At 42.9% G+C, this 144,179-nt stretch overlaps 1 long non-coding RNA gene across 1 annotated transcript; it reads right to left on the bottom strand.

Moving 5' to 3' along the window:
- Positions 1–69,048: 69,048 nt before the first annotated feature.
- On the bottom strand, positions 69,049–116,844 carry LOC135056028 (uncharacterized). Its single transcript, XR_010243873.1, has 4 exons — positions 116,657–116,844; positions 91,136–91,291; positions 86,613–86,763; positions 69,049–70,142 (listed from the first exon to the last, which is right to left on the bottom strand). It is a non-coding gene; the product is annotated as an uncharacterized LOC135056028 (long non-coding RNA).
- Positions 116,845–144,179: the final 27,335 nt, after the last annotated feature.

Raw genomic sequence — 144,179 nt, 5'->3', positions numbered from 1 at the left:
ATCTTACTACAGGTGGCTGGAATTGTAATGCCCCATGTAAGATGAATTTTCAAAAATGGATGGCCCTCTTGACTATCATCAATATTGCAACTTTTGAGCTTTCCATGTGCTTTTTTATACGGCTAAGTATGTTTTTAGAAACAATCCAATTTCATTAAAAAACACAATCGTGAAACACACAAAAAATACTCAATGTCCCATCACTTTTTAGGATTTATGATAAATTGAAGATATACATAAGATAGACAGAGCATGCATCCACAATGTGCATTACATGTTCAACGCACAATCACTGATAAGATAGCCATCACTTTCGTAAATTCAAAATTTGAGTGTGCACTTATATATGCCCTGGTAGACAAACAGGCACACTGGTCAAAAGAAAAGTTCTTGCATGTTTTGCACTTTCACAAATTACCTTTAATGAGTGCACAACATACCAAACAATGAAAAGACAAGCATATATGCACTGCAGGTAGCAATAAAATAAATACATTAATAACTTCTGCTACTAATAGTAATAATAATAGTTAAGAAAATAATGTTTCCTAGGCTATAAAATAATTATATTACTTTAATGAAGCAATGCAAAAATTTGGATGTGCGGTTTGATTCTTCAGAAATTCGAATCCTCTAGAATTTCGTAGATACAAACCAAACCAAAACCCTGTCCAAATCCTCCAAGGAGATCTGCTCTGAACCCTGGTTCCAAGTGGTTTTGACTGCAAAAATTACATGACTTATTGTAAACTGTTTTTATTGATTTTTATCAATGGTTTTCGATTTTCTTTTATTGATTTTAAACCAAACCCTCCAAATCCAAACCAAAATACTTGAGGGTGTTTTTGCCAAAATGAAAACCCAAATATGAATTAGAACCAAAACCAAAACCAAAACATGTGGGTACATGCATGACTCTCTCTCTGTGTCTCTCTCTCTCTCTCTCTCTCTCTATATATATATATATATGTGTGTGTTACAGGACCATTTTTATAGTTTATTAAATTCTACACACTGGAGTGTAATCCAAATTTTGATCTGATTGTCCATTTGGGCGTTATTGTTCACTCCCTTTTCATCTCCTTGGGGGAGGTTTATTAAAATTCTAATTACATAGTTTTCCTATTTCCCATCTGAAGAATACCTATGTTAAATTTCAGCTTCCTAACATATTGGGAAGTAATAGGATTAGTGATGAGTGAGTGAGGGCTATATATATATATATATATATATATATACATACACACACACACACACACACACGCGCACACACACACACACACACACACACACACACACACACACACTGTCCAATAAGATGGAGGTGCACTCTCCAATAAGAATTTCTTCAACAAGATTCACAGTAGTAAAAGTTTATTCCAGTTGAAATCAGGCTTTTAATGGTCCATGTTTCAATCCAGTTCTCTGAATCTTTATCAAGACAAGCTTCTGCAGCAAAACAACTGTCTGCAACTGGCTCACAGGTTGCTAGGGAAGGTTACAAAGTAGCCCTTAGGCACACAGTAAGTATATCTCACTCATGTAGGGCAGTAACAGTCAATTCATCCATGTAGGTCAATTGTTAGTGCAAAATGTCATCACAAATAGAGGAGCAAATCTCCCACTAGACAATGTTAGATTGAAAGGTCGTCCATTAAAAGCCTGATTTTGACTGGAATAAACTTTTACCACTGTGAATCTTGTTGAAGAAATTCTTATTGGAAAGTGCACCTCCATCTTCTTAGCCACTGCGTGTATATTTGTAGCCCCACGCTCAACAGGTGTTTTACCACTAGGAGCACCCCACTGTTGTTATGTTTTTGCTGATGTGAGGGCAGGACTTTCGTTTGTATATATATATATATATATATATATATATATATATTACAATTTTTTTACTCCTATAATATACTTGTCCGACCGTTTGAAGATCTCAAATATTTCCAGGGGTGGGTAGAAGAACACAGAAGTATTCAAATAGACTGAAGACACAAGCCAGCATATTTGATGCAAGTGAAAGTAGCCAGGTCTATTTGAAGTGTTATAGAATCAAATCCCATAATGACAAAAACAAAGCAACACAACATGTACTTGTATTCAAATGTATAGTCAGCAATGCATGTTGTTTTCCAGAGCTGACAGCATCTCATTGGAAATGTATTAATTAAATGGAGAGGCCACACCTGTTGCGGTTATCCATTAAAACTCTGATTTTATAATATAAAGTGGGATACTGTCCATTGCTCACCACATCAGGAAACCAGCCATTTTGAAAGCTATTATGCACAGGAAGGGAATGAAAACAAAAGTTTGCAGGACTTGATAATGCAATTTGTGCTGTCAAGTGGACAGGGCAATATATGTTACCTTAATTCATTAACACATACCTGTCTGCTCAGTGTTAACTAAGATGAGAGAGGCCTTCTTATGCAATGTGCAATACATTAGCACATCTCCACCCATTTGCAGGAAAATCCTTCGACAGCATGTTCTTTTGGGGATTATTGGCAGTAATCCGAACTTTTCTCTCCAAGACATTGCATTCGCTCTCCAGGGTATTTCAAATATGCATTTAACTATGCAGTCAATATGCCATTCACCAACTGTCATACAGTCCTTTCACATTAATTTAAATTGAAATAAATCATATAAACTGTATGTGACTAAATAACCTTTACAAAATGCAAACCTCTAATTCCCATTACCATTGCATACCAACTGATGCCATGTTATCAGAATCAAAGTAATTAAGGGCCTTATTCAGGTTTGTTAGCAAACCAAAGAAGTTAGCAATTGGGCAAAACCATGTTTCACTACAGGTCGGGCAGATGTAAGATTTGCAGAGAGATTTAGAATAAATATATATATATAATATAAATATAAATATATAAATATATCCCAGCTCACAGACAACTATCAGCAACATGCATCACCATTCTTGACATGGGATCCTAGTAAATGGGTTCCTCAAGTAATCACAATTTCACACACCAATAGCCTACAGTTTACAAAACTTACTCCCTCTCTGACATCACCACATCAATTTTGGCTACGAAAACAGTACATCCTACTTTCCAGGTCTTTGGGAAATTAAATTTACTCACAAATGCACAGAATCATATCTGGTAATCAAGAAGTTAATTATTCTCTTATTAGCATTCAAAGAATAAAATACTTTGAAGTCTAGCATTTAAGTTAAACATTTTTCTGAAGGACAATTAATTTAAGTGAGAATACACACTGAAACCTATTAATTTTAAGCTTTAATATATGAAAAAAATAATACAGTGCTTGATTAAAAAAAAGATGTCACAATATGACATACACTATTCTGCAAATATACAGTTTCAAATAAAAATGAGAAATGTACATCTGAGATAGCACAAACTGGTGCTGGAACTGGAAACATTATATGTCCAGTGCACCAATCATAATCGGGTTCCTTAATGTCTGACCCTGAATCAAAGTTCAAAAGACCTTTAAAAAATGTTGTCACTCTCCTAATGAAGTCATTAAAGTGTCCCTGTGACAAGGTATAATGATTTTTACTACTATTCTGAATATGTAAACTTTATTATATATAGTTTATACTGTAAAGGCAATAATGTTGCTGGTTAATCCACCAACCCACCTTTCCATACATATAACATACTCCCATGACATGGACCAAATTGGCTGATAAGTCCTTTCATGTTTTTCTCATGTGATTACTAAGTTTTTATACATATACTGTATGACCTTTATTTTTCGGAATACAAATCATGCATGCAGTTTATATCATAACTGTGCTTTATACAGTATATATAGTTTTCTGTATACTTTCAGTGTTATGATGTTTGGGTGTACTGCAAAGATTTTATTTTCTGGTTGGCTGGCATACCTGCTGAGAGAGGTCTAGAAATGTGTTATAATAATCTGTTAATGACAGTTCACAGCCAAATCACATCTCCTTGTCAAGTGTCAAAAGTTATGTCTGGTAGAGGATGTCTATTACCTCAATGCCTTTCAAAGTGACACCCTCATCTACATTGCAGGAAAACCATACTATGAAGTCAGTGTAATACAGGATCCCCTGTGGTGACTCTAAGAAATCAAAGGATAGCACAAGTACTGTATTTCAGAATAAATATCCTTTTCTTGTTTTACAACTTAAAACACATTATCTAACCAAAAGGAATATACTATAAAATAACTCAAATTACATGCCCTCAGTAAACTTAAAATCATTTTTTTTATATACATTTCTCAATTGCAGACTAGTAAAAATATTATTATTGGAGAATTTACAGTATTTCATGATTTACCCTTCTGGCTATGCCATGATCTTCACAACATATGTAACATTGTGTCTTTATTTTTCAGCACTAGGAATTATTTCTGTTTAACAAAAGAGTTAGGGAGTAAGTGCACATTTACATTCATTAGTTCACCTGTCATAAAGACAAAGTAATGTTTGTAGTTGTTACCTATAATCCTGAAGCTAAGAGTTTGGCAGAAAGTCTTTGCTCAGGGCTTAAGTTGCCTCTAGCATGTTTCTGCATGCAAACACCAGTCAGCATTCTTTTTTAATGCTTACAGCTCTTTGATATGAGTGCAAAAGAATTGCCTGAGAAGCTGCAGAAAGCTGTCAGATCCCCAGAGCGATTAAATGAACACACTTACCAGAGCAGAAAGCAAAGATATTTTAACTTGAACAGGAGTACACATTCATGAAGAATTCAGATTCTGAAAAATATACAAGAATAAAGCTAACATCATGAAATGAAAAGTGATGCCTTAACCTGACATTAAAAGTGAAAAAAATAATTGTTCATCAGATTAGCAAAATAATATTGTCCATGTGAATGAAAAGTAACCCTCCCGTGAAATGTGTATGTTTGATACAATTAACAAATCAGAAATCTGGGGATAATTATGATTTTTTTTATGACCATCTGTTCTTACAGTATAACAATTGACAGTTTCCAAAAATCATATTGTATACAGGTTAGCCCGTAGAAAATATAATATAAAAGTGTATATATTTAAAACATAAAAAAGTATTTGAATCTAGACTGATTACTTCAAAAGGACAACTCTAAAGAACTGTGAATTGGGTATGCTAGTTTTATAATGTACACTTTTAAAGTGCAAGTAACTATTGGTGTCCACAGATTTAATTAAATTCCTTGTTTCCACATAATTACTGTTCCCAACTAATACTGTATGAGATCCAAATACTTTATCTTTCATTTATATTGAATGTGGATGACAGGTTATAGTCATTCCTTTTCTATATACTTTATGAACTGTAATAAACTCTTATTATCCCCTTTCCATATCATAAAAATATTGTTTACTGTATGTATCTCTGACATTTTACAGAATTATATTAAAGAGGTTATTATTGTAAATGCATTTCTCTTCCCAGTTCCCCATGTGCAAGTTTGCAAAGCTGGGTGCAAAAACTGTTACCATTAATAGATTTGTAAAAAAAAAAATTAAGTATGAGGGTGAATTGAATTAGCAAACAAATAAATTATATATATATAGAAATTAAACAAGAGAAAGATATAGAATCTTGTAAAGAATTTAGGATTAAAGACATATAATTAAGTTGTAAACATAGAGATTTCATCTATTTAGTTGTAATCAGTCTCAAATTTAGGGTTTCACTGATAGACCTAATCATGTAAAATACAGTATACAGTGTATACTGAAACAAATTGTGCCAGGAGACAGAGAGAGGGGATGCCAGCAGGGGACCTGGAGCTGCAGTTGTCACAGCTGCAATCCCAGAGATCATGGAGAGCAGCAAAGGTTTGGTCAGCATACAGTTATCCCTTCCCTTCCATGGGCTATGCTCTACACAATGGATGTTATGACCCCTGTCTGTGATTTTCCTATCCTTCTGCTCACTGACAGCAGCAGCCATGTTGGGACCTGCCTGACAGACACCTGACTTATACTTCCTGAACACAGTGGCCGCAACAGGGTATGAATGGTCATCAGAAGAGATTTCCAACAGGTCATTTAGGGTATAGATGGGGTAATGTTTATGGTAAATAATAATAATAAAAAGGGGGTAAAATGTTAATGATTTAATGTGGTGAAATAGGATTAATTGTATTTTATGAGCCTAAGGAATGCAATAGTTTAATGTAACTTATTCTGATACAGGTTGTGGACATAGTGATTTTAAAGACTATTGTTTCCTCTGGACATCCGAGCTTCTATAGGGACAATTGTTTTGCATTTAATATTTTGTATTTTTTTTTAGATGATTTCACCTTCATAATGAAATATTGAACATTGTTGATTTTTGTTAAATTAAAATGTATGTTGTTACTTTGACAGATTGGCAACCAGTTGCCACCGCAATATTCTAATTAATACATTTTTAATATTATGAAATCTATGTATGGACATTTACCATACCAGACTCTTTGAAATATTAGTGCAGAATCGTTGGTCCTTTTTCATTTATAGGAAAGGTTATAAAAGTGTGCACCCACAAGCACATGGTGATTCTGCGGCTGTATAAAATACATCTATGAAACATTGCAGCATAGCAGTGGCAGACAGGATGGCAGTTTATTGAACCTTATCATCCCATAGAAAGAATGTTTATATTAATCAAGAAGAGGCCCCAGGGTAGTACAGGGAAATGGAGGTTGAGTATGTAGTGGCAGACAGGTAAAGCATTGATTGATTGAATATTTATTAATTGATTGAAATTGATTAATTAAGTAAGAAAATTAAATAAAAGAATACAGTGTTTATAGGAAAGGAGTCCTGACAACAACAATGGTTAAAACTTGAAAGAGAAGCCAAGAAAATTAATAGTTGCACTGCAGAGCTGCAAACTCCAAATTAGCCTATCCTACACTAACAAATATTTAGTGGGTGACCTGCTGGCTGCACTACTCCCCCCCCCCCCCCCCACCCAGTGCTTAAAGTATTCCTAGAGAGGTGGTGGAACTCACCCCCCCATGGGTGACACACCCCTAGCCACTTCCACATGGTAGATACCCATAACCCCTCCCACTTCGCAGATGACACACACCCTAGCCCTTCCCCAGTACTTTCAAGGGGTTGGTATCAGGATCTCGTTGCTTCAGATGCCAGCGGTCAGAATACTGACAGTGGCATCCTGACATGCAGGATCCTGACGCCTAGTAGGTAAGTATCCTAATCCTCCCCTTCTACCCCCTAACCCTACCTTCCCACAGTCTGACCCTAACTCTCCCCCCTGCAGCCTGACCCTAACCTCCATCCACCCACAGCCTAACCCTAACTCTCCCCAGTGGTGCCTAAACCTATCCCCCCTCCCGGCAGCCAAACCCTACTAGTATGTAAAACAAATTGTATGACAGAAAACTTCTAGGTCTGCCATTAAATGTAATTGGGTAATTGTGTTCTGCGCTCCCTAATAGAGGGAGTGATTCAGACCTGATCACTGGTGTGTGTTTTCGCTATCGATATAAATGCGAAGTAGTCTGTAAATTAGTCTGTGCACCCTCAAGTAGGAAACTTTTTATCATGTTTTCCAATAGCTAAATGGTCAAAAATAAATAAATAATGTAGGGTGCAACAAGATGCTCACAGTGTAAGATTATTTAGTATATGTCACGTGAAGGTAAAATTATATATATATATATATATATATATATATATATAGTACGTACAATATGGAACATACAGGTATGTGGTGATACAGGTTAAAGCACAGGACTGTTCTCTGCTTTAACCTGTATCACCACATACCTGTATGTTCCATACTGTATGTACTATGTAATTTTACTTTCACATGACATATATAATAAATATTCTTACACTGTGAGCATCTCTGCATCTCTGTCCATGTGGCTGGGTACTCACAGTCAGACCGGCTCCTATGCTCCCTGCTGTAGCTGCAGACATTCAATTACATCATTTTCCCTCCACTGGCAGAGGGTCTGGAGGAAGTAGGGTGGGTTGGGCTATCAATAATTCCCTCTATAGCGCCACTCACCCACCACCACATTGACCACAGTGGTAGTAGGCAGCGCATGGGAAGCCCCTAACTTGGAGCCAAGCCTCATTCCCTTATTGTCGGATTGTTTCCGGCAGCCCGAGCACTGCACTTGAAGCCTGTCGACTCAGACTGACAACCCCTGAGCCTTCGAAAGGACTGTTAAGCCCTCCTTTAGTTTAACGGTGCTGTGTGTGATTGTGTTTGAACTCATTCAATAAGGTGGGTGGGAGGAGGCGTAACTGGTTCTGCCTCCAATTTGAATTGTTAGAATGTAGTTCTGCTCTGTTTTGGCCAACTTTAACCCCTGCTACCCACCTTCATATTATTGGTGTAACACACCCATGAAGTATATTATGGTGGGGCATCAGAGAGTCTGAGTAGGAGGGATAAAACCATATTATTCTCCTAAATGTGATCCACAGACAGATAGATTTTTTTACTTACCATGATCTCCAAGCTGCAAACATTGCTGTTGACTGAATAATTTCTCTTGTGCATACTATTGAATAATACTAAATATGCACCATACTTCTGTTTTGTTGTGAGGCACCACATTATTTCTGGTTAAAAATGTGTTGCAAATTATTAACCAATAAGAATGTCTATGCAAATAAGATAATCAACAATGCCTCCCCCAACACAAAAAAAAACAGTATTATTCAATTATTATTCTTTATATTGTAATTACAGTAATTTGTCACATGCGGCAAGTTAAGCACAAACAAGACAGCATGATAAGTGTAAATCATGAACTGGTAAAGGATCGACTTGTGAGAGACAAAAGACCATTACCAATGCACCCAAAAAATACTGCAAATAATGAAAATAAAAGTGGCGCATGATGGAATTATCCTTGGGCCATTCCACCCAACCTTATGTTGTATATTAAGAAGTACATGTACAGTTTAACAAACCAAGGAGTTCAACGACAGGAACTGACACTTTTTTGGCAGAAGTGCTTGATTTGTTTCGGCCCCCTACAAACCTAGCAAGCAATGGACTTAAGGCAGCTATCAGTGTTCTTATACATCACAATTTGGAATATGTCAGACTCATCATCAGCCTCATTATCACCCTCCTCACTGTTGTTAATCTTATCATCATCATTATTATTATTATTATTATACAGTATTAGCTCATCCCCGCTGGATACCATTATTACAGAAGTTTCTGTTTGTTGTAATTGGCAGCACAGGTCCTCCTCATAGATCTTATAAATCATTTTAATGAACATCAGTTTTCCACATTTTTTGGAAGTAGCACAGTATCTATTCACTGCTGCCCTGCCAAGCAGAGCAGTGAGTGACAGGGAGCCTCCCAACCTGCCCCATGTGGAACAGAGGTACAGTGCCTAAAAAATGGGATGTCCTACAAAAATTGGGACAGTTGGGAGGTATGCATTCATCATTGAGAAAGGCTGCAATGGTAGTTGTAATTAACTGGATTCTCTCACCCAGTACCATGTGTGCAATAGGTAACATCAGACCAAAGAACAGTGCCCAAGATTGACATACACACAGAACAGGACGTGCAGCATAAGATAACAATTTAACATTCAGACTACTGTTATTATTATTGATACTTTCTGACAGTCACTGTAAGACTGTAAGTGACAGTGCACTCTTAAAGCTAACACCAGCAAAGACTGTTTCTGCATCATTGGCTGCTACTGCTCCACAGCTGTAACAGACCTCTACTTTTCGTATGAAACACACTGTAGTATATGGACAAATATATCTATTGATTTATTCTTTTTCCCCACCAACTTATTAATTAATTCTCTTTCCCATATTTTCATGCTAAATATGTGATGTCTATATTTGTTTGAACTTCTGTTTTAACTTTTAACTCATTATTTGTTTCTATTTTTCTGTGGCAAGATATGGCTTAGGGCCCCCCCTCCCTCAATTTTATGCAATTTCAATGTGCTTGTTTGTGTTGTTACATTTAGAGGCATTGGCGTTTCTACCATGGGTGCAATGTGTGTGGTGCACACGGGCCCCTGGGTCCAGGGGGGCCCACAACACACACATTGCACCCATGCTGTGTTAAAATGTACCTTTCAGAGTCCCACGATGGGCGCTGAAGCCACAGTAGTCGCAGCAAAAATCTATCCCAAAATGGCCACTGCGCATGCACAGTAGCAAATTAGTCTCCGGAACATGGTGGGCGCCATGTTTATTGAGACTTGCACATGCGTACTAGACTCCAGCACATTGCCAGAGCCTACGGCACCATGGAAAGGAGGGGGCCCACCGGGAGCCAGCACACGGCCCCCTCCTCTCATAAAACACCCCTGTTTAGAGGCATGCACAGTATGACTCAGATGCTTTCACAGACTGCTTCTATCCAATGCGACCACAGTTTACACCTCTGAATCAGGCCCTATATATATATATATATATATATATATATATCACTATGCTGCTCACCCACACTACATTCCTGCACTAGATCACTGAACTACCTCCCCACATATCATCACTACACTACACCTGCTCACTATATCAGTAGGCTACCTCCTCACACTACATCTCAGTACTATATCACTGCACAACCTTCCCACACTACATTCCAGCACTATAAGACTACACAACCTCCCTACACTACATCACTGTTCTACATACCAACACTACAACCCAGCACTATATCAGTGCACAACTTCCCCGCACTACATCCCAGCACTAGAAGACTACACAACCTCCCTACAATACATCACTGTTCTATATACCAACACTACAACCCAGAACTATATCACTGCACAACCTCCCCACACTACATCAGTACGCTACTTACACATCCTACATCTCCACATTATGGGCCTGATTCAGAGTTGTAGGCTAATGCAATTGCAATTTTGATTTTCTAGGCTATGGAATTGCTAATGTAATCAAGTAAAGCTGCCACCCAGAAATGAAAAGAGATACTTACTGGACTCATTGCAAGCTCAATCACAACTGCATACACATTCACAGCCTACATGCAAAACAAGGAACAAACTCTTTGAAATACATTTTAACTAAATGAACACTACACAAACCCCTGCATCATCAATTTACAGTATTAAAACTTTACTTTCTTTCAGATCTGTTACTCCGATAGCACCCAATCACTTTTCAATATTGGACTTTTAGCACCTGTGGGAGTTTGTAATGAATTACTGTTTGTTTGTTTTTTTTTTTTGCTACAATGCAATTGCTACATTTTCCTATTAACAATTCAAGTAGACACTATAAGAAGTTTTTTTCAAGGTACTGTATACTCAAGAATATAGTACTGTAGGTAAATTAAATACGCTAGGGACAATAATGTATAATCTTTGAGCTAGCTTCAATGAGGTGTTTTCATTAAGAAATGTGGCATACTGAATGCTCTCAGGCACCTGTTCTGAATCTTCACACAGAAAGCTATTACACTTGTATAAAGGTGAACGTACAGATGTGTCCTCATACATCTATCCTCAATACATCAAGCAGCCAGGCCCCGTGCAGCTCTTGTAACGTAAGGAATCTTTTTTTTTTTATGAAAATGCATCTTAATTGCAATACAATGTGACTAGAATGCACAAGTAGACTGTGCTGATTCATTATTTATTATTTATTTATTAACAGTTTCTTATATTGCACAGCAAATTCCATTGCGCTTTACAACTGAACATAATGATGAGACAAAACTTAGTAATAACAAACAGTCAGATGTAGGAAGGCCCTGCTCGCAAGCTTACAGTCTGATATAAGACAAACATATTGTGTGTAACTAAGGGGGTCAGTCAGACCTGATTGCTTGCTAGCATTTTTTGCAGTGCTGCAATCAGGTCAGAACTGCGCATGCGTATGCACCGCAATGTGCAGGCATGTCGCACGGGTACAATGCGGATCGTTGCTGTGCGATGGGTTTTATGAAGAATCCATTTGCAAAGTCAATCGCTAGGAGATTGACGGGAAGAAGGCGTTTGTGGGTGGCAACTGACCATTTTCAGGGAGTGGTTGGAAAAACGCAAGCGTGTCCAAGCGTTTGCAAGGTGGGTGTCTAACATCAATTCTGGCCCCGGACAGGCTGAAGAGATCGCAGCGGCTGAGTAAGTTTTGGGCAACTCAGAAACTGCACAAACTATTTTTTACCGCTCGGCTGCACATGCGATCGCACACTTTCACCGCTAAAATACACTCCCCGGTGGGTGGCGACTATGTGAACGCAAAAAACAGCTAGCAAGCTATTAAGTCAGAATGACCCCCTAAGTCTGTATATGGAGCAGAACAGAACTTGTATTGGAAAAATGCTGGAGCTGCTACATTGTAGCATTTTATACACACATTTAGAGACTCAGTCGCACACAAATACACAAGTGTAATTTTTCTAATTAATCAGTACAATCTCCGTGTGCGTCCTAGTGACTGCGTTGCGATTAACTTGCATTTTCTGTAAAAAAGGAAGCAAAATTAGACACCCAAAACTATAAGATTCCCAAGCGACCTGGGTGCCATGAGAGGCTGTTTGGTGTGACTGCAGCAAAGATATATGAGGACATATCTGTACCTCAAAATATTTCAATTTGGGAAATTGGACCAAACTTGCACCTATTGCAGTGAAGTCATGCCACGATTGAGATGATGAGTGGTCATGATTCACAGTGTGTGACCAGTGTTTCAGTCATTCTTGATCCCCCACCCCGTGCCTTTCTCCTCCTCTAAATCCACCCTTTGATTGCTGTGAGAACATTGGCAGGTGCTCCTGGGTCCCAACCACCTCCACTGCACTGCTGCAGAGAGCAATGGTAAGTGAGATATTCCTCACATCACTACAACCAAAATAGGACAAAGCATATCAAGCCCAAAATTGGAACTGGAAGATATGTGATTTCTCTGTGCAATTTATACCCTTTAGATGGATTTTAAGGAGGCCCAATAGTCTATACTGACATGCTAATGATAAATACATAGCTATAGCTAATGATTCTTGAATGGTGAATTGATGATAACAAAACACCATTAATAGACAGTAAAAACTACAATCATAATCTTTTGCATTTGAATAAATGAAAAGGATATGTGTTAATAAACCAAAAGGAAATGTTTTATTAAAATGTATTTTCTGTGTTTAAATATGCTCTAACATTGATGAGAAGATACATGTTGTTTTTTTACTGCAAATGAATATAAAAACTGTTTACCTAATGTCTAGAGACAGAGGGGAGGGGGAGTGAAGCAGAGGGATTACAGATAGTCCTAGCCAGCTTTGTAGAGTTAGGCTGAGCAAATCACAGCATAAGCAGGCAGGCAGTTAATTGCAGAACTTGATTACGATTGCTAATCACAAGCACTGTGAAGCAAAGTGCTAGGAATTAATTAGGCAAGGACCTTCAGAACAGCAGCGGGAAGCAACACAGTGACCTTTATTTATAGTCACTTAAACAGAAGTGTGACTAAAAATGGCACAGAGCAAATCTGATTATTAATATTGATTGCTTAAGGAAAATGAATAATTTAGAAGATTTGGAGCAAATATCATTTGACAGAATAGAAGAAGCAGCACTCTTAACATTCATCTATCACTGAATAATGCTCTGTAGACAGACATTCAGCAATTTAACTGCTCCATGTAACAATGTAAATTCCTCCTAAGTATGTTATTTATATGTTTGAAAGGAAATAATGCAATGTTTCATGTTAAGTAATATCAGAAAATAATCAGATTGTAACTTTATTTGGAAAAAAATATTGTATTTGGTTAATTAAAAGTACTATAATTACACCAACTTGTATTTAATATCAACCAAACACCATGCTATTTTCCCTGTGGTGCCCAGATTCTGCTGCAAGCTTTGTAAAGAGGAGGGCACATTTCTTAATACATGCTGGACATACCCCATTTTCCTAACTGCTACTTATTACCAAAACAAATTGATTCATCTCTCTACTGCCACTTGTCTAATTGTGGCCTCTTGGAAACAACCTCTTCCTCCTATTGTCCATGCTATAAAATCTAATTTATGACATACCTATGAAATGTAATTTAATGTAAATGTAAGAATAATGATACTGTCAATAAATACACTTTGATTTATAATTAGTTAATAGCCTTATCTTTACTGCATATAGAAATTAACTACAGTATAACAACTTTTGCAACACTGAAAACTAAATTCAAGTTCTATCAAAAATAATTTTTTTGAAAGTTTTAGCATTTTGCACAAGTGAAGGCAAAATTGTGTTTTCTTGACTATAGTAAGTATTGATTATTACATAGTTTTAAAATTAAGGCAATCTAAAAATTGGAAATGGTCTGGAGCTTTTTTGCCGTCCCTAGGTCAGCGATTTCCACAGAGTGACTGGCACCCTCAAGCAAGAGGGCTAACAGTGCATTTTACAGCAGCATGTGATATCATTTGGCCTATGCCTAGTTCATCAAGGATTTATTCTACAACAAAATAGTGATGAAAAACATACCTCCAGTCTATGTCAAAACTACCTTCAAGGAAAAGAACAAAACAATAGGCTTCAATTTATGGAATGGTCAACATAATCTCAAACTTTAAACCTCTTTGAGCTAATTTGGGGTTAACTGGATAGAAAGGTGAAATCACAGAAACCTGTAAGTTGAAAAGTTTATTGGGAATTTTTTTGGAAAGAACTTCCTTTAGAAAAATGAATTTTAGAAAGAATGTTACAAGTGTGTTCAATGGTTATATCTTCAAACGGTGGCTACTTTGATGAGTCACAAATGTAGATTAAATTTTGTTAAACAAAATGATTCTTTGGTTTATTTTTATATCTCCACTTGTTTATTTGTTCTATGCTTTAATTTACAGTACAATAAGAAATTGAACTATGCAAATTTCAATAAAAACTGGAAAAATTGTGGTGTTCATAAACATCTCACAGCACAGTGTAGCCACCTCTTTGATACCCCCTAAGCTAAGTGTTAGAGTAGTAACTTCCCTCTGCCTATACTGTGGCTCAGTTGGGACTGGAGTCCTAACCACCTTCAACATCATATGCCACCAACAAGACCCTAAGGGAAGACTGGCCCCAGGTACTTTCTGTCCATTCCACCTACCTCTGAGCACTTCTGCATATATTAAAGATAGTCCTGATGTCACTCTAATATAAAAATTAAGTCATAAACAATAGACAGGCACTGTACAAGAAGAAATAAACAAAAATAGAAAGATGAAAATGGTGGGCAGAGTTGCTTTTACATGACTAGTGGCTCACTTCTTTTAAATACTGAGGGTTCTAGATCCCTATGTTCGCATCTGCCACCTATGGCCCCCATCAACATGAAGCCCAATGTAGTATGCCCAGCTACCCTCTTTTAGAAAAACAGCTATTATTGAAAAAATGGAACTGCAGGAATCTGGAACTGTTGCTCCCCTGCAAGGATGCAGTTAGCATCGTGGCAGTCGCGATGCCGTCAGTCTCATCAGAATCCCGACACCATTCAGAATCCCGGTGCTGGAACACCGACTGCCAACATCCCAAAGGTAAGTATAGGGGAGAATGTTAGGGTTAGACACTAGAGGGGGGTGTTAACTGTAGCCACCACCCACGAGTCCTAGCCTTAGCAGCCACCCCAGTGTCTTAGCCTTAGCCACCCCCACCAAATCTTAGCCCTAGCCACCAGCCCAGGTTGGTTAAGGTTAGGGTAGGAGGCAGGGGAGGGGTAAAATAATGACCCCATTCCCTGTCAGCATTTTCATTATCAGGATGCCAGGGTCAGTCATGTGGTATGGAGTATCACACCCCCTCTGCAAATATGATAATTGTCCTTGGCTATAACTTTCCCATCAAATATACAGCTTAAAGAGAAACCTACAAATGTAACATATTTTTTAAACTAACAGGTATTAAATCTAGATAAAATATATTTATGACAATATGCTGCTGTTTATTTGATTTGTGTGAGTGTTATTAATGTTTGAAACTGCCTCACATGGTACAAAAGTTTAAATGTGCATAAGCTTATAATGTAGCACCCAATCAGCACATAGGATTATTCAGGAAAGTCTCACTAAGTCTCAATAATAAAATTGAATATCTCTCCTGAGAGGTACTTCTGTACCATGTCATGTAGTGACTCCACTGGGTCGTAGATCAAATAAAACTGAAGTATGCCCACACAACTGAAAATATTGCTATGTGTCATTCACCTGCATATGAATACTTTTTTATTTCTAGACAGCAAATAAAGGGGTTATTTGACATAGTATTATCATTTATTACAGTATATATTGTATTACTGAGCTGTACAATATATATTAAGTATAAGTTATACTATGCTGGTAGACATATCAGCTTTTCTACTGAGTCAGGTAATAAGGCAGAGAATGATGGACAGGCTTGAAAAACTAAATACACTGGTGGATTCAAAGAAAGGACATACTCAGCTTTTTCTCCTGCATTAGATCCCTTTAGAAAACTGTCCGAAGATGTGGATGGGACATAAGCATTTTGTAAGGCAGTATGGGGATAGCACTTAATTTAACAACATATTTTACCTACAGGGTTGAAATATGAACAGTTTATTTTTAGTATGTAATGATTCTCTAATATCTGAAAAAATATGGATAAGGAAAGATTTTTTTGTATAGGGTATATTATAAATGTCCAACTATAGTCTTACATATATATTATATATAAGTTCCTTGTAAAAAAAAAAGACCCTAAAGATAATTTGAGTCCATACATGCTGCAAAACAAATCCCTATGGAAACATATAGCAGCTTTCTATTCTAAAACAATCAACATTTGTTTAATTTCCAATTTTCCCATTATCTAAAATAAAAATAATTTTAAGCCATTTTTGTCCAACAAAATTCAACTGCATTTTTTGTGTTTCCCTGCCAGCATAAAGCTATCAGAAGTATTGAAACATTCCTCCCATCAGGTTTGTTAAAGAGACTGGAGAACAGCATCAATAAGAAATTCCAGTTTCCCAGGCTTCAATAAAATACTATTCTACCTGCTGCCATAATGTAATCATTGCCTAGAGTACAATAACTGAAATTTTCTCTTCCTGGACAGATACAGAAATTGACTGTGGATTTATGGTCCTTACTAACAAAAGATCTTGTTTCATACATAGGATAAAACTTTAAATTATTCAGTCTTTTTTTAAATATGTATCTTTCCCAATGGTTTACATTATAGTGTATGTATGTCTTACATTTAATTATTTTACCATTCAGTTTTGGAAACACTAAGAGAAGTTGGGTTAATTTATACATTAGCCTTTACCTTATATCTAAATATTAATATTCTGTGCTAGGATAGCTGAATATATCAAAGAATAATTATAATATTGATGCAGTGAAAATGTTTTAGTCCTTTCAACAATAATTTCTGTGAGTATTTGCATTTCAATAAGAAAGGGAAATGGAAAGTGGCATGTGCTGCCTGAAGATGGGCTAATAAAGCCCAAAAAGTTGCTAACACTTATGGTGAGATGAGCCATAATTCACATCTATATTACTGGTATTGGATCAGGCACTGCGGCATGAATCAAGGAGGAGAGTGCATGCGTCTTGTGTTTATATATATATATACATATATATATATATATATGGCAAATACCACTGACTCATCACAAAATCTCCTGAACCATAAGGACTAGGAACTTGAAATTTTCCAGTAGCTTGCTTTTGTGATGTAGGCACACACTAAGAAGGGATTTTTCCAAAATTCACCCACAAAGGGGTTTAAAGGGGTAAGATAATTCCCACCTCACAGAGGAGAGTTAAGACAGCCTACCTAGCCGGGGCTATAAAGAATGCATGGTGTCGGTGATACCAAGTCACAGAGGGGGGAAGACAAAATGCTTTGTTCCTGGACTTCCTTGCAGTGGCAGTTGCAGAGCACTCCATTATTCAAATACTGGAGCCACATCAATGGTCACCCCTATACACTGTCCAAGATCGCTGAGTGTGGCTCCCCTATTTGAATAATGGACTGCTCTAAAACTGCCACTGGCAAGGAAGTGCAGCCTTATGGTTCAGGAGATTTTGTGATGAGTCAGTGGTATTTACCTTTTATATATATAGATTTCAGATATAAGTACTTAACTAACCTATTTCCAGTCAGGAGAGGATAGTATCTCAATTATCAGAGGTTAACCTGTCACTTGAACTAAACATTGCTGATCCTCAGATACAGCAATAGGAGGAAAGAAGAGAGATATTTTGACTCTTAAATGCATTAAAATAAAGCATGATATTCAACAACTACTTATCTGCTGTGTAAAGGGTACCGACAGCTCTCCCAGTGACCTTAAGTGTTGTGCAAAAATCTTAACCTTTTTACCTCAAAGGAGGAGCCCTACGGAGAGTGAGAAACTAAGCAAGGAGACCTAGGGCCCTTTTGAATAGAGTCATCATATCGCTGCAAACCTTACATATTTAACATACAGCAGGCAAACTTTGGCCTGTCGTCCCAGCATTTACAGCACTGAGCAGGGCAGAATCAGAGGCGGGATGGGGCAGAGAAGGATGTAGATTATTCTCCTCAGCACTAGCCTCTTGACAGCATCAATCCGGGGAAGGCCTGCCCGAAGATGCGGCCTGACATAGATTGGCAGCAGCGGGCGGAGCATGTCGTGTTGTAAGTCTAATTTCTTATCTTCTGTGACAAGCTAACCAGTTAACTTTAGGTATATCCCATTGTTCAGAAAAAAACATAGACTACAGATTCTCATAGGTTTGTGTGTTTTATGTAAAAAAATGTAAAAGCAGTATTAAATTTGCTTAAATACCAGCGCTTTTCATCTCTTTGTGATTATACTTGAAATTCCGTAGTGTTGCATGAGTAGTCAGCTAAAATATATTATATTAAATATATATACACAGCATATATATGGATAGGCGGCACCAGAGGCGTCACCTTCTGACGCCACTGGGCGGCACTCACAGGAATTTGGGGATTTGTTAAAAGTAATAACAAACTGCAGCAACAGGTGTAGGTCACTAATGTTTTGGAATCTTTATTCCGTCTTCAGAGAACAACATGATACCTACAAAGACTTACCTAAATAGACTGCAGAGACCCCGACAAACACCCATGCTGCGGCAAGATCCGGTCCGGGGCGGCGCGCTGATGTCATCAGGATCTGACCTATTCAGTTCAGCTAGCCACCTCCCGCTTCAAGTAAAGGATGACTGTGCATCGTAGTGCGATCAGACAAGCTCTGCAGGGGAAAACCTGTGATCAGCCGGTGGCCAGGCATTTCAGGGACTTCAAACATTCTTTAGCCACACTACCATACAAAATGTTCGATCAGGTCCCTGACCTAATCCGTGGTGGTGATCAAAAAAAAAACCTGCTGCGCAGGGAGGCTAAATGGATCTTTGCCTTAACCACCATTTATCCTATGAGCCTTAATGAACATCTTTCCCTTCACTGCTTTCTTTGAAGATCTCTTTCTTTGAGGCATCTGATATATTTGCTTCTTTGATATTGTTATACTATACGATAGGCTGTTTGTTGTGGGCCTGATTTGGACTAATACTATGTTATTGTCTATCCTCATTATTTTTGTGTTGGCTTTAGTGGGTATTTTCACTTCTATGTGATCCTTTTGTTTCAGTATGTCCGGCCTGATTCTCTCTGCATGGTTTTGTTAGTTTCATTTCCATGGTAACCGGTTGGGAGGCGGCTAACTGAATTGAATAGGTCGGAACCTGATGACGTCAGCGCACCATCCTGGACCGGATCTTGCCACAGCACGGGTGTTTGTCGGGGTCTCTGGAGTCTATTTAGGTAAGTCTTTGTAGGTATCATGTTGTTCTCTGAAAACAGGCCTGTGACTATTCAACAGCTAGTCCCATATTTCGCAGAGCTACTAAAGCCCTTTGGCCTATTGTTGCATCTGACCCTGACTTACCAATGTTTTAGGAGACCAGGCCTATAGCAACTTTTAGGCGTGGCAGCAATTTGAGAGACCGCTTGGTGAAATCTGATATCACAGGAATGGGCTGTGCTGCTATCCCGAATGTGCACTATAAAGCACCGGGTTGTTATAGGTGTAGGTGCCCTAAATGTGTTACATGTAGATACATGGTGGTATGTAAAGATTTTAAACATCCACATACCGATAAAAGGTACACCATCAGACATGTCATTACATGTAGCACTTCGTTTGTTGTCTACATTGTGGTCTGCCCGTGCGGCTGTTATTACATCGGCCAGACCACGCGCAAATTGAGCGAGAGGATGGCAGCACATAGATTGGCTATTAAGTTGACTCTTGAAGGAAAAACCATTGATCAACCGGTAACACGCCACTTTAAGATGGCGAAACATACCCTTGACGATCTTAGGTATTTTGGCATAGATCATGTGCCCCTGACCCTCAGAGGAGGAGATAGGGCAAAGGCACTTTTGGAGAGAGAGTCTAGGTGGATTATGAGATTAAACACATTCGCTCCTTGTGGTCTTAATGAGAAGATCAATTGGAATGTGCTATAGCACAGGGTGTTACAACAATCCAATAATGTCTAATTAAATAAATTGATGTACATTAGAATAGATAAATCATGTTTGGGTGCTAATATGATCAGCTAGATCTTTCATTATGAGGCTATGGGTTAGCGTTATTATAAGTGGGTGCACTACATGGGATATGGCTATCCCACGTATAGACATCTTCCTTAAGCAAAAACCTCCTGATGCCATATATATATTTTCTTTATTAATTTTTTCATGTTATTATTGTGTCTGTGTATTGTTCAAATTATGTGTGTATTCTTTTGTGTTTTACAGGTCCAGCCCATCTCGATCTGCTGTCACAGAGGGTGTCCCTTCTGACAATAGCGCATCCAATCCCCTTTACTTCCAGGTGGTGGAGCCGGTGACACGCATGCAGTGTGTGACTATGGCAACAGTTAAGTCAGAGGAGAGGGGGAAGTGGGAGGTGATGGCCGGAAGTGAGAACCCGGTGTGCAGCGGCGAGGATGGCGCGGACATGTACAAGTATTTAAAAGTCTGTGCTTTGCATTTTGATTGTGTTTGGTACTGAGGACGAGGCGTGAGCTCCGAAACGTCTACCTTGAATACAAGTCTTTTTTCAGATGAAAGTCTCAAGTGCCATTTTCTATGGACTCTTATGTTTAATTTATCCAGGCACGGAGTGCCAGCTGTCATGGATATATATACTTACAATACCATCCCTTTAAACTGGGATTACACAGGTTCTGTGGCTGATTAAACCAAGTGCAATGCAGGCTTAAAGTCTGCCTGTGGATTTCATTAGGGTCCTGGGATGGTATGGTAAGCCTATATATGGTACAGATGGAGCCTTTGGATCTGGTCCTAATAATAAAATAGTTGCCCGTACAATATAAAGATAAAAAACAGCTTATCTGTCAATAGTCGTCCGTACGAGTAAACACTCAACGCGTTTCGTCCAATGCCCACGGCTTGGACTTCCTCAGGAGCGTGAAAGTGTAAGTTGCATGGACACATATTTATACCCATATCTATTATTCCATTAAACAGGAAATTGATAGCTTAGTCCAGTTTTCCGGAAGTGACGTAATTTCCGCCCGGAATCCACGAGTTTAAAACCCTTTATTAATCTAAAATATATGTTCATATATAATGTGGTAGTGTCCCAGTTATTGCGTCTACATGTAATTGTAGACATAGTGCAGGTTAAGGCAGCCGTTCTGCTCCTGTCCGCCGCGGCCGCCGGAAGTCACGACTGGACAGGGCATCACAGCTGCCCTTACTTCATCTGGCCTAATGGCGCTATTTTGCACATGCGCCGGCCGGGCCGGTCACAACGCCACCCACCACCGCCGTGCGTCATCGGCCCGTGAAGCAAGCCTGCCTACGTCCACATACAGTGGCGCCATCTTTATGGAGACCAAACAGCTCAAATTGTAGTGTACAAACTTAATAAAAACAATGGGGTCAATTCTATTCGGCAACTAAAGAATAGCGCCGGGAATTAGCTCCCGACGCTATTCAATTCAGCTAAAGTTTAGTCGGCGATGTCCCGTTCTCGCCGACTTAACAGGTAGTTTTGTCGGGAGAACGGGCATTCTCCGACTTAACTACCCGGCGCGAGGCTGATTCCCGACAGAATCAGCCTTGCGCCGGCCGCGAGGCAGCACTTTTGTCGGGTTTCTTCTCTCATCCCCCGGGGATGAGAGAAGAATTCCCGACAATTGCGGGCAACTAGTAGCAGAATTGAATAGCGTCGGGAGCTAATTCCCGGCGCTATTCTTTGGTTGCCGAATAGAATTGACCCCAATGGTAGAAAAGAGATGGGTATTTTTGTGTTTACCATGCATCAATGTATAACAAGAATGTGAGAGGATGAGATTTAAGAGTTATTTTGAAGAAGCTTATAAAGGAGTTTCCCTAAGAAAGTGAGTCAACTAGGATATTCAGATATTATACATTAAATAAAGTGCTAGTGTATTTTTATAAATATTGAGTGTTTATAACATTGAGTGATGTTATAAAGTGCTCGTGCATAGATATGCATAGGATTAATTAATTGGCCATTAATCACTGGATATAGAGACATATATCACATGTGTACAGACATATGTTTATATCAGCACTGTGACTACTGTAATTTAAAGTGACAGTGCTAATTATTAATAAAAGTTGCAGAATAATAAAGTGCAAGTGCTTAGTGAGATATCTCCCATTAGGTGCATTAACATATGCTTAAATGAACAGTGTAAATGCTGTAATTTTAAAGGGACAGTGCTAGTTGTTAATAAATATTACAGTGTATATATATATATATATATATATATATATATATTAGCATTTGACTGCGGTTTCGCTCTTGTGGATGTCTGTTATTACTTAGCAGAACTAATTTTACACAGACAGTAGTGCCATCTAATTTTGTGATGGATATTTTATATTGTACACATTGATCACAAAATGCCTTTGTAAACAATATTTGCAGTGTGGATATGGACATATACAGTATATACATGAATTAAATGTTTATTTGCTTTATGAATGTGTTTCTGATGTGTTATGATGCCCATGACCTATGTGTAGTGAGGGAATTTCTTTTAAAAAGAGACTATTCAAAGGCTTAGAAGCTCAGTGAACAGGAAAATGTGGCTGCTTTTAATGCCAGTGTGACAGGTTACTTTATTACTAGGCCTCTCACAGCAATTTAACAGTTACCTTGGTAACGGATTGAGTGAGGTAATGGGATCATAGGCATTAAGAGAGAGGAAAGGCTAGCTGGGAGAGGAGACCATCTGCTGACTTATCTTCACAGGACTGTTTGCTCACTAAAAGCTCTTGACAATCATTGTACTTGTATGTAAAATGAGATAGGTTAAACAACAGTCTTGTCCTATTTATTTGTATCCCAGTGATGATATGTTTTTTCAATAGAATTAAAAAGAAAAAACAGGATCCTTTCTAATTAATTAACAAGCCTTATGAGAAAAAAGAAATAAGGTAAGTAAATTAAAGCTTATTCAAAAATAGATGTCTCTTTTATAACTGTGTCAAAAAATAAAGGAAACTGTGCAAAACTAAAAATATTTAGATGTCTCTTGCAGCTTAATCTAACCTCTCCCAAAATAAAAAACTACTTTAATATCAATATTAAAACATCTGGCCTGTTTGTTTGTTTGTTTGTTTGTTTTTGTTTAATAACCTTTGAAAAAATAACTGTAAAGGGTGGTATACAGTATTCATAGCAATGACTATGTATTCTCTTATGCAGCAAATGACTGTCATTCTCTTATTCAGCAAATAGGTCATTAACTCACATATTCCACATTTATTAATGATTACAAGCCATATATTGCAGAGATGTTCCAAGAATTGCAAACCACATAGTGGGGCTGAGTCTGAGCCACATGCAAAGTGGCTGTATTTGCAGGCTAACGTGGAAAATTTGGGGGGTAATTCAGACTGCATAGCTGCAGCGGCAGCCATCGCAGTCTGCATCCCAATGTGGAGTGCGTGCGCACCTTGGGAGCCCAGTGAGATGCTAAGAGCGTCTCAGGGCTGCGATCACCTCTGCCTGATTGACAGGCAGAGGTGGTCACGGGGCGGGAGGGGGCATGTCAACAGCATTAGAATGCCATTGGTGTGGTGCGGTCCGGACAACGCAGGCATGTCCGGACCGTTGGGGGGGGGGGGGGGCAGGCCGCGGCGGCGCTGCGTAATGTCATACGCAGCTGCTGTGGCCCGGGATACGGTGGGTAGCTCCCTGCCAGAGCACAGGGAGCTACTTGCAAGGTGCAAAAGCATTGCCAGCGTGAAATGCTTTTGCACAAGTGTGGGGCGAGGGGGGGGGGCAGAGCCAGACATGCGGGGTGGCCTAGCCCTGTGCCGGGTGTCCCCCCTCATGTCTGAGAAAATGATAGCAGATGTTCTAAATTTAGTACATCTACGATCAGGTCTGAATTAGGCCCTTGGTCCCTTATACTGTACTATGAGATTCTGTTCAGCTTATGTAATAGTCTGTGCACCTGCAAACAAAAAACCGTGCCACACATTGATTTTACGCCTGATGCTGCAACTGTTCTCATTAGTATCTGGACTTGCACCAGCCTCATTCTAGATGCTACGGATCATTGCATCCATCCACCCTACATATAAACAGCCCCAGTGCACAAAAATACCCACAACTGCAAAACACATATCCAGATCACAAGAACATACCGTATCTTCCAGTGTTACTTCCAGAGATACTTACCATTGCAATATGTATGTTTGTTTATTGCACATATTGCAGAGAAATACCACTATTTGCAAAATACTTATTGCAGGCAAATACCCTCCATATCAAACCACATGAGGAGAAATACCTCCTATTGCAAAATCCATATAACTGGGAGATTTCCCCAGCTGCCAGCCACCGCATGTTCAAATGGTGTAGAGAAGGTACCATACTTGCTGCTGAACACAGACCTTATGGTGCCACTAAGAAGGGCTTAAAATTAGAGGAGGAACAGAGATGGCAACAACAACGACAGTGGAACCTACTGGGTTCAGCAGCCGAACTGGACTATTATAATCCTTAATGCAAATACATTAATAATACAACCACTAATATTAATTATACAACGCATAAAGTCATGTTGTCCTGTAAGTCTATTAATATTTACAGTGCACTTAAGAAATATAGAAAAAAATTTCAGAGCCTTTAAAATGGAATTACTACAATTGCAAGTCAAACATGAAGTACTGAACTATTATTTTGCTAGCTTCATCACGTCATCTTTCATCAGCAAATTGATCTCTAAAAGCACAGCTGGGCGCACCTGAACTCTGCCTTTTCCTGACTGTGACATCTGTAGAATTTTGCAAAGGGTGAAGTAATTCAATAGATGGGGCCACATGTTAGGAATATAAAATGTGCAGCTTCACCCTCAGCCACTGCCTGCGGTATTTGGAGGTGCTGTGATTGAGAAGGACAAAAAGTCTTCATTGTAATCCTTTGTCAACAATGTCATATATTCCCATTACAGAAATCCATAGCTAGAGAGTATTTCCTGACTGTTTTTAAAAGTGACCTAATTATAAGTAAGAGCTATTTATATATAAGATTTAACGTATAGTACTATTCTCATGTATTTATTTATTTATTTATTTATTTTGTTTAAGTATAATAGAATCAGAGATGCTTCAAATTAAGAGGCACAAACATGGAAATAGTAAATCTAAAATAAACACAGATTCAACTTTGCAATGTGAAATTTGCATTATTTTTTTATATTTTGAAATATTGTGTAGGTAGTAGTTTAAATACCATAATATTCAACATTTACTATTTCTGTTGTTTGTTATTTGCATTATAAAAAAAGTTAAACTGTGTCACTTTAATTAACCCTGTACAAATTGTTGTGTCCATGGTCTACCTGGCTAAAATGTGGCACTTTTTCAAATGAAGCTCAATATTTTTTTTAAACCAATTTTCCTTGACCAACCAAATCGAGAAACTGTTTTATAATATTTCTAGCATCTCTAGGTAAAACTAATACTTATTTATTTAGCTGCAAACCTTGTGATTTAGTGGAAGATGTACTAAGCAGTGAAAAGAGCGGAGAAATGAGCAAGTGGAGAAGTTGCCCATGGCAACCAATCAGCATTGAAGTAACATTTATAATTTAGATACTGTCAAATTATGCAGAGCAGCTGATTTACTTTGTTACACAGTCAAACAGAGCCATAAGTAGAGTTTTTGGTGCCCTTGGCCACAAAGAGCATTGTTGACCCTGGATTGGTATTGATATCCTAGTGCACAGGATTCTGATGGTCAGAATGCTGATCACAGCATCCCAACATTCAAAATCCTGACAGAATTTGGTATTTTAGTCCTAATCCTAACCCTAACCCACCCCTCCCGCAGCCTTATCCGAATCCCCCCCCCCCCCCAAGGACTAACTCTGACCCACCCCTAACCCTAACCCCAGTACTTACCATCAGGATCTGTCGAGATTCTGACCATTGGGATGCCGCTGTTAGCATTCTGTATGGATCCTGAGCGCCGGGATATTAACTGCATCCCTGTGCCCCCCCCCCCCCTTTTCTAATAGGGGCATAAGGCGCATGCCTAAAAAAGAGCCTTGGTCTTAGGGGTATGACAAATCTGATTTGTCTCATATGATGATGAAGGGGTACAGATCCCTTTGCACCACTGTTATCCATGTGTCACTGCCAAATACAGTGTGCATCCAATGGCTGCAGTAAGGATTATCACTATACAGTCTCAAATTTGGAGAGCTCTGGGGATTTGTCTATCAGAACAGCCACGTATAGGCGACAATGTAGATAACTAACTGAAGGTAGAGAAAGACAGCTTCATGTAGTGTATATGCAGCAAATATCAGCATAAGGGAGATTTGTGTATTACAGTTGACCTCACCAGCAAGGTTACTAAAGGTGTGCTGGTAACACCTTGGTCAGGAATTGGTGGCGGAGTTCAAGGCTGCCATCAGAAACTGTGGGCCCCAGTATACATGTAACACACAGAGAACCCCCTTATCTTCTCTGGCCTGTTTGCAGGGTTTCAATAAGTCCTGGTTCCCAGAGAAAGCACATACTATGATTGCCCTTCACCAAGGGCGTAGCAACCATAGATGCAGGCAGTGCAGCTGCTATGGGGCCCAGAGCTGAGATGGGCCCACCTTCCCTGTCCAAGTTATATGTGTTATATACATTTTTTGCCATTGGGTGGTACGTAGGAGTCCTTTCAATCTTTTTTCATTTGGGCCTGCAATATATCTAGGTATGCCCCTGGACTTGCTCATTGTAGTGTGGTATAAAATGAACTGCAGGACATTTTAATATTATATAATATTAACCGGGGCACTGTAATGAGGCACAATATGAATGGGGAGCACTATATATTTAGGACAGTATGGATAGTGTAATAGCATTACTGCCTCACAGCACTGAGGTCATGGGTTCAATTCCCACCATGGCCCTAACTGTGTGGAGTTAGTATATTCTCCCCATACTTGTGTGGGTTTCTTCCGGGTACTATGGTTCCCTCCCACAATCTAAAAATATACTGGTAGGTTAATTGGCTCCCAACAAAATTAACCCTAGCATGAATGTGTGTGTGTACATGTGATAGGGAATATAGATGGTAAGCTCCACTGGGGCAGGGACTGATGTGAATGGCCAAATATTCTCTGTAAAGCACTGCGGAATATGTGTGCGCTATATAAATAACTGGTAATAAATAAGAATTTACTTACCGATAATTCTATTTCTCGTAGTCCGTAGTGGATGCTGGGGACTCCGTCAGGACCATGGGGTTTAGCGGCTCCGCAGGAGACAGGGCACAATAATAAAAGCTTTAGGATCAGGTGGTGTGCACTGGCTCCTCCCCCTATGACCCTCCTCCAAGCCTCAGTTAGGATACTGTGCCCGGACGAGCGTGCATAATAAGGAAGGATATTGAATCCCGGGTAAGACTCATACCAGCCACACCAATCACACCGTACAACCTGTGATCTGAACCCAGTTAACAGTATGATAACAACGAAGGAGCCTCTGAAAAGATGGCTCACAACAAGAATAATTCGATTTTTGTAACAATAACTATGTACAAGTATTGCAGACAATCCGCACTTGGGATGGGCGCCCAGCATCCACTACGGACTACGAGAAATAGAATTATCGGTAAGTAAATTCTTATTTTCTCTAACGTCCTAAGTGGATGCTGGGGACTCCGTCAGGACCATGGGGATTATACCAAAGCTCCCAAACGGGCGGGAGAGTGCGGATGACTCTGCAGCACCGAATGAGAGAACTCCAGGTCCTCCTCAGTCAGGGTGTGCCCCTGACCAAGTAGCAGCTCGGCAAAGTTGTAAAGCCGAGACCCCTCGGGCAGCCGCCCAAGATGAGCCCACTTCCTTGTGGAATGGGCTTTTACTGATTTTGGCTGTGGCAAGCCTGCCACAGAATGTGCAAGCTGAATTGTACTACAAATCCAGCGAGCAATCGTCTGCTTAGAAGCAGGAACACCCATCTTGTTGGGTGCATACAGGCTAAACAGCGAGTCAGATTTTCTGACTCCAGTCGTCCTGGAAACATATATTTTCAGGGCCCTGACAACGTCAAGTAACTTGGAGTCCTCCAAGTCCCTAGTAGCCGCAGGTACCACAATAGGTTGGTTCATGTGAAAAACAGAAAACACCTTAAGGAGAAATTGAGGACGAGTCCTCAATTCTGCCCTGTCAGAATGAAAAATTAAGTAAGGGCTTTTATATGATAAAGCCGCCCATTCTGACACACGCCTGGCTGAAGCCAGGGCTAATAGAATCTTCACCTTCCATGTGAAATATTTTAATTCCACAGTGGTGAGTGGATCAAACCAATGTGACTTTAGGAAACTCAAAACAACATTGAGATCCCAAGGTGCCACTGGGGGCACAAAAGGAGGCTGTATATGCAGTACCCCTTTTACAAACGTCTGAACTTCAGGCACTGAAGCCAGTTCTTTCTGGAAGAAATTCGACAGGGTCGAAATTTGAACCTTAATGGACCCTAATTTTAGGCCCATAGACAGTCCTGTTTTCAGGAAATGTAGGAAACGACCCAGTTGGAATTCCTCTGTAGGGACCTTCTTGGCCTCACACCACGCAACATATTTTCGCCAAATGCGGTGAAAATGTTTTGCGGTTACATCCTTCCTGGCTTCGACCAGGGTAGGGATGACTTCATCTGGAATGCCCTTTCAGGATCCGGCGTTCAACTGTCATGCCGTCAAACGCAGCCGCGGTAAGTCTTGGAACAGACAAGGCCCCTGCTGGAGCAGGTCCTCTCTTAAAGGTAGAGGCCACGGTTCTTCCGTGAGCATCTCTTGAAGTTCCGGGTACCAAGTCCTTCTTGACCCATCCGGAACCACGAGTATCGTTCTTACTCATCTCCTTCTTATGATTCTCAGTACTTTTGGTATGAGATGCATAGGAGGGAACACATACCCTGACTGGTACACCCACAGTGTTACCAGAGCGTCCACCGCTATTGCCTGAGGGTCCCTTGACCTGGCGCAATATCTGTCTAGTTTTTTGTTCAGGCGGGACGCCATCATGTCCACCTTTGGTTTTTCCCAACGGTTTACAATCATGTGGAAGACTTCCCGCTGAAGTCCCCACTCTCCCGGGTGGAGGTTATGCCTGCTGAGGAAGTCTGCTTCCCAGTTTTCCACTCCCGGAATTAACACTGCTGAGAGTGTTATCACATGATTTTTCGCCCAGCGAAGAATCCTTGCAGTTTCTGCCATTTCCCTCCTGCTTCATGTGCCGCCCTGTCTGTTTACGTGGGCGACTGCCGTGATGTTGTCCCACTGGATCAATACCGGCTGACCTTGAAGCAGAGGTCTTGCTAAGCTTAGAGCCTTGTAAATTGCCCTTAGCTCCAGTATATTTATGTGGAGAGAAGTCTCCAGACTTGATCACACTCCCTGGAAATTTTTTCCTTGTGTGACTGCTCCCCAGCCACTCAGGCTGGCATCCGTGGTCACCAGGACCCAGTCCTGAATGTCGAATCTGCGGCCCTTTCATAGATGAGCACTCTGCAGCCACCGCAGAAGAAAACACCCTTGTCCTTGGAGACAGGGTTATCCGCTGATGCATCTGAAGATGCGATCCGGACCATTTTCCCAGCAGATTCCACTGAAAGGTTCTTGCGTGAAATCTACCGAATGGGATCGCTTTGTAAGAAACCACCATTTTTCACAGGACCCTTGTGCAATGATGCACTGATACTTTTCCTGGTTTTAGGAGGTTCCTGACTAGCTCGGATAACTCCCTGGCCTTCTTCTCCGGGAGAAAACATCCTTTTCTGGACTGTGTCCAGAATCATTCCTAGGAACATTAGACGTGTCGTCGGAAAAAGCTGCGATTTTGGAATATTTAGAATCCACTCGTGCTGTCGTAGAACTACTTGAGATAGTGCTACTCCGACCGCCAACTGTTCTCTGGACCTTGCCCTTATCAGGAAAGCGTCCATATTTCTTTTAGGAAGAATCATCATTTCGGCCATTACCATGGTAAAGACCCGGGGTGCCGTGGACAATCCAAACGGCAGCGTCTGAACTGATAGTGACAGTTCTGTACCACGAACCTGAGATACCCTTGGTGAAAAGGGCAAAATTTGGACATGTAGGTAAGCGTCCCTGATATCCAGTGACACCATATCGTCCTGGTTCGCTATCACTGCTCTGAGTGACTCCATCTTGATTTGAACCCTTGTATGTAATTGTTCAAATCTTTTAGATCTCACCGAGCCGTTTGGCTTCAGTACCACAATATAGTGTGGAATAATACCCCTTCCCTTGTTGTAGGAGGGGTACTTTGATTATCACCTGCTGGGAATACAGCCTGTGAATTTTTTCCCAATACTGCCTCCCTGTCGGAGGGAGACGTTGGTAAAGCAGACTTCAGGAACTTGTGAGGGGAAGACGTCTCGAATTTCCAATGTACACCTGGGATACTACGTGTAGGATCCAGGAGTCCACTTGCGATTGAGCCCACTGCGTGCTGAAACTCTTGAGATGACCCCCCACCGCACCTGAGTCCGCTTGTATGGCCCCAGCGTCATGCTGCGGACTTGGCAGAAGCTGTGGAGGACTTCTGTTCCTGGGAATGGGCTGCCTGCTGCAGTCTTCTTCCCTTTCCTCTAACCCTGGGCAGATATGACTGGCCTTTTGCCCGCCTGCCTTTATGGGTACGAAAGGACTGAGACTGAAAAGACTGTGTCCTTTTCTGCTGAGATGTGACTTGGGGTAACAAAAGTGGATTTTCCAGCTGTTGCCATGGCCACCAGGTCCGATGGACCGCCCCTTTATACGGCAATACTTCCATGTGCCGTCTGGAATCTGCATCACCTGACCAATGTCGTGTCTATAAACATCGTCTGGCAGATATGGACATCACATCTACTCTTGATGCCAGAATGCAAATATCCCTCTGCGCATCTCGCATATATAGAAATGCATCCTTAAAATGCTCTATAGTCAATAAAATATTGTTCCTGTCAAGGGTATCAATATTTTCAGTCAGGAAATCCGACCAAGCCCCCCCAGCGCTGCACATCCAGGCTGAGGCGATTGCTGGTCGTAGTATAACACCAGTATGTGTGTATATACTTTTTAGGATATTTTTCAGCTTCCTATCAGCTGGCTCCTTGAGGGCGGCCGTATCTGGAGACGGTAACGCCACTTGTTTTTATAAGCGTGTGAGCGCCTTATCCACCCTAAGGTGTGTTTCCCAACTCGCCCTCACTTCTGGCGGGAAAGGGTATACCTCCAATAATTTTCTATCGGAGGAAACCCACGTATCATCACACACTTTAATTTATCTGATTCAGGAAAAACTACAAGTAGATTATTCCCACCCTACATAATACCCTTATTTGTGGTACTTGTAGTATCAGAAATATGTAACACCTCCTTCATTGCCCTTAACATGTAACGTGTGGCCCTAAAGGAAAATACGTTTGTTTCTTCACCGTCGACACTGAAGTCAGTGTCCGTGTCTGTGTCTGTGTCGACCAACTGAGGTAAATGGGCGTTTTTACAAGCCCCTGACGGTGTCTGAGACGCCTGGACAGGTACTAATTTGTTTGCCGGCCGTCTCATGTCGTCAACCGACCTTGCATCGTGTTGACATTATCACGTAATTCCTAAATAAGCCATCCATTCCGGTGTCGACTCCCTAGAGAGTGACATCACCAATACAGGCAATTTGCTCCGCCTCCTCACCAACATCGTCCTCCTACATGTCGACACACACGTACCGACACACAGCACACACACAGGGAATGCTCTGATAGAGGACAGGACCCCACTAGCCCTTTGGGGAGACAGAGGGAGAGTTTGCCAGCACACACCAAAAACGCTATAATTATACAGGGACAACCCCTTATACAAGTGTTTTCCCTTATAGCATTTTCACATATGTAATCATATCGCCAAATAAGTGCCCCCCCTCTCTGTTTTAACCCTGTTTCTGTAGTGCAGTGCAGGGGAGAGCCTGGGAGCCATCCTCACAGCAGAGCTGAGCAGGAAAATGGCGCCGTGTGCTGAGGAGAATAGGCCCCACCCCCTAAAACGGCGGGCTCTTCTCCCGGAGTTTGTGAGATCTGGCAGGGGTTAAATACATCCATATAGCCTCAAGGGCTATATGTGATGTATTTTAGCCATAAAAAAGGTATAATACATTGCTGCCCAGGGCGCCCCCCCCCAGCGCCCTGCACCCTCAGTGACCGCTGGTATGAAGTGTGCTGACAACAATGGCGCACAGCTGCAGTGCTGTGCGCTACCTTATGAAGACTGAAAGTCTTCTGCCGCCTGTTTCTGGACCTCTGGACCTCTTCAACTTCGGCATCTGCAAGGGGGGTCGGCGGCACGGCTCCGGGACGAACCCCAGGGTGGGACCTGTGTTCCGACTCCCTCTGGAGCTAATGGTGTCCAGTAGCCTAAGAAGCAAATCCATCCTGCCCGCAGGTGAGTTTACTTCTCTCCCCTAAGTCCCTCGTAGCAGTGAGCCTGTTGCCAGCAGGACTCACTGAAAATAAAAAACCTAACTTAAACTTTTATTCTAAGCAGCTCAGGAGAGCCACCTAGATTGCACCCTTCTCGGCCGGGCACAAAAATCTAACTGAGGCTTGGAGGAGGGTCATAGGGGGAGGAGCCAGTGCACACCACCTGATCCTAAAGCTTTTATTATTGTGCCCTGTCTCCTGCGGAGCCGCTAAACCCCATGGTCCTGACGGAGTCCCCAGCATCCACTTAGGACGTTAGAGAAATAATAGTAATAATATATAATAATGTGAATTGGGGGTACTGTGCGGCATAATGTGTACTGGCAGCTCTGAAATGTGACATAGGGTGAACTTAAGCACTACTGTGATTCATAAAAGAAACTAGGATACTACTATGGGGCATAACATTAAATAAGGCTCTTCTATGGTTCAGAAAATTAACTAGGGCCCTATTATGGGGCATAAAAGTAACAACTGCTGCAGAGAAGTGTCTCTAGAAGCATTGGGATGGGGAACCCTTCAAAATTTTGCTATGGGGCCCACAAAGTTCTGGCTATGCCCCTGCCCTTCATGAATGACAAATATATAAAGCTAGGTTTGTGTGTGTTTCTCCAGTGTTGTATATGACATGCTGTATATTTTCTTCAAAAATATTTAGACCAAACAATGTGTGAGTCCTAATAAAATATGTTGTGCGGTCTAGTTGTGGTCAGAAATATTCCCATATAGTGGAAATATAATCTCTTACTCATATGATAAATGAGAAACTGAGAAACTGATAAGACAAAACTGGGTAATAACAGAAAGACATAGAGGTATGGATGTCAATGGGGAATGTACGGATGTCAATTAAATCAATGGGGAAATCAGGAAATCAGCAGTTACACAAGATATGTTCTGTCTATTGCATAATTGTCCATCCGTCAAGTGCCAGTGGTTTACCCTGGAATGTTCCTTGCAGGTCTGTGGCTAATTGATTCTGCCCCCCCCCCCTTCCCCCCAGTTTCCTTTCTTAAGTACACTTATTGGTAGAGCTATAGTAATAATGTGGGTATCTGGGTTGTTGTTTTTTTAACAAAAGCCTGTAGGGATTATCTTTATTGAAGTCTGTCCACTTAATATTCCTTGTAATATAACTGATTGGATGCACCGTTATACGGTGAGGTAATAGGATTATGCTTTCCTTCCTACAGTCTGAGTAAAAAGCCTTTCCCTCAGATTATATTACAGTGTGTAAGGATTTGAGATTAGATAAATTAAAATCCTTTTTATGATACAACTGTATGATGACTATATGATTACTGTGACGGAAAGTGGGCGGTGACCGTTTTACCTTACTCAGATGCTCTACCCAACCTTTTTGTCATTAGATGGAGCCAGGGCCGGCAACAGAAATCTTGGGGCCCGGTACAATTAAGCCTCTGGGGGCCCCTCCCGCCCAACCATTTTCTGTTGAAATTTAAGCTAAGAAAGATTTGGTAATATATATATGTAGCGATGAATCACCTAGTGTGTGTATATATATATATATATATATACATACACACGCACGCACGCACGCACACACACACACACGCACCTTTCTATCTATCTATCTATCTATCTATCTATCTACATACACACACATTAGAATAAAATTAAATATACACACTTAAATACCACACAAGTGTACCCCTCCCAGGGGTGAGAAATGCAGTGCTGCTGATACTGCAGCCAGATTCTTCTGCTTGCAGCCAGATTGCGCTGCAAGCACGGTCTCTCCTCCTGCTCTTTGCTAGCCGCTGGAGGCAGGGAGTAGGTCAGAAGAGTCGGAACGGGCACAGTCAGCTTCTCGTGTAATGATGCCAGGATAGCGCCATCATTCATTCCCATGGCGCATGCACCGCATGTATGTGTTAACTGGGGTTGCCGCGGGTTGATGGGGAGGAGGTCGCGGTGGCGGGTTGCCGTAGCGGGGGATTACTTTAGCCAATTGGCTTCATTGTTTGTGTAGCAGTGACCGGCCAGCATGCAAATCAAAGGTGCCGCTGCTCCGTTTTGTATGTCTCTGAGCCTCGGGGCCCCTCCGAACCTTGGGGCCCGGGATGGCTGTCCCCTTTGACCCCCCCCTGTCGCCGGGCCTGGATGGAGCTGTCCTTCAGGCTCTGCCCTGTCTGCAATACAGCCTCTGAGGTATAGTGGGTCTCCCAATTCAATCTATGGGAGGTCTCCGCAATTCTGGACTGAGAACTATCTCAGAGTCCATCTTTATCCCCTTTGGCAGCTGTGACTGCAAAGCTGCCCTTTAATGACAATCTATTCCCATGATCTGCCCAGAAGCAGATATATCTGCATGGTTACGCTCTGCAAAGTGCCTCTCGCAATTCACAGACTTCTCCAGTGGCACCTTACTCAGAGGAGACCACTGCCAAATGTCGGACATCAGGAATAATTTGATGCCAGTATACAGAGGGAGCCTCGCTCATGTAGCCTTCTCTGCTGCACCATGGTGCACCAAGGTTTATTAGCATAAGCCTTTCATATATTGTTCTCATCTGTAATACAATACAGAGAGAACAATGCAGCAGGGGATTAAGGCATTACAGCAGGGGGATTAAATTTGACAGCACTGGCTCAGTTAATCCTATTAAGGGGATAGATGAGCAGGGCACCATCTGTACCTCACTTTTCGCTGTTTCTGCTGCCTCCATTCAGGTACCAGAAACTCTGCAGTTCTCAAATTAACTTTTGGCTTCCCACCTCAGCTTTATAGTTTAACCTGTGTGCCACTACTGGTTCGCGCTTCCTTGGCTAGGTCTAGAACTAAAACTTTCTGGACCCTTCCTTAGTTCAAGATACTTTCAGCCTTGAGATCTGTATTAGGGCCATATCTACTATGCATCGAAAAAGTGAAAAGGTGGCGAGTGATAAACTACCAACCAACCAGCTCCTAACTGCCGTTTTTCAAACAGGGTCTGTGACATGGCAGGTAGGAGCTGCTTGGCTGGTACTTTATCACTCTCCACTATATTACTTTTAAGGATTAGTACATCTGGCCGCTAGTCTGTTAAATCAATTCTCCTTTAAGTCAGTTTGTGATAAAAGCAAATTATTGTAAAAAAAAATATTTTTAAAGGAACAACACTTTAATACTGTGCAACAAGACGTGATTTCATTACAGTCATTTCAAAATGATTTTATGTCTTTATGGCACAATGCAATACAATTTCTAAGCATTATTAACAGATCATTAACAGAAGGGTGTTTACAACAATAGCTGTATATGGAAACAGGTTAGCTAAGGGGTGGGTTGAAGTTGCTGTAAGAGGGGTTAACATGGTAGCACAAAAGATGTCAATTATATGTTATTTAGAGGAAGTTCATCCTGAAAGCATTTAGAGAGGACCAAGTTCTGATCAAAATTAACTAGAATATCATACAGAGTAGCTGTAATGTGCTCCATGCGCTAAACTGACCATACAGGATGTTATTGATAGTGGAGGTTAGGGAAGGTGGGGGATAATTTTCTCCAGTGAGTGCTATTTGACACTTGGCTGCATTTAAAATGTGTGTTACTTAATATGTTTATGAGTAGGACAGAAAGTGTGAGGAATGGGTCTATGGAGTCAGGTGTGCTGTGAGGAGTCAGGCATCTGGACATCAGTTACATACTAATGTAATCATTAAGTTTTCTCTTAAGTCCTAGAGGATGCTGGGGACTCCGTAAGGACCATGGGGTATAGACAGGCTCCGCAGGAGACATGGGCACCTAAAAATAAAATTTCCTATGGGTGTGCACTGGCTCCTCCCTCTATGCCCCTCCTCCAGACCTCAGTTAGATTCTGTGCCCAGAGGAGAAAGGGTACACTGCAGAGAGCTCTCCTGAGTTTTCTGTAGAAAAAGAATTTTGTTAGGTTTTTTATTTTCAGGGAGTCCTGTTGGCAACAGGCTCCCTGCATCGTGGGACTGAGGGGAGAGAAGCAGACCTACTTAACTGATAGGCTCTGCTTCTTTGGCTACTGGACACCATTAGCTCCAGAGGGAGTCGGAACACAGGTCTCACCCTGGGGTTCGTCCTGGAGCCGCGTCGCCGTCCTCCTCACAGATGGCGGAAGATAGAAGCCGGGTGAGTATGAGAAGATAGAAGACATCTCAGGCGGCAGAAGACTTCAGATCTTCGTGAGGTAAGGCGCTCAGCGGCACGCTGCGCGCCATTGCTCCCAGACACAACACACAGATGGGTGCAGGGCGCAGGGGGGGCGCCCTGGGCAGCAATAATCCTCAATTTTGGGCACAATAGAGTATGATCAGGCTGCGGAGGCAGTAAATCACAGATCCCCCGCCATTTTATTACAATTGCACTGGGACCGAAGCCCTCCGTTGGGGGGGCGGAGCTTGATCCTCAGCACTAACCAGCGCCATTTTCTCCACAGAAGCTGCATGAGAACGCTGGCTCCCCGGTCTCTCCCCTGCTGAACACTTCACAGGCTGGAAAAAGAAGGAGGGGGGCACATTAGTAACGCAGTGAGTGGGAATTTGGAAAGTATATATAAAAAAGCGCGATCTGGTCATTTTTTTCCAGTGTTATTTAGGCGCTGGGTGTGTGCTGGCATACTCTCTCTCTGTCTCTCCTAAGGGCCTGGTTGGGGTCTTGTCCCCTTATAGGTTTATCCCTGTGTGTGTGGGGTGTCGGTACGTGCGTGTCGACATGTCTGAGGCGGAAGGCTTCTCCAAGGACGAGGTGGAGCAAATGAGTGGTGTGTCCCTGTCGGTTGTGCCGACTCAGGAATGGATGGACATGTGGCATATGTTGAATGCAAGTGTGGCATCTTTACATAAGAGGCTTGATAAGGCTGAATCAGGGGAGGCATCAGGGGGTCAATCCTCGGATTGGACCGACTCACAGGGCCCGCCGGGTCTCAAAAACGTCCCTTAGCACAAATTGTGGACACTACTACCGACACGGACTCTGATTCCAGTGTCGACTATGATGAAGTAAAATTGCACCCTAAGGTGACAAAAAGTATTCAGTGTATGATTGTGGCAATAAGGGATGTGTTGCATATTGCTGATGAACCCTCTGTTCCTGACACGAGGGTACACATGTTTAAGGGAAAGAAACAGATTATAAATTTTCCCACATCTCATGAACTAAATGAGTTCTTTGAAAAGGCTTGGGAGACTCCGGAAAAGAGACCGCAGATCCCCAAAAGAATTTATATGGCATACCCCTTCCCTAAACAGGACAGGGTGCGTTGGGAATCACCTCCCACTGTGGACAAGGCCTTAACGCGCCTGTCCAAGAAAGTGGCGCTACCGTCTCCAGACACAGCGGCCCTCAAGGATCCTGCGGATCGCAGGCAGGAGACTACTTTAAAGTCTATTTATTCGCATACTGGAGCTGTGCTAAGACCGACAATTGCGTCGGCATGGGTATGTAGCGCAATTTCAGCATGGACACATGATCTGATGGCTGAATTTGATACCATGGATAGAGATACTGTATTGTTAATTCTAGCCCATACTAAAGATGCAGTCTTATTTATGAGAGATGCTCAAAGGGATATTGGATTGCTGGCTTCCAGAGCCAATGCCATGTCTATCTCAGCGAGACGATCCTTATGGACTCGCCAATGGACGGGTGATGCGGATTCAAAAAAGCATATTGAAGTCCTACCCTATAAGGGAGACGTATTGTTTGGGGATGGTCTGACGGACCTGGTTTCCACAGCTACCGCAGGTAAATCAAATTTTTTACCATTTATTCCCCAACAGCAAAAGAAAATACCACCGTATCAGATGCAGTCCTTTCGGTCGCAAAAGTCCAGAAGAGGTCGGGGGAAAAGAGCACCCGCTTCGGCCGGTGCCCAGGAACAAAAGTCCTCCCCGGCTACTACAAAACCCTCAGCATGACGCTGGGGCTCCCCTGCGGTAGTCCGAACCAGTGGGGGCACGTCTTCGACTTTTCAGCCAAGCCTGGGTTAGCTCAGGCCTGGGTGTTGGAAATAGTTTCCCAGGGTTACAAACTGGAATTTAAAGAGGTGCCCCCGCGCCGATTTTTCAAGTCGGCATTACCAGCTTCTACACCAGAACGGAGTGTAGTGTTAGCTGCAATTCAAACGCTGTGTCTACAGCAAGAAATTATCAGGGTTCCCTTGAACCAGCAGGGAAGAGGCTACTACTCAACCCTCTTTGTGGTCCCGAAACCGGACGGTTCGGTAAGACCTATTTTGAATCTAAAATCCCTAAACCTGTACATGAAAAGATTCAAATTCAAGATTGAATTGCTCAGGGAGATTATAGCCAGTATGGAGGAGGGGGAGTTTATGGTGTCACTGGACGTAAAGGATGCGTACCATCATGTCCCCATATATCCCTCCCATCAGGAGTACCTGAGATTCGCTGTACAGGATTATCATTACCAATTTCAGACGTTGCCGTTTGGGCTTTCCACGGCCCCAAGGATTTTCACCAAGATAATGGCGGAAATGATGGTGGTCCTGCGCAAGCATGGAGTCACAATTATCCCATACTTGGACGATCTCGTGATAAAGGCGAGATCAAGAGAGAAATTGCTGAGCAGTGTAATGCTCTCTCTGAGAGTGCTCCAGCAACACGGTTGGATTCTGAATCTACCGAAGTCACAGTTGATTCCGACAACTCGAATAACGTTCCTAGGTATGATACTGGATACGGAACAAATGAAGGTTATTCTCCCGTTGAAAAAGCCCAGGACATCCAGAACATGGTCAGAGACCTGCTAAAACTGAAAAGGGTGTCAGTTCATCAATGCACTCGAGTTCTGGGGAAAATGGTGGCGGCCTACGAGGCCATCCCCTTCGGCAGGTTCCATGCAAGGACGTTTCAATGGGACCTTCTGGACAAATGGTCCGGGTCGCATCTGCACTTACATCAGAAAATAACTCGGTCCCCAGGGTCCAGGGTGTCTCTCCTATGGTGGCTGCAAAGTTCTCACCTGCTGGAGGGTCGCAGGTTCAGAATTCAGGACTGGATCCTAGTAACCACGGACGCGAGCCTCCGAGGATGGGGAGCAGTCACCCAAGGAAGAAATTTTCAGGGACTGTGGTCAGACCAGGAGTCCTGTCTACACATCAATGTGTTGGAACTCAGGGCCATATACAACGGCCTTCGACAAGCGGAGAGTCTTCTTCGAAACCTACCAGTTCTGATTCAATCAGACAATGTCACAGCAGTGGCTCATGTGAACCGCCAAGGTGGGACAAGAAGCAGAGTCGTGATGGCGGAAGCCACAAGGATTCTTCGCTGGGCGGAAAATCACATAAGCGCTCTGTCGGCTGTCTTCATTCCAGAAGTGGACAACTGGGAAGCAGACTTCCTCAGCAGACACGATCTCCATCCAGGAGAGTGGGGACTTCATCAAGAAGTCTTTGCAGACATAACACGTCTTTGGGGAATTCCTCAAATAGACATGATGGCGTCACGCCTCAACAAAAAGCTTCGGAGGTATTGTGCCAGGTCTTGGGACCCTCAGGCAGTAGCAGTAGATGCCTTGGTAACGCTGTGGGTGTTCCACTCGGTCTACGTGTTTCCTCCTCTTCCTCTCATCACAAAAGTGTTGAAGATCATAAGGCGAAGAAGAGTACAGACGATACTCGTTGTTCCAGACTGGCCTCGAAGGGCCTGGTACTCAGATCTTCAAGAGATGCTCACAGGAGATCCCTGGCCTCTCCCTCTAAGGGAGGACCTGTTGCAACAGGGGCCCTGTATATTCCAAGACTTACCACGGTTACGTTTGATGGCATGGCGGTTGAACACCGAATCCTGGCGGAAAAGGGGATTCCGGAGGAGGTCATCCCTACTTTAATAAAGGCTAGGAAGGAGGTGACGGTGAAACATTATCACCGTATCTGGCGAAAGTATGTGTCTTGGTGTGAAACCAAGAACGCGCCTACGGAAGATTTTCATTTGGGGCGTTTTCTCCACTTCCTGCAGACAGGAGTGGATATGGGCCTGAAATTAGGTTTTGTTAAGGTACAGATTTTGGCCCTTTCGATTTTCTTTCAGAAGGAATTGGCTTCTCTTCCAGAAGTCCAGACGTTTGTAAAGGGAGTGCTGCACATCCAGCCTCCTTATGTGTCTCCAGTGGCACCGTGGGACCTGAACGTGGTGTTGCAGTTCCTAAAATCACACTGGTTTGAACCACTTAACAAGGTTGAGTTGAAATTTCCTACCTGGAAGGTGGTCATGTTGTTGGCCTTGGCATCGGCAAGGCGAGTGTCAGAATTGGGGGCCTTGTCACACAAGAGCCCCTACTTGATTTTTCATGTGGATAGAGCGGAATTGAGGACATGCCCTCAATTTTTGCCTAAAGTGGTTTCTGCATTCCATCTGAACCAACCTATCGTGGTACCTGTGGCTACGAGTGACTTGGAGGATTCCAGGTCCCTGGACGTAGTCAGGGCTTTGAAGATTTATGTAGCCAGAACGGCTAGAATTAGGAAAACAGAAGCACTGTTTGTCCTGTACGCTGCTAATAAGATTGGCGCACCTGCTTCGAAGCAGACTATTGCTCGCTGGATCTGTAATACGATTCAGCAAGCTCATTCTACGGCTGGATTGCCGGTTCCAAATTTGGTTAAGGCCCATTCCACTAGGAAGGTGGGCTCTTCTTGGGCGGCTGCCCGAGGCGTCTCGGCATTACAGCTTTGCCGTGCGGCGACTTGGTCGGGGTCAAACACCTTTGCTAAATTCTACAAATTTGATACCCTGGCTGACGAGGACCTAGCTTTTGCTCAGTCGGTGCTGCAGAGTCAATCGCACTCTCCCGCCCGATTGGGAGCTTTGGTATAAACCCCATGGTCCTTACGGAGTCCCCAGCATCCTCTAGGATGTAAGAGAAAATAAGATTTTAAACCTACCGGTAAATCTATTTCTCCTAGTCCGTAGAGGATGCTGGGCACCCGTCCCAGTGCGGAAACTCTGCAAGACTTGTATATAGTTGTTGCTTACATAAGGGTTATGTTACAGTTGGAGTCGGTCTTGGACCGTCACTGTTGTTGTTCATACGGTTAACTGGTTATGTATGTTCCAGGTTACATGGTATGATTGGTGTGGGCTGGTATGAATCTTGCCCTTGGATTTTTCAATCCTGCCTTGTATTGTCCATCTCCTCTGGGCACAGTTCTCTAACTGAGGTCTGGAGGAGGGGCATAGAGGGAGGAGCCAGTGCACACCCATAGGAAAAGTTATTTTTAGGTGCCCATGTCTCCTGCGGAGCCCGTCTATACCCCATGGTCCTTACGGAGTCCCCAGCATCCTCTACGGACTAGGTGAAATAGATTTACCGGTAGGTTTAAAAACTTATTTTTTTACAGATGCATTTGATATTAGGTCCACTATATGTGCATCAGTGATCCCCCATGGCCACATGATCACCTGAATAATAAAAAATACAGTATAGTATATAAGTGTGTAGTAACTAAGGACCTAATTCAAGGTTGATTGCAAAACAACATTTTCCTCTAATGAGCAAAACCATGTACACTGCAGGTAGGGCAGGTATAACATATACAGAGAGAGTTAGATTTGGGTGGGTTATATGGTTTCTGTGCAGGGTAAATATTGACTGCTTTACTTTTACACTGCAATTTAGATTTCAGATTGAACATACCCCACCAACATCTAACTCTCTGTGCACATGGTTTTGCCCATTAGAGGAAAATTTTGTTTTGCAATCAACCTAACTATCATCTAAAAAAAAAAGCTTAAAAATGTTTTCTTTAATTCAAAAGAAATTGAGCTTTTAATCAATTCTGTTCCATCTCTAGGGTGTCACCCACATCTTCGTACTACTGTATATACTGGGTATCTTTCTGTGACTGGTTCTGTGACAACAGAAAATGGTAAAGGGTAGAAACTGAACCTTTAGAAGTAGGGTTATGATGACATAGTGATTCTAATTGGGAGCTTTGTACTGATAGATGAGAGATGTGCATAGATTTATCAAAATGTGGCATGGTGAAGCATGAGCTGAGCTCCATGTAATCTGGAAAAGATCACAGCAGTGCAAGGTTTAATGAAATCTAGCCATGGGGGAAAATCAGTTATTCAAAAGTTAAAAACAGGAATAATAGTCCCAGATAGAGAGAGAACTTTATAGTAATTTTATGCTCACAGATTGAATCTAAGGTTTGACCAAGAGTACAGTAAGTACTACATAGATTTCAAGAGAGCTTTTTTTAAGTTTTTAATAATTTTGGTCTGTATTTGTATTTATTTACAGTCACATTGTGAAAGAACTAGCTGATGATGAGTTTCTTCTAGGCTGCTAAATTTCAGTTTTTGGAGGTTATTATTCTGGAGAAAGTGGCTGCACATAACTGATCTTGTTAAATATATTCTGAGATATTTATGTTGTGCATCTGCCAACAAAAATTGGAATTGTTTTTTAATGATTGCAAGACATCAGGTCCAAGATATTTATTTTTGTCAGCAATAATATTGTAGTTTCATAAGACACTATATGTTTGTGTTTCCATAAATTAGTTTGTTTGTTTGTTTGGTGATTGTCAGGATGACATCATCAATATAAAGAGCTATCTTATGCTCCTGATCCAACTGAGAAACAGCATAGCTGTCTCTTTACACTCTATTGCTTAAATCAATCCATATGGGCCCTCATTCCGAGTTGTTCGCTCGCAAGCTGCTTTTAGCAGCTTTGCACACGCTAAGCCGCTGCCTACTGGGAGTGAATCTTAGCTTATCAAAATTGCGAACGAAAGATTAGCAAAATTGCGAATAGACACTTCTTAGCAGTTTCTGAGTAGCTCGACACTTACTCGGCAACTGCGATCAGTTCAGTCAGTTTCGTTCCTGGTTTGACGTCACAAACAGTGGCGTAACTACTGCCCCCGCAGCCCTCGCGGTGGCTTGGGGGCGAGGGGCTGCGGGGGCGCCACTGATTTACAGCAGACTGACATGCGGACGAGCGTCCGCATGTCAGTCTGCGGTCTCCTTCCCTCCGCCGCTTGTTGGAGGGACACGGAGGGCACAGCGCGCCTCCCTGTGTCCCTCCTGCATCATCTCCGGCGGCCGCGGGTCTAATAGGGGGAAGTGCCGTCCGTGAGCTCTAATTGGCTCACGAACCGGCACTTCCCCCTATTAGACCCGCGGCCGCCGGAGATGATGCAGCAGGAGGGACACAGGAGAGGCGAGCTGTGCCCTCCGTGTCCCTCCAAAAAGCGGCGGCGGTGGGGGGGGAAGAAATATCTGGCACTGGGGGCATATATGGCACTGGGGGAGGGGAAATATCTGGCACTGGAGCATATATGGCACTGGGGGGAATATCTGGCACTGGGGGGGGGGATATCTGGCACTGGGGCATATATGGCACTTGGGGGAAATATCTGGCACTGGGGGCATATATGGCACTGGGGGGGAATATCTGGCACTGGGGGCATATATGGCACTGGGGGGGAATATCTGGCACTGGGGGCATATATGGCACTGGGGGGGAATATCTGGCACTGGGGGCATATATGGCACTGGGGGGGAATATCTGGCACTGGGGGAATATCTGGCACTGGGGGCATATATGGCACTGGGGGGGAATATATGGCACTGGGGGGAATATCTGGCACTGGGGGCATATATGGCACTGGGGGGGAATATCTGGCACTGGGGGCATATATGGCACGGGGGGGAATATCTGGCACTGGGGGGGAATATCTGGCACTGGGGGCATATATGGCACTGGGGGCATATATGGCACTGGGGGCATATATGGCACTGGGGGCATATCTGGCACTGGGGGCATATGTGGCACTGGGGGGGAATATCTGGCACTGGGGGAATATGTGGCACTGGGGGGGTATATGTGTACCTGGCACATAGGGGGGGGCTATATTTGGCACTGGGGCATGTGAGTACCTGGCACCGTGGGGGAATATCTGGCACTGGGGACATATGTGGCACTGGGAGCACAGCCCTAGCAACAAGGACTACCTCCTAGCAACGAGCATGACACCCAGTGCATGAAACACCTGGCAACGAGCATGACACCCAGTGCATGAAACACCTGGCAACGAGCATGACACCCTGAGCATGAAACCCCTGGCAACGAGCATGACACCCTGAGCATGAAAACCCCTGGCACCGTGCATGGAACCAAGAGCATGAAACCCCTGGCAACGAGCATGACACCCAGTGCATGAAACCCCTGACAACGAGCAGGTAATTGAAAAGTAATTAGAAGCCTTACTGTAGGACTTAATGTGTAATGGGCATTACGGTGTGTGGCATAATGTATCACGGACATTGCGGTGTGTGTCATAATGTGTCACAGGCATTACGGTGTATGGTATACTATATCGCGGGCATTGTGATATGTGGTATAATGTCTCAGGGTAATTGCAGTGTGTGGCATAATGTATCACGGACATTGCGGTGTGTGTCATAATGTGTCAGGCATTACAGTGTGTGGTTGTCAGGTCCGGGTGTTTTTGTGAATCCGTTAACCCGGGACCAACCACAGGTGTAGGTGCTGGGGTATGAAGAAAGCAGGGAGGACGAAAAAAGTTCAGTTTCATATATTTATTAAAAATAACAATTCAGTAAAGAGTTAAATGACAAGTTGTTAATCATCATATTATACTGAAGTATTGCAGGAATGGCAGAAATAATATGCAGGATGAATCTCAAAGACAAATAAAATAAATGTTCATGGAACTGTATATGAAACAAGCTGATGAATAAATGTTGAATTGTCCAAATATAAACAAGCTTTGATGCTGAACGGCAGAATGTGTTTAACTGGGTAATGCAGACATGAAGAAATAACTGTAAGGATTTGCAATGAAGTTTTGAGAGTTAACTGAGAGGCTGTGAAGAATTATCCTTGTTATGGTAACATAGAAAATAAAAGTACTTAATTGGGTTACTTGCGGGTTCCGGAGGTCACTGTGAAAACTGTAGCAGATGACAAGGTGATGAATGGGTTAAATGCTGAGTAGAACAAACGAACAGCTGAGGGTAATGGAATCCTCCAAACTTTGTATGGTAGGCAGACAAGGTAACCTCATGCAAGACTCTGGGAATCCAACTGCTTCCAGTAGGTGTGCAATTAACTGACAGCACAGCGGGGAGCTGGTGGATCTTTTAGCAGTGAAGGCTGCAGACGGACCTCTGGGAACGGAGGCGATATCTGGACCACGGGAATCACACAGGAATGCACGGAGAGAGCTCAGAGCTAGAGCACAGCGTTGATACAACAAAGCACTGGCCCAGAGTAACATAACCCCAGCCAACTTAAAGGCAGCACAAGCACGGGATTGGCTTACACCTGCCCACAGGTGTTTTCACAAGTGCTCTGTATTACCTATTTGGTCTCCAACATGGCCACCTCCTATACAGCAGACACACCGCAGTGCCTTAGGCCATTTGGTCCCCGCACTCCCAGTTCCCAGACTCTGCATTACCTGTGCCACTGATCACGCCGCGTCCCCACACGGGCGCACAGCACCGCGAGCAACCGCACTGGCAACGGATGAACCCCAGAACCCGCAAAGGTGAGAGACCGGTTCGTGACAGTACCCCCTCTTCTACGGGTGGTCTCCGAACACCTTTGAACCTTGTCAGGATTTCTGGAGAAGTATTTCTGTACCAGTCTTGGAGCATGAACATCTTCAGAGAAAACCCAGGATCTCTCCTCCGGACCGTAACCCTTCCAGTCGACCAAAAACTGTAAACGTCCATATCGTGAAAGTGAGTCCACAATCTCTTTAACTTCAAATTCCTCATCCTGCACAGAGTGAACTTTAGGAGATTTGGACTGGGTAGTACGGAACTTATTGAGAATCAAAGGCTTCAATAAAGATGTATGAAAGGCGTTAGGAATTCTCAAAGATGGTGGCAACTTGACTTTGTATGACACAGGATTGAGTACCTTTACAATGGGAAATGGACCAATAAACTTGGGAGCAAATTTCTTAGAAGGAACTTTAAACCTGAGATTGCGCGTAGAAATCCAAACTTGGTCTCCCACCTTGTAATTCGGTACAGCTTTACGTTTTCTATCTGCAAAAGATTTATAACGAGCGGAAGTTTTGACCAACGACTTACGCACACAACTCCAGATTCTAGATAGACGTTGAAGCTCTTGATCTGCTGCTGGAACCTCTAGGGATGGCAATGGATGGAACTCTGGCACACGAGGATGAAAGCCAAAGTTAATATAAAAGGGCATAGATTCTGAAGATGAATGGAAGAGATTATTATGAGCAAATTCTGCCAATGGAATGTAGTCAACCCAGTCATCCTGTGAGGACGATATATATAGCCGGAGAAATGTTTCAAGGTCTTGGTTGACTCTCTCAGTTTGTCCATCTGTCTGAGGATGATATGCAGAAGAAAAATTCAACTTGACATTTAAAGATGAACAAAGCGACCTCCAAAACTTGGCCACAAACTGTGTTCCCCGATCAGAGATAATCTCTCGAGGAAGGCCATGCAACTTGAAGATTTCAGAGATGAACAATCTGGCTAGTAAAGGGGCTGATGGTAACCCAGTTAATGGAATGAAATGTGCCATTTTCGAAAATCGATCCACTATCACCCAAATGGTATTTCGCCCTTTTGATGGAGGTAGATCGGTCACGAAATCCATTGAGATATGAGTCCATGGTTGTTTGGGTATGGATAATGGATGTAATAAACCTGGTGGAGAACTTCTTGGACTCTTATGTTGGGCACATTTAGGACATGCTGCTATAAACTCTTGGACATCGGCTTTGAGACGTGGCCACCAATAAGACTGTTGAATAAATTTGAGAGTCTTTAGAACCCCAGGATGACCCATGAAGGAAGAGGAGTGAGCCCAGGTAAGCAGCCGTTTTCGAAGATTTGTGGCGACAAAGGTCTTGCCAGGCGGAGGAACTGGAGAGGTTCGAGTCATTAAAAAGGACGTAGGATTCACAATGGCTTGATTCGTGGTAGCATCATTTAATTCAGAAGAAGCAAAGGACCGGGAAAGGGCATCTGCCTTTTTGTTCTGAGACCCTGGACGATAGGTGAGCTTGAAATCAAATCGTGTGAAGAAAAGCGCCCATCGAGCTTGTCGTGGATTCAAACACTGAGCTGACTGCAGATATAGAAGATTCTTATGATCAGTATAAACTGTAATGCGATGTTGTGCTCCTTCTAGAAGGTATCTCCACTCCTCAAATGCCAACTTGATGGCAAGTAATTCTTGCTCACCGATTGCATAATTACGCTCGGCCGGGAGGAACTTACGGGAGAAATATCCGCAGGGATGGACTTTTTTATCTTCAAAGACTTGTGACAACACAGCTCCTACTGCTTCTGTAGATGCATCCACCTCTAGTAGAAAGGGACGATTCAAATCAGGCTGTCGAAGAATGGGGGCTGACACAAAGGCTTACTTTAAATCAGAGAAGGCTTTGATTGCTTCAGAAGACCAGTTCGTAGGATTTGCTCCCTTGCGAGTTAGGGCTGTGATGGGAGCAGCTAACGTAGAATAATTCTTAATGAATCTCCTATAGAAATTAGCAAAGCCAAGAAATCGCTGAATCCCCTTGAGAGTTGTAGGAGTGGACCAATCTCGGATAGCTTGTACCTTACCGGGATCCATACATAGCTCTGATCCAGAAATGATGTAACCAAGGAAAGGTATGGAAGATACTTCAAAAGTGCACTTCTCTAACTTACAATAAAGTTGATTTTTCCTCAGACGTGTCAGTACCTCTTTAACTTGGTGACGGTGAGACTTTAGATCCTTAGAGAATATTAGGATATCATCCAGGTACACTACTAGACACTTGTAGAGAAGATCACGAAAAAGTTCATTCACATAGCTTTGAAAAACTGCAGGTGCATTACAAAGACCAAAAGGCATTACAAGGTATTCGTAATGCCCATCCCGGGTATTAAAAGCAGTCTTCCACTCGTCCCCTGCCTGGATGCGGATTAAATTGTAGGCCCCTCGGAGATCCAGTTTTGTAAACACAGTAGCTCCCTTTACCCGGTCAAATAATTCTGGAATTAAGGGTAATGGATACTTGTTTTTCACAGTGATCTCATTGAGTCCACGGTAATCTATGCATGGTCGTAACCCACCGTCCTTCTTCTTAACGAAAAAGAATCCGGCTCCTGCAGGTGAAGAAGATGGTCTGATAAATCCTTTGGTTAGATTTTCCTGTATATGATCAGACATAGCTTGTGTCTCTGGGATGGATAGCGGGTAAATTCGTCCCCTAGGAGGGGTTTTGCCCGGAACCAGGACGATTGGGCAGTCCCATTCGCGATGAGGAGGTAGAGAGTCTGCTGCTTGTTTACTGAAAACATCCGCAAAGGATTGATACACCAGAGGTAGGTCGGGAAGGCTAATTGACCGGAGAGGTACAATTGAGGCTAAACAGTCCTTGGTACAAGATTTACCCCACGAAAGGACTTCCATGGTTTGCCAATTAAGTTGAGGATTATGTTTCTGCAGCCAAGGTAAACCAAGTATCACATCTTGAGAGGCTTTGGGAATCACGTAGAAGGAGAGGTATTCGGAATGGAGCACACCAACTTTCATCTTGAGACATACGGTTCGATGAGTAATTATACCATCTGGAATTCGACTTCCATCCACTGCTGTAACAGCAACTGCTGCTTCCAGAGGCATGGTTTGAACTTTAGACCGTATGACAAAGGCTGAGGAGATGAAGTTCTCGGCTGCCCCGGAATCTAGGAGGGCTGAAACTTTCACTGTAGAACTTGGAACTTTTAATTGAATAGACAAGGTCGGCTCTTTCCCAGAACGTGATTCTAAAGTAACTCCTAGCTTAACCTCCCTTGGATAAGCTAGGAGCGAGAGTCTCCCAGGCCGGAGTTTGCAGGATTTAACTAAATGTTCGAAGGACCCGCAGTACATGCAGAGGTTACCCTGTCGACGACGAAGTCGTTCCTCCTCTGTGAGGCGAGAGCGCCCAATCTGCATAGGTTCTTCTGTCGTCACCGGAGACTGTGATGAAGAATCTTGTCGAGGCCTAGGATGATAACGTGGACTGGATCGCTCTGCCCTGGATTTCTCTAAACATCGCTCCCTGTAGCGTAGGTCAAGTTTGTTACAGAGAGAAATCAATTCATCCAGTTTAGTTGGCACATCCCGGATAGTTAAATCATCCTTGATTCTCTCTGAAAGTCCATTCCAAAACGCGGCGATCAGGGCCTCCTCATTCCAGTTTAACTCTGAAGACAACGTGCGAAACTGAATAATATATTGACTGACAGGACGTAAACCTTGATGTAGACGGAGAATCTCCAAAGATGCTGAGGTGGTCCTGCCTGGTTCGTCAAAGATTCTCCGGAAGGATGATACAAACTCTTTGTAATTAGAGAGGATAGGATCACCTCTTTCCCATAATGGTGATGCCCACTCCAGAGCCTGACCGGAGAGGAGGGCAATAATATATGCAACCTTAGAACGAGCTGATGGGAAACTGGCGGACAACAGTTCGAACTGGATCTCGCATTGATTCTGGAATCCTCTGCAAAGTTTTGGAGTTCCGTCAAACTTACTCGGAGAGGGTAACTGCAAGCGGAACGTAGGCAGCGTCACAGGAGAAGCTGTAGTGGTAACTGGGACAACCGGAGATGGAATCTGGACTTGAGACGTTTTAATAGCCGTATGAAGAGTCTCTAAACGGTCTGCCATAGTTTGCATAAACTGCACTATTTGTGTCTGTATAGACTCCTGGTTTTCCAGATGGGAAAGGATATCTGACGTAGCACCGCCTCCTGCAAATTGGTCACTTGACGGATCCATGTGGCCAGTGCTTACTGTCAGGTCCGGGTGTTTTTGTGAATCCGTTAACCCGGGACCAACCACAGGTGTAGGTGCTGGGGTATGAAGAAAGCAGGGAGGACGAAAAAAGTTCAGTTTCATATATTTATTAAAAATAACAATTCAGTAAAGAGTTAAATGACAAGTTGTTAATCATCATATTATACTGAAGTATTGCAGGAATGGCCGAAATAATATGCAGGATGAATCTCAAAGACAAATAAAAGAAATGTTCATGGAACTGTATATGAAACAAGCTAATGAATAAATGTTGAATTGTCCAAATATAAACAAGCTTTGATGCTGAATGGCAGAATGTGTTTAACTGGGTAATGCAGACATGAAGAAATAACTGTAAGGATTTCCAATGAAGTTTTGAGAGTTAACTGAGAGGCTGTGAAGAATTATCCTTGTTATGGTAACATAGAAAATAAAAGTACTTAATTGGGTTACTTGCGGGTTCCGGAGATCACTGTGAAAACTGTAGCAGATGACAAGGTGATGAATGGGTTAAATGCTGAGTAGAACAAATGAACAGCTGAGGGTAATGGAATCCTCCAAACTTTGTATGGTAGGCAGACAAGGTAACCTCATGCAAGACTCTGGGAATCCAACTGCTTCCAGTAGGTGTGCAATTAACTGACAGCACAGCGGGGAGCTGGTGGATCTTTTAGCAGTGAAGGCTGCAGACGGACCTCTGGGAACGGAGGCGATATCTGGACCACGGGAATCACACAGGAATGCACGGAGAGAGCTCAGAGCTAGAGCACAGCGTTGATACAACAAAGCACTGGCCCAGAGTAACATAATCCCAGCCTACTTAAAGGCAGCACAAGCACGGGATTGGCTTACACCTGCCCACAGGTGTTTTCACAAGTGCTCTGTATTACCTATTTGGTCTCCAACATGGCCACCTCCTATACAGCAGACACACCGCAGTGCCTTAGGCCATTTGGTCCCCGCACTCCCAGTTCCCAGACTCTGCATTACCTGTGCCACTGATCACGCCGCGTCCCCACACGGGCGCACAGCACCGCAAGCAACCGCACTGGCAACGGATGAACCCCAGAACCCGCAAAGGTGAGAGACCGGTTCGTGACAGTACCCCCTCTTCTACGGGTGGTCTCCGAACACCTTTGAACCTTGTCAGGATTTCTGGAGAAGTATTTCTGTACCAGTCTTGGAGCATGAACATCTTCAGAGAAAACCCAGGATCTCTCCTCCGGACCATAACCCTTCCAGTCGACCAAAAACTGTAAACGCCCATATCGTGAACGTGAGTCCACAATCTCTTTAACTTCAAATTCCTCATCCTGCACAGAGTGAACTTTAGGAGATTTGGACTGGGTAGTACGGAACTTATTGAGAATCAAAGGCTTCAATAAAGATGTATGAAAGGCGTTAGGAATTCTCAAAGATGGTGGCAACTTGACTTTGTATGACACAGGATTGAGTACCTTTACAATGGGAAATGGACCAATAAACTTGGGAGCAAATTTCTTAGAAGGAACTTTGAACCTGAGATTGCGCGTAGAAATCCAAACTTGGTCTCCCACCTTGTAATTCGGTACAGCTTTACGTTTTCTATCTGCAAAAGATTTATAACGAGCGGAAGTTTTGACCAACGACTTACGCACACAACTCCAGATTCTAGATAGACGTTGAAGCTCTTGATCTGCTGCTGGAACCTCTAGGGCTGGCAATGGATGGAACTCTGGCACACGAGGATGAAAGCCGAAATTAATATAAAAGGGCGTAGATTCTGAAGATGAATGGAAGAGATTTTTATGAGCAAATTCTGCCAATGGAAGGTAGTCAACCCAGTCATCCTGTGAGGACGATATATATAGCCGGAGAAATGTTTCAAGGTCTTGGTTGACTCTCTCAGTTTGTCCATCTGTCGGAGGATGATATGCAGAAGAAAAATTCAACTTGACATTTAAAGATGAACAAAGCGACCTCCAAAACTTGGCCACAAACTGTGTTCCCCGATCAGAGATAATCTCTCGAGGAAGGCCATGCAACTTGAAGATTTCAGAGATGAACAATCTGGCTAGTAAAGGGGCTGATGGTAACCCAGTTAATGGAATGAAATGTGCCATTTTCGAAAATCGATCCACTATCACCCAAATGGTATTTAGCCCTTTTGATGGAGGTAGATCGGGTCACGAAATCCATTGAGATAGGAGTCCATGGTTGTTTGGGTATGGATAATGGATGTAATAAACCTGGTGGAGAACTTCTTGGACTCTTATGTTGGGCACATTTAGGACATGCTGCTATAAACTCTTGGACATCGGCTTTGAGACGTGGCCACCAATAAGACTGTTGAATAAATTTGAGAGTCTTTAGAACCCCAGGATGACCCATGAAGGAAGAGGAGTGAGCCCAGGTAAGCAGCCGTTTTCGAAGATTTGCGGCGACAAAGGTCTTGCCAGGCGGAGGAACTGGAGAGGTTCGAGTCATTAAAAAGGACGTAGGATTCACAATGGCTTGATTCGTGGTAGCATCATTTAATTCAGAAGAAGCAAAGGACCGGGAAAGGGCATCTGCCTTTTTGTTCTGAGACCCTGGACGATAGGTGAGCTTGAAATCAAATCGTGTGAAGAAAAGCGCCCATCGAGCTTGTCGTGGATTCAAACACTGAGCTGACTGCAGATATAGAAGATTCTTATGATCAGTATAAACTGTAATGCGATGTTGTGCTCCTTCTAGAAGGTATCTCCACTCCTCAAATGCCAACTTGATGGCAAGTAATTCTTGCTCACCGATTGCATAATTACGCTCGGCCGGGAGGAACTTACGGGAGAAATATCCGCAGGGATGGACTTTTTTATCTTCAAAGACTTGTGACAACACAGCTCCTACTGCTTCTGTAGATGCATCCACCTCTAGTAGAAAGGGACGATTCAAATCAGGCTGTCGAAGAATGGGGGCTGACACAAAGGCTTGCTTTAAATCAGAGAAGGCTTTGATTGCTTCAGAAGACCAGTTCGTAGGATTTGCTCCCTTGCGAGTTAGGGCTGTGATGGGAGCAGCTAACGTAGAATAATTCTTAATGAATCTCCTATAGAAATTAGCAAAGCCAAGAAATCGCTGAATCCCCTTGAGAGTTGTAGGAGTGGACCAATCTCGGATAGCTTGTACCTTACCGGGATCCATACATAGCTCTGATCCAGAAATGATGTAACCAAGGAAAGGTATGGAAGATACTTCAAAAGTGCACTTCTCTAACTTACAATAAAGTTGATTTTTCCTCAGACGTGTCAGTACCTCTTTAACTTGGTGACGGTGAGACTTTAGATCCTTAGAGAATATTAGGATATCATCCAGGTACACTACTAGACACTTGTAGAGAAGATCACAAAAACGTTCATTCACATAGCTTTGAAAAACTGCAGGTGCATTACAAAGACCAAAAGGCATTACAAGGTATTCGTAATGCCCATCCCGGGTATTAAAAGCAGTCTTCCACTCGTCCCCTGCCCGGATGCGGATTAAATTGTAGGCCCCTCGGAGATCCAGTTTTGTAAATACAGTAGCTCCCTTTACCCGGTCAAATAATTCTGGAATTAAGGGTAATGGATACTTGTTTTTCACAGTGATCTCATTGAGTCCACGGTAATCTATGCATGGTCGTAACCCACCGTCCTTCTTCTTAACGAAAAAGAATCCGGCTCCTGCAGGTGAAGAAGATGGTCTGATAAATCCTTTGGTTAGATTTTCCTGTATATAATCAGACATAGCTTGCGTCTCTGGGATGGATAGCGGGTAAATTCGTCCCCTAGGAGGGGTTTTGCCCGGAACCAGGACGATTGGGCAGTCCCATTCGCGATGAGGAGGTAGAGAGTCTGCTGCTTGTTTACTGAAAACATCCGCAAAGGATTGATACACCGGAGGTAGGTCGGGAAGGCTAATTGACCGGAGAGGTACAATTGAGGCTAAACAGTCCTTGGTACAAGATTTACCCCACGAAAGGACTTCCATGGTTTGCCAATTAAGTTGAGGATTATGTTTCTGCAGCCAAGGTAAACCAAGTATCACATCTTGAGAGGCTTTGGGAATCACGTAGAAGGAGAGGTATTCGGAATGGAGCACACCAACTTTCATCTTGAGACATACGGTTCGATGAGTAATTATACCATCTGGAATTCGACTTCCATCCACTGCTGTAACAGCAACTGCTGCTTCCAGAGGCATGGTTTGAACTTTAGACCGTATGACAAAGGCTGAGGAGATGAAGCTCTCGGCTGTCCCCCGGAATCTAGGAGGGCTGAAACTTTCACTGTAGAACTTGGAACTTTTAATTGAATAGACAAGGTCGGCTCTTTCCCAGAACGTGATTCTAAAGTAACTCCTAGCTTAACCTCCCTTGGATAAGCTAGGAGCGAGAGTCTCCCAGGCCGGAGTTTGCAGGATTTAACTAAATGTTCGGAGGACCCGCAGTACATGCAGAGGTTACCCTGTCGACGACGAAGTCGTTCCTCCTCTGTGAGGCGAGAGCGCCCAATCTGCATAGGTTCTTCTGTCGTCACCGGAGACTGTGATGAAGAATCTTGTCGAGGCCTAGGATGATAACGTGGACTGGATCGCTCTGCCCTGGATTTCTCTAAACATCGCTCCCTGTAGCGTAGGTCAAGTTTGTTACAGAGAGAAATCAATTCATCCAGTTTAGTTGGCACATCCCGGATAGTTAAATCATCCTTGATTCTCTCTGAAAGTCCATTCCAAAACGCGGCGATCAGGGCCTCCTCATTCCAGTTTAACTCTGAAGACAACGTGCGAAACTGAATAATATATTGACTGACAGGACGTAAACCTTGACGTAGACGGAGAATCTCCAAAGATGCTGAGGTGGTCCTGCCTGGTTCGTCAAAGATTCTCCGGAAGGATGATACGAACTCTTTGTAATTAGAGAGGATAGGATCACCTCTTTCCCATAATGGTGATGCCCACTCCAGAGCCTGACCGGAGAGGAGGGCAATAATATATGCAACCTTAGAACGAGCTGATGGGAAACTGGCGGACAACAGTTCGAACTGGATCTCGCATTGATTCTGGAATCCTCTGCAAAGTTTTGGAGTTCCGTCAAACTTACTCGGAGAGGGTAACTGCAAGCGGGACGTAGGCAGCGTCACAGGAGAAGCTGTAGTGGTAACTGGGACAACCGGAGATGGAATCTGGACTTGAGACGTTTTAATAGCCGTATGAAGAGTCTCTAAACGGTCTGCCATAGTTTGCATAAACTGCACTATTTGTGTCTGTATAGACTCCTGGTTTTCCAGATGGGAAAGGATATCTGACGTAGCATCGCCTCTGCAAATTGGTCACTTGACGGATCCATGTGGCCAGTGCTTACTGTCAGGTCCGGGTGTTTTTGTGAATCTGTTAACCTGGGACCAACCACAGGTGTAGGTGCTGGGGTATGAAGAAAGCAGGGAGGACGAAAAAAGTTCAGTTTCATATATTTATTAAAAATAACAATTCAGTAAAGAGTTAAATGACAAGTTGTTAATCATCATATTATACTGAAGTATTGCAGGAATGGCCGAAATAATATGCAGGATGAATCTCAAAGACAAATAAAAGAAATGTTCATGGAACTGTATATGAAACAAGCTGATGAATAAATGTTGAATTGTCCAAATATAAACAAGCTTTGATGCTGAACGGCAGAATGTGTTTAACTGGGTAATGCAGACATGAAGAAATAACTGTAAGGATTTGCAATGAAGTTTTGAGAGTTAACGGAGAGGCTGTGAAGAATTATCCTTGTTATGGTAACATAGAAAATAAAAGTACTTAATTGGGTTACTTGCGGGTTCCGGAGATCACTGTGAAAACTGTAGCAGATGACAAGGTGATGAATGGGTTAAATGCTGAGTAGAACAAACGAACAGCTGAGGGTAATGGAATCCTCCAAACTTTGTATGGTAGGCAGACAAGGTAACCTCATGCAAGACTCTGGGAATCCAACTGCTTCCAGTAGGTGTGCAATTAACTGACAGCACAGCGGGGAGCTGGTGGATCTTTTAGCAGTGAAGGCTGCAGACGGACCTCTGGGAACGGAGGCGATATCTGGACCACGGGAATCACACAGGAATGCACGGAGAGAGCTCAGAGCTAGAGCACAGCGTTGATACAACAAAGCACTGGCCCAGAGTAACATAATCCCAGCCTACTTAAAGGCAGCACAAGCACGGGATTGGCTTACACCTGCCCACAGGTGTTTTCACAAGTGCTCTGTATTACCTATTTGGTCTCCAACATGGCCACCTCCTATACAGCAGACACACCGCAGTGCCTTAGGCCATTTGGTCCCCGCACTCCCAGTTCCCAGACTCTGCATTACCTGTGCCACTGATCACGCCGCGTCCCCACACGGGCGCACAGCACCGCGAGCAACCGCACTGGCAACGGATGAACCCCAGAACCCGCAAAGGTGAGAGACCGGTTCGTGACAGTGGTATACTATATCACGGGCATTGTGGTATGTGGTATAATGTCTCAGGGTCATTGCAGTGTGGCATAATACATAACGGGCATTGCGGTGTGTGGCATAGGGTATAACGGCAGGGCATTGCGGTATGTGTCACAGGCATTACGGTGTATGGTATACTATATCACGGGCATTGTGGTATAATGTCTCAAGGTCATTGCAGTGTGTGGCATAATGTGTCACAGGCATTGTATGTGCTATAATGTATCGGGCATTGCAGTGTGTGGCATAATGTATCACGGACATTGCGGTGTGTGTCATAATGTGTCACAGGCATTACGGTGTATGGTATACTATATCACGGGCATTGTGGTATAATGCCTCAAGGTCATTGCAGTGTGTGGCATAATGTGTCACAGGCATTGTATGTGCTATAATGTATCGGGCATTGCAGTGTGTGGCATAATGTATCACGGACATTGCGGTGTGTGTCATAATGTGTCACAGACATTGTATGTGCTATAATGTATCAGGGGCATTGCAGTGTGTAGCATAATGTATAACGGGCATTGCGATTCCTGTCATAATGTGTCACAGGCATTACGGTGTGTGGCATAATGTGTCACAGGCATTACGTGTGTGGCATAATGTGTCGGGGGCATTACAGTGTGTGCATATTGTGTCATGTGCATTATTGTGTGCGGCATAATGTCTAAGGGCCATTGCAGTATGTGGCATAATGTATACTGGGCATTACTATAAGGAGGAAAAATGACAAATAATATAAGGGGCATGAATCAGGATTATTTTTCTTTCCTGTGGTGGCCAACGTATGGGCGTGCAGGTTGAAAAACTGGGGTATAAGGTAGTCTTTTCCTGCAATACCACGCCCCTTTATGCGAAACCACGCCCATTCCAATGAAACCACGCCCTTTTTTTTGCTGCGCGCGCATATTTATCCCTTTCTTGCTCCTAATTATGGAGCATGAAGGGGGAGGGGGGGGGGCGCCGAAGAATTTTTTGGCTTGGGGAAGAAAAATTTCTAGTTACGCCACTGGTCACAAACACTCCCAGCGTTCGCCCAGACACTCCCCCGTTTCTCCAGCCACTCCCGCGTTTTTCCCAGAAACGGTAGCGTTTTTTCGCACACACCCATAAAACGGCCTGTTTCCGCCCAGAAACACCCACTTCCTGTCAATCACATTACGATCACCAGAACGAAGAAAAAACCTTGTAATGCCGTGAGTAAAATACCTAACTGCATAGCAAATTTACTTGGCGCAGTCGCACTGCGGACATCGCGCATGCGCATTAGCGACTAATTGCTCCGTTGCGAGAAAAAATAACGAGCGAACAACTCGGAATGACCCCCATAGTCTCTCTTGGCCCACCAGGCCCATACCAATTGTCTTTTTCACTCGCAATGTGCATCTTAGTAACATAATTAAAACAGCTAGAAGCAACAAAACCACATTGCTAGCATACACAGGCCACTGTGGCTTGCAGCATTTGTACATCTGTGTGTGACTGAGACTGAGTATAAGGTGGTCATTCCGAGTTGATCGCAGCCAGCAACTTTTTGCTGCTGCTGCGATCAACTTGCCTACGCCTATGGGGGAGTGTATTTTAGCTTAGCAGGGCTGCGATCGCTTATGCAGCCCTGCTAAGCTAAAAAAAATTTACACAAAACAAGACTAGGCCTGGACATACTTAGCCTGTGAGATGGATCCATTGATGATGGGCCCGGCTTTGACGTCACTCCTACGCCCTCCATTCTCCTGGGCACTCCTGTATTTTACTCACCACTCCCTGAAAACAGCTCCAAACGATCCAGATCCGCCCTGCACCGCCCTCTTCCTGTCAATCTTCTTTGCGGTCCATCCTGTGACCGCTTTCTTCTTAAGCCGCGACGTAACCCGGTGACCCCTGTCAGCGGGCAACGTCGCGCACGCGCACTGCGCCCACTGTGCATGCGCATTCCGCACCCGTTCGCACCTCAGCGATAAACCACTGCGCGCGAACGGGTTGGAATGACCCCCTATGTAAACAGGGCTCAGATACGAGCAGCCATGGCTTTTCCTGTCATCGCATTTTCTTTTGCTTCATATGCAACTTTGTATGCATCTTATACCATTCTGTGCGACTGAAGGCACAACCTGTTATTTCCGGTACACTGTGAGCAGCTTTTCACTGAGTCTGCAATGCGACTAAAATGCAAAATGTAAAGAAAATATGATATGCTACTCATTCCTGAGCATCTCATTTGCGCTGGGCATCTTACACCATGTTGCGTAAAGATGCTCTGTGTATGAAGACACATCTGTATCTGGATTAAATGAGCTAATGAAAATGTTCAGTGGGATAAGGAACACCCTTATATTGTTTATTTCCAATTTGGAAGGGAGATTAATTTAAACTATAGGCAAGATGTAATAGAGTCTGAGATTGCTGGATGCAGAGCCGGCCCTAACCAATATAGGCAAGATTTTGGCTGGTGCCCCCTAGGACCACCACTAGTTCCGCCTCTGACAGTGCACCCCCTTCCCAGAACCATCACCCCTCACCCTCAGTCCTTATTTTGAGTTTCCTACCCCCTATATTTTAAATAAGAACAGTCGACGCACAGCCCAAAAAGGGGTGTGCTTTTGCTGGCAAGGGGCATGGCCACACATTAGTACCCCCAATTCAAGTTACGCCACAGAGTACTACAACTTTATTCACATTTTATCATGCGATAGTGTCCCTAATTCACATTACATCACACAGTAGTACCACTATACCTTATATACATTACTCCTTACAGTAGTGCCCCTTATTCACATTATACCACACTGAATTATACTAACACACATTAGACCACAGAGTAGTGCCTTGTTTATACATTACGCCACACAGTAGAGCACCTTATATACATAATGCCACACATTAGTAATGCATTTATACACATAATACCACACAGTCACATATGACACACATTATTAATGTCCTTATAAACATAATGCGCTTTACACATTATGACAACCTTTATTAATGCCCTTATATACATAATGTCCCTTACACATATGCCGCACATTATTAATGCCCTTATACACATAATGACACACATAATGCCCCTTACACATATGCCGCACATTATCAATGCCCTTATACACATAATGACATGCATAGTGCCCCTTACACATTTGCTGCACATTATTAATGCATTTTTACACACGACACACATAATGCCCCTTGCACATATGCCGGACACTACTGCACAACCAACCCACTCACACACACCACTCACACAGCCGCTAACACAGTGACCTCTGCCTCTGCTTGGATACAGATGTGTCCTCATAAATCTTGTCTCAATGCTAACATCGGGTGACTTTTCTTGATGAAAATGCATCTTATTTGCATTGCTATGTGGCTAGTATGTACAAGCAGCTTCTGCTGAGTAAAATGATATGCAGCATGCCTATATACTGTGTGAGACTGTGGCTGTATCTGCATATGAAATGCTACACACAGAATATAGGCATGCTGCATATCATTTTATCAGCAGAAGCTGCTGATGCCCCTAGGCATACTAAATGCCTAGGCATTTGCATAGTTTGCCTATGCCTAGGGCCGGCTCTGGCTGGAGGTGTGGGATGTCGGACGATCTCGGACATTTTTTTTAAAATGGCAGTTATTTACAAGGCATTGTGTTGCCTTGTAAATGACTGCCGCTTTAAAAAAACATCCGAGATCGTCCAGCATCCCGCGCCGCCAGCAATCTTGGACACTATTACATCTCGACTCCTTTCTGTGGACTGAAATAGATGGCTTATGATATAACAATGCTAAACACCTACAGAAGTCACCTCTGACCCCAGTGCTCATCAGGGTCTGCTGCATTAAGAGCAAGGTAACCCTAGGGCTTAGTTAAAGTCCACATGATCCTGGGTCTGTGAATGACCATTGGCCTATTATGAGAAGCAGTAGAGCTGTGACATTTTTGCATGGAGTAACACCACCAGTGCTGAGAGAGCTTGACTACGAGCTAGACAGATTAGGCTAATAATTCTCTTTCTTTTTTCTGCACCCTCTATTTTGGGGTACTTTGAGCAATACCAATCTGTTTGATAATATTTTGGCAAAGAGTTTTAAATTGAGTCAGAAGTTAGATTGGCCTATAGCTGCCCATCTCCGTGGGATCATATCCTGGCTTAGAGACAACAGTAATGTGAACTCTGTTGATCACATTCTCAAGCTGCAATAGTGAATTAAACAGATCTAACAACATTGCAACCAGAGATTCCATAAATTTCTTATGAGGTAAAGGGCTGTAAAACCATTTGGGACCTGGAGCTACCCAGGGATGCAGTTGCTATATTCCATACATAAGTTCCTTTTTCTGAAATGTATTTGTTCAGATGTGCACAGTCATAGTTAAAGGCATCATAACATATCCTCTGCTCTATATAATATTCACATTGTTATTGCAATTTATACCTATGATTTTTGTATAAATTGCATTTAATTTTCATAAGCCCTTCTATGAGAAGTCAGGTTTTGTAAAAATACATCAATGCTAAACATCTTAGTGATGCCATGGACAATCTGTGACCCTGTGGATATAAAATTCCATAAGAAATTAGTCATTATTATTATTATTACTTGTAAACTATAAGGTCCTGAACATGGTAAAAATGACCCAATGATCTCAATAAAGTCAGAGAGGAAGTCATGTTATCAACATCTCAGTATATACAGTTAAATCAGATATAGACATGAATTATCCCCACATAGGTGAATAGAGGGGTTGTTTATGATATGCCAGCGTTTGGGAAGCCGGCGATCAGAAGATGGTGAGAATCCCGACAGGGGCTTGGTGGATTTACTTACCTTTCCCTAATGCCCCATAACCCTAATTTTCCCTTTCCACAGTCTTAACCTGTTTCCCTGCCCCACAGCCTTACCTTGACCCTGCCTGGTGGTGCCAAAACCTAAGACCCACTTCCCACAGCCTAAATCTAGCACTCCCTTCCCCACAGACATAACCCTCCCTGGGGGTGCCTAAATCTAACCCTTCCTCTGCCCACAGCCTAACGCTAACCCTTCCCTCGCAACCTAAACCTAACCACCACCCCTACAGCTTACCTGTCCACAGCCCCGGCAAACCCTTGTTCGGGATCCCAGTGGTCAGGATTGTGATCCTTGTCAGGATTCGGCACCAGCATTCTGAGCAGTGTCAGGATTTTGACATCAGTATTTCGACTGCCAGGATTCTGACCGCTGGGATCGGGATCCTGACAGGATCCCGAATAGAGCCTTAAGCATATAGTCAGCAGACGCTATTAAACAGAATAAAACAGTAAACTTACAATCAATGAAGTGAGTTTATTACAGAGAAACAAAGAAGGACAGTAATTGTACTTACAGAATAAAACACATAAACCACTTAAATAGAAACAAGGAGATTCCTTCATCCTGTAGGATAAACCTGGGTACACAAAGAAAGTAGAGCTATGCTGATCAGTTGTAATCATGTGCTACTCGCTCCTGCCTGATGAAGGCACTTTTACTATTAATGGAAGGGAAGGTAGTCTGGAAGGCGGGCGGTCAGGTGACTGACACCACTCGCAATCTTGACTCTAGAACCCTGACCGCCAACATCCTAAAGATAAGTTTTTGGGGTCCAATTAGGGTTAGGTCCTGGGTGGGGTCATGGTTACACACTACAGGGGAGGTTAGCCATAGCTGCCATCCCTGGAGTTTTAGCTTTAGCCACCACCCCCTGTGATTAGCTGTAGCAACCACCCATACTAACTTAGCCCTAGCCACCACCCCAGGTTCGTTAGGGTTAGGGTAGGGGTAAATTAATTACCCCGCCCCCTGTCGGCATTCAAAAAGTTGGGATGCTGCAGTTGGCCATGTGTCCGCTGGCATCCCAACCGCCAGCATTTGCTATCACACCCACATGGAAGAACCTCAAAATTGCAGACATTAAGTGACCAATGTTTTTTTGAAAGCAACCTCTTCTAGAGAGATGTGCAATTAGTGGCAAAGTGTTAAACATTTAATATTGTTCTTAAAGACCGTAACATATAGGGGCAGATGTATTAAGCCAGGTGAAGTGATAAAGTGGAAGGTGATAACGCACCAGCCAGTGAGCTCCTAACTGTCATTTTTCAAACCCAGCCTGTAACATGGAAGTTAGGAGCTGATTGGCTAGTGCGTTATCACCTTCCACTTTATCACTTCACCAGGCTTAATACATCTGCCCCATAGTATGACAAAATCTAAATCTTAACCTTTAAAATACTTGCAGTATTAAAACTAATTTTGGTTATCGTCTACTATACTATATTGTAGTTTGCCAAAATACATTACTTTGTTTATGCTGTTCTGAGACCTTTGCAACTTCCTTTGCAGTATTCCTCATTTTTCTCACTTTCCATAGATGCACTGTTAAAGTTTCTCTGAAGCACAATTTAGAAGGATCAGCTAAAAAAACTGACCTAGAAAAATACAATCTTTTGTCAAACTACTATATCTATGTACAGCAAGCGTCTTGTACTGAGGGTGATGATTTATTGCCTTAACTCTTCAAGGGGAAACAAACACAACTCTGTATGAAACCCTAGGTGTTATTTTATTTTATTTTTTTACAGAATACAGTTTCTTTTAGTGACTGCGATGAAATTCCAATTATATTGGACATGCTAACAAATAACTTAAAAAGAGAAAACAGTGTTTTATTTCACCCATATTTTACAAAATGATTGTTTCTCTTTTGCTAGCACCAGTCAAGTAAAAGGATTTTTTTTATTTTGCCAAAAAACATTCTTTCAATTTATATATGAAGAATTGCAGTAAATGAAAATGTACCCATAGCGGTAGGCACTCTCCTTCTGAAGTATGTCACTTTGCTACCTAACAACACATTTTACATAAAACACTGCTAAAAGGTATAAATATTGGTAAAACAAATATATCAGCGATCCATCACTCTGGGATAGATTTACAATGTGTCAACCAAGTAATGGATGGTTATAAAAGATTTACAGCTTATTTTGAGAGAACAAAAATAACATATCCTTGCCAGGAAAATCATAAGCATAACATAGTAAATATTTCCTTAGCTGCTAAAATGAATGTGACATTGCAACATCATAGAATAAATTATGACAAATAAAGTAACAAGTTAATGAAGCAATGGGAAATTGTAGGGTTAATAAATAATACATTTTAATACACATTGATCAATGCTTTGTGGAAGGAGTTAACTTCACGCAAAAATGACAGTTCACATGTACCCAATACTTTGGACTTAATAGCTTACAACAAACAATTCTTAGGGTCAGCTTCATGGTTCAGCAGATTGTGAAAGACTTAAAGATTTTTCAACAGCTTTTCAGCAAACAGTTTATAAGACTATCCAATAAAACCAAATACAAAAGGAAATTGCTGTGGAAATGAAAGCCATGTGATTTAAGAAAGTAGAGAGCTTGTATAAAAGTTGTATATTGCTTTGGATTTCTTCCTTGGTGAGTTCAGATTCAGGGATTATATGGCAAAGCAGTGAATGTAAATTAAAATGGAAGTAAAATGTTAAGCTTTAAATTAAATGTTGTACTCCATTTAAATTGTATTTGACAGCAATCAGACCATGGGAGATTTGAAAGCGGAGGGTAAGATTGGATGGAAAGGTGGCAATCTGTTGCTGGCTAATCACGTAATTCACCATGATTCATCACACCACCATATCCACCACTATTTACAGACCTCTGGCAGCTTATTCCCAGTCAAATAACATCTGAGCTTTAACAGCGAGAAATAAGAAACTCCAGTAATGTATAAGCTGTGTACTGTAACTGTAACCGTGTATAGTACTTTTGTCTACATTAAAGCTCAATTGCCATTTCTCTGTAAAACATACTATACAGGTTCAGTATCCCATATCCAAAATGCTTGGGACCAGAAGTATTTAGGATATCTGATTTTTCCGTATTTTGGAATAATTGCATACCATAATGAGATATCTCAGGAATTATTTATTATTTATTTATTAACAGTTTCTTATATAGCGCAGCATATTCTGTTGCACTTTACAATTAGAACAACAGTAATAGAATAAAACTGGGTAAAAGCAGACAGACATAGAGGTAGGAAGGCAGACATAGAGGTAGGAATGGGATCCAAGTCTAAGCAATGAATGCATTTATGTCTCATATACACCTTATACACACATCCTGAAGGTAATTTTAGCCAATATTTTTAATAACTTTTTGCTTTAAACAAAGTCTGTGTACATATACACAATTAATTTATCTTTCATATACACCTAATAAACACAGCCTGAAGGTCATTTAATACATTATTTTTAATAACTTTGTGTATTAAACAAAGTTTGTGTACATTGAGCCATCAGAAAACAAAGGTTTCGCTATCTCAGTCTAACTCAAAAAAATTCTGTATTTCCGAATATTCCGTCTTTCGGAGTATTTGGATATGGGATACTCAACCTATAATATTTAAATAGTGCTGGAAACAAAGTCTGGAACTGTCGCACAGTGCAGAGACAGTCACAAGGAAATGCTGGTATTTACAGTAATATGGCTACTGAGACTACTGATTTCTAATATCTTTTATTCTACAAACCAGCTGGTTATCAAGCCCAACAAGGCAAGGGATACAGCAGTAAGGACCAGGGCTGGTGCAAGGTCTTTCTACACCCTAGGCAAAGCTTCAGCCTAGGGCCCCCTAACCTGTAATCACCACCACCAACACCTCTCCTAGGAGAGATGCAGGTGGCCACCAGGTGGGCTGGGGTGAATTGCATCATTATACAAATACAGAGAAAAGAGACAACTCTCAAGGACTTTTAAAGTAAAAAATATATTGTAAATGACCTTGTTCACAATATACTATTACTTTCATATCCTTGAGAGACGACCATTATTCCTGCCTCTGTATTCCTGCCTGCTGGCATGTTAGGTATTGTGTAGGACACTGAGGCCAATTTCATATTGGCCTCATATTGAGTGCTGAGGTTTTATATATATATATATATATATATATATATATATATATATATATATATATGTGTACAAGGAAAGCTATTAGCGCCACAGATGCAGTATCTCAAATATCAACACTAGTGTGGGAACAGTGCAAGGATAATACATAAAAATCGCCTAAAAGAGCACTCCCTATGATCTCCCTATGATCTACCAGGGCGTCAGCTTGTTACCTCAGATAAATATAGGTACTGGTATAAGTGCCTAAGAAAAACGATTTTGTGGACTGAAGGTGAGGTAGTAAAAATGGTGCCAAACAATACCAGAGCTCGGCGGTAGTATAAAAGGTATATACAAATTTATTGCAATAGAAAACACTAAAACAATATTGAGTATAAAAGCATACAAGCTAATATAAACATGTAGGACTCATAAAAAAGGCAGAAAAAAGCAGCAATCGACATAAAAGGTATATAGATAATAAAGTTGAAAATAGCGTTCAAAAAGAGAAGTAAAATATCTTAGCTTTTAGCGAGTGAGGTTAGATCAAGGCAGCACCCAACGCGTTTTGTCCTATCTGGACTTCACCAAGGGGTGATTTGAGACTAGAGACAGACCATATATATATATATATACTCATCCTGAGGGGGAAGTGATGTACGCATCACTTCCTGTAATTAATTAGCAAAAGTGATCAAAGATGTCCAAATTACATATTGGTTATCAAATTTTTGCAATTGTATTAATTTGAACCTTAAGTGGTGCAAAACTAAGTTAAAACACATGGTAGAGCATCGGTAAAACATAAAGAAAGTGCAGCGCCGCGGACTTCCTGTCCGGGCTGTGTGTGACGTCATATCCGCCCCACGTCCAGTATCCAGCTCTTCAGAGTGCGCATGCGTTGGTCTCATGTGGCGGAAGCATGTGTCTCCTATGCGGCTGACATGTTCATATCCTGTCTGGGCTGGTGTTAGCAGAACGGGATCCACCGGCAGCCATTTTCTATTAGGTCAAAGTCCACAGTTTTTGTGGTGGCCATGTTTTTGGAGTCCAAATGAACTATTTAGAAGATTTTCATGATAATTACTTTTTGCTTGGATCCAGCTCTTTGCCCATTCATTAATCCGCTCCATGTCAAGTATCCAATATGTAAAAATATAAGAGGATGGGATCAAGGATTAGAGTGGCGTATGACATATGATATAGATTTTGTTATATCACTTTTTAATAAACAAAGAAGTACTCAGGTTCTGATATTAACTCTTTGTATATATACGGACACCTATGGGCTCTTTCCATGATTCCACATTATTATTACAATCATACCATCCTGGGGACGCCCAATGCTGTCTGATCTTGGAAGCTAAGCGAGGTTCGGCCTGGCCAATACAAGGATGGGAGACCTCCTTGGAAGATCGGGTGTTGTAAACATAAGGATGTTGGAGGAATGCTCTAAATGACTGTGTGTATATACGTACTCAATTATGGAACTTTGCCTTCTGCTGTTCTACTTATCAATCTCCTATTCGTCTAAATAGTTTCCACCGTGTATGTGCATTTTTAGGGATTTATATCCCAATTGCAGACTATGGTACCAGCTGTCTCTTGATCTTTATTTCCCTCTTATTCTCTCTGGAATATATATATATATATATATATATATATATATACACCTTTCTCTATTTCATTTATTAATTTCTTCTTTATATATTAAAATTTCTTTCATATATATGGCTACTCTATAACATTAACTTGAGGTTCCATATAATATATATCAATACTAAATAGAAATACCGAGACACTTTAGTGTTATTGGATATATATGAATTACGCCACTCTAATCCTTAATCCATTCCTCTTATATTTTTACATATTGGATACTTAACATGGAGCAGATTAATTAATGGGCAAAGAGCTGGATCCAAGCAAAAAGTAATTATCATGAAAATCTTCTAAATAGTTCATTTGGACTCCAAAAACATGGCCGCCGCAAAAACTGTGGACTTTGACCTAATAGAAAATGGCCGCCGGTGGATCCTGTTCTGCTAACACCAGCCCAGACAGGATATGAACATGTCAGTCGCATAGGAGACACATGCTTCCGCCACACAACACCAACGCATGCGCACTCTGAAGAGCCGGATACCGGACGTGGGGCGGATATGACGTCACACACAGCCCGGACAGGAAGTCCGCGGCTCTGCACTTTCTTTATGTTTTACCAATGCTTTACCGTGTGTTTTAACTTAGTTTTGCACCACTTAAGGTTCTCATTAATACAACTGCAATAATATGATAACCAATATGTAATTTGGACATCTTTGATCACTTTTGCTAATTCATTACAGGAAGTGATGCGTACATCACTTCCCCCTCAGGATGAGTATATATATATGGTCTGTCTCTAGTCTCAAATCACCCCTTGATGAAGTCCAGATAGGACAGAACGCGTTGGGTGCTGCCTTGATCTAACCTCACTCACTAAAAGCAAAGATATTTTACTCCTCTTTTTGAACGCTATTTTCAACTTTTTTATCTATATACCTTTTATGTCGAATGATGCTTTTTTATGTTTTTCTGCCTTTTTTATGAGTCCTACATGTTTATATTAGCTTGTATGCTTTTATACTCAGTATTGTTTTAGTGTTTTCTATTGCAATAAATGTGTATATACCTTTTATACTACCGCCCAGCTCTAGTATAGTTTGGCACCATTGGTCGCTTTTTACTACCTCACCTTCCGTACATATATATATATATATATATATATATATATATATATATACCAGGTACATGAGATAAAAGGATCCCAGCAGAGGGCACTCACCAGTCCAAAGTAAGTATAAAAGACTTTTTATTGGTACATCAAAATCACCAGTAGATAGTAGACGTTTCGACCCATAGGGCCTTTCTCAAGACAGTCAAAGAAGACATCCAGTCAGCATGACAGCTACAAGCATACCGACACTGCCTACCTGGTCCCCTTATATAGCATTCTGCATCACAATCAATTATGTAATCACCATAAGCGAGTAAAACACACTGCAGCTTTATTACCAAACCATGTATATAATATAACTTCAAGCTTAGAATAGCTAACCCAGCGCCCCAATACATGTCACAGGAACAAGGTAATACACACTCATTACCGATTAGTACCAGCTGTGGACGCGGACCACACACCCAGAAATACCGGAAGTACATCATTCGCGTTCCACCGGTCGCCATAACAACCCTACACTATGTCTGTGGAACGCAAACCCAGAAGTGCCGCAAGCGCATCGCATGCGTTCCACCAGCACTCCGGGATATGCTCCACAGCACCAGCATCAACAGTAGACAGAAGAATCAATATGTCACACTGTTTACTTTAGAGGTTTAAGTAAAGATAATCTTAATTTATATCAATAGCGCAGGATCATTATAAACCTATAGAGACATTATACCACCGGTGACATATAATAAATAAACCATCAATTGCGCTAAGGTATAACCCCTATATAATAATAAACATCTCATTAAGGATATTATACAAATATATAACCAGCTTGTTAAAATAAGCCATACTACAGCTCTACATCTAGATGCTATAGAAGAGGAAACGGCAGAAATCAACCACCAACAAATACATACACCAATTAAACAAGAAATAATAAATGATAAATAGAAAAAAATTTGTTGCTAACAATAACACTAACAACACTATGCCTCCCACAAACAGAAATCAATATATGATTCCCACTACTCGTAATTAATGAATAAAAATATTCAACGGATTGTGTTCATTCAGACCACGTGGAGTGACGGTCTCAAGTCTATAAATCCATCGAGCTTCACACTTCTTCAGAGTAAGAACTTGGTCACCACCTCTCAAAGGTTCAGGAACGTGATCAATGACCATACAACGTAGTGAAGCCACCTGGTGATTAGCATGGAGAAAATGTTTAGCAACAGGTTTATCAGTATCACCAACTTCAATTGCTTGTCGAATAGAGTATCTATGATTGGCCATTCTGTCCCTGAATGGTCTCTTGGTCATCCCAATATAATAGAGACCGTAGGAGCAGATAATTATATAGATCACATAGGCACTGGTGCATGTCAAGTTGTGCCTGATGGATATTCTTGTGCCATTATGTGGATGGCAAAATTCTTTGCCACTAATCATCGAGTTGCATGTAGTGCATCCCTTGCATTTGTAGCAACCAATCCTACCAGAGCATAGCCAACATGAGGATCCAATGCTCGGTTGCATAGTGGGACGCATCAATAGCTGGCGTGGATTAGGGCCCCTTTTGTAGGCACACATCGGGGATTTCACTCCACGTAGCTTCAGAGCCGGATCTGTATTATTACTGGCCAATATCGATCATAGATCTTCTTTGTCACCTGTGAAGTATGGTCATATGTACTCACACATATTATTCGATTATCCGGAATCTTATTTGTCATTCTGGCCCTTGGATGTCTATAATGGTGATATGCTTTGTTAATACACCTCTCCAGTGTATTGGGTGAATACCCTCTCTGCAAAAACCTGGATTTCATCTCATTAATCTGTATATGAGCAAGTTCATTAGAGGAGTTTATCCTAAGAACCCTTAGAAATTGGGAAATCGGAAGACTTTCCTTTAATGTAGGAGGCTGCTGGCTCGTAGCCTGTAGTAAAGTGTTCTGATCTGTCTGTATACGAAACAGCATAGTATTTAGTGTGGAACCCTCCCTCCATACAGCAACATCGAGGAAATCAACCGAATGTAAATCCATATTGTACGTGGATCTTATGGGCTCATCCAACATATTAAGGGAATCTATCATATTGATAACTTCGTCCCTAGTGCCAAACCACAGCAGAAAAACATCATCAATGAATCTAACATACAATAGACATTTGTGACCATACTGATGGAAAATAAAATTGCGTTCATAGATGGCCATGTATAGGTTGGCATATGCCGGTGCCCGGTGCCATGGCAGTACCATTAATTTGGGCATAAAATGTCGAGCCATACATAAAATAATTATGTTTAAGTACTAATTCCACCAGACTGGTCAGAAACTCGACAGGAGGCTGTGTATGGGCAGATTCAACTAGATGTTGCCTAATGGCATCAATACCTTCCCTATGATTCAGCTTGAGTGAGTACATGAGATGAGAGATTGAATATCAAACTGGGGTCTTGGTTTCTGACCTCTTATTCTTGTGTTGGCCACCCCACCTCTGATGGTTCCGGATCCGCCTCTTCTTTGGAAGGGGGGATACATGCGTGTATCTGTCTTTAAAAAATGTTGTTGTCTCTGTAATCTACTATCATTGGAGTCAGTAGTTTCCCCATCAGAGGATGAATGTGTCAACACAAAACCTCCTTGTGTAAAATCTCTCTGTCTCCGGGTGCGAAAAAAGCGCCTCCCTCTAGTCTCACCTGGTTGACCAGTTAGCCACCTATAGACTGTATGTAGCTTATAATCAGTGTTCACAGTTTCTATTTCTTATGCTTAAACTGTAGCAACTCCTGTTGATACACATCAATCTGATTTTTCAAACGATCAAGCCAAGGTTCTGTTTTGTCATTGGACAATTTCTTAATATATAAACGTTTGAAAGTTTCAATTTCACCATGCAATTTCTTTAATTCTGTACTAACTTCCTCAATTACTAATAAAATAAGGTCAGATGAGCACTTGTTGAGAACCAGCAGCACTACAGGCGAGACCTCCGTTGCCAGATCTCAAACATACATAGGGTAGAAAAAACAAATCCTGAGCGCGCTCTGTTAGATGTATAGATGTAGCGGAAGTCCTTCCAAGTAGGTATATCTTATACTATGGACAATTGAATTTCTTGGGTTCCTGCAGTGGATAACCCCTCACCAGAAAGTCACCCAAACAAATGGCCCAAGGCCAATTAGAATAAAAATATTTAATGCAAAGAAATTCATAAAAGTCTTTAGCATGAGAATTTTACAACAGGTTATACATAGATTTTGATAACTCTGACAGCAGAGACATCCAGTAGGTAGATGTATGAACTCCCTCACCTTAGCAAGGTGTGCGCTTGGCAAAGGGAGTAATTTTCCTATCTGGAATACTGACTAATGACTGATAAACCCAACGCGTTTCGTCAGTTTGACTTCATCAGGGGTAACTTGTGATAAAGCTGAAAATTTATCTTATATAAAACCCTTTATGAGGTCTAAGAACACTGTACGCTGTTTACGTATGAAGTACCGTAAGGGTACGCACGTTGCGTAACAATCGCTTAGCCGTAGTCGAGACGCTGAAGCGTCACGTTCGCTCACGGCCAAGAGATCACAGGCAGGCACGCTATTGGCTGCTGACTAACTTAATGATTCGCTATAGCGTAGCGGACGCTCGGGACCACGAGGAGATCACCAGCGGCGCTGACGCTCACAATGTTAAACCTTTGTATCTAAACCATAAACAGTGTATTGTGCAGTAAAACCTTAGTGTAATGATAGAGTGTAAATGCAACACAGTATAACCTTATTACCTTTAAAGCTGTTCTAGCGTCACCGACGCTCTGAGAATACTTAACACTATAAGAAATACACAGATACCTGGGCTTAGGGTCCAACGCCTAATATATATATATTTTGAATGATATACTTGCAAAAGAATTAATACAAAAACAAATCATACACTACAATATAACATAGACTACCTAACCAGATAACTACACAGGAAATATAATACAATTACTATTTAAGAGAAAATAAGAGAGAAAGAGGAGAAGAGAGAGAGAGAGAGAGAGATTGGCTCACAATAACAAGAAGATCAATATAGTTGCGGAGAAAAACTTACGCACAAAGGAAACGATCGCATGCGCCTCTGGACATCCAGCTCCCGATTTTCAGCAATGATAACCGTTGAAGAGTGAGAGCTGGATGTGATCGGCCTGTCTATTTATGCCCCACACACAATGCAATTCAATGGTCCCTACAATCTCATTGTTCATTGGACACAGGAATTCCTCCTCGCATTATAACAAAAGGTCATAGGTTGATTCATACAGGTGGCCCGTGACTATTTCCAACAGCTCAGGTGGGAGGGAAACTGGGTTTCCCGCCGCATGGATAAGTAAGTGCAAATACAGTAAATGTTCATAAACTTCTTATGTCCATAACTATTCGCACGAGCGATTAATCCGCTTCAAACCAGCACAGGAATATTGCTAATTAAATACTCTTCCGATGGGTACTAAACACCACTGTATTACTCCTGTCTGACCCTTCGTATCAAACAAAGAGGGATTTCTCTGTTCACGAACATTCTATATTAACCAAACTTTCAGAATCTATCAAAGGGACCATGATCTACAAAATACATTATATAGTGAAAATATGTAACGATTGAGTCGCACGCTACGATCACATAAACTCTACCGTAAATACGCATACCGTGCGCCTGCGGGTGCCCGCGACTGTGAGTATGCGCACGTACGGGAGAGCGTACGCATGCGCAGCACGGACCTGTGTGAGGTGCAAATATGGTAGTGTGCATAGAGATATTTTTCTGACTTTGACAGTCCACCCTTTGGCAGTCAACAATAACTGCCACCTTCTAAAACATTTCAAAAAGAGAAAAATATATGTCAGGGGTTATTACATTTCCATGGTTGGGTAAGGGAGGAGAGAGGAGAAGGTGTGAAGAGGGTATGACCTAGTGAGATAGCAGAAGCATGTGTGTATGAGTCCATGTTTGGGGGTCATGTATCATCGTGCCGTACGTGTGGTACATCAAGCTTCGAGGTATTGCGAAGTTTACATTTGAATTCCTTCTTATCCCGTGGTACGGGTCTGTGGATGGGCTGTCAAACTTTACCGAGCTCTTTTCGGCTTTGGTTGTAACAAAATGGGGGAGCACATTTTAGTTGATGATACATGAATGGGGGAGATATGTGATTGCTGATATCTGTGCCTGTATTCCCTATCGACTATGTGTGTCATTACCTGAGGGTTGTAGAAATGAAGAAAAGACATAATTACGGTAAATGCGGTGGTATTCTATGTCAGGTAAATGTACATTCGTCGATTGAGGTCTTGTTTGGTGTCTGTTGAATGCAGTCTTCTTTGTGCTTTTGCCCATAAGGTGCGAGCAAAAGCTGTCAATGTCCATAGATTTACAAAAGTGTTGGGCTAGCGTAATTTTAAAATTTCTAGGGAAACTGGGGATCCATGGCATAGTTCATCAAAAATCTGTGTATCAGGTTGTCAAAACTTCTTCTTTAATCCATCTGTTGTCTGTATATCGGCTCATCAAACTCCTCGTCCAAGTGGGTCTTTTTACCTTGGAGAAAACGGAAAAACAGGTGAAAGAAACGGACCGTAGAAATCGCATTTTCATCACATCATTGTTTCTACCGTTGGGTCATAAATCAAGTCCATTGGAATTACCGTTTCCTCACTCCTTAAACTCATTACCCTAGTACGACGATTGCACCTCATTAAAGCCTGACCGCATCTAAATATCAAACCAATCGTTATGATAACACCTAAGATACATAGGAGAAACTTCCCAACATCCATTATGACTCCTTGAGCCCAGTCTCCTAAACCAGAGAACCAATTTCGCGGGTTCAACCATGACACCCAACCAGTCAGCTCATTACCTACAGCAGCAAGAGTGATATTGTGTCTCCTGCGAAATTCCCACTTCAGTTGGAGAATATCGTCCATCTTTTGGTCTATGACCTCGACCGGGTCCTCGGTGCTATTCATAATATATGTGCAACATTTCACGCCGTATTGTGTTGCCAGTGTGACACAATATCCGCCTGTCACTGCTGTGAGGTAATTAAGAACCATTCTATGCTGTACCAGTTCTGTTTTATAAGCCTGAAGTTCTCTTCCAGTATACCTAAACGTGTCATCATACATTTCAGTGATATTATCTAACAAATTGGCGAGCGCGGATATGTATTTATAATTCAACACTCCTCTGGCGGTGCGAGTGATATCTAACGCGATTAGAAACTGAATCCCGGTGGATTCATGGATCATGTCAGAGGCCGGATGCTCTGTTCTTTCTATCAGGTGTCGTTTAACTACGTGCTCGTAATGGGTGTGAGTATAAGGAGTTTGGGCAACACGGTGTATGTCTTTCATTTTGTCATGTGATACAGTCATTACTTCAGGCAGTACTTTTCCAATATAACACAATCCTTCAGAGTTTGGGGCAAGCCACTTATACGCCTTTCTCCCGCATATGAAATATGCATCATCGGGGAGAACATATGGGACGGAGTAGGACATAACCATATTACACACCTTCCATGTGAAATCTCCTAACCCTAATTCTTCCATCTGCTTAGTACACGTATCAGGTTGTACGATATGTGCACAGTATCCTGGTGATACCTCTCCAACTCTCGTAATCCTATTTCCTAAGGTATATCTATACCGGAAAGATTTTCCTCTACTGGCTATGTGGCGTATAAGCTCTGTATCTGTAGGCATTCTATCTGCTCTATGCGAAAAGGTCATGGTTTGATTACTCCATGACACTTCCCAATTTCCCGGCTTTCGGGGATTGGAGATGTTAAAGCATAATAGGGACCTATCCACATGGTATTGGTGGAGCTTCAAACTAGGAGGGCTGGAGATATTAAACCTCCTGTCCACCGGTCTCCCACCACTTAACTCAAGTACCTCCCCTAACGCTAAAGGAAATGGTACTAGCCCTGATTTGCTATGACCTTGAGGTACTTGAGAGCATACCCAACAATCTGTTTTATTTAACACACTACCCACTAAGGAGTGATAGTCACTCAATGGGTGCCGGTCCATATGGATATTAAAACTGGATTGGCATTTCTTTATGCACCCATCCTCAATGACATTGTTACAGAGCCTACAGATACAGTTCTCTTTTCAGCTAACAATCCTTCACAATGTTTACAAATAACATGACTGCTGGATCGTTTCCGGTACTCGCCTTTGCTTGGTGATTGGGTTGTTATTGGAAATTTACACCTCCGTCTTAGTCATTGGAACCTTTCTGGGTCCTTTCTCGACCTCACTGGTACTCTCACCGAAACAGACTGCTCGGGTCAACATCATGGTCAACAGGAAAAATCCATATCACAGTCTCTTGGGGCAAGTCCATCTTACAGGAGGAGAAAAGAAGAAATTTGTAATGGGGTACAGAAAATCAGTTTGAGGGGGAGAGAAACTTGTTACGATAATTAGTTCTCTCGTCTTGTTGTTCTTCTTGTTCTGCTGTCTTCTCAAAGGTGCTGTCTCTCAGTCTTCCAAACGAACATTCTGGTGATGCAATATTCCCTCCAAACCAGCGATCTTTCTGTAAGGAGCAAAAAATCTTGCATTACCATTTGCCTAACTGAGGTGTGACATACCATCTTTAAAACATGAAAGCATGAGTGAGAAGAGAGAGAGAAAACAACAACAGCAAAAAAACAAAAGAGAGAGAGAACAATTCATATATGTATATATATATAACATAACACATCAATAAACAACAACAGGAAAAAAAACATTTTTCAAACAAACAGTTTTCAAACATTTTAAAACATTTTAAAACATTGTCAGATCATCAGGCTGTCATATCTACATGTCTAATGGTTTCCTTGCGCAGTCCCTCCCCCCCAGCACTTCCATATTCCATTGTCTGTATCTGGCCAGAATACATTGATGTGGATAGGTCATGCTGGGGTTTGGTAGACTTCTGCAAAGACCAAGCGGATATGCAATGTTTGAGTTCTTACCAATAATCGTCAGAGATGGGGAGAGAGAGAGGAAAAAAAAAAACATTTTCCACAAATACATTTACAACGTTTCACCTGGTCATTCCTGTGTCTTCAGTGAATGACCTCCCTATTTGTTAACCGTTACCTCAGGCTTACCATCAGTCCTAATGATCACCTTTCCTGACCACATATCATGGGTGTGGCCCAAAATTCTTCCTATGTGATCCCTGATTGTAATTGTGTGTGTTTTAATTTTGCTCATTTTCATGTCTAGGGGGTCTGACTTTATGTGTGCTATTACAGTTGCTGGCATAATGCCCTTCTCTTTTACAAAGATAACAAACCCGGGGCTTCTTCCAAGTGTCAGTGACCTGAGGTTTTGGTTGATTTGATGCCTCCTCAAACGCTCGGATGCTCATCACCATCAACCGCTTTCCCTGTGCTTCCCTGCTTCCTTGGATATCATGGTTATGTTGTTGTCTAGGGGATTGATATGACTTTCGTATTTCTCTTGATCTACAATCTCTCGCAAAGTGTCCCTTTTTATGACAATTGTAACAGACTTCCACATTTAAATTTCTCGCAGGGGTTTGGGGCTTATGCTGGAGTGGTCTTGTGGTTAGGGCCTGTATGCTTGCGGCCATTAATTTATCACTTTGTGACTCTCTGTATCTGGTGATATTTCGATCAATATCAATAGCGGCCTCTCTTAATGCGGCCACCGAGATATTTCTCCAGTTTGGGTTGGTGGTCTGTACCCTTGTACTCAATACCTCCTTTAAACCATTCATTAATACCTTAACCGCTATTTCTCTATGCTGTGCGCATGTTTTGATGTCTGTAATCCCTGTGTTCCTAGCCATTACTTGCAGTGCTCGATTGAAATAACTTGAGATACTTTCCCTTTCGTTTTGTCTTATGGAGAAGATTTCATTCCACTTGACAACGGCAGGGAAATATACTTCCAACTGTTGGTTTATCTGCTTAATACATTCCTGATTGTGTTCCTCCGTTTGAGGTACTTCTGTGTCTAATTGACAATCAGTAATAAATGTCGCAGAGTCAACACCGGAGGGCAAACATGCCCTCAGCACTGTCCGCCAATCTTTGTTGGTGGGTTCTGTTGAGTTTCCTAGTTCTTTAATGAACCTTTGACATGCGACTAGATTTTTCCGTGGATCGGGAAATTCTGACATAATTGATCTCAATTCGGTCCGGGACCAGGGACAGCGCATTGCACTGTCCTGGACGGGAATGGTTCCCTGATCGTCAGTCTTCCCATTGGGGACTGTGATCACCCTGACAGGACTAAACTCAATTACATCACCTTGTTTTGGTCTTACAATATGGGGTACATTTGTTTGTGCGTGATATAAAACATTGTACGTACCTGTGGACACGACCTCACCTGACCCTCCGTTAGGGGGTTTGATTATTGCCTTTACCGATTTGGTCGCGTCCACCTGGATGTCTTGTGTGATGGCTGCTGGAAGTGGTGCCGACATCGTGTTGAGTTCACTTTCTTGCTCGTATTCCTGAGGGAAGTTTGACATGGGGTGCAACTTGCACGGGTTAATAGTTGTACATTTAACAGCATTACAATTATCATTGTTATGTTTATTACACTTATTCTTATCATCTATACTACAGTTGCTAAGTGCGTTTTTATTGTTCAACATTGTGCCTTTCTCCGCAACCATAATCCTCTCCATTGCCACATCTCTCCTCCCAAGATGAGAGTCAGGTATGTCAGTTAGCTCTTTTTGCATTTCACTTTCCTGTTGCCATAACTTTAAACAATCATAATGTTTGATCCGTCTCTTTGCTGGTTCAATAAGACCTATCCTTCTCTTTAGATTTAGTAACACTTCTGGGCTAAAGCTACCTATTCTTGGGAATTTCTCCCCGTCCAGTACAGTCATTCTTTCCCATTCATCACATAAAACCTCTATGTGTGAACCGTATTTTTCACACATTACATACCTGGCCGACCCGATTGGTCGGTTTACTAAATCAACCCGAACCGAGGTTGATCGCCCCCTACCTGAACAACTGGCCCCCATAACTTGCAGGTGTTGCTTTTCTTCAGCGAACCCTTACAAAAACCAAGATGCCCGGGGCAGGCTGGCGGTGAAGTTTACCGAGTACTCCACTCACTTCTCGCCCACGTTGGCCAGTAACACAATCACTGTATCCAGAGCTGTTGTACCCAACCTAGGGCCCCTGTGAACCTTTATTTACTGGGGCGCGTTCCCCAGCAAGTATCGGTTGTTGGATAGTTCCTGAGTGACCAGCGAACTTCCCTTAAAATAAAAAAAATTACACAAATCACGTTAGAATGTACAAATAGCGTTTATGACCTTCGTACACAAATAGTACCGGTCAGGTTTACTAATGCACACAATTACGTGCGGTACAATCGTTCAGCACATAAGCAACTAATCTTATGTACTGAGCGACCAACAGAATCGAAAATTACGGCTGCGAATTCCTTCAGCCAGAGCTTGTATGGCCTATATGGGTGTTGCACCAACCCTTTTAGGTGTTGTGCCTGTGGACTGTATAGCGGACTTCCTTGTCTGCTGTACCTGAACCTGCTGGTCTGCTATGACCTCCTGGTCTGTTACAGTATGACCTCCTGGTCTGCTACACTCTAATGCTCAAATTGTATGTTTTAACCAGGGATGCCTCCCTAGCCACCATGTACGTCACTTACACGTATGTACCTCACGAGAACTCGACTTTTCTTGTGGTTCAACCTCAAAAATTGTAAAAACAAACACTCACTCACCACATATACACTTTTGTTTCTATTTCTATTTCTGCGCAGAAATTTCTCTTTAGACCAGATGTGTTACAAATTAGGAGAAGGATCTATTAATTTAAATTTTGAATGTAAAAATAGATTTGCGCGATTTATCGCCTTGCGTTATTTACCGCGTTGCGCTATTTATCGCGTTGAAAAAAAATTAACACTTGTGATTTGAGTTACGTGGGCGTACCCGTACGCTCCATTGCGTAATATGCGCTTCGTGCGTCGGCCCTTGGGTTGCGTACGCAAGTCTCAGTCCTTTGTTAGAGACACGTGTACGCAAAGCAAAGATCCACCGTAACACAATTTATATGTTTATCAATGTAGATGATCCTTTATCATCTACCGCGCACCACACCGACTTCGCCTTGTCTCTCAGGCACAGCTGTGTTTGTCTATACTTTAACTATATTACCTTTTTACTCTTAAACTAAAAAAATAGCAGCAAATCTCTCTTAGCACGTTTATCAACTATACAATAGCAAACAGGAGAGTGATATATGAAAATACACGAATGAAAAGAAATGCAGATATGCGTGCGTGTGTACGCAAGACAGAAAAATAAACAGTTTTAAAAGAGACTAGCGTGTTGTTCTTACCTCCGGTTCCCGGATTCCTTCAGCACCCTTTACTAAGAGAAGCAGACGCTTATCCAAACAGCACTACGAGGAATATGATCTCCCGCCCTTTGCTGCTGGATAATGTCTGCTGAAATTACCTAGTGCAGATATGTGAAGGACAGGACGAGCCCGCAATTGATAAAGCTGAAAATGTATCTTATATAAAACCCTTTATGAGGTCTAAGAACACTGTACGCTGTTTACGTATGAAGTACCGTAAGGGTACGCATGTTGCGTAACAATCGCTTAGCCGTAGTCGAGACGCTCAAGCGTCACGTTCGCTCACGGCCAAGAGATCACAGGCAGGCACGCTATTGGCTGCTGACTAACTTAATGATTCGCTATAGCGTAGCGGACGCTCGGGACCACGAGGAGATCACCAGCGGCGCTGACGCTCACAATGTTAAACCTTTGTATCTAAACCATAAACAGTGTATTGTGCAGTAAAACCTTAGTGTAATGATAGAGTGTAAATGCAACACAGTATAACCTTATTACCTTTAAAGCTGTTCTAGCGTCACCGACGCTCTGAGAATACTTAACACTATAAGAAATACACAGATACCTGGGCTTAGGGTCCAACGCCTAATATATATATATTTTGAATGATATACTTGCAAAAGAATTAATACAAATACAAATCATACACTACAATATAACATAGACTACCTAACCAGATAACTACACAGGAAATATAATACAATTACTATTTAAGAGAAAATAAGAGAGAAAGAGGAGAAGAGAGAGAGAGAGAGAGATTGGCTCACAATAACAAGAAGATCAATATAGTTGCGGAGAAAAACTTACGCACAAAGGAAACGATCGCATGCGCCTCTGGACATCCAGCTCCCGATTTTCAGCAATGATAACTGTTGAAGAGTGAGAGCTGGATGTGATCGGCCTGTCTATTTATGCCCCACACACAATGCAATTCAATGGTCCCTACAATCTCATTGTTCATTGGACACAGGAATTCCTCCTCGCATTATAACAAAAGGTCATAGGTTGATTCATACAGGTGGGCCGTGACTATTTCCAACAGCTCAGGTGGGAGGGAAACTGGGTTTCCCGCCGCATGGATAAGTAAGTGCAAATACAGTAAATGTTCATAAACTTCTTATGTCCATAACTATTCGCACGAGCGATTAATCCGCTTCAAACCAACACCGGAATATTGCTAATTAAATACTCTTCCGATGGGTACTAAACACCACTGTATTACTCCTGTCTGACCCTTCGTATCAAACAAAGAGGGATTTCTCTGTTCACGAACATTCTATATTAACCAAACTTTCAGAATCTATCAAAGGGACCATGATCTACAAAATACATTATATAGTGAAAATATGTAACGATTGAGTCGCACGCTACGATCACATAAACTCTACCGTAAATACGCATACCGTGCGCCTGCGGGTGCCCGCGACTGTGAGTATGCGCACGTACGGGAGAGCGTACGCATGCGCAGCACGGACCTGTGTGAGGTGCAAATATGGTAGTGTGCGTAGAGATATTTTTCTGACTTTGACACTTGTTTGGGGGAAAAATAAAATACCATTTGACGGTTTTCTTTTAAAATTATAATAGTTTAGAGAAGTAAATCAATAGGTACCTACCAAAAAAATATGTTTGTGTTGAAACACCTATAAACTCTGTAATTCTGCATAAAGAGTATAATGATCAACCTAAAGAAGAAAGAGACACAGGGGCTTTAAAGGAGTGTGTCTTCCTTAGGTTTAATCGACATTGATGTAGAATAAAATTGAAAAGTATTACCTTTATATAATTAAACTCATTGCATAAAAAAGAGGTAATATCCCTTTAAAAATTGACTTCATGGTCAGACTTTACTGAGTCCGCCTGGAAACTGTTGATAACATAGGAATAGTTATATGGCACATAGTTGGCTGAGAGAAAAATAGCCTTAGATAAGGTAAAAGTACTCCAAATATACACATACCTGAACATATGGATTAGTTCGGTACACTTGGTTAAAATGCCTATTACTTTTAAAAGTACAATAGTGTATCTATGAAAAAAGAGAGAACCAAAGTTTGATTGGCATAGGGTGTATCAGCCATTGCAGTTTGCATAAATAAATTGCAAAGTACACAATTAAATTCATGTAGAGAGTACATACCAACTGGTATATCCAGAAACAGAGTCAATAATTGCTATAAGCACTGGAACTCCCACATAGGACCCACAGTTGTATCTTTTAAGTCAGAAAAACATTTCACCCATTTGTTAATACAGGTTGAGTATCCCATATCCATACACTCCGAAATACGGAATATTCCGAAATACGGACTCCCCTGAGTGAGAGTGAGACAGCGAAACCCCTGCCCTTAGATGCCCTTACATAAAGCAAGTAATATGGACAGAGCAAGTCTCTTAGACCAGGAAAGATCATCAAAGGAAAAAAGGATCAATAAGTGCAAACCCTTTATAACACAATTTAACAGAGAGAATCGATTGATTGCGAAAGTTTTGGAGAAACATTGGCCAATTTTATTAAAAGATAATATACTTGGACCATCCCTACCCCCCAAACCTCAAGTAGTATTTAAGAGGGCGAGTAACCTAAACAATATCTTAGCTCCAAGCATGTTACGATCGAAAAACACATCAAAACAGTCTGGTAATAGTTTTTCCTTTTTGAAAACAAATTCAGGGTGTTTTCCCTGTAACCACTGCATATGCTGCAAATTTATGGAAAAAACTATGTTTTCATGGATTTATGAAAATGGCTCTAAGTACACCCTAAGAGAAAGGGTAAACTGCAATAGTGAATTTGTAATTTACAGAATCACATGCAGTTGCAACCTAATGTATGTGGGCAAAACCAAAAGGAATGTCAAACTCCGTATTCAAGAACATGTACGAGGTATAAAAAATAAGGTGACTAATCATAGTCTACCACGACATTTCTTAGAGATACATGATTCCAATCCTAAAGATTTGAAGTTCACCATCCTCGAAGCAGTGAAACTGGGACCAAGAGGGGGAGATAGAGAATTGATGCTATCTAGAAGAGAATCCTTCTGGATTTTTACTCTTAACACCATCTCCCCCAAAGGTCTGAATGAAAGTATAGACATTGTATCATTCTTATGATCTAGTATTCTAATATTAGTTATTAATTCAATTTAGAGTTCACTTATTAACTAGATGCTTTTTAATATGAGATTATAAAAGCATAATCTATTGTTTTCACTATTATTAGGAATGATTCTTAGTTCCATATTTATTATTTTCAGGAAAATCACTAAGTAAAAACAAAGTAAACACAAGTAGATAACACTTAGTTCCATTGTGGGCATCTAAGCTATATTAGACACTTCTGATCACGAGTCAAGAGTACACATTGAATAGTTTAAGTATAAGAAAGAATATAAAAAAATGTGGAGGGCACAATAAATCACTATATACTATATACAATGTCATGCGGTACATAAGGGCCCTATTCTTTGTATAAATTTGAAATCAATTTTGTTGTTATGTATTATGTGCAGTATCTCAATACAATCATATCGTTGATTTATTGTATTTTGTAAAAGTGCAGCCTTATAATACAAATATGAGATTTTATCGGTCAATTGACCCTACAGTTATGTTATATGAATAGTAGATTCATTACACTGGAGCACGGCTTTAACATTAATATCAGTCGCTATCGGTGGAACACATCTACTTCCAGTTTGCCTTCCACCTGTTATATATAATCCTTTTCCTTTACTAATCAACTACGGGCAGCCAGGGTTCACAGGTGGAACGCATTCACTTCCTATATGCGTTCCACCCGATGCATGGAGGCGTCTCCTGAAGTTTCAGTGCCAATGACCGTCGAGACCGCGGGATTGTCCGGCCTCTGGAGGCAGCACCGTGGGCGAGAGTCTCTGACGCGAGTGACGCCAGAGACGCGAAGCCCAGCGCGCTGACGGAGTCCGTGACGTCAGCGGGATTCTCGCAGGGGGCCGCGGTCAGGAGAGGAGCCAATAGGAGGATGTGAACTTGATCATACTGTGCATATGTGATCTGTCCCAGTGGAACGCATACCAATTTCCGACACAGCTGCAATCAATTTACTTTTCTTTTCAATGTTAACCTGTGATCTAGTCACAGTTTATCAATCCTTACTAGGCATAGTCATATAAACAAATTCATTGGGCAAGGTAGCCACACTAAAATTTAACTTATAGATACTCCTTACCATCTAGAATTAATATACATTTCACTAATTAAGGGAAGTGATGTAATCACACTACCAGCTTAAATAGCAGCCAGTGTGAGAAGCATTTCATTCTGAAACTCCTACACACATGGTTGCAGTTTGAGTAATCCTCTGGGTAAGTGTACTATTCATTCTGGTAATGTTTGTGTTTAAAGGCTGCAGTTGTAATTCTGTTACTGGAGTGTAAATACGGGTTGGGTGTCCCTTGTCCAGAATGCTTGGGACTAGAGGTATTTTGGATGTCGGATTTTTCCGTATTTTGGAGTGATTGGGTGCCATGGTGAGATGTCATGGTGATGGGACCTAGGTCTAAGCACGGGATGCATTTATGTATCATATACACCTTATACAAACAGCCTGAAGATAGTTTTGGCCAGTCTTTTTTATAGCTTTGTGCATTGAGCAAGGTGTGTGTGCATACACACAATACATTTATGTTAAATGTACACCTTGTGTACACAGCCTGAGGGTCATTTGATACGATATTGTTGATGGCTTTGTGTGTTGGGCAAGGTTTGTGTACATTGAGCCATCGAAGGGCAGGGGTTTCGCTGTCTCACTCTAACTCAGGGGAGTCCGTATTTCGGAATATTCCGTATTTCGGAGTGTATGGATATGGGATACTCAACCTGTATTAACAAATGGGTGAAATGTTTTTCTGACTTTAAAGATACAACTGTGGGTCCTATGTGGGAGTTCCAGTGCTTATAGCAATTATTGACTCTGTTTCTGGATATACCAGTTGGTATGTACTCTCTACATGAATTTAATTGTGTACTTTGCAATTTATTTATGCAAACTGCAATGGCTGATACACCCTATGCCAATCAAACTTTGGTTCTCTCTTTTTTCATAGATACACTATTGTACTTTTAAAAGTAATAGGCATTTTAACCAAGTGTACCGAACTAATCCATATGTTCAGGTATGTGTATTTTTGGAATACTTTTACCTTATCTAAGGCTATTTTTCTCTCAGCCAACTATGTGCCATATAACTATTCCTATGTTATCAACAGTTTCCAGGCAGACTCAGTAAAGTCTGACCATGAAGTCAATTTTTAAAGGGATATTACCTCTTTTTTATGCAATGAGTTTAATTATATAAAGGTAATACTTTTCAATTTTATTCTACATCAATGTCGATTAAACCTAAGGAAGACACACTCCTTTAAAGCCCCTGTGTCTCTTTCTTCTTTAGGTTGATCATTATACTCTTTATGCAGAATTACAGAGTTTATAGGTGTTTCAACACAAACATATTTTTTTGGTAGGTACCTATTGATTTACTTCTCTAAACTATTATAATTTTAAAAGAAAACCGTCAAATGGTATTTTATTTTCCCCCCAAACAAGTTACCCCTGATGAAGTCAAACTGACGAAACGCGTTGGGTTTATCAGTCATTAGTCAGTATTCCAGATAGGAAAATTACTCCCTTTGCCAAGCGCACACCTTGCTAAGGTGAGGGAGTTCATACATCTACCTACTGGATGTCTCTGTTGTCAGAGTTATCAAAATCTATGTATAACCTGTTGTAAAATTCTCATGCTAAAGACTTTTATGAATTTCTTTGCATTAAATATTTTTATTCTAATTGGCCTTGGGCCATTTGTTTGGGTGACTTTCTGGTGAGGGGTTATCCACTGCAGGAACCCAAGAAATTCAATTATCCATAGTATAAGATATACCTACTTGGAAGGACTTCCGCTACATCTATACATCTAACAGAGTGCGCTCAGGATCTGTTTTTTCTACCATATATATATATATATATATATATACACACAAACACACACCTCGTGTTGTGTCCTGCTCTCCCATTCAGTAGCACGGTCATGTATCGGGTGCTCCCCTTTAAAGATGCAATACAGATATGAATAGATGCGTCACTCCTGATGGCTGAGTAAACAGACTCTAAGGCAACATAACAGTAGAGTTTTTCATTGCTTTATAACAGCAATTTGCTCAGGTCACAGAACAAACAAACAGAGCTTACCTTATATACCTTAACACCATAGTGAAATGCCGCGTATGGAAGGTGGATCACCCACCTGCTCCTGGCAGTGCATAGCCGCTGACATCAGCAGCGGTTCATCATCATGTGCAGCCCATCACCTTAACAACCACACTAACAGTTGACCGATTGCCTAGATGGAACATTCGAAGGATCAACAACATGTATTTAATAATACAGTACATCAGCAGCAGATAAAATGGGTATAATGTTCAACAGACATTCTCGTCAGAACACATCTATTAGGCACAGCCATATACGAATAGATGGACAGCATTAAACCATTTAATACATGCCAATTGCATAGCAAAGTATCATTGGTTAGTTATAGGGAAAGACCCATTATCATATAGTACTTATATATTAATTAATGACCCACATGCCTACACCAACATAAGGCTACTGGTGCCTCTTTACCAATACCCAGGTTAAACTATAGTCAGAGTGGCACTATATCACAGTGTTAGGCTTGATCTCATGTACAGGAGAAAAAAACAATTAAAAAACTACACATCATAGAAAGCTATTCAGCCATAAACGGTCATTAAGACCTTTCGGGTACACAGTGCCCAGGCAATGTATCCAGCGGGTTTCCAGCTATAATAGTTTTAAAGCACAGTTTCCACCTAGTAATGATGCCACAACCTGATCGATCATTCTGTATCATAACGATACAAGAGTATGGCCCGCTTGCTGGAAGTGTCTAGTGACAGGCTGCTCACTGCCGCACTTTGCTATGGCCAATTTTATAGCTGACTTATGGGCTGCCATACATTCTTTGAACATTATTTCTGTTTTCCCTATGTATGACAGCCTGCAGGAGCATACAAGTTGGTAAATTACAAACCTACAGCTGCATGTGTGGGTATGGTTAATGTAGTATGTATGGTCTGAATTGGCATGAAGTACACGTACATCTAATACAGCCTTTTTTCTGACTCAAAGACCAAACAGTCTTCTTGTCATACTCAGTAATGTCTGTTCTGACAAGTATATCACGCAAAATTTTCCTTCTTGTGCAGCATGACATTAATTTGGTTTGACCAAGTTTCAGTTCTGGGTCACTCTGCACTATGGGCCATAATTTCTTAGATATTACGTTAATATCGTGACTGGCTGAACTAAATTGACCTACCCAGGGAAGCATGAGTTGGTTCTGCCTTACTTTAGGTTCTTCCAACAATAACTTAGATGGTTCCACCTGCATGGCTTTACTCTTAGCTTTAGCCAGCAAGGCTGGATGGTAACCTCTAGATAATTTGCCTATCATCTTGTTCATCTATTCCTCAGCTATTATTGGATCAGATGTAATCCGTCTTATTCTAAATACCTGAGAATACGGTAGCTCCTGTTTTAAAGGCTTTGGGTGTAAGCTACCAAAATGAAGTAAATTGTTATGATCAGTTGTTTTTGCAAACAACGATGTATTGATAACTCCATTCTTCAATGAAATCTGTACATCTAAATAATGAATCACCTCATTGCCAATGATGTATGTTAACTTTATAGGCTAATCACGTTGGTTGTATATCTCAATTACATCTACCAAGTTTTGTTTTGACCCTTTACACAATAAAAACAAGTTATCGATGTAGCGACAGTAAAAAATTATACTATCAGCTACATCTGGATCCCTGATGATGGTTGGGAGACCGAAATGGCTGTAGGGATGAGCTAATCATGTTACATATGACATTGCATTTCTGTACTACTATGGAATCTACTGCCGTGTAAAGTATATTATGCTGGAACCATCTCATGTGCAATTGTGCTGTTATCATGGTTTTTTAAATTTAATTACTTTTTTCTCATTCAAAAGTGTGCTGGCCTAATCTGTGCCTGAGCCCCTGGTGGAGTTCTTGTGGAGCAGATGGATCTTTATTATTAAGTCAACCCTGCACCTACCTAACAACTTCTAGTATTGTGTGACCTTTTCTGCTTTAATTTTATATATATATATATATATATATATATATATATATATATATATATATATATATATATAGTCCATTGGCTTCTGGTGATGTCTTGATAAAAGGGACACTGATCCCTGAAACACTGGCTAAAAAAAACCTGAATTTGTTTCCGTGATTGGTGAGTCATTCAGACATCACATAGATGGGGTAAAGTACAAAACACTTGTATTTCCACCTCAGGCAGGAAACAGCTTCATATGCAGGATTTGCAGGTCAGGTTTACAGGTAGTTCTCACAACAGCAGATAAAGTCCAAATACTGGTAATCACAAACAGTGCATGTTCAAAATGGCTCCTAACATAACCCCACACTCCCACCTATCGCCTGGACACTAACTGCCGTCTAGACCAATGTCTCTTTTCACTGAACACATATTTAAAAGCAGACTACAGGTGCTGATAATTAATTAGCCTAGTTCTGGCTGACAACTGATTGAGGCAAAACCTGGACTGGACATTTCAGTCCTTCTGCTGCTGCTCTGCTAAACCTGGGAAATCTTGATGTTTCACATTAGATCCATGTGGAACTATGCTGTCCCTTCCACACTCCTCCCGCCTTAGCTTCAACCACACTGGTGAAGCTAAGAACTTTCTGTGCGAGCTCCCTGCCTCGCCCACATCTATTTGTGCCATCCATCCTTCTCAGAATTAGCAGTAAACCCATGTGTCTGTAAAAACTCTGCCTATACCCTTGGAAGGTGTGACTCCTAGTCAGAACTAAAGATGGCTATGTCATCTAGGTATGCATCTGCATATTCTCTGTGAGGCCGCACCATATTGTTCATAGCTCTCTGGAAAGTTGCTGGAGCTCCATGCAAAACAAACGGCAGCACTTTGTACTGAAATAAACTATCTGGGGTAGAGAAGGCTGTTTTAGCCTTAGATGCCTCAGTCAAATGAATCTCAATATCCTTTTGTCAAATCCAGAGTGGTAAGATGCTGGCTGTTTGCTAGGTTCTTCACCAGATCGTTCACACAGTGCATAGAGTAGGAATCAAACTGAGAACTTTGTTTAACTTGTGAAAATAATTATAGAATATCAAAGCACCCTAAGGCTTAGGCACAAAAACAACGGGATTATTCCATTCGCTATTTGATTCCTCAATGATCCCTAGGGACAGGAGTAACAATATCATGATGGATGAATAGAGTTTTCCGTGGAATGTCAGAGAATACTTTGTAGTACTGTACCATGCCACAAAGTTCAACTCTTCCTGTTTCTGGGTAGGACTAAGGTTATCTTCAATGGGTACACAACATTCTGGGGTTTTCTTGGCCATCAAGAGTGCTGACCTGCACTTTCTTTCCAAGGTTTTAACAGGTTTATATACAGTGTAGTAGATTTATACCTCCTTCCTTGAACCCTCCTGTTGAACCCTATAATTAACATGTCCCACTGCCTCCATGACCTCATAAGGGCCTCACCATTAAGCATGCAATTTACTTTCACAAGTGGGCGCAAAACAGTACCTAGTATCCTGGTTTAAAAGACCGGTTGGCCGCAGTCACATCACAATTAAGTCTTTGACACTGTTGGGCCCTATCCTTTTGCTCATTCAGGAGTGGCACAATTTGCCTTAAACAGGCATACAATTGGGACACAAATTGAACAACGTGAGGTTCTTGGCATGACTGTTGTTCCCACCCTTATTTTAAGAGATCTAAAATCCCTCTAGGTTGCCTCCCATAGAGGAGTTTGAAAAGACTAAACCCTAGAGGATTGGGGCACCACTCATACTGCAAACATTAAATAGGGTAAGAGTAAGTCCCAATCTTGCTTTTCATCAGACACCTTCCTTTTTATCATCTGTTTAAGGGTATGATTAAAGCATTCTACCAGGCCATCTGTTTGCATGTGGTAAACTGAGTTAGTAATCTTATCCACCTTTAACAGCCAGTACAAATCCTTTAATAATTTAGAGACAAAAAGGGTACATTGGTTTAGTATTCCCAGTTGGGTTGTACAATGTCAATAATTCCCAGGCAATGGTGCTAGATTTCATATTCCATAGTGGTATGGCCTCCGGGTATCTGGTGGCATAATCCACTGCCACTAGTATGTATTGCTGTCCTCGAGCAAATTTCTCCACAGGCCCTATCAAATCCATACCAATTCTCTCAAAAGGCACAGAAATGACAGGGGGGCCCTAAACCGTAACCGGGGCGTTTTCTTCTGGGCATTCCTAACAATATCTTTTTACTGCTACATGAATGCCAGGCTAAAAGAATCTTACCCGTATGCACTGGAGAGTTTTCTCCTTCCCTAAATGGCCACCCCACAGATGCATGTGTGCCACCTCCAATACCAACTGCTTGTATTTCCAGGGAACTAATAACTGGTCTACCCTTTTACCCTGTAGAGAGGTTACACAGTATAACAAATAATTTTTAAAAATAAAGTATGGTATACCTTCTGGCGGCAAAGCAGCAACCACTTTACCATTAACTACTACCACATTTTCAATGGCATTAACTAGATTTATATCAAACTGTTGTTCTTGGCCAAAGTCCTTTAAAGATATTTGCTCACCAATAGGGACCAGTGGGCCTCAGTCTCTGTTTCCTCCTGCAGTTCAGTGGCCAAGGAAGATTTCACTGTCATCATATTCTGGGAACCAGTGATCCTTGGCTCCAGGAACACCTCAGCTGTTGTCCATTTGCTGTAGTCGTGCCACGAAACCACCTCCTGCAGCAATGGGAAATCACAGCTCAGGATCAGCAAATAAGGTGGTCTTGATGTCACTGTGGGTACCACTTTCAAGGGGTGGCCTTTTATTTTTAGTGGTAGATGCACATGTGGGCACTCCTCAACATCCCCATGTATACACAATACTTTGACAGGGAATAAAACCTGGTCAGACCTCAGAGGAACCAGATTAGCAGAGACAATGTTAACTGCACTGCCAGTGTCAACTAACACCCAGATCTCCCGGCCATCCAGCTGTACCATCATATGGAAAAAGTTGGCTTCTGCCGGGAAAATTATTTCAGCAGCCATGCTGACCACAGGTTGAGTTGTTTTCCCTGCCTTGCAATCCATCAGATCACCCTGCTTCAGGCAGTCCCAATGCATATATACACACAAAAAGTAGACAATAGAATGCGTCCTAGGCGCTTACAAGGTGACTAAACAAAAAATAATGTATACAATACGTTCCTTTGAAAGAAGGGTGATCTCGAAGTTGATTCACTCAACAGGGAAGAATTGTGATTTCATCCAGTAACAACATTACGTAGTTTTTTTTTATAATATAATTTTTTATTAAAGATTTTCAAGAAATATCAAGACAAAGACAGCAGGTAAAGATTCAAATTGTAGGTGACATAACAAAATATAGTTGACATTGACAAATCAGTCTAAGCAATGCACATTCTAAGATAGGAAACATATTAGTCAAGCAGTAGTAGTCTTATATTCAATACAATCCGATAGGGGAGGTTGGACTAGGTCAGACTGAGTGCAACTCAGCAAGATTGTATTGAATCAGAATTAAGCTTAAAGAGTATCATGGTTATACATGTATCAATGAAACCACCTACAAAATGCAAAAAAAAAAAAATCTTCAAAAAGGGGCTATTCTAGTTACAAAACAGACATTAAGGGAATGTTGGATAAAGGTAGAAAGAATAGAAAGAGAGGAGAAGAAAGAAAGGAGAGAAACCAATCTGGCATTCTGTCCAAACTGAGTATCAGTAAGGATCAAGCAGTATTGAGACTACAACAGTACATCAAGTAATTTTAGGAGAAGGGTTCGCTTGTTCAAAAACCAACATAATATGATTTTGTATGTGAGCGTCTAGAGTAGTAATAAAAGGCATCCATTTCTGATAAAATTTATGAACACCGGATTGTGCTTCCAATCTAGCATATTTACGTTCAAAATACAATATTTGGAGAAGTTTCTGTTTCACCGCACCCAACTGGGGAGCTGTTTTTTTAGTCCAGTGGGCCAAAATACACTTTCTGGCCACTGTTATAATTGTAATAAGTAAAGGAAAGACAGGTCTCTCCAGTTTTTGTGCAATCCAAACAGAAAAGTTAAGCCCCATGCATGCAAGCGGGTCAAAGGTTAGTTTGGTGTGAAAAAGTGAGTTGACGTAAACAATTAACTTGGACCAAAAGCGCTTCAGCTTATAGCAATTCCACATGCAGTGGGAATAATCCGCTATCATGGTCCTACATTTCAAACAATATCCTTGTTCCTCGAGGACCATATGGCGCCTTTGACTTGGTGTTATATAAGCCCTATGGAGAGTTCGAATATACACCTCTTGGAGATAACTGGACTGTAGAGTTTTCAGGGAAAGAGTGTGTAGAGAAAATACATCACCAATTTGAGTAACAGATGAGATATCTGATGTCCACTTTTGTACCAAAGCCGCCCATTGAGGGTGAGTACTGCAACAGGCCTTCAAAAGGATTGTATACATGTACTTAACCTTGTAGGGTTTATTTAGCAGAAATTCTAGTAGGACATCAATATTCATAAGTTGTGAGGGGAAAATTGGGGTGGGATGTCTAGAAGTCCAGGCTATTTTGACACTGTTTAGGTAGTGTCTGACTTGAAAATACATAAATCTATGAGTGTGGGGCAGTTCAAAGCGGTTGGAAAGGTCTGAAAATGGATATATAGTTCCTCCAGGATCAAAAACCTTATGTGAGGTGTCTAGTCCTCTAGATTTCCAGTAATAGAATAGCGAGTTAGTCAAGGACGGGGAAAAGGAAGGGTTACCCCATAAGGGGAGGAAACGAGAGATGTAGGGATTCCTATGACAAATTTTGTTTAAAGAAACCCAAGCAGCATATGTATCTCTAAACAAAATGTGCGATTTTATCTGGGTAGGAATCTTTGACAATTCGGTCTGAATCAGGGCTCCAGGGGAATATGGGTGAAATATAGCTTGGTCCAGGGTAGAATCTGTATAGGTAGAATTGTTTAGAATCCAATCATTAATATATCTAAAAAAAGTAGCTAAGAAGTAATTATTTAGATCTGGGCATCCCATTCCTCCATTTGCCCGTGGAGTAATAAGTTTAATTTTAGCAATTCTGGGCCTTTTGCCTTGCCATATAAATTTCGAAAACAAATTTTCCACCTTAGCAATATCCGCTTTGTGCAATGCCAATGGGATCATTTGCTTGCAGTAGTAAAGCTTCGGGAAGATGATCGACTGGATTATGGCAAGTCTGCCTAGTAAAGAGACCGGCAACTCCTTCCATGATTCCAGTTTAGTTGTTATTTTGGATATTATGGGGGAAAAATTTAAGGAGTATAATTTAGTTAGATCCGAAGGAATTTGTACACCTAGATTGGGAAAGTGGGAGGAAGCTATTCTAAAAGGGATATCAGCTTTGCCAATAAAGTCTGGAGCGGCTCCTCCGAGCAGCATTATTTCGGATTTTGTCAGGTTGACTTTGAACCCCGACAGAGTTCCAAAGGAGTCAAGAAGGTGTAGCAGGGCAGGTAGAGAGTGTGAAGGTTTAGAGCGGAAAATAAGTGTGTCATCAGCAAATAGAGCTATCTTCAGTTCGAGAGAGTGTATGCAAATTCCATGTATAAGGGGGGAGCTACGTACAGCGACAGCAAGGGGTTCCACAGCTAGAGCAAAGAGGAGAGGGGATAAAGGACATCCTTGGCGTGTACCTCTTTGAAGTAGGAAGGGGGAAGATAGAAGACCATTGCAAGATACCAGTGATTTAGGAGAAGTGTATAACGTCTGAATTATCTGTATAAACTGAGGGGGGAAACCAAAATTGTGTAAAGTTTGCAAAAGATGGGGCCACAGTACCAAATCGAAAGCTTTTTCTGCGTCTAACGTAATCACCATGTTGGGAGAGGAAGTGCCAGACATCGAGGAAGTTTGTTGGATGGCCGCTAACAGTCTTCGGACGTTCACTACAGAATGTCTGCCGGTGATAAATCCTGTCTGGTCTGAGTTGATCAAGAGGGGCAATAAAGGCTTCAATCTCTCTGCCAAAATTTTTGTCAATATTTTGTAATCTACGTTTAGCAGAGAGATCGGCCTATATGAACCAGGGAGGCTGAGGTCTCGCCCAGGCTTGGGGATGACCTTTATAATAGCATCAGAAAAGTATTGTCACGATCCGGGTATCTGGACGCCATTTCTTACCCATCAGATGCCTCCTAAGGCTGGCTCAGCGCTCCAGGACCGGATCCCATCTGTTATCCTGATGTGTACATTCCTGTATCCTCTCCTGTCACTCTGGGACGCTGTCACAGTAAACGCCATATTACACCTGGCATGGCGTCTCCCGCGGCCTCCGCCGCCGTCCCTGAACTTCTGCATGCAGAGTGTCGGAGTGGCGATTACGTCAGCCTGGCGCCTCCTGTCTCCGGTGGCCGGCGCTGCCATTACAGTTTTCATTACCACATGGATTACAAACCAAACTTCCCTCCAAGTGTCTGCATGGGCGCAGCCATCTTGGATTCTGTCAGCTGATCATTTCCACCAATCTGTTCTCAGTATTGATAATCTGCATAATTGCCTAGCCAATCCCTTCCTTGCTGCAGGTATAAATACACTGTGCCTGAGCAAGGAAGGCGTCAGTGCTTTGGTTGTCAAACCTAGTTCCTGTTTGTCTCTCTCCTGTGATTGTCTTCCAGGTTCCAGCTCCTGTCTCAAGACTTCCACCATAGAGACCCACACCAGCATTCCACCTGCGGTGTAGCCTGACTCTCCAATCCATTGTGGATTTATCTGTTTCCAGCTACAACATTACCTGCTTCCAGCTCAGCTTCCAGCAGAGTACAGCTTCCCTTAAAGGGCCGGTGTCCTTTCTACACTTTACCACTCTCCACCGGTATTATTATTTCTCCGCTCTCAAGTTCTACATTTCAGTTCATATTTCATCGCTCCCAAGTTCATTTATTATTTAACTGGTTCCAGCCAGTATCCACTCCGTGCTAACAACAGTCTGGTTCCAGCCAGTATCCACAGCAGCTGTTTTATCTTCAGCAACCCAGCTTTTCCTGGAACACCAGCTGGCACAATCCTGGGTTATCTCCATTGCTACAGTCGGGCCTGGTAAGGACTTTCCATCTAGAAGATCATAAGAACTATCTCACACTACCAGTGCCCTGTGGCTCCTGCCATCCTGTAGTACCCAGGAACTGTATTTATTCTTTGCTGACTTTTACGTTTTCTTTTACTGCTCCTGTGTTGCGGAGTTGTCATAATAAACATCATTGACTTTTATCCAAGTTGTCGTGGTCACGCCTTCGGGCAGTTATTATTCATGTTACTTACATGTCCAGGGGTCTGATACAACCTCCCAGGTTCCGGTACATCTCAGCCCCTACAACTGAGGCTGCCTCCCGTCAGCTCAGGCCCTCAGTTGTGACAGTAAGCACTGACCTAATGAATCCAGCCGGAGACCAGGATCAAGCGGCCAGGCCGATGCAAGAACTGGCAGCCCGACTAGAACATCAGGAGGCTGCACAGGGCCACATCATCCGCTGTCTCCAGGATCTCTCTACTCGGCTGGATGGGATTCAGACAACTCTCCGTGGATCAGGTGCGTCTGGTGCATCAACCACAGTGACTCCAGCTATAACCCCACCCACCTTACCCATTTCTGCTCCACGTCTTCATCTTCCAACGCCAGCAAAATTTGACGGATCTCCAAGATTCTGCAGGGGATTTCTCAACCAGTGTGAGATTCAGTTTGAGCTACAACCTGGCAATTTTCCCAGTGACCGTACAAAAATTGCCTACATTATTTCTCTTCTCAGTGGCTCAGCCCTTGATTGGGCATCACCGTTATGGGAGAGGTCCGACACCCTGCTATCTTCCTACACTGCCTTCGTGTCAACATTCAGGCGCATCTTCGACGAGCCAGGCCGGGTAACCTCAGCTTCATCCGAGATTCTCCGTTTACGCCAGTACGTGACGTACTGTAGGACAATATCTGATACAGTTCCAGATCCTGGCATCCGAACTGGCATGGAACGAGGAGGCCCTGTATGCTGCATTCTGGCATGGCTTATCTGAGCGTATTAAAGATGAGTTAGCTACCAGAGACTTACCTTCTAAGTTAGATGAGCTAATCTCACTCTGCACGAAAGTTGATTTACGTTTCAGAGAGAGAGCAACTGAGCGTGGAAGATCATCTGCTCCAAAATCTTCTGCTCCTCCTCCTCGTCAACTGTCACCATCTAAAGATGAGCCCATGCAACTTGGCCGTTCCCGTTTAACTCCTGCTGAGCGCCGAAGACGTCTCTCCGAGTTTCTCTGTCTCTATTGTGCAGCTCCGTCTCACACCATTAATGCCTGTCCCAAACGTCCGGGAAACTCCAAATCCTAGCTCGCCAAGGAGAGGGCCGGCTAGGAGTAATGATCTCCTCTCCATCTCCTAAAGATTGTAATCTCCCAGTCTCGCTTCAAGTTGCTCAACGTTATCGGAACGTCATTGCCCTCCTTGATTCCGGAGCAGCTGGGAACTTTATTACCGAAGCCTATGTTAAACGGTGGTCCCTACCCACCGAGAGACTTCCTTCGTCCATTTCTTTAACTGCCGTGGATGGCAGCAAAATTTTTGATGCAGTTATTTCTTTAAGGACTCTACCAGTTCGTCTGAGAGTGGGAGTTCTTCATTCCGAACTTATTTCTTTTTTAGTGATTCCAAGAGCCACACATCCTGTGGTCCTGGGCCTTCCATGGCTCCGTCTTCACAATCCTACAATTGATTGGACGACTACGCAAATCCTGGCATGGGGTTCCTCCTGTGCTGAGACATGTTTGTTTAAAGTATTGCCTGTCTGTTCTTCCTCCCCCAGGTCGTCTGATGTTCCACCTCCTCCATATCAAGATTTCACGGATGTGTTCAGTAAAGCTTCTGCTGATATCCTTCCTCCTCATAGAGAATGGGACTGTCCGATTGATCTCGTTCCAGGGAAGGTTCCACCTCGAGGCCGAACTTATCCGTTGTCTCTGCCTGAGACGCATTCTATGGAGGAATATATTAAAGAGAACCTAGCAAAGGGGTTCATTCGACCTTCTTCTTCTCCAGCCGGCGCAGGCTTCTTTTTTGTAAAAAAGAAAGATGGTGGTCTGCGGCCGTGCATCGACTACAGAGGTTTGAACGACATTACCATCAAGAACCGTTATCCTTTACCCCTGATTACTGAGCTCTTTGACAGAGTTAGCGGAGCTACCATCTTTACAAAGCTGGACTTGCGAGGTGCATACAATCTCATCCGGATCCGTGAGGGTGACGAGTGGAAGACCGCCTTTAACACCCGTGACGGACATTATGAGTACCTCGTCATGCCCTTCGGATTGAGCAATGCTCCAGCTGTCTTCCAGCATTTTGTCAATGAGATCTTCAGAGACATTCTATACCGTCATGTCGTGGTCTATCTAGACGATATCCTCATTTTTGCCAACGATTTAGAGGAACATCGTTTTTGGGTTAAAGAGGTTCTGTCCCGTCTCCGTGTCAATCATCTCTATTGCAAATTAGAAAAATGCGTCTTTGAAGTCAAGTCCATTCCGTTTCTAGGGTACATTGTGTCCGGTTCCGGACTAGAGATGGATCCTGAGAAACTACAAGCAATCCAAAATTGGCCGGTACCCTTAACCCTCAAAGGGGTCCAAAGGTTCTTAGGGTTCGCCAACTATTACCGAAAGTTTATACGAGACTTTTCCACCATTGTGGCGCCTATTACTGCTTTCACTAAGAAGGGTGCTAACCCGTCCAAGTGGTCTGAAGAAGCCATGCAAGCATTTCATCTTTTAAAACAAAGGTTCATCTCTGCGCCTGTTCTGAAACAGCCTGACATCGACTCTCCTTTCATCTTAGAGGTGGATGCCTCCTCCGTTGGAGTAGGAGCGGTGTTATCTCAGAGGGCTAAAGATGGCCATTTACACCCTTGCAGTTTCTTCTCCCAGAAGTTCTCCCCAGCTGAGCGCAACTATGCCATTGGCGACCAGGAGTTGCTAGCCATCAAGCTCGCTCTAGAAGAGTGGAGGTATCTGTTGGAGGGAGCTTCTCATTCAATCACCATACTTACGGACCACAAGAACCTTTTATACCTGAAGGGCGCACAATGTCTCAACCCTCGTCAGGCCAGATGGGCACTTTTCTTTTCCAGGTTCGACTTTAAACTCCAGTTCTGTCCGGGCTCTCAGAATCGCAAGGCCGATGCCCTTTCCCGCTCATGGGAGCAAGAAAATGAGTCAGAGTCTTCAGACAAGCATCCTATTATAAATCCGTTGGCATTCTCCACGGTAGGGATGGACTCTACGCCCCCATCAGGGAAAAGTTTTGTGAAGCCGATGCTAAGGAAGAAGCTCATGCATTGGGCCCATGCTTCCCGTTTTGCCGGACATACAGGTATCCAAAAAACCCTGGAGTTTATCTCTAGGTCCTATTGGTGGCCAACTCTGAAAAAGGACGTCTTGGAGTTTATTGCATCTTGCCCAAAGTGTGCCCAACATAAAGTATCCCGCCAGTCGCCTGCGGGGCAACTGGTTCCACTATCCGTTCCCCGTCGACCATGGACCCACTTGTCGATGGATTTCATTACAGACTTACCCATGTGCAACAAGTTCAATACCATCTGGGTGGTAGTTGACCGGTTCACCAAGATGGCACACTTCATTCCTCTCACCGGTCTTCCGTCAGCTTCCAAGTTGGCTCAAGTATTCATACAAGAGATCTTCCGACTCCACGGTCTTCCTGAAGAAATTATCTCAGATCGAGGAGTTCAATTCACAGCCAAATTCTGGCGAAGTTTATGTCAAGTCCTCCAAGTCAAGCTAACGTTTTCCACGGCTTACCATCCTCAGACCAATGGTCAAACCGAGAGGGTGAATCAGGACTTGGAGACCTTCCTCCGCATCTATGTGTCCTCCTCTCAAGATGACTGGGTTCAATTACTTCCCTGGGCCGAGTTCTGTCATAACAACCAGTATCATTCTTCATCTGCTTCAACACCATTCTTCACTAACTTTGGATTCCACCCTAAAGTCCCTGAGTTCCAACCGCTTCCAGCAACTTCTGTTCCCGCAGTGGATATCACCTTGCATCAGTTTGCCAATATCTGGAAGAGCGTACGATCAGCTCTGCTCAAGGCATCGTTCAGGTACAAGAAGTTTGCGGATAAGAAGCGTCGAGCAGTTCCTGCTCTCAAGGTGGGTGATCGGGTATGGTTATCCACGAAGAATTTGAGGTTAAGAGTTCCCAGTATGAAGTTTGCACCTCGCTATATCGGTCCTTTCAAGATTGAACAAGTCATCAATCCTGTTGCTTACAGACTCCAGTTGCCTCCCTTCTTAAAAATACCCAGGACATTCCATGTTTCCCTGTTGAAACCGCTGATCTTGAATCGGTTTCATTCCTCACTTCCTCCAACTCCGAAAGTCCAAACTCAACGAGGCGTTGAGTATGAAGTGGCCAAGATCCTGGACTCACGTCACCGTTACGGTCAACTACAATATCTTATTGACTGGAAGGGTTATGGTCCTGAGGAACGTTCATGGACCAATGCCTCTGATGTCCATGCTCCTGCCTTGGTCCGGAGATTCCATTCCAAGTTTCCTCAAAAGCCAAAGAAGTGTCCTGGGGCCACTCCTAAAGGGGGGGGTGCTGTCACGATCCGGGTATCTGGACGCCATTTCTTACCCATCAGATGCCTCCTAAGGCTGGCTCAGCGCTCCAGGACCGGATCCCATCTGTTATCCTGATGTGTACATTCCTGTATCCTCTCCTGTCACTCTGGGACGCTGTCACAGTAAACGCCATATTACACCTGGCATGGCGTCTCCCGCGGCCTCCGCCGCCGTCCCTGAACTTCTGCATGCAGAGTGTCGGAGTGGCGATTACGTCAGCCTGGCGCCTCCTGTCTCCGGTGGCCGGCGCCGCCATTACTGTTTTCATTACCACATGGATTACAAACCAAACTTCCCTCCAAGTGTCTGCATGGGCGCAGCCATCTTGGATTCTGTCAGCTGATCATTTCCACCAATCTGTTCTCAGTATTGATAATCTGCATAATTGCCTAGCCAATCCCTTCCTTGCTGCAGGTATAAATACACTGTGCCTGAGCAAGGAAGGCGTCAGTGCTTTGGTTGTCAAACCTAGTTCCTGTTTGTCTCTCTCCTGTGATTGTCTTCCAGGTTCCAGCTCCTGTCTCAAGACTTCCACCATAGAGACCCGCACCAGCATTCCACCTGCGGTGTAGCCTGACTCTCCAATCCATTGTGGATTCATCTGTTTCCAGCTACAACATTACCTGCTTCCAGCTCAGCTTCCAGCAGAGTACAGCTTCCCTTAAAGGGCCGGTGTCCTTTCTACACTTTACCACTCTCCACCGGTATTATTATTTCTCCGCTCTCAAGTTCTACATTTCAGTTCATATTTCATCGCTCCCAAGTTCATTTATTATTTAACTGGTTCCAGCCAGTATCCACTCCGTGCTAACAACAGTCTGGTTCCAGCCAGTATCCACAGCAGCTGTTTTATCTTCAGCAACCCAGCTTTTCCTGGAACACCAGCTGGCACAATCCTGGGTTATCTCCATTGCTACAGTCGGGCCTGGTAAGGACTTTCCATCTAGAAGATCATAAGAACTATCTCACACTACCAGTGCCCTGTGGCTCCTGCCATCCTGTAGTACCCAGGAACTGTATTTATTCTTTGCTGACTTTTACGTTTTCTTTTACTGCTGCTGTGTTGCGGAGTTGTCATAATAAACATCATTGACTTTTATCCAAGTTGTCGTGGTCACGCCTTCGGGCAGTTATTATTCATGTTACTTACATGTCCAGGGGTCTGATACAACCTCCCAGGTTCCGGTACATCTCAGCCCCTACAACTGAGGCTGCCTCCCGTCAGCTCAGGCCCTCAGTTGTGACAAGTATATAGGGAGAGATTGTTGGTCTATTACAAAGTTGAAAGTGTCCGCCAGCGGCTGGGCTATCTGCGGGGACAATATATTGTAAAATTCATTTGAAAATCCATCAGGGCCCGGCGCCGAGGCTAGTTTCAACTTTCCAATAGCCCAAGAGATCTCTTCAGGGGAGATGGGATTCGTCAGGGTCGTCATTAACTTTTCTGGCACTTGCGGTAAGGTAAGGGAATTCCAATAAGAAGAAAGAGAAGAGGTAGGGGTTGAAGAGGAGGGGGGAGGCAAAGGGGGGGTTGGGGTAGAGTCCCCTAATGACTCCTCTGGAACCGCTTCCGGGGCTGAGTACAGAGACTGGTAGAAACATTTCATAGTTTCGACTATCTGTGAGTCAGAGTCAGTCTTGGAGCCGTCTGGACGTAACAAAGGGTGAACAACCGTATGCGGTCTAGACCCTTGTAACAGATTTGTTAAGAGTTTTCCAACTTTATTCCCAAACTTATAAAATTTGGAATACACATTGAAAAGGTATTTGTCTCCTGAAGCTTGGAGAAATTCATTATAGGTTAGTTTAGTTTCAAGGTAAGCAGCTTTGTGAGCTGGTGAAGGGTGCGACTTGAACATTTGGAACGCAGTAGAGAGTTTCTCTTGCAACTGCAAATATTCTTGTTTATGGCGCCTTTTGGTATTTGCGACAAAGGCTATCAGTTCGCCTCGAAGGACCGTCTTGGCCGTTTGCCAAAAAAGAGGGGGGTTAGTAGAGGAATGGGATGTATTTATTTCTGCGTAATTGTTCCATGCAGTCAGGAGTTTTTGTTTTAGACCCTGGGATTGAAACATGTGGGAGGGGAATCTCCATATCGGAGGGGCAGTTTTAATTTTTGCAAGAACTAATTTTGCTGTGATCAGCGAGTGATCTGATAAAAGGGAGGGTTCTATCTCTACCGAGGTAAGGGAAGGGAACAAGGATTCAGCAAGTAGTATATAGTCTATCCTGGACCAAGTATTGTGGGTTAGTGATAAGCAAGTAAAATCCCTCTCCGTGGGATTGAGTGCCCTCCAAGAATCTATTAAGTTAAGATCTTTGCTGAGATAGGGAACTCCCAATCTAGGGAGAGGAGTCTGCCGCTTAGAGGGAGGGGATCTGTCCAGATATTGAGAAGGTATTAAATTTAGATCTCCACATACAATCAAGGAGGACATGTCGTATTTATGTAGATGTGTGAGGAGTTCCACAAAAAAGGATTTTTTGTATTGAGTAGGGGCATAAACATTACAAATAGTGAAGGAGGTGCCTGCATGGGAAAGGGATAGAGTAAGGTATCTACCAAGCGGGTCAGCAAAGGCTGAGGTCACCTGCAAATTCAAAGCTTTTTTTGCTAGTACTGCCACACCACATGACTTAGTATTGAAGGACGCTGAACCTAACACTGACCAATTCATAATTTGTAGCTTTTTCACTTCGTCTGGCATCAAATGGGTTTCCTGTAAACATATAAGATCAACATTGTGTTTGTTAAGGTAAGTAAAGAGTTTACGGCGCTTAGCCGGTGTATGGATACCTCTAATATTAAGAGAGCCTATATTAAGAGACATTAAAGTGGTCTTTAAGTGGTAGCTGCAAGCGAAAGTCAGAGAGAGAAAAGTGAAGAAAAAAGAAGGAAAAAACACAGGGGGAGGGGGAGACAAAGGACACGGGGAACCAAGCCATTCCTACAAATAGACTAACGGACCTCCAGAAAAATCCCTGGTACCTGAATCGGTGTGATTCTAGATATCAGGGGGGTCTCTTAATAACAGAATTTCAAAACAAACTATGAACGGCAGAGCTCCGCTCTCCGAGCTACTTCTTTAAACATATAGTATTCAAACCCAGGTAAGGACATCCAGACAACATGGACTGCCTTCCCATTATAACATTATTATATTATATAAGTGTATAGAGGGGTGAACAACTTCGCGGTGTTAGTCAGGGGTATACACTCATCAGGTCTAAGATTAAACGCATGGCATATGCCTCATTTCAGGGATACCAATAAATGCTAAAGTCAAATTCCAGGTAATAGGTTTACGGGAGTCTCACACAGCCATATCATCGGGTTCTGCAGTGGGATCAGTCCCTATCTCTTCAGACTCTTCTTTGAGATAAGCTGCAGCATCCGCTGCGTTAGAAAAATCAGCAAAGCCTGACGCCGTGAATATTCTGAGTTTGGCCGGGAATAACATATGAAACTTGCGGTTTGTTTGTATCAGCGTGGTGCACACCGTTGAGAAGGAACGTCGCGCTCTGGAAAGTTCTACAGAAAAGTCTTGGAACAGTCGCAGGGTGTGGGATTCCCAAGTGAGAGGGTTGTGTTTTCTAGAAGCAGACCAAAGCACCTGTTTATGCAGGAAGTTCAGTGTTTTAAAAATGACAACCCTCGGTTTATGTGCTGAGGCAGTTTTCACTTCTCCCATCCTGTGCACTCTTTCAATCACTATATCCGAGCATTCAGATTCAACATGTAGTAATTTAGGTAGTGTGTGACGGACAAAAAATTCCAACTGCGTCCCTTTGATGGATTCAGGGAGTCCGGTGATACGTAGGTTATTACGTCGTGTCCTGTTTTCAATATTGTCCAGCTTATCAGACATGCGTTTATTCTCTAATAACAAGTCTTTGACTGACTTTTCTAGTGTATGGATATCATCCATGTTCTGGCAAGCGGGAGATCTGTGTGGTAATGTCTACAACCGCTTTCTGTAATAACGGCGCCATAGTGGCTTGCATAGCTTTAGTGAGTTCTTCATATGTGAGGGAAGCTGTTAGTTTACCGTCTGGCATACCTCCGATCCCTTCCGTGGCTGAGATAGATTTCTTCGCCGCTGGCGTCCCCGGACCCGTGTCTGTGTCGGGCGCCATATTGTGGTCGCCGCGCCGTTTCTCCTGGCGCTGCTGCTGCGGTGCCGGAGGCTTTTTTGCGGGTGGTGGGGGGCCCAAAAACTTGTCCATATCAATGCCCGATCTGTAGGGAGACCGGGAGCGGTGTCTCGCGGAGGCTGACAGGGTTAGAGCTGGGTGAAGCAGCGTGGAGAGCGGAGCTGCAGGGAGCAGCTGTTCACTCTCCCATGCTGGAACCGGAAGTCCAACAACATTACGTAGTTATCGGTACATGTAGAAAAAAAATAATACAGGTTGAGTATCCCTTATCCAAATATTCCGAAATACGGAATATTCCGAAATACGGACTTTTTTGACTGAGATTGAGATAGTGAAAACTTTGTTTTTTGATGGCTCAGTGTACACAAACTTTGTTTAATACACAAAGTTATTAAAAATATTGTATTAAATGACCTGCAGACTGTGTGTATAAGGTGTATATGAAACCTAAATGAATTGTGTGAATGTAGACACACTTTGTTTAATACACAAAGTTACAAAAAATATTGGCTAAAATGACCTTCAGGCTGTGTGTATAAGGTGTATATGTAACATAAATGCATTCTGTGCTTAGATTTAGGTCCCATCACCATGATATCTCATTATGGTATGCAATTATTCCAAAATACGGAAAAATCCCATATCCAAAATACCTCCGGTCCCAAGCATTTTGGATAAGGGATACTCAACCTGTAATGACATACAATGTGTGATATTGTTTAAAGATTCGATGTTCACAAGAAATATAGACAAATGGTATATTTGGTATGTTTTATGGATAATAGGGATCTTGTGATGTCTTGCGTACCCCACTCACACTGGAATAAGTGTCGATGTGTCCATAAAGGTATCTTTTAAATAGTGGTAGGCACAACTTTCAGGTTATCAGACATCAATTTGAAGTGAACTAATCAAGCACAGGCGTACCCCAAACTCACACAGAAGGTATGGTGGACACTCCTTGAAAGGTATCTTTGTGTTAGATATAGATGAAGCGTACCCCAACTCACACTGGAACTGGATGATCTGCTCCTATCAAGGTATCTTTATTCAATCGTGGAGCTCCTATCCAAACTTTGATGGTTTGACTCGATAGCTCACAAATATGCAGAAAAAAGAACACAATGGCGGACAATGTGTAGTATTATTGTTGCAATTCCGAGTGCACCAATTGAGAGGCACTGTTATCTTGGTGAATAATAGTGGATAGCCAATATCTCGCATACCTCACTAACACCACAGGATTTAGATGGTGATGTGCCCGTGAAGATATTCTTTACATTACAGTGTATCCAAAATATAATAATTCACCCAGGCGTACCAAACTCACAAGAAATACATGTCAGGCACTCCTATCAAGGTATCTTTACACCAAATTTCTTAGCAGTAGGCGTACCCAAACTCACGTTGGAAGGGTACGGATGAATCCTATCAAGGTATCTTTAGCACTGGTGTGGTTACCCGGTCTTTTAAAGATTTCATCAATCAGTGCATGGCAATGAGGGGAATCTGGTAATATTCACTGATGCCAATGCGTGATTATATCCAAGAAATTCAAAAATGTACGGTAGTATAAAAAAAGTTTTTAATCCATTCCAGAAAGAAAGTTTAAAAAATGCATAAAATACATGAAAAATACATAAATAAATCTTAAAAAATCAAAAAAATTCTCTCTCTATCGAGAAGAATCCTTCCAAGAAAGAATATGGAATAAGGCTACTCACAGTCCAGATAATGTCGACGCGTTTCGGTCAGTGGATTATTATAATTTGGATACACTGTAATGTAAAGAACATCGACACTTATTCCAGTGTGAGTGGGGTACGCAAGACATCACAAGATCCCTATTATCCATAAAACATACCAAATATACCATTTGTCTATATTTCTTGTGAACATCGAATCTTTAAACAATATCACACATTGTATGTCATTATTATTTTTTTCTACATGTACTGATAACTACGTAATGTTGTTACTGGATGAAATCACAATTCTTCCCTGTTGAGTGAATCAACTTCGAGATCACCCTTCTTTCAAAGGAACGTATTGTATAGTGATGAGCGGGTTCGGTTCCTCGGAATCCGAACCCCCCCGAACTTCAGCCTTTTTACACGGGTCCGAGGCAGACTCGGATCTTCCCGCCTTGCTCGGTTAACCCGAGCGCGCCCGAACGTCATCATCCCGCTGTCGGATTCTCGCGAGACTCGGATTCTATATAAGGAGCCGCGCGTCGCCGCCATTTTCACACGTGCATTGAGATTGATAGGGAGAGGACGTGGCTGGCGTCCTCTCCGTTTAGAATAGAAATAGATAGAGAGTGAGAGTGAGACACTTGATTTACTGGAGCTTAGGAGTACTCAGAGAGTGCAGAGTTTACTAGTGACTGACCAGTGACCACCAGTGCAGTTTTATTATTATTTAATATAATCCGTTCTCTGCCTGAAAAAAAACGATACACAGTGACACAGTATACCATATCTGTGCTCAGCCTCAGTGTGCTGCATCATCTATGTATATCTGACTGTGCTGAGTGCTCACTGCTCACACAGCTTAATTGTGGGGGAGACTGGGGAGCAGTTATAGCAGGAGTACATTAACAGTGCACACTTTTGCTGCCAGTGTGCCACTGCCAGTGTGACTGAACAGTGACCACTGACCACCAGTATATTGTGATTGTCTGCCTGAAAAAGTTAAACACTCGTCGTGTGGTGTTTTTATTCTATAAACGCATTCTGCTGACAGTGTCCAGCAGGTCCGTCATTATATAATATATACCTGTCCGGCTGCAGTAGTGATATATATATATATATTTTATATCATTATCATCCAGTCTATATTAGCAGCAGACGCAGTACGGTAGTCCACGGCTGTAGCTACCTCTGTGTCGGCAGTCGCTCGTCCATCCATAATTGTATACCACCTACCTGTGGTGTTTTTTTTTCTTTCTATCTTCTTGATACTAGTAGCTTACTTTAGGAGTCTGCAGTGCTGACAGTGTCCAGCAGGTCCGTCATTATATAATATATACCTGTCCGGCTGCAGTAGTGATATATATATATTTTTTATATCATTATCATCCAGTCTATATTAGCAGCAGACGCAGTACGGTAGTCCACGGCTGTAGCTACCTCTGTGTCGGCAGTCGCTCGTCCATCCATAATTGTATACCACCTACCTGTTGTGTTTTTTTTTTCTATCTTCTTGATACTAGTAGCTTACTTTAGGAGTCTGCAGTGCTGACAGTGTCCAGAAGGGTCCGTCATTATATAATATATACCTGTCCGGCTGCAGTAGTGATATATATATATTTTTATATCATTATCATCCAGTCTATATTAGCAGCAGACGCAGTACGGTAGTCCACGGCTGTAGCTACCTCTGTGTCGGCAGTCGCTCATCCATCCATAAGTATACTAGTATCCATCCATCTCCATTGTTTACCTGAGGTGCCTTTTAGTTGTGCCTATTAAAATATGGAGAACAAAAATGTTGAGGTTCCAAAAATAGGAAAAGATCAAGATCGACTTCCACCTCGTGCTGAAGCTGCTGCCACTAGTCATGGCCGAGCCGATGAAATGCCATCAACGTCGTCTGCCAAGGCCGATGCCCAATGTCATAGTACAGAGCATGTAAAATCCAAAACACCAAATATCAGTAAAAAAAGGACTCAAAAATCTAAAATAAAATTGTCGGAGGAGAAGCGTAAACTTGCCAATATGCCATTTACCACACGGAGTCGCAAGGAACGGCTGAGGCCCTGGCCTATGTTCATGGCTAGTGGTTCAGCTTCACATGAGGATGGAAGCACTCAGCCTCTCGCTAGAAAAATGAAAAGACTCAAGCTGGCAAAAGCACAGCAAAGAACTGTGCGTTCTTCGAAATCACAAATCCACAAGAAGAGTCCAATTGTGTCGTTTGCGATGCCTGACCTTCCCAACACTGGACGTGAAGAGCATGCGCCTTCCACCATTTGCACGCCCCCTGCAAGTGCTGGAAGGAGCACCCGCAGTCCAGTTCCTGATAGTCAGATTGAAGATGTCAGTGTTGAAGTACACCAGGATGAGGAGGATATGGGTGTTGCTGGCGCTGGGGAGGAAATTGACCAGGAAGATTCTGATGGTGAGGTGGTTTGTTTAAGTCAGGCACCCGGGACGAAACCTGTTGTCCGTGGGAGGAATAGGGCCATTGACATGCCTGGTGAAAATACCAAAAAAATCAGCTCTTCGGTGTGGAAGTATTTCAACAGAAATGCGGACAACATTTGTCAAGCCGTGTGTTGCCTTTGTCAAGCTGTAATAAGTAGGGGTAAGGACGTTAACCACCTCGGAACATCCTCCCTTATACGTCACCTGCAGCGCATTCATCATAAGTCAGTGACAAGTTCAAAAACTTTGGGCGACAGCGGAAGCAGTCCACTGACCAGTAAATCCCTTCCTCTTGTAACCAAGCTCACGCAAACCACCCCACCAACTCCCTCAGTGTCAATTTCCTCCTTCCCCAGGAATGCCAATAGTCCTGCAGGCCATGTCACTGGCAATTCTGACGAGTTCTCTCCTGCCTGGGATTCCTCCGATGCATCCTTGCGTGTAACGCCTACTGCTGCTGGCGCTGCTGTTGTTGCTGCTGGGAGTCGATGGTCATCCCAGAGGGGAAGTCGTAAGACCACTTTTACTACTTCCACCAAGCAATTGACTGTCCAACAGTCCTTTGCGAGGAAGATGAAATATCACAGCAGTCATCCTGCTGCAAAGCGGATAACTGAGGCCTTGGCATCCTGGGCGGTGAGAAACGTGGTTCCGGTATCCATCATTACTGCAGAGCCAACTAGAGACTTGTTGGAGGTACTGTGTCCCCGGTACCAAATACCATCTAGGTTCCATTTCTCTAGGCAGGCGATACCGAAAATGTACACAGACCTCAGAAAAAGACTCACCAGTGTCCTAAAAAATGCAGTTGTACCCAATGTCCACTTAACCACGGACATGTGGACAAGTGGAGCAGGGCAGGCTCAGGACTATATGACTGTGACAGCCCACTGGGTAGATGTATGGACTCCCGCCGCAAGAACAGCAGCCGCGGCACCAGTAGCAGCATCTCGCAAATGCCAACTCTTTCCTAGGCAGGCTACGCTTTGTATCACCGCTTTCCAAAATACGCACACAGCTAAAAACCTCTTACGGCAACTGAGGAAGATCATCGCGGAATGGCTTACCCCAATTGGACTCTCCTGTGGATTTGTGGCATCGGACAACGCCAGCAATATTGTGTGTGCATTAAATCTGGGCAAATTCCAGCACGTCCCATGTTTTGCACATACCTTGAATTTGGTGGTGCAGAATTATTTAAAAAACGAGAGGGGCGTGCAAGAGATGCTGTCGGTGGCCAGAAGAATTGCGGGACACTTTCGGCGTACAGGCACCACGTACAGAAGACTGGAGCACCACCAAAAACGCCTGAACCTGCCCTGCCATCATCTGAAGCAAGAAGTGGTAACGAGGTGGAATTCAACCCTCTATATGCTTCAGAGGTTGGAGGAGCAGCAAAAGGCCATTTAAGCCTATACAACTGAGCACGATATAGGAGGTGGAATGCACCTGTCTCAAGCGCAGTGGAGAATGATTTCAACGTTGTGCAAGGTTCTGCAACCTTTTGAACTTGCCACACGTGAAGTCAGTTCAGACACTGCCAGCCTGAGTCAGGTCATTCCCCTCATCAGGCTTTTGCAGAAGAAGCTGGAGACATTGAAGGAGGAGCTAACACAGAGCGATTCCGCTAGGCATGTGGGGCTTGTGGATGGAGCCCTTAATTCGCTTAACAAGGATTCACGGGTGGTCAATCTGTTGAAATCAGAGCACTACATTTTCGCCACCGTGCTCAATCCTAGATTTAAAACCTACCTTGGATCTCTCTTTCTGGCAGACACAAGTCTGCTGGGGTTCAAAGAACTGCTGGTGACAAAATTGTCAAGTCAAGCGGAATGCGACCTGTCAACATCTCCTCCTTCACATTCTCCCGCAACTGGGGGTGCGAGGAAAAGGCTCAGAATTCCGAGCCCACCCGCTGGCGGTGATGCAGGGCAGTCTGGAGCGACTGCTGATGCTGACATCTGGTCCGGACTGAAGGACCTGACAACGATTACGGACATGTCGTCTACTGTCACTGCATATGATTCTCTCCCCATTGAAAGAATGGTGGAGGATTATATGAGTGACCGCATCCAAGTAGGCACGTCAGACAGTCCGTACTTATACTGGCAGGAAAAAGAGGCAATTTGGAGGCCCTTGCACAAACTGGCTTTATTCTACCTAAGTTGCCCTCCCACAAGTGTGTACTCCGAAAGATTGTTTAGTGCCGCCGCTCACCTTGTCAGCAATCGGCGTACGAGGTTACATCCAGAAAATGTGGAGAAGATGATGTTCATTAAAATGAATTATAATCAATTCCTCCGTGGAGACATTCACCAGCAGCAATTGCCTCCACAAAGTACACAGGGAGCTGAGATGGTGGATTCCAGTGGGGACGAATTGATAATCTGTGAGGAGGGGGATGTACACGGTGATATATCGGAGGATGATGATGAGGTGGACATCTTGCCTCTGTAGAGCCAGTTTGTGCAAGGAGAGATTAATTGCTTCTTTTTTGGTGGGGGTCCAAACCAACCCGTCATTTCAGTCACAGTCGTGTGGCAGACCCTGTCACTGAAATGATGGGTTGGTTAAAGTGTGCATGTCCTGTTTATACAACATAAGGGTGGGTGGGAGGGCCCAAGGACAATTCCATCTTGCACCTCTTTTTTCTTTCATTTTTCTTTGCGTCATGTGCTGTTTGTGGAGTAGTTTTTGGAAGGGCCATCCTGCGTGACACTGCAGTGCCACTCCTAGATGGGCCAGGTGTTTGTGTCGGCCACTAGGGTCGCTTAGCTTAGTCACACAGCTACCTCATTGCGCCTCTTTTTTTCTTTGCGTCATGTGCTGTTTGGGGGGTGTTTTTTTGAAGGGCCATCCTGCGTGACACTGCAGTGCCACTCCTAGATGGGCCAGGTGTTTGTGTCGGCCACTAGGGTCGCTTATCTTAGTCACACAGCTACCTCATTGCGCATCTTTTTTTTCTTCTTTGCGTCATGTGATGTTTGGGGAGTAGTTTTTTGAAGGGCCATCCTGCGTGACACTGCAGTGCCACTCCTAGATGGGCCAGGTGTTTGTGTCGGCCACTAGGGTCGCTTAGCTTAGTCACACAGCTACCTCATTGCGCCACTTTTTTTCTTTGCGTCATGTGCTGTTTGGGGGGTGTTTTTTGGAAGGGCCATCCTGCGTGACACTGCAGTGCCACTCCTAGATGGGCCAGGTGTTTGTGTCGGCCACTAGGGTCGCTTAGCTTACTCACACAGCTACCTCATTGCGCCTCTTTTTTTCCTTCTTTGCGTCATGTGCTGTTTGGGGAGTAGTTTTTGGAAGGGCCATCCTGCGTGACACTGCAGTGCCACTCCTAGATGGGCCAGGTGATTGTGTCGGCCACTTGGGTCGCTTATCTTAGTCACACAGCTACCTCATTGCGCCTCTTTTTTTCTTTGCGTCATGTGCTGTTTGGGGGGTGTTTTTTGGAAGGGCCATCCTGCGTGACACTGCAGTGCCACTCCTAGATGGGCCAGGTGTTTGTGTCGGCCACTAGGGTCGCTTAGCTTAGTCACACAGCTACCTCATTGCGCCTCTTTTTCTTTGCGTCATGTGCTGTTTGGGGGGTGTTTTTTGGAAGGGCCATCCTGCGTGACACTGTAGTGCCACTCCTGGATGGGCCAGGTGTTTGTGTCGGCCACTTGGGTCGCATAGCTTAGCCACACAGCTACCTTATTGCACCTCTTTTTTTCTTTGCGTCATGTGCTGTTTGGGGAGTAGTTTTTTGAAGGGCCATCCTGCGTGACACTGCAGTGCCACTCCTAGATGGGCCAGGTGTTTGTGTCGGCCACTTGGGTCGCTGAGCTTAGTCATCCAGCGACCTCGGTGCAAATTTTAGGACTAAAAATAATATTGTGAGGTGTGAGGTGTTCAGAATAGACTGAAAATGAGTGGAAATTATGGTTATTGAGGTTAATAATACTTTGGGATCATAATGACCCCCAAATTCTATGATTTAAGCTGTTTTTTAGGGTTTTTTTAAAAAAACACCCGAATCCAAAACACACCCGAATCCGACAAAAAAATTTCGGTGAGGTTTTGCCAAAACGCGTTCGAACCCAAAACACGGCCGCGGAACCGAACCCAAAACCAAAACCCGAAAAAATTCCGGTGCTCATCACTAGTATTGTATACATTATTTTTTGTTTAGTCACCTTGTAAGCGCCTAGGACGCATTCTATTGTCTACTTTTTGTGTGAATATTTGTGTTTCATAAATGTGGTGACATTTATTCTTGACATTAGAAGTGTACAGGCAGCTTTTGCGCCAAGAGAACTCGCTTTACTATTTTTTCTTATTTGCAGTCCCAATGCATATGACTGGGCTTGCCGCAGTTAAAACACACCATAGGAGGTAGGGGTTTCCCTTAGCAACAGGACCTGGGTTCTGGGCTATGGTACTGGTTGCCACCCTTGCTTAGCTTGGGTTAATTTTAAAAGAGTAAGATACTGCTCAATCACTACTGCTAACACCTGATATGGCTGGGGATCAGCCTGCAGGGCCCAGTGTTGTACCCATATAGCATGGTCCAAAGCAAAAATCTCTACTAATCGTGGAGCTGTATACCTCTCTGGCTGTAGTCACACTTTACTCAGTCTGACTAGCTTGGCCAGCTAAACTCTTGGAGGCTCAGAAGGGTTCAGCCTCCAAGCATGGAACTCCTGGGGTTTAGTGGGGCCCGTCACCCCAACCCTGCTGAGTATGGCCTCCTTTACACAAGGGTATGGCTAGCTTCAGCTACTATCAGGTTAGTATTAGCTCGCTAGGATTTCCCTGTGAAACAGGGAGCTAATCTGGCAGCCCATTCCTCCTCTGGCCACATTAACCATGCGGCAGTGCATTCAAAAGTGCACAAGAAAGCCTTAATATCATCTGAGGCTGTGAGTTTTTGTAACACCTCACGATCTAGCCCACTTTTTCTAATTTTCTTCAACTCCTCATGCAGTAGCTGGATCTGTGTTTGCTGCCCCTGTATCTAATTTTGCTGCCTCTGAATTCGAGCTTGCTCAGCAGCCAGATTTTGTTAGCCAGCAGCCAGATTCTGTTGGCCAGCAGCCAGATTTGCTGGCCTTTACCCAATTCAGCAAACACCTTCAAAACTTCGTCCATATTTCTCTGCTTCTTATATACAAATTTAGCAGGCCTAATTAACTGGCTAGGGCAGAGGTTCTCAAACTCGGTCCTCGGGGGTCCACACAGTGCATGTTTTGCAGGTCTCCTCACAGAATCGCAAGGGAAATAATTAGCTCCACCTGTGGACCTTTTAAAATGTGTCAGTGAGTAATTAACACACCTGTGCACCTGCTGGGTTACCTGCAAAACATGCACTGTGTGGGCTCCCGAGGACTGAGTTTGAGAACCTCTGGGCTAGGGTAAGCCAGATTCCCAGCACACTATCCTACTGGTTTTCTTTAACAGTGCATACAATTCCCTAGGCTCCTGGCCCCATATACAGAAATTAGTAACCACTTTATAGTGTGCACAGCTTGGGGAAAAAAACACATATACAAGTATCCATTGCTTTTAAATATACATACTCACCAAACCACAGTGCTGGTAGCATCCTGCAATGCGTCTCACTGCCACTGTGGGTGGCCCTGTGTAGGGTTTGCTGTTGATACCGTCTAGCAATTTCAGTCCATGTTCGAGTGCCACACGTGACAGAAATCACATAGATGGGGTAAAGTCCAACAAACTTTTATTTCCAACTCAGCCAGGATACAGCTACATATGCAGGATTTGCATGTCAGCTTTACAGGCAGTTCTCACAACAGCATATAACAGTCCAAATACTGGTAATCACAAACAGTGCAGAATCAGAACCTGAATCAGAATCAGCTTTATTGGCCAGGTATACTTGTGTATACTAGGAATTTGTCTTCGGTTTGCTATACAACAGCTAAGTAGGTAACAGATAAGCATGGGGTGTATGTTCCAAATGGCTCTTAACATAACCCTACTTCTGCCTATCACCTGGGCACTAACTTGTGTCAGATGCAATGTCTCTGTTCACTGTAAACATACTTAACGGCAGATTACAGGTACTGATAATTAATTAGCCTAGTTTCTGGCTGACAACTGATTGAGACCTTTCAGTCCTCCTGCTGCTGCTCTGCTAAACCTGGGAAATCCTGATGTCCACATTAACTCCATGCGAAACTATGCTAATTGTATGTGTGAACATACATATATACATGCATACATACAGATGTGTCCCGCTACAGCCTTGGTGTTTCTATTAGCGCGCTGTTGTAGGATTGCGATGCATACACAGTGCAGCATGCCGTATGCATGCGCATTGCAAGTGGCTCCCATTCACTACAGTATATATTGTAGCTTTGGCAATGCGTACATTATGCTGTACCACAGTTTAAATGCAGTGATGCGAACACATTGCAGCCAGGGGCAAAGGGTATACATCTATATATTTGTATGCTCCTTATTGTGTTCCATTCCCCCATCTGTAAGTTCATTACTGCCCCCACCCTCCTCCATATGTACTACATTGTGCCCCATTGCCTGTGTTTTCCCTATTATCCTGTTTACAAATGCAAACCACACATTGGGCTGTATTGATTTGTACTGTCTGTGGTCTCGCAGAAACCTCCATGAGTTACCTACCTATAAGTGATTTCCTTGTTTTCCCTTGTAATTGGCATGGTTCCTCTTACAGGTGGCAGCAGCACCTACAGGTGGGTGCAGACATGTAGTCAGGTGCTGCTTGCTGCTGGATAGCTGGGATACAGGGCCTGGAGGAGGTGCATAAGGGCTATGAGGAGAGGCCATGGGGGCATCCCTCGGGAGCCATAGTTGCATCTGCCTCCTATGTGCCTTCACATGACTTGATGTTACACGTGTCAGTACGGAGGAAGTGTTGAGAAACTATGTGGTACAGCCTGATAGCGGTGACTTCATCTGATTAGACCTGCAGCAGCCAGCGCAGTGTAAAAGGAAGAGGCCGCATACAAAGACATCCTTCAGCCTTTTGCTAGATGAATTCAATGGTGCTAGACAGGTGCCGGCACCCTTAGGCAGCTGCCTAAAACTGCCAAATGGGCTCCCTGGTAAGGACTCTACCAAATCTGGATATACAGTAGCTGCAATCTATGGATTAGCACCAGCCAGTGCCGTAACTAGACTTTTTAGCGCTGTGTGCAAGTAACCGCAACTGCGCCCCCCCCCCCCCCCTGTCATGTTTTGAAATGAATGCTACCTCTCCCCCCTCCCCATCCCTTCCTATAATTCACACACCGCTAGTTACGCCACTGCCAGAGCGGCAACTAGACATTTTGGTGCCCTCTGCCAGAAAGAGAATTGCCCCCCCTCCGTTAGCCACATTACACTGCATGGTCACATTACACAGCACGGTAGCGTCCGCCAGTTACATTACACAGCACAGTTGCGTCCGCCAGTTACATTACACAGCACGGTAGCGTCCACCAGTTACATTACACCGCACGGTAGCGTCCGCCAGTTACATTACACAGCACGGTAGCGCCTGCAGTCACATTACACCGCACGGTAGCGTCCGCCAGTTACATTACACCGCACGGTAGCGCCTGCAGTCACATTACACCGCACATTAGCGTCCATTAGTTACATTACACCGCACGGTAGCGTCCGCCAGTTACATTACAAAGCACGGTAGCACCTGCAGTCACATTACACCGCACATTAGCGTCCATTAGTTACATCACACCGCACGGTAGCGTCCGCCAGTTACATTACACAGCACGGTAGCACCTGCAGTCACATTACAACGCACATTAGCGTCCATTAGTTACATTACACCGCACGGCAGCGTTCATTAGTCACATTACACCAGACAGTAATACTCCAAATATATATATATAGTTTTATACCATAGCAGAAAAATATTTACACATAATCTTATGTATTCAATTTACAGGGGACATTACATAAATGTATGTGCAGTTTATCTTTTTTTCTTTATTATAGATAAACTACACAGTAGTTTATCTAATAAGTCACTGAGAGAAAGTCCAGAATTTCCAAACACAAGAAAAGTAGTTTGTTGTTGTATTTATGTTGTTTTACTGGAATAAGTAGTAACTAGCAGCACATACCTACAATATAAGGAGCACTTGCACGAGGGGTGGGAGGGAATGGAGGGAGAGACTTCACTTGCTGTGATAAGCAGCAGCTGCAGCCGTCGTCTCTCCTGTACCCGGAAGTCAGTGTACAGTGCAGGAGAGCAGGAGGAGGGGGGGTGGAGCAGAGCCCAGCAGCACACGGAGGACGGAGAGACTCTCACACACAGATTGCCCAGCGCTGCCTGCTCTGCCTGTGATCTATATTAGCAGCGCTGCCTCCGGCGGGGAAGGAGCCGGGCGCAGCGCTACTAATATACTGTACACTACAGCGGGCAGCGCAGCAGCTAATCAGTGTGGATGCTGATGGTGCGCCCACAGCGCGATTGCGCTGTGTGCAATGCCCCCTCAGCACACACCTAGTTACGGCACTGGCACCAGCAGCTGCAAGGTATGCTATGTTAAAGGTTGCACTCTGCTTTCTACTTGAATGAGGAATATGGCTGTTACATTGCCTTAGCTCTACTATTCCCCTATAAACTGCAACCTATTCCTGGCCAGGAGAGGAGATTATTAACACACTGGCCTTAGCATATATAACAAAACAAAACACCTGCACATTCTATATCTATATGCACATCTCCTGAAATATTGCTCACTTATAAGGACTTTGGGGTACAAATAAGCACAAGGACTTATATGTTATACCAGCTGTAATTTTAGTTGGTTCATTAATTTATTACTATTTTATATTTATACTGTATTACATTACTATTTTAATAATACATTTATATTTGTTAGTGCTTTCACGTGTATTGTTATGTTTTTATATCTGTGGGTTGAGTATCCACTGCTCTGAAATCTGCAAACATCAAATTTGTATTAAGCACTGAATACTTATTGGTGTCAGGATTTTATTCTAATCGGATTTCTTAGCAAATCAGTGTTTCACCATTATGTAGTGCAGGGAACCATGTGGGAAATGTCATATCACATATAGTGGTGTACATGCTGTACAGAAAGTCTGGTATGGCTCAGGTCACTGCATTTTTTTATTTTACCAAGACCATGGACTACTAAATTGGCCAGGGGACTAAGCAAAGCAAAGGAGTAGGCAAGTATGAAGTGTGAGTGAATATATTTGGATACTTCAAATGCCATTGCTGAGTAAGAACACCCAAACTCATATCGATTTATACAGCCCCTCTCTCTACACCAAATTGATCAACATGTTAAAGATTAAGTTATATATATAACTTGCATTATCACTGTTATTGTACAATTGTTCATAACATCTGTAACTATTAAAATACAAGTGTTAAGTTCGATTAACTTACAGGGAAAAGCAGTACCTTGTTACACTAGGGTTTGGGCCACTGCAGCCGCTAAGCATACGCTAATAACCTATAAGATGTGTATGCACGTTGAGTAAACATGCCGACACGCTGTGCGCACAATGCAGCGACACGTGTGGCTGGATACACCTTATACCCCAAACAAGAATGGAATGCGACACCAGTAGTTAAATGTAATGTTGTGGTCCAACGTATCAACAGTATTTACTCAAAAGATATACACAGAAGATACAACAATATCACAGAGAAGAGCTACAACCAATAATACATACGTCTGTTCGCGAGCGCTCCTGGACCCAGGACTCAGTCAGTCTTAGCAAGATGACCTTCAGAGAATAAGCACTGAGCCTGGTCAGGAAGCCTCTTTTAAACAATGGGTCCAAATACAATACTATTGGAAATGTAAGCTCTTCTTCCATTGGTCCGGGGGTGGGACATATCCAGTACACTGGAAATCATTGGTCGGCTCAACTGGTGGGTAATGACTAAGTCCTGAGATGTGATTACTGTTGTTTACATCTGGGTTCCCGCCCCAAGTCCAGTTAAACCCAACACATTATCATACGAGTAATATACATGAATCCGGTATTGCTAATAACTTATTGCCGCAATATGAGACAATATCCTGATGCCCACCGGATTACTGCTTATGTGACCCTGAACAATATGATCCCACACATGATATATTTATTTATTCCCATTCTCGTGATATGTGTGTGTATATATATATATATATATATATATATGTGAGTGCAAAGTCCACGGCACTCCCTATTCCCAAAGGTCAATGTGACAACAATGATAGAGCCGGTGCCCTCCCTGGTAACAGCGGGCGCTGTGTCCAATATTGAATGCAGAATCGGGCGGCACTCTCGGCGTACAAATAAAGACAGACAAGCAAGTCTGATGTTCAATCAACGTTTCAATGTCAAAGCGGCATTTTCGTCCTGACGAAAATGCCGCTTTGACATTGAAACGTTGATTGAACATCAGACTTGCTTGTCTGTCTTTATTTGTATGCCGAGAGTCCCGCCCGATTCTGCATTCTATATATATATATATATAGTTTCCTGCTATTACAATTATGTTATGAAATATATATAAACCATGGGTTAGATGTGTTTAAACTATGTGTACGAGAATATAAATGTTATACATTTGATATATCATACATCAATGTCTGGTCTGTAATGTCACTTTTTGGTAGTCTTGAAAGGTATTAAGCAAACAAGGGTCTGGCTTGTGTTTGTGTATGTTATATTGTGTTCTTGTGTGTTCTGACCTCTAGTGTAACAATGACAGTCCAGTATCTATTGACTATTGAATATACAACTCTCAAACAATTGGGGCAAACAATGGTATTTACACATTCCCTCAGTCCAAGGTCCATCTTCCATGGACACAATGCCTGCTTAAACAAGACAGTCTGATATGTTTAAAAAACACTGTTTGTATTGTATTCCTGGAAGTATCACCTTTGGATGTGTGTGAGATAGAGATTTGCTATTTTGTGACAATATGATATTAATTAACACATGCATCTTCTACCGTAATGCGCACAGTAACTTGCCATTATGGTCATTTGCACCCTACCAAATCGATGCATCCATTAATAGATGCCATGGCGTATGCTAAATATTGAAATATGCAATTTTGACGTCGACCGATCACCCTTTGATAGTAACCAAAACTATCACATATATTTCAAATTCATATTTCATAATACATATACACAACCTTTGAATAAGTACCTTAGAACAGGAGGAAGAGTTGTAGGTGGGAATATAAAGCATAGTGGGATAGAAAAAAAATGTGTATGTATGAGTATGTATTTGAGGGGAATGTATCATCATGCTGTGTAAGTTCTACAAAAGCTTCAAGGTTCTGCGAAGTATACATTTAATCCTTCTTATCCCGTATTTAGGGGTTGTACATGGTTCAAACAAACATTTACAGAGCTCTTTATTGACAAGGGCTTTTCTAGCTGCCCTCATCTTGTTCAGCTTATTAATAAATGGGGAGCACATTTATCTGATGATACATGCGGGGGGAAGTATGTGTATGCCATTATGTGTGGGTAACGTTCTTGCATCGGCTATGTGTGTTATTAACTGAAGATTGCAGAGATGAGGGTAAGACAACACTTATAAAGGTACATACACCTAAATCAGGGTACACTGATGTCATTTCCGGTTAGTAGATTTCTGTGTAGAGGGGGAAACAAAAATAAATAGTGAAAGAAACAGATCATGATATTCATTTACATTACTTATCACAACACTGTTTCTATTGTTGGATAGTATATCATATCTGCCACATTTACAACGCCCTCACTCCTTAGACTCATCAAATTTTATTATGCCTTTTTCGCCGCATCAAAATCTGAACACATTTAAATATCAGGCCGATAATTATGACAACACCAAGGATACTAAGAAGAAACTTCCCCACATTTGCAATTAAACCTTGTGCTCACTCTCCTAACCCAGAGAACCATTTGAGTGGGTTCAACCATGAGGCCTATCCAGTCAATTAATTACCCACAGCCGCTAAAATTAGATTGTGTTTCCTTCTAAACTCCCACTTCAACTGCAAGATCTCGTCCATCTTCTGATCAATGATCTCCGTTGTGTCCTTAGTACTGTTTGTAATATACGTGCAGCACTTCACACCATATTGAGTTGCCAAAGTAACACAATATCCACCTGTCACGTCCGTGAAGTAATTTAATACCATTCTGTGTTGTACCAGTGCCTTCTTGTAGGCCTGTAGTTCCCTACCCGTATACCTGAAGATGTCGTCATACATCTCAGTGATATTATCTATCAAGTTCGCTAGCGCATGGATATACCTATAATTTATGATTCCTCTGGCAGTATGGATAATATCTAATGCAAGAAGAATCTGAATCCCGGTGGATTCATGTATCAAATTAGATGCTGCGAGCTCTCTCCTATCTATGAGGTGTCTCCTGAAAATTTGTTCGTAGTGGGTGTGAGTATAAGGAGGTGGAGCGTTGCGGTGAATGTCTTTCATTTTGTCATGTGCAATGGTCATGACTTCTGGTAGTACTCTGCCTATGTAACACAACCCTTCAGAGCTCGGAGTAAGACACTTGTACGCCTTCCTTCCACATATGAAATAAGCGTAATCTGGGAGAACATAGGGGACAGAATGCATTTTTATCATATCACAGATTATTCTCACAAAGAAACCTGTCCCCAGCTTTTCCATCTGCTTGACACAAGTATCTGGCTGGATGATGTGCCCACAATATCCCTGTGACACTTTTACAGCCCACATGGTTTTGGTCCCACATGTATACCTGTATCGGAAGTACCTTCCACTTGCGACTATCCCACGTACAAGTTCAGAGTTGATGGATTCTTTATCCGCTCTGTATGAGAAGGTCATTGTCTGATTGTTCCAAGTCACTTCCCAATTTCCTGGTTTACGGAAATTGGTTATGTTAAAACACAGTAGTGATCTATCTACATGGTACTGGTGGAGCTTTAAGCTAGGGGGTCTAGATATATTGTACTTTTTGCCAGTCTCCCTCCATGTAATTCAAGTACAGTACCTCATCTACTATTAATGGGTATGGCACTAATCCCGAGTTACTCTGTCCTTGAGGTACTTGTGAGCACACCCAGCATTCTGTTTGATTTAAGACCGTACCCACTAATGAGTGGTAATCACTCAAAGGATGTCTGTCAATATTGATATTATTGACTGACTGTCATCTCTGGATGCACTCATCTTCGACTATGTTATCGCAGTACTTACCTATGCAGTATTCATCAGACAACCCCTCACATTGCCTCCGAGCTCTGTGACTACCAGATCTCTTACTTATACCATCTTTGACCAAAGTGATGGACTGATCCTGGTATCCTACAAATTCATCCTTTCCATCAGAACCCATTCCAGATCCTTGCTCGACTTCTCGGGGGCCCTCGCAAAAACAGATTGTCTTGATCAACAATAGAATCACAAGAAAAATCCGGAATACAGTCTCTTGGTGTGGATCCATTTCGAAAAGCGGAAGGGAAGAGAAAAAAAAATGAAGAGGGGGGGGGGGGGGGTGTGCTTGGAGAGAAAAAAAAATAAGAAAACAGTCCTTGATTTTGCTTTTCACCATGCTCAGGTGCACTTCAACAGTCCTGCCTTTCAGCCTTCCCAGAACAAATTCTCTAATGATAATAGGTTTTCTTCACCATTCTCTTTCTCACGAGCTTTCTCCGGGTTAGTGACCTTCTTGCAATGGGACGAGTGGACCCAAGTCTCTCTTTTGGCGACTTTCAGCGATGTCGTGCGGGCCAACAAAACTTGATACGGTCCTTCCCACCTGTCTTTGAGGCAACCTGAGCGTAGAAAATTTTTAATCATCCCATAATCCCAGGTTCAATTTCATGACAATTACTATTTGGTTGTCAGGAATCATCAGTTTCAAATTCCTTTTCTGGTTTCTAAACTGCTGGCACATCCTAACCAAATATTGCACAGTCATTTCATTATTGCATTTCAGATCATCCTGGGGATCTATCATTACATGGGGCTGTCGTCCAAAAAGAATGTCAAACGGTGATAGGTTATGCGGTGACCTGGGAGTGGTTCTGATGCTGTACAACACTGGTGGCAGTGCTTCCGGCCACAAACAGTCCAGTTTCAGCCATCACTTTGCTCAGCTTGTTCTTAATAGTGCTGTTCATTCTCTCCACCTTTGCACTGGCCTGTGGCTGGTAGGGAGTATGTAGCTTACTATTAATACCCATAAGTTTGCACATAACCTGAAAGACTTCACCTGTAAAATGAGTACCCCTATCACTCTCAGTCTTAGGGATACCATATCTACACACAAATTCCTGCACAATTTTTCTTAGCGGTAAATACAGCAGTATTTGTGGCAGCAGGAAATGCTTCTACCCAATTCGAGAAGACATCAGTGCATACTAGTACATACTTCAAATTCCTACAGGGTGGTAACTGTATGAAGTCGATTTGTATTACCTGGAAAGGTCCGTCTGTAGGAGGGATATGGGATGGCTTTGTCGGTATTGTCTTACCAATATTCTTCCTCAAGCAAGTAAGACATGTCATTGCTTTCTTGCCTGCATGAGAAGAGAACCTTGGTGCACTCCAGTAAGCTCTTACCAATTTGCACATACCTTCCTTGCCTAGGTGAGTCAGACCATATGCAGCTTCAGCTAGGCTTGGGAGATACACCCTGGGGGCCACTGGCTTACCTTGCCCATCTCTCCAAAGTCCTGAGGACTCCTGACCATATCCCTTCCCCTTCCAGACTTCCAGACACAAATCTTTCAATTCAATTAACTGTTGTGTATTTATTGTGTTGAATGTCATCAGTTGTGTGGTGGTACTTTGTGTAATGATAATGTAGAGAAAAAAACATCTCTAGAGGAGGGGGGAAAAAGAAGAAAATAACAGGTCTGCGTTCACCAACAGGCCCGTAGTAAAGGTCTGATTCATATATTCCATACCATCATGCATATCAGTGTCTATACAAAATTTCCCTTCACCAGTATTCTCATCCTCCACCCTTTGTGCATGACAAGGCACACTGCAGTAATATACTGGTGTCATCGTGCTGATAAGACATACCGGGTTCGGGCAGAACTTTTGAAGGACCGATACAGCATGTGGTGCATGAACTGTCAAACCATGTACCAGTACTACGTCCCAAATATTTGACCCTTGTCCTACACAACTGCAGCCTATCCCTTGAGACCTTGTGTCCTGTCTGGAAGAGACAAAACAGAAACTGTTTCATATCTGCCAGGGACGACTCAAATGAATCAGAGCACAACAAGTCATCAACATATTGTATCAGCACCGACCCATTCTCAGGCTGAAAGGACTGCAAACTGTCATGCAGGGCTTGGGAGAAAATACTCAGGCTGTCACTTGAAACCTTGGGAGAATCAGATCCATGTATTGTACCCCCTTGTAGGTGAACACAAATATGAAGAGGAAAGCTGTGGAGAAAACCCGAATAGAGGTTGGTGACAGATAAGTTTGTAGAGGGGGAGAGGATTTTATATAAATGACAACTGGATTGGGCACTACAGGGAATTGATTAACTACTTGGTCTAAAGCTTGTGCTTGCTGTGTCACTAATGGGACTACTCCAGCCATCAATTCAGTGTCCTGTCAATCCCAAGTTCATAGGGAACCTGGTATCTGTGAGATAATTTCCTCTACCTGTGATGGACATGAATTCTAGAACAGTGGAATGCAACCTTAGTCTTTGAGAAGTATCTAACATACCTTGTACTTCCTGAGCAGGAGTACAGTATATGTATTTCACATTTAAATTTACACAACAAAATCTGTTGATTAAGTTAGTCAGGGGTCACTGCTGCTAGGGGAAAAGAAAAGGGTTTAGCATCATAGAGGCCCAATCGTAACTCCAGCAGATTTTGTCAAAGGGTAATTTTGCACTTTTCCCGTTCTTCCCATTTGCCAAATTTGTGCTTACCTGTGATCTTTCTTTCTATATGGCTCTGAATCCTTACTTTATGTCTCTTGGTCCCATCTATGTGTCTGGTAACGTGGCTCGTGTTCTTTGTCTAGGGTGTCTATACTTACTATGTGTCCCTGTATTCCTACATTCTCTGGCAAAGTGTCCCTCCTTCCCGCAATTGTAACACCTACTTTCTCTCCTCCTTGGTTCTTCAAACACCTGGGGAAAAGGTTGTGTAGTTTGTCCTTTTAAAGCCTGTGTACTCACCGTCATCAACCTCTTCTGAACTATGACCTTTAAGAGAACTTAAAACAGGGTACAATTTGCATGGGTTAGGGTTAATACAATTTATAAGTGCATTCCTATTATTTTCTGATGTACTATAGGTTGTAGCTACCTTCTCTCCATCGACATATGGCGGTGGTGGTGTATTCGGATTCCCATTCCTGTTTGGTTTGGAACTTGCTGCATGAGCCAATTCCCTTTGCATTTCCTCCTCTTGTTGCCATATGTTTAAACAGTCATTATGCCTGATCCTGTGTTTCTTGGATTTGATCAGACATATCCTATTTCTAACATTTTGCAGCACCTCTGGTTCAAAACTACCAACCCTAGGAAATGATGCCCTGTCTTCAGCAATCATACGTGCCCATTCATCACAAAAAGTACTTGTGTAGGCACCATACTTCTTACCCATAATACACCGAGCGGACCCTCTTTGTCTCTGATCCTCAGCCTGAACCCTAGCTCCTGAACGCCTCTCGCATGCCCATTTGGCTCCCATTGTGGACTTTTTACACAACACACCAAATGGCCCACGCGAGACAACGGTAAAAAGTTCCTTACCGAGCGATTTTCACCTGCTCCTGCCTTCGCTGGCCAGTACCATGGCTCACTTCTGTAGTGATCCCCGCGTACCCAGACTAGGCCCCTACCAGACCCCTCAGCACTGAAATTATTGAAGCATTAACAGAATCAAAACAACACCTTTTCCAGTGGAGATTAAAAGCCTTTTGGAATGTTTTCCTGAGAGAGAGTCAGCAAAAAATTCCTTTTTTTCGGTATCTATCCACTGGAATTTTCTTGGGTGAGAAACAACTTATCGATCACCCTTTCCAGTGGATGTCCACCAGGGAGATTTCCTGAGATACTCAGCGAAAAATCCCTTTCTTTACACAAATCACATCTGCATATGCTCTACACAACGCGTATGATGACACAATTGTGCAAAGTAACGCAAGTGGATTCACGTTGCGCCGCGTATACACACACAGACGTGCAGTCCAATCGCACAGCTTATAGATACTTGTTATCTATACGCCCTACGATCACAGGAGTCAAATTCACAAGCTGCGCTCCACAGCCGGAGCGTGACACCAACCCTTTAGTCATTTTATAATCAATACAACACCTTGAGCGGGTTCGAATCCTCGGAATCCGACCCGCCCGAACTTCACCTTTTTTTTACACGGGTCCGAGCGACTCAAATCCTCCCGCCTTGCTCGGTTAACCCGAGCGCGCCCGAACGTCATCATCCCGCTGACGGATTCTCGCGAGACTCGGATTCTATATAAGGAGCCGCGCGTCGCCGCCATTTTCACACGTGCATTGAGATTGATAGGGAGAGGACGTGGCTGGCGTCCTCTCCGTTATAGTAGAACACAGAGTGACTTAGTTAGTTATAATTGTGGGGAGGATTGGGGACGGGGAGCAGCTGTTAGGGAGTACAGTGCAGGGTTTTGATTATACCACCAGTGAGTTTAATCCTTTGTTTCTCTGCCTGAAAAAAATGCTCCGACCACCATATCTGTGCTCACTCAGTGTGCTGCACTGCTGCATGATATATCTGTGCTGAGTGCACTGCTCTGCTCACACTGCCTAATTGTGGGGACTGGGGAGCAGTTATAGCAGGAGTACAGTGCACAGTTTTGCTGACAGTGACCACCAGTCCAGTATACGTCTGCCTGAAAAACACTCCTGTGGTTTTTTTTTTTCATACTAGTTTAGCAGTCTGCTGACAGTGTCCACCAGGTCCGTTATACAGTATATCATATATATAAGCAGCAGTACGGTAGGCCACGGCTGTACCTACCTCTGTGTCGTCAGTGCACTCGTCGTCCATAAGTAATATAATACTATACTATCCATCCATCTACATTGTATACCTGTGGTGTATTTTTTTTCTTCATACTAGTTTAGCAGTCTGCTGACAGTGTCCACCAGGTCCGTTATACAGTATATTATATATATAAGCAGCAGTACGGTAGGCCACGGCTGTACCTACCTCTGTGTCGTCAGTGCACTCGTCGTCCATACGTAATATAATACTATACTATCCATCCATCTACATTGTATACCTGTGTTGTTGTTTTTTTCTTCATACTAGTTTAGCAGTCTGCTGACAGTGTCCACCAGGTCCGTTATACAGTATATTATATATATAAGCAGCAGTACGGTAGGCCACGGCTGTACCTACCTCTGTGTCGTCACTCGTCATCCATAAGTAATATAATACTATACTATCCACCCATCTACATTGTATACCTGTGGTGGCTTTTAGTTGTGCGCAAAATATGGAGAACAAAAATGTGGAGGTTAAAGAAATAGGGAAAGATCAAGATCCACTTCCACCTCGTGCTGAAGCTGCTGCCACTAGTCATGGCCGAGACGATGAAATGCCATCAACGTCGTCTGCCAAGGCCGATGCCCAATGTCATAGTACAGAGCATGTAAAATCCAAAACACAAAAGATCAGTAAAAAAATGACTCAAAAATCAAAATTAAAAGCGTCTGAGGAGAAGCGTAAACTTGCCAATATGCCATTTACGACACGGAGTGGCAAGGAACGGCTGAGGTCCTGGCCTATGTTCATGGCTAGTGGTTCAGCTTCACATGAGGATGGAAGCACTCATCCTCTCGCTAGAAAAAAGAAAAGACTTGCGGCAAAAGCACAGCAAAGAACTGTGCGTTCTTCGAAATCACAAATCCCAAAGGAGAGTCCAATTGTGTCGGTTGCGATGCCTGACCTTCCCAACACTGGACGGGAAGAGCTTGCGCCTCTTTTTTTCTTTGCGTCATGTGCTGTTTGGGGAGTATTTTTTGGAAGGGCCATCCTGCGTGAGATGGGCCAGGTGTTTGTGCCGGCCACTAGGGTCGCTTAGCTTACTCACACAGCTACCTCATTGCGCCTCTTTTTTTCTTTGCGTCATGTGCTGTTTGGGGAGTATTTTTTGGAAGGGCCATCCTGCCTGACACTGCAGTGCCACTCCTAGATGGGCCAGGTGTTTGTGTCGGCCACTTGTGTCGCTTAGCTTAGCCATCCAGCGACCTCGGTGCAAATTTTAGGACTAAAAATAATATTGTCAGGTGTGAGGTGTTCAGAATAGACTGGAAATGAGTGTAAATTATGGTTATTGAGGTTAATAATACTATGGGATCAAAATGACCCCCAAATTCAATGATTTAAGCTGTTTTTTAGGGTTTTTTGAAAAAAACACCCGAATCCAAAACACACCCGAATCCGACAAAAAAAATTCGGTGAGGTTTTGCCAAAACGCGTTCGAACCCAAAACACGGCCGCGGAACCGAACCCAAAACCAAAACACAAAACCCGAAAAATTTCCGGTGCACATCACTACAATCTATCACGCTCCTCTGCACGTTTTTCCTGTAAAAACACACACACTACGTGCTTCAATACTAATCAATACGTAAGGTTGCTATCCTTCACGCCACTAAGCCTCTGCTAACTCAGTGTCTCACCAACAACAAGATCCCGCTTTGTCCTGATTCCATCCACTCACACTTTATTTCAACACCCCACACTTTTAAATTTTTCTGTACAGAAAAAAATCACTCCCTTTGGTTGATAGCCTGTCCCAGAGGTACTACACTTATAATAAGATTTTCAGTAATCTGTCTAGAATTGGATAATTACTTGTTAATGTTCAACTATAATTCTTTTATCCCACCATAAAACTCACAACTCACTTCTATTATGCGGCTAACTTCCGCTTGCATAATTTACGCACTCACGTTTCCCACCTCTTGTGCCACATGCGTACCCGTGCTTCGCTGTATACGCGTTCACGTACTATTGTACTATGCCACGTGTATACATGCGTACGCAAGTGTGTATCGCTTCGTACCTCTGCACGCAGCTTGCCACACTATTTTACCCAACTCCAGCAATACAATAATAATAAAAATAAAAAAAACACTATTTGTATTGTATTGTTGTATTTGTATTGTATTGTTGTAGCTAGATAAATGCTTGAGCACCGGAAGTCTCCTGCCGGAAAACTTCCGCTTCGTGCTACCTAAACTTTTAGGCAGGAACGTCACTTCACTTGTGAAATACAAATATTTTGCGATAATCTACACAATACACTTGTTCCCCACGCACCCGCTGGAAGTTGCCCACGAGAGTAATCTTCCATTGAGTGCTGCCCCAAACTTTTAGGCCAGGACCAAGTTTTGGTATGTGCTTTACACTTACCCACTTAAACAAATACACTAAATGTATAACAAATAAACATATCAGATTCTATGCAGATCTAAAAATGACTACTATAACCTATGGCAACAATATGTGAGAATATATGCAAAACTAGCAGTATGCTTTGTGCGCGTTTTCGCGCCAATAGTAACACACCCAAAAAAAAAAATAGCTTTTCCCTGTTATACCTTGGTTTGCACCAGCACCTCGAGACTATACAGGACAGATGTGGTTTAAAAACATTAGTTTTAAACACAATACAAAATTACTTCAGACGCGTCTCCACCCTTTGTTGTTAGACCAAAGTCTGTTAGACCCTGCAAGTCCATGAGTATGTGGTGACCTGGACTAGCATCTAACTATTAAGTTCGATTAACTTACAGGTAAAAGCAGTACCTTGTTATACTAGGGTTTGGGCCACTGCGGCCGCTACGCATATGCTAATAACCTATAAGATGTGTATGCACGTTGAGTAAACATGCTGACACACTGTGCGCACAATGCAGCGACGTGTGTGGCTGGATACACCTTATACCCCAAACAAGAATGGAATGCAACACCAGTAGTTAAATGTAATGTTGTGGTCCAATGCATCAACAGTATTTACTCAAAAGATATACACAGAAGATACAACAATATCACAGAGAAGAGCTACAACCAATAATACATACGTTTGTTCACGAGCACTCCTGGACCCAGGTCTCAGTCTTAGCAAGATGACCTTCAAAGAATAAGCACTGAGCCTGGTCAGGAAGCCTCTTTTAAACAATGGGTCCAAATACAATACAATGGGAAATGTAAGCTCTTCTTCCATTGGTCCGGGGGTGGGACATATCCAGTACACTGGGGATCATTGGTCGGCTCAACCGGTGGGCGATGACTAAGTCCTGAGATGTGATTACTGTTGTTTACATCTGAGTTCCCGCCCCAAGACCCGTTAAACCCACCACATTATCATATGAGTAATATACATGAATCCGATATAATAACTTATTGCCGCAATATGAGACAATATCCTCACGCCCACCGGATTACTGCTTATGTGACCCTGAACAATATGATCCCATACATGATATATTTATGCATTCCCATCCTCTTGATATGTGTGTATATATATATATATATATATATATATACTGTTAGGCGCCGGGGTCCGCTCGTCGGTGCGGCCCGGCGCCTAGCAACCAGGGACGCCGTGCGCGTTCAGCCGCCGGCTCCCTGGCAACGCTAGACGCCGGGCGCACAGAGCCGCTCTGACCTTAGCAACGGGGACGCCACGTTCAGCCGCGTTCCCCGTTGCTGGGTCTGTCCTAAATTACCTGATTTTGTGCTGGCCGTGCAGCATGCAAGCTGCACGGCATTTCCATTGATTACCCTGTCTGGATCTTGATTGGAGGGTTCCTGAATAAAGGCACCCTCAGGACTTCTTACAGACGCCGGTGATAGCTTCCTGTTTGCCTGTGTCTGCTACAGAGAGTTTCCAGTCCTGCTCAATCCGGTTGTTCCTGTCCTCAGAGATCCTGTACTCGGAAGTTTGCCATCTATTCCTGGAGTCTGACCGAGCACCTTTAACATCCTGTGGTGTTCGTGAGTCGCGGCTCAGCCGTGTGTTGCGGCTTGTCCGCTTACTGTTTATTATTTAGTTAATTTGTGTTCTGGAGCTTTTGCGGAGGATTCCGCTCCCACAGATCCACTCTGGTATCCAGCGGTGCTGGATAGGAGTAACGGATCAGTGGTTCTTTGGTTGTCCTTTTCCCTGGCGGCTAGTCCGCACATACCTTTGGTTAAAGTTAGTTAGCTTGTAACCCCTGGCCTGGTTGCTTAGTCAGAGGGCCCCTTGTTATCACCCTGTCTCGGATTTCCCTTTGTCTCCCATTAAGACCTGCGGGGGCATCGGGGTTGGGCAGACATAATCCGCCCTTCGAATGCGGCTGCCATGGGCTCAAGCAACCATAGTCTCGCAAGGGATTTCTGATAACACGGGCGAGACAACGGAGTTAGGGCGCCAGGGGTTACTAGGCTCTCCTGCTCCCACAACCAGCATATCTTCCCAGTACTCAGACCTCTGCCATAAGATCTCTTCTGGTCTGGAGTACGGGAATCATAACATATACACACAGTGGGGCAAAAAAGTATTTGGACAGCCACCGATTGTGCAAGTTGACCCACTTAAAAAGATGAGAGAGGTCTGTAATTTCCATCATAGGTACACTTCAACTGTGAGAGACAGAATCTGAAAAAAAAAAACAGGAAATCACATTGTATGATTTTTAAGCAATTTACTTGTATATTCTTGTGGAAAATAAATATTTGGACAATCAAAAAGTTTAACTCAATACTATGTGATATAACCTCGGTTGGCAATCACAGAGGTAAAACGTTTCCTGTAGTTCTTGACCGGGTTTGTACACACTGTAGCAGGTAATTTGGCCCACTCTTCCATGCAGATCTTCTTTAGATCTGTCATGTTTTAGGGCTGTCGCCGGGCAACACGGACTTTAAACTCCCTCCACAGATTTTCTATTGGGTTGAGGTCTGGAGACCTTGAAATGCTTCTTACGGAGCCACTCCTTAGTTGCCCGGGTGGTGTGTTTGGGGTCATTGTCATGCTGGAAGAGCCAGCCAAGTTCCATCTTCAATGCCCTTACTGAGAGAAGAAGGTTTTTGCCCAAAATCTCATGATACATGGCCCCATTCATCCTCTCCTTAATACGGATCAGTCGTCCTGTTGCCTTTGCAGAAAAGCAGCCCCAAAGCATGATGTTTCCACCCCCATGCTTCACAGTGGGTCTGGTTTTCTTATCCCTCCAAACACGGCGAGTGGAATTTATACCAAAAAGTTTGATTTTGCTCTCCTCTGACCACATTACATTCTCCCAATCTTCCTCTGGATCATCCAGATGGTCACTGGCAAACTTTAGATGGGCCTGGACATGTGCTGGCTTAAGCAGGGGGACATTTCAGGCGCTGCAGGATTTCAATCCATGACAATGTAGTGTGTTACTAATGGTAACCTTTGTGACTGTGGTCCCAGCTCTCTTGAGGTAATTGATAGGTCTCCCCGTGTAGATCTGGGCTGATTTCTCACCGTACTCAAGATCATTGATACCCCACAAGGTGAGATCTTGCATGGAGCCCCAGGTCAAGGTAGATTGTCAGTGATCTTGTATTTCTTCCATTTTTTTTATAATTGCGCAGTTGATCTCTTCTCACCAAGCTGCTTGCCTATTGTCGAGTAGCTCATCCCAGCATTGTGCAGCTCTACAATTTTGTCCTTGGTGTCCTTAGACAGCTGTCTGGTCTTGGCCATGGTGGAGACAGGTGTCTTTTATACAGATAACCAGTTCAAACAGGTGCCATTAATGCAGGTAACGAGTGGAGGATAAAAGAACTTCTTAAAGAAGAAGTAACAGGTCTGTGAGAGCCAGAAATATTGCTGCTTGGTAGGTGTCCAAATACTTATTTTCCACAAGAATATACAAGTAATTTGTTTAAAAATCATACAATGTGATTTCCTGTGTTTTTTTCAGATTCTGTCTCTCACAGTTGAAGTGTACCTATGATGGAAATTACAGACCTCTCTCATCTTTTTAAGTGGGTCAACTTGCACAATCGGTGGCTGTCCAAATACTTTTTTGCCCCTCTGTATGTATATATATAGTTTCCTTACAATTATGTTATGAAATATATATATAAAACCATAGGTTAGATGTGTTTAAACTATGTGTACGAGAATATAAATGTTATACATTTGATATATCATACATCAATGTCTGGTCTGTAATGTCACTTTTTGGTAGTCTTTAAAGGTATTAAGCAAACAAGGGTCTGGCTTGTGTTTGTGTATGTTATATTGTGTTCTTGTGTGTTCTGACCTCTAGTGTAACAATGACAGTTCAGTATCTATTGACTATTGAATATACAACTCTCAAACAATTGGGGCAAACAATGGTATTTACACATTCCCTCAGTCCAAGGTCCATTTTCCATGGACACAATGCCTGCTTAAACAAGACAGTCTGATATGTTTAAAAATCACTGTTTGTATTGTATTCCTGGAAATATCACCTTTGAATGTGTGTGAGAGAGATTTGCTATTTTGTGACAATATGATTTTTATTAACACATGCATCTTCTACCGTAATGCACACAGTAACTTGCCTTTATGGTAATTTGTGCCCTACCAAATCGATGCATCCATTAATAAATACCATGGCGTATGCTAAATATTGAAATATCCAATTTTGACTTCGACACAAGGTACAAAGATTCATACACATCCTACAGTATATATACCCTAAAATCATCAAAAAGGCTCAAGAATCTCTATGTAACAGAATGACCATGATTGACAGCAATTTTAATCAATTGAAAGGACTGGAACCTCAACAAATAAAAAATAAAGGGAACATTTAAATAAACACACATCCATCAGCAGAGACACCTCCCTGATGAAGCACGACACCACTAGCCAATCGAAATGTGTTGGATATGCTACAAGGGAACCCAACCCCCGACATACAGGAAGTGGACAGCACCTTTGTCATCTCAGGGAAATGGGAGTCCAGTAGAGAGCCTCCCAACAGCAAAGAGCTCAGCTAGCAGTGAGCAACACCTAGAAGCAAGCAAGCACACTCGATGACCCACAAAGTGCCTAATAGTACACCCACCAAAGGACACCCAAGCTCCCTCTCCAACCTCATCCAACAGATTGACAGTGCACCCGCATCCCTGGCTTCTCACAACACTAAGAGTTGTGGTGGTGTGGACTAGATGGCGCTATCGCTCAAGCGGTGATGGTGAATATGAGAGTGCTCAAAAAAATACTTAGCTGTGCCGTCTCCGGACGGAAAGTCAAGGGTGTTCAATGTTCAATCCTTGATAGAGAGCTCAACCGTGTTCAAAAAATAGGAAAATGAAACAGAAGTATACAATGTGTAGTATTATCGCGTGAAACAAAATGAGGCAATAACGTAGTCTACGGTTTTTGCCGATTGCCTAGTGAAGCCTACTAGCCTATGTGAATGGTCAGAGAATTGGTGATCTTTTTAAACCAACAAATTGAGACAGTGTTCTCATATAAACACACCTGACTTACAAAAAGACAGGTGTTGACATGCCCATAAAGGTATCTTTTCAAGATGTGACGTGCTCTTTATCAATTGGTGGTTGAAGACCAGGATCTAAATGGTATCTGCTATTGTGAGAGAGGGGCGTACCTAACACTCACGTGAGGGACGGTCGATATCCTCATATAGCGGTTTCTTTCAAGGACATCATTCCAAAGGGGTTACCATGGTGGTTAAATATCCGATGCTGGAATACTCGACTGTATTTCTGCCCTTAATAATGGTTAGGCCTTTTCACCAACTGCTCAATAAAAAATCTTCCATGGCTGATGCTCCCAGAAACACCAGACTTCTTGTATTTCTCTTTTCAATGGGTCACCACTCACCTACTTGGATTGGTGTCTCCATACAGAAACATTACTTTCAGATCCTGATTTGCTGAGCACCTTATTTGCAAGAGTGCCTGGTGTTATATCCCCGACGGGTTAGGAAACGGGACCTTCCTCTCTCCTGCTGTATTGAGCCGCCTGCCGCCTGGACTTGCCTGCTTGCACCTGATCATCTGTAGCGGCCGAGTGTCTCTCTCCCGCTGTGTTGAGTCGCCCACTGCCTGGACTTGTACCTGGTTCACTGCTGGAGCTGCTCCCCGCTACCTTTTGGACTATCCACCTGCTGCCTGTGGAACTCTCCCTCCTGCACCTCTCTGGTGTTTGCCGGTGTGCGAAGACCTCGGCTGAACGAGAGTCGCGGCTTTTCTTCATCACCGCTTGAGCGATAGCGCCATCTAGTCCACACCACCACAACTCTTTCTGTTCCACTTTTGGACTACCTGGGATAAGTCCACCATTGGACCAAGAAGGCAACAATCGGTTTACTAGAAGCGCCATTAAGGATTTCACCCTCCCTTTCTCACAACACTACCTTTTCTTTTTCAGCCTATACATACCAGTATCACACTACATGGAACTGTAATTGAAAATAAACAACTATAACAAAAGATCCGTAAGCACAATTAGGATCACTATTAAGGAACTTTAAAAGCATCAGTGTATTAACTAATTACCATCAAATACTGTTTCATTTATTTAATTTACTTGGATTGCCCATTCTTATATTTTTATCTGTTTATGATTTAGTCTCATCACTGTATACCAACTGTAATGTTTACAACCATTTTACTATATGTCAAAACTTTTGATACGACACTATTCGGTGTACATATATATCTGGCACCTTCATATAGCACCATTACACATGCATCTATTATCTGTTTCTAATATATTTACTGTTTGATATTATTCACATAACCATATTACCAGGTTAATGAAAGGATTGCACCATTAAGGATAATATCAGCAAAATATTGCTGTGTCAGCATTACCAGTTTGCTCTCCATGAGCTGGATGCTTTCCCTGCCTCTTGCAACTGCATTTATACTCCCATTTGAGGCATACTGGGACCAGATATTGGGCACCTGCACAGAACACTGATTTCTCTGGTCGATGAAATGCAAGATCTGGAAGTTCGAGCACCTACACAGTAAGGGCAGTTTGAAAATCGCAACAAGCCTTCCCTCTTCAAACTATTTAAAGAAGTACCACCTAATAACAGGTAATAGGTGATTAATATTCCTGCAGACATCTTGTGCTTTTAACTGCAGTGTCTATTTGTGAATAACCTGTTGTCAGACCAAGATTGTTACAAGCTCTGCTTTTAGATTAACTCTGAATTTGCTGGATACGTGTATGGGTATTATGGGGGAAGGCAGTCAATTTACCGGCTGTTGGGAGTTCTGCTGACAGGATACTGATGCCAGAATCCCAACACCCAGTGAAATACCACCGGCTGGAATCCCCACTTGGGTGGCAGTTCATGCCACCACCCGAGGGGGAATAAAACCCTGTGGCGACCTAACGTCGCCACTGGGCCTGAATTGTGGAGACCGCAGCGAGCCTGCTAGGGGACATGCTGAGCTCACCACCAGTATCCTGGCTGTTCGGAACCCGGTGTCGGTCTGCCTGTTAAGCTTGGCTGTATAACAACTACTTATTGCACAAGTTCAGGATGTCAGAGTCTGAATTTGTGATATACCTGGAACTGGGGCCACAGGTTTACACTAGAGTGATTGAAACTAGGAGGGTGAATGATACTTCTCATTCAGTATTACCAATTTGAGACACAGGGGAAGAGAGCAAAACTAGGCTACATAAGTATGCTACCTGGCTGTGGCAGATGTTCTGTAAATGACCTAGAACAGATTAGTGCTATGGAAACCGGATGATTCTATCTATAACACACTAGGTCATGTGTGTCTGCAATGGCAGCTGTAGAACTTAAGACATTCAGTAATAGCAGCTCTGAACCCTGATTACTGGAAGTGAAGGTGATTGCATGCAGGAGGCTATGTATAGCAGACAGTAGTTGAATCTACAGGTTTTGTTGCAGGTGGCAGACAGCACACTGGTGTAAGTTAAGCACTGATTACAACAGAGAGAGCAGATGGTAATTCCTTTCTGCAGAATGGAGATCGCTGAGGATAGGCTGACTCAAATAGTAGAATAAAAGCACTCTGGTTAACACTGGAGAGTAACTTGAACAGATGCTAGAGCTCAGGAATAGGAACCACTTCTGTAGCAGGAGACTCGGAGACCTGGAACACTAGTTGTACTGGCAATGGACAGGTGGCAGAAAGTAGTTTAATTATGGCACTGCAGCACATGATTCAATATAAAAGTCATGGGGGTCATTCCGAGTTGTTCGCTCGTTGCCGATTTTCGCAACGGATCGATTAAGGCAAAAATGCGCATGCGCATGGTACGCAGTGCGCATGCGCTAAGTATTTTAGCACAAAACTTAGTAAATTTACTCACGTCCGAACGAAGAAATGTCATCGCTGTAGTGTTCGAAGTGTGATTGACAGGAAGTGGGTGTTTCTGGGCAGAAACTGACCGTTTTCTGGGAGTGTGCTGAAAAACGCAGGCGTGCCAGAGTAAAACGCGGGAGTGTCTGGAGAAACAGGGGAGTGGCTGGCCGAACGCAGGGCGTGTTTGTGAAGTCAAACCAGGAACAAAACGGGCTGAGCTGATCGCAGTGTAGGAGTAAGTCTCGAGCTACTCAGAAACAGCTAAGAATTTTCTATTCGCAATTCTGCTAATCTTTCGTTCGCAATTCTGCTATGCTAAGATACACTCCCAGAGGGCGGTGGCCTAGCATGTGCAATGCTGCTAAAATCTGCTAGCGAGCGAACAACTCGGAATGACCCCCCCATGTGCAGTGTAGGTACTCTGTGATGGCTGAATCTATTTCACCTGACTTCAGGCAAGATGCTGTGCCCATGCTGTGCCAGGCCACAACTCTAGGCATAGCAATATTAAGGGGAGGCCGCAGGGGATACTGTACCCCAAGCCCACCTCTGTCAGGGGTCCCCCAAGCTGGAGCACACCAACATCATTAGTTCTGTCTCATTTGTGGCAGCAGAATCAAGTAGTCCTCCTGAGTCCTGTCCCAGTGTGTATGTAGTACAGAGGCTGCTGCCATGCTTTCATGTGACAAGATAAATTATAGATTTTATTTACTATGTGTATTTTAAGTTTGCTTAGGTTGTCTTTGTTTCAGTACAAGAAAACTTTATAAAATAGTTGTCTCTCAATTAGGTGGAACAATAAACAGTACCCAGGCATTATTAAACTATTAGTTTAAAGCTAATATACACCATTGGTTTAAATTTAATATACACAACCCATTCCTCCCAACATAACCTTTCCAGGAGGGACAAATTATCTGTTCCTGGTCTTCCCTCTAATTTATTATTGCAATCACCTGTGTTGAAATACCTTTATTATCAGTTAAATAGTTCAACACAGGTGACACCAATCATAATATTAAGAGGGATATCCAGTAACAGCATTTTGTACCTCCTGGAATGGGTCATATTGGGAGGTATGCACAAACTACCCCCCCCCCCCTTGCCCAGGGCCCCCTATCTTAAGTGCCCCGGGCCCCCCTAAGGCTTAATCCAGCCCTGACTCTAGGGGAAATCTGAGATGACTGGTCAGCAGACATGCAACAGCCAGTAAATCAGCAGCACCAGTTATGATAAGAGGGTCTATATTACCCATTTGTAATACCCCAAAGTCATATGAATAGGTGAGAAACTTTACTTGTTTACTTGCTTTCTACCTGTTACTATATTATTGTGACACTCTGGGACTCAGTCTGCATGAAATAAAGTATACATTTAGTATTCATGTGACACTGCTTCCATTGCATAGCCCATGCATATAATGTCGACATTAAACACCAAGCAGTTATTACATTTTATAGACAATACCATGGATTACTTCATTAGTTTCAGTTGAATAATTGTGAAAATATGAACCGTAGTCTACACTGAATGACAGATGCTGCCAATAATAAATAATTTAAAACAAGTAATTTCATTTTAAATTAATTATTCAGCATCATCTGTGGTCTGAGTGAGAATAACTGTCAGGTACTTGCAGAAAAAAACAAAGGTGGCTGATGTCCTGCAACCAAAATATGTAAGCAGAACATTGATGTAAGCAGAACATTGTAAAAAAAAAACACTGTTAAACAATTCTAAAGTTGTTTTACTTTAATTTTAAGTAGTGATGTGCACCGGACATTTTTCGGGTTTTGTGTTTTGGTTTTGGATTCGGTTCCGCGGCCGTGTTTTGGATTCGGACGCGTTTTGGCAAAACCTCACCGAAAATTTTTTGTCGGATTCGGGTGTGTTTTGGATTCGGGTGTTTTTTACAAAAAACCCTAAAAAACTGCTTAAATCATAGAATTTGGGGGTCATTTTGAACCCATAGTTTTATTAACCTCAATAACCATAATTTCCACTCATTTCCAGTCTATTCTGAACACCTCACACCTCACAATATTATTTTTAGTCCTAAAATTTGCACCGAGGTCGCTGGATGGCTAAGCTAAGCGACACAAGTGGCCGACACAAACACCTGGCCCATCTAGGAGTGGCACTGCAGTGTCAGGCAGGATGGCACTTCAAAAAAATAGTCCCCAAACAGCACATGATGCAAAGAAAAAAAGAGGCGCACCAAGGTCGCTGTGTGACTAAGCTAAGCGACACAAGTGGCCAACACAAACACCTGGCCCATCTAGGAGTGGCACTGCAGTGTCAGGCAGGATGGCACTTCAAAAAAAATTGTCCCCAAACAGCACATGATGCAAAGAAAAATTAAAGAAAAAAGAGGTGCAAGATGGAATTGTCCTTGGGCCCTCCCACCCACCATTATGTTGTATAAACAGGACATGCACACTTTAACGAACCCATCATTTCAGCGACAGGGTCTGCCACACGACTGTGACTGAAATGACTGGTTGGTTTGGGCCCCCACCAAAAAAAGAAGCAATCAATCTCTCCTTGCACAAACTGGCTCTACAGAGGCAAGATGTCCACCTCATCATCATCCTCCGATTCCTCACCCCTTTCACTGTGTACATCCCCCTCCTCACAGATTATTAATTCGTCCCCACTGGAATCCACCATCTCAGGTCCCTGTGTACTTTGTGGAGGCAATTGCTGCTGGTGAATGTCTCCACGGAGGAATTGATTATAATTTATTTTGATGAACATCATCTTCTCCACATTTTCTGGAAGTAACCTCGTACGCCGATTGCTGACAAGGTGAGCGGCTGCACTAAACACTCTTTCGGAGTACACACTGGAGGGAGGGCAAATTAGGTAGAATAAAGCCAGTTTGTGCAAGGGCCTCCAAATTGCCTCTTTTTCCTGCCAGTATATGTACGGACTGTCTGACGTGCCTACTTGGATGTGGTCACTCATATAATCCTCCACCATTCTTTCAATGGTGAGAGAATCATATGAAGTGACAGTAGACGACATGTCAGTAATCGTTGGCAGGTCCTTCAGTCTGGACCAGATGTCAGCACTCGCTCCAGACTGCCCTGCATCACCGCCAGCGGGTGGGCTCGGAATTCTTAGCCTTTTCCTTGCACCCCCAGTTGCGGGAGAATGTGAAGGAGGAGATGTTGACGGGTCACGTTCCGCTTGACTTGACAATTTTCTCACCAGCAGGTCTTTGAACCGTGAATCCTGGTTAAGCGAATTAAGGGCTCCATCCACAAGTCCCACATGCCTAGCGGAATCGCTCTGTTTTAGCTCCTCCTTCAATGTCTCCAGCTTCTTCTGCAAAAGCCTGATGAGGGGAATGACCTGACTCAGGCTGGCAGTGTCTGAACTGACTTCACGTGTGGCAAGTTCAAAGGGTTGCAGAACCTTGCACAACGTTGACATAATTCTCCACTGCGCTTGAGTCAGGTGCATTCCCCCTCCTTTGCCTATATCGTGGGCAGATGTATAGGCTTGAATGGCCTTTTGCAGCTCCTCCATCCTCTGAAGCATATAGAGGGTTGAATTCCATCTCGTTACCACCTCTTGCTTCAGATGATGGCAGGGCAGGTTCAGGAATATTTGGTGGTGCTCCAGTCTTCTGTACGCGGTAGCTGAATGCCGAAAGTGGCCCACAATTCTTCGGGCCACCGACAGCATCTCTTGCACGCCCCTGTCGTTTTTTAAATAATTCTGAACCACCAAATTCAATGTATGTGCAAAACATGGGACGTGCTGGAATTTGCCCAGATGTAATGCACGCACAATATTGCTGGCGTTGTCCGATGTCACAAATCCCCAGGAGAGTCCAATTGGGGTAAGCCATTCTGCGATGATCTTCCTCAGTTTCCGTAAGAGCTTGTCAGCTGTGTGCCTCTTCTGGAAAGCGGTGATACAAAGCGTAGCCTGCCTAGGAACGAGTTGGCGTTTGCGAGATGCTGCTACTGGTGCCGCCGCTGCTGTTCTTGCTGCGGGAGGCAATACATCTACCCAGTGGGCTGTCACAGTCATATAGTCCTGAGTCTGCCCTGCTCCACTTGTCCACATGTCCGTCGTTAAGTGGACATTGGGTACAACTGCATTTTTTAGGACACTGGTGAGTCTTTTTCTGAGGTCTGTGTACATTTTCGGTATCGCCTGCCTAGAGAAATGGAACCTAGATGGTATTTGGTACCGGGGACACAGTACCTCAATCAAGTCTCTAGTTGGCTCTGAATTAATGGTGGATACCGGAACCACGTTTCTCACCGCCCAGGCTGCCAAGGCCTGAGTTATCTGCTTTGCAGCAGGATGACTGCTGTGATATTTCATCTTCTTCGCAAAGGACTGTTGGACAGTCAATTGCTTACTGGAAGTAGAACAAGTGGTCTTCCGACTTCCCCTCTGGGATGACTATCGACTCCCAGCAGCTACAACAGCAGCGCCAGCAGCAGTAGGCGTTACACTCAAGGATGCTTCGGAGGAATCCCAGGCAGGAGAGGACTCGTCAGACTTGCCAGTGACATGGCCTGCAGGACTATTAGCTTTCCTGGGTAAGGAGGAAATTGACACTGAGGGAGTTGGTGGTGTGATTTGTAGGAGCTTGGTTACAAGAGGAAGGGATTTAGTGGTCAGTGGACTGCTTCCGCTGTCACCCAAAGTTTTTGAACTTGTCACTGACTTATGATGAATGCGCTGCAGGTGACGTATAAGGGAGGATGTTCCGAGGTGGTTAACGTCCTTACCCCTACTTATTACAGCTTGACAAAGGCAACACACCTGTTGTCCACATTTGTGTTGAAATAATTCCACACCGAAGAGCTGATTTTTTTTGTATTTTGACCAGGCATGTTAATGGCCAATTCGTCCCACGGACAACAGGTGTCTCCCCGGGTGCCTGACTTAAACAAACCACCTCACCATCAGAATCCTCCTTGTCAATTTTCTCCTCAGCGCTAGCAACACCCATATCCTCATCCCGGTGTACTTCAACAGTGACATCTTCAATTTGACTATCAGGAACTGGACTGCGGGTGCTCCTTCCAGCACTTGCAGGGGGCGTGCAAATGGTGGAAGGCGCAAGCTCTTCCCGTCCAGTGTTGGGAAGGTCAGGCATCGCAACCGACACAATTGGACTCTCCTTGGGGATTTGTGATTTAGAAAAACGCACAGTTCTTTGCTGTGCTTTTGCCAGCTTAAGTCTTTTCATTTTTCTAGCAAGAGGATGAGTGCTTCCATCCTCATGTGAAGCTGAACCACTAGCCATGAACATAGGCCAGGGCCTCAGCCGTTCCTTGCCACTCCGTGTCGTAAATGGCATATTGACAAGTTTACGCTTCTCCTCAGACGCTTTTAATTTTGATTTTTGGGTCATTTTACTGTACTTTTGTGTTTTGGATTTTACATGCTCTCTACTATGACATTGGGCATCGGCCTTGGCAGATGACGTTGATGGCATTTCATCATCTCGGCCATGACTAGTGGCAGCAGCTTCAGCACGAGGTGGAAGTGGATCTTGATCTTTCCCTATTTTAACCTCCACATTTTTGTTCTCCATTTTTTAATGTGTGGAATTATATGCCAGTAACTATCAATAGCAATGGCCTACTACTATATATACTGCGCACAACTGAAATGCACCACAGGTATGGATGGATAGTATACTTGACGACACAGAGGTAGGTAGAGCAGTGGCCTTCCGTACCGTACTGCTATATATACTGGTGGTCACTGTCAGCAATCTGCAAAACTAAAATGCACCACAGGTATAGAATGTAGATGGATAGTATACTTAATGACGACACAGATGTAGGTACAGCAGTGGCCTTCCGTACCGTACTGCTATATATAGTATACTGGTGGTCACTGTGTCAGCAAACTGCACAACTAAAATGCACCACAGGTATAGAATGTAGATGGATAGTATACTTAATGACGACACAGATGTAGGTACAGCAGTGGGCTTCCGTACTGCTATATATAGTATACTGGTGGTCACTGTGTCTGCAAACTGCAAAACTAAAATGCACCACAGGTATAGAATGTAGATGGATAGTATACTTAATGACGACAAAGAGGTAGGTACAGCAGTGGCCTTCCGTACCGTACTGCTATATATACTGGTGGTCACTGTGTCAGCAAACTGCACAACTGAAATGCACCACAGGTATAGAATCTAGATGGATAGTATACTTAATGACGACACAGAGGTAGGTACAGCAGTAGCCTACTGTACCGTAATGCTATATATTATATACTGGTGGTCACTGGTCAGCAAAACTCTGCACTGTACTCCTCCTATATAATATTATACTGGTGATCCCCAGTCCCCACAATAAAGCAGCACACTGAGCACAGATATGGAGTGTTTTTCAGGCAGACAACGTATACTGGTGGTCACTGTCAGCAAAACTCTGCACTGTACTCCTGCTATGTAATACAGCTGCTCCCCAGTCCCCACAATTAAGCAGTGTGAGCACAGATATATGCAGCACACTGAGCACAGATATGGAGCGTTTTTTTCAGGCAGAGAACGGATAACTGGTGGTCACTGATCAGCAAAACTCTGCACTGTACTCCTCCTATATTATACAGCTGCTCCCCAGCCCTCCCCACAATTAAGCAATAGTGCACAATCAAGTTCAACAATAACAGAGAGGACGCCAGCCACTTCCTCTCCCTAACATTTCCAATGCACGAGTGAAAATAGCGGCGACGCGCGGCTGCTTATATAGAATCCGAATCTCGCGAGAATCTGACAGCGGGATGATGACGTTCGGGCGCGCTCGGGTTAACCGAGCCATACGGGAGAATCCGAGTATGCTTCGGACCCGTGTAAAATGGGTGAAGTTCGGGGGGGGTTCGGTTTCCGAGAAACCGAACCCGCTCATCACTAATTTTAAGACAACTTTACAGTGGGTGCTAGGTTTGCTTGATAACATTCACAACTGAATTTCTGACTGACAAATGCTCTTACAATGATACACTGATACAATCTGTGCATACGTTGAATGAAAAATAAGAATTGTCTATTCTTTAGTTTATTGCTTTATTTTTGCAAATTAAAGAGTACCTGTATGTTACATATAGTAAACTGTCAGTTGGTCAAAACCACCAGCACAATAAGCTTTTCTAGTCTGTAATGCTTGTAGTTTTCATATTAACTCTTACATGCAAGATATGCATGTTTCATTTTAAAATTATGGTAGTTAATTATTGCAATATTTCTGAATAACAGAGAACTGCAACATAGACCGCAGATCAGTAACTAACGCCATC

The sequence above is a fragment of the Pseudophryne corroboree genome, chromosome 1 (assembly GCF_028390025.1).
Source record: "Pseudophryne corroboree isolate aPseCor3 chromosome 1, aPseCor3.hap2, whole genome shotgun sequence".
Taxonomy (NCBI): domain Eukaryota; kingdom Metazoa; phylum Chordata; class Amphibia; order Anura; family Myobatrachidae; genus Pseudophryne; species Pseudophryne corroboree.
The sequence above is the reverse complement of the archived record's forward strand: the minus strand, read 5'-3'. Positions and strand labels throughout refer to the sequence as shown.